This window comes from Delphinapterus leucas, chromosome 15, assembly GCF_059928025.1.
Source record: "Delphinapterus leucas isolate spDelLeu-1000000601 "Yukka" chromosome 15, BTC_Dleu_Yukka2, whole genome shotgun sequence".
NCBI lineage: Eukaryota > Metazoa > Chordata > Mammalia > Artiodactyla > Monodontidae > Delphinapterus > Delphinapterus leucas.
The window spans coordinates 29,577,840-29,722,018 of NC_143143.1; the positions used below are offsets into that span (position 1 = coordinate 29,577,840).

The 144,179-nt window shown below is 39.2% G+C and overlaps 1 protein-coding gene across 7 annotated transcripts; it reads right to left on the reverse strand.

The window, feature by feature from the left end:
• Positions 1 to 4,651: 4,651 nt before the first annotated feature.
• Positions 4,652 to 79,651, reverse strand: ATF7IP2 (activating transcription factor 7 interacting protein 2). Of its 7 annotated transcripts, none has more exons than XM_089896172.1 (12): positions 79,521 to 79,638; positions 78,065 to 78,159; positions 66,120 to 66,976; positions 64,978 to 65,102; positions 61,079 to 61,213; positions 60,420 to 60,518; positions 49,666 to 49,826; positions 31,873 to 31,943; positions 30,708 to 30,769; positions 30,202 to 30,268; positions 6,807 to 6,892; positions 4,652 to 6,203 (listed from the first exon to the last, which is right to left on the reverse strand). In XM_089896172.1, the coding sequence occupies exons 3-12, from the start codon at positions 66,964 to 66,966 to the stop codon at positions 5,790 to 5,792; spliced, it is 2,067 nt and encodes a 688-aa protein (XP_089752298.1). In that variant the 5' UTR covers positions 66,967 to 66,976; positions 78,065 to 78,159; positions 79,521 to 79,638; the 3' UTR covers positions 4,652 to 5,789. The 7 variants fall into 7 exon arrangements, 6 of the variants coding, with proteins under 6 accessions (XP_089752298.1, XP_022407891.1, XP_089752297.1 ...); XM_089896173.1 differs by adding an exon at positions 14,373 to 14,479 and having other exon boundaries at positions 6,020 to 6,203; positions 78,065 to 79,642; XM_022552183.3 differs by lacking the exon at positions 78,065 to 78,159 and having other exon boundaries at positions 79,521 to 79,651.
• Positions 79,652 to 144,179: the final 64,528 nt, after the last annotated feature.

A 144,179-nucleotide genomic window follows, 5' to 3' on the forward strand; every position in this document is an offset into this window, starting at 1 on the left:
CAAGAACAGGCAGCTTATGCTCAAAAGACCTGAGCTCTTCGATGGGTTTTAGTGAAGGATTTTTAAAGGCACCGTTAGGGGTGAGGGTTGCAGGGTACATGATCAGCTCATGGATGTTCTTCTGATTGGTCAGTGGTGAGGTAACAGGGAGGTGTTTGGGCAATCTTAACCATCAGTCTTCTGACTCCAACCAATCTGGGGTCTACATGCTTGTGGTCAGCAATTTCTATCCAGTGAGGCGCTGGTTTCTGTAAAACAACTCAAGGATATGTGTCCGATTGTTATCTATATCCCTTGAGGAGGAACTGGGGTCCTGTGACTCTGTTTTATGGCTGATCTATTGTTTAAGCTATCATTAATTTTCTTGCTGGACTGCTTTTCCTTTGTTTCTGCATTCCCTCACTTCTCTAATTAGTAACTGCTTGAGTCTGCTCTTTGGATCCTGGGGAAGGCCGAGGAGACTGAAGCCTTTTTTCTACAAACAAGAAACAGGGGACACAGAGGGATCTGCCACCAGGAAGGCCCTGCAGGGTCCTGCTCGCTTTCAATCTCACAAAACCCTGGCCCTAGTTTTAAAATGGTAAGAAATTTTCCTTTCAAAGAAATTTGAGAAAAACATCCTGGTATATGGATGATTAATTCATTGTCTATGTATAAGAGTGGTTGCTTGTTGACCAGTGATGGTCTGAGTTTTAACTAATGTTTGTTCTTTTCCACCATCTAAATAGCTAATCTGTTAAGCTCTCCCACCACCCATCGTAATGTCTGTGGTCTCTGTCGTCTCAGACTTTGCTTGTGTATTTGGAGGATTAGATCCCAGTGGGTGCGACTCTTTAACCCAACACAGTTCTACCACCCACAGTTCACATTGTAGAGGAAGAAAACTTCCTCTTCCCTTCTAGGGGCTATGAATGGAGCCTGTGAATTAAACTGACAAAAGACAGATTAATAGGAGAAAGGGAATACAAATTTTAATATTTTTACATGCACAGAGGTTTCAGAGAAAACACGTGAAACCCCAAAGAAGTGGTTAGACCTGGAGGGCTTTAACAAAGGGTGATTAAATTATGGGGAAGTGACAAAGGAAAGGGATTTGGGGCTCCTAGAGGTGGTAAATTGTGGGAAGGTGACTAGGAAATATATAGCTGATAAAGGTTTGCTTAATAGGGTTTGTTATGCAGATTCATCTCAGGTCTTCCAGGTACTGGAGAGGGAAACCCCTTTACAGAGGGAAATTTATGTCACCTTTACAAGTGGCAATTTATGCCTTGATTTTAGGCAGAAAGGGGGAGCCAAGTGAACTCTTCCTGTGTCTTCGGTTTTCTCAAATGCGTTCAGCTCAACATAATCCTTATGCCAAAGTGGCATATTTTGTGGTGGCACGTTTTGATCCCTTTCAACACAGATAAAAAAAATCAAGTAGCCACATCCTCCCCCTGAGAAAATCTCAGGAGGCTGAAATGTAGGAACTGACTGAATTAGATTTGTCTGCACTATAGGACTCCTGATTTTTAAAATTCAATGATTTAACTCTATCCTCTGGATTTGTGGTAATAGGTAATGTAAGTCTATCTCTGAGCATTTGCCACTTCAGCTGTGTCAAAGGAAAATAAGATGGAGTGAGTATTGCTAAGAGAGCTCTCCGGAAAGGAGCCAGGAGGCTGTCGAGGAAGTGGGATTCACGCACGTCTCATTCCGGGTGGAATCTGACCTTTGACCACTTAGTATCTTAACACGGGCATCCAGAACATCTGCACAATGTTCCAGAAGTTCAAGATACCTATTAGACCCTTACCTTAAATAACTCGTTTCAGCCTATCCCTTAAAGACAAATATTTCCTTTTTGCATCAGTCATAATTCTTGCCAGACAATAACCTTGTGGCTTTTGCCTTTATAAGCCCCTGATTCCCTCTTCCCCAGAACACTCTTTTGGTTTTACCTGAATCTGTGACTCCCGAATTGCAATTCTTAGGACCCCAAATAAGGCTCTTTGTTTTCTGAAGCCTTGATACTGATTATTCTTCAACAGCTGCCATCTACCAGTTAAAGATAAAGCCACCATCTGATGTCACGATGTCGGGCACATCTCACAGAAGACATTGTGAAATGATTGACAGAGGCTTTGCATCTTCCATGTTGGGGGCATAAAACCACCCCCCGGCCAACATGAGTGTCTAGGAACACACAGGAAGCCCCACCTCCGCAGCATATGGGGTAAGGGCCAGGTGTCCACGTTTTGAACAAATCATGGTCCCAGGGAAGAGTGCTTGTGTTAGTTTCCCTAGGGCTGTTGTAACAAATTACCACAAACTTGGTGGCTCAGAACAACAGACGTGTATTTTCTCATAGCTCTAGAGACGTCTGAAATCCAGGTGTTGGCTGGGCTGTGCTCCCTCCAGAGGCTCTTCCAGCTTCTGGTGGCTCCGGTGTTCCTTGGCTTGTGGCTGCATCACTCCAATCTCTGCCTCTATCTCCATATTGGAAACGTGTTCACATTATGATTTTTAGAAGAATTTTCTTCTATCTCCATGGCCACCTCTGAGTGACATGCCATCTCCTGCTGACCCTTTGGCCCAGTAAATTAGCAGTTGCCTCGGAAACAAGGTATTTCTAATTTACCCATCCCCAGCAAAGGTTTTGTTTTTGCTTTCTACCATTTACTAATAAAGGACTTGCTTTGTCCTAGGTAGTCTATGTTACATCATTAACTCCTTACAATGACCCTGAATCAGGGCTCTTGAGCTCAGGCAGCAGAACCAGTTAAACAAGGAAAGAGAAGGAGAAAGAGGCAGAAGGAAGGAGTCAGCACTGCCTTCATTCTACACATTGAGAAAAAGGAGGCTCAGAGAGATGCCGACCTCACGGTAAGTGTTGGAACTGGCTTTCAGACTCAGGGTCTGTCTGTGAATTCCTTACCCCACGAGAACAACATAGGAGACATTCAGTGTCCAGGACAGTTGGACAAGCTACTGCCCTGATACTCAATTCCCGGGGTGAGGATGCACCTCCTCTGTCTGGGGGCCCTGTGGTCTTGGTGAGGAAGCCATCAAAACTATAGAACTTGGAACTGATTACAGGGGCTAGGCTTGGCCCAGTGTGGGAGAGCTGGTGGAGAAGCCTATGCAAAGTGTTCCCTCTGGGTCTAGTGTTGAGTCTGGAGTCGCTAGAGGTCAGCCAGGTGGCCGTCAGGAAGGAAGGAAGCGGACAAGTATGAACTGGAAGCACGTGTGTGTGTGACTACCTCCAGCCTCGAAGCCACAGGAAACACGGCCTATAGGAAAGGCACAGAGCAGCACGCAGAGGTGCCCTTCACTTGCCCAGGCACTTGGCAGGAGCTGTGGGTCTGTGAGCCAGCAGAGCATGGAAGCCTCCACGCTCTGATGCCCCGTGTCTATCTTCAGAACATAAAACACAGAACTGATGTTTCGCTTCTGCTCCAAACTGCGTGCAGTGTCTCGACCAACGCTAAACTTGAACCAGCCAGGGAAGGACATCCTTGGAAAGGTAGTTCCAGCTTAGTGACATGGACATCATCCAAAGCCACTACACCTACCCTGAGTGTCAAGAGTAGTGGAGTATACCTCTCACTGACCAAAAATGCCAGAGGTTTACTTTCTTGTTCACCTTGCAGCTTTGACACATGCCCTAGGATAAGCCAATCTGATATGTGTCTGGGCTTTGATTCTGGAACCACAAGGCAGCAAGGACAGTGGGAAAGGCTTTCTGTTCTGCCCATTGTCCCCACGAGGCCGCACAGCCTGTGTATATAGCCGGAACCCAGGACCAGGGCGCTGCATGTGAATGGGCTGGGTCTCTGGGACTCGGGCAAGCCAACTATGCTCCCTGGACCTGTTTCCACATCTTTAAAATGGGCAGAAAATATCTTAACATATCATTATGGGGTATAAATTGCATAAACTGTCTCAGGTTTGAAACCTCATGGGAATTTGTTGCAAAGTATCTTTTTTTCCCCTTTCCTGTTTTCCAAGCCAGAGTCTCTCAGCTCCCTGCTGATTCCAGGAACTGCCCCACAGCCTTTTCTCAATATATTCAATTTTAGCTCATCAATCAGGAGTTTGGTTCTGTTGCTTCAAGGAGGCATAAAGTTTTCCCACCAAAAGCGCATGAAACGTTTCCTGGGTGGAGGTGGGGTGTTTACCTTGTACTATGTAACTGTACAGTCCTGGGTCTTGTTCTCAGGCCGGTTCTCTTCTGGTGTCCCTGATAGGTAACAGCTGAGGATCTTGCTCCTGCCCCTCCAATAGGCAAGAAACATTAATGCTTTCTGGGCCACCAGCTGTAAGATGCTTGCTTGCTATCAGCATTCCTCCTCGTTCTACTATTGTGAAGAGCTCTTTTGCTGAAGACTTGTATACCTATCGACATTCCAGATCTGCTGGTTGGGATGCAGTTTCACTCTGCTGATGCACACCGAAGTCTTGGCTTTGGGCTTCGCTTAGTGAGTGAATGGCTAGTTGATGCCAACCCAAGGGTGCAGTTGTCCTCAAGTGAAGCCCTTGTCCTGTGCTGCAGGACACCCTCCGCTGCTCCGAGCCTGAAATAGGACCTCACAGAGGGCAGCTCATCTCTTCAAATTCAGGTCAGAATTTGGCTCTTTCAGTAATAATGTTTTAAAAGGTAGACACAGGAGACTGAAAAATAACATCTTTATTTATGACTGAAGATGTGACAGCATTCACAAAATGCCAAGGAAAGCCATTCCTGTCCAATTTTTTAAATCTCAGAGCCTCTGAGGCCTGAACTTTCACTATATACCAGAAAAGAATGCCTCTCTTGAACAGACTTTCACGCTAACCGTTATTTTTCTGTTTTCTCAGTGTCCTAGTATTACTCATCCACGGTTTGTCCCATTAGGGCCTGACTTACACTAACCCAGTCTGCTCACCCGTCAAGTTTCTTGGGATACTTGTAGGAGCCACAGCTCACATCAGTGTTCCCTCAGACAGAGGTAAGCAGGACATCTATGGGAGCCCCTTAGTGTTATGTTGTAAGTAATGACGGTAGCCAGGAAATAAGCAAAGGGTCTCATTAGGGAATCAGCAAATTAAAGCCTTAAATCTAAGGCAGACAACTCCATTTCCCTCAACTGAAATAGCAGGTTGGGTAATTTTTTATTTTACAAGAGATACTGTAATTTTGTGTACACAGCATACGTTTAAGTAGTTTTATTACGTATGTAAGTATACAAACCGATTTCGGGAAAACCTAGACTATTTCCCTAAATGATTGACATGGCCTAAAACAAAAGGGGGGAGTAGGGAGGGGCACAAATTAATAGCCCTTAGAATTTGAACAGAACGGGAAGACATATTTTCATAAAATCTTGGTGTAGATGCACCCCAAGGATGATCTGGCCTCAGTAAAGAGCTGGATTTTCCTGTACCTATACTGACCACAAGCAGGTCACCAAAAGCTGATATTCAAGAGAGGAAATAGTGGTTGCTTGCATCCTAGGGCTTCTGATAGAAGCAGCAGCTCCATAGTTACCGAATGTATTGTACCTAACACAGCTTAGCGACATGGGTCCATGATGGTGTATGTCTTAGAACATATCCATTGGAAGTATTTATTGAATGTAAATCAGAAATTCATGAAACTAGAGGCCACTTACAACATAGGGAAGAGGACTGTCCCTGTATAAAGGGTTCACAATCTGAACTGGCCCTTTAAGACATTGAATAGGGTTAGAGAACCATTGTAAACAAACAACTGAAGTATGAAAAAAAAATGTAGTACAATATATAATTATCAAATACTTTTCTTACTTTTAGATAAGATTTTCAGAAAACCCAGGAATAGATTTTATATCACAAAATGGTCCATATCGCCCAAAAATGTCTTTTGACTGGACAGTAAAATAATATTTGTTGGAAGCTAAAAACTGAGATAAAGTACAGGCCATTGGGAGTGGTAAAGCTTTAATTTCTCCAATTTTCTTCCAGATCAGCTTATTATTAGGGATGTCATGGCACAGGAAGAGGTGGTAGCTTTCCACGGGGGCACACTTGGGATTGATTTTGGTTATGTTCCAAGTCAGGGCAATGCCCTTGGGTCTCAGCACCCGTTTTACTTTGAGCTCAGGCTTCTGGGGAGGAAGTGTGTCTCGGATTTTGTCTACCAGTTCGGGTAGTAGTGGTGGTGGTTCTGGGAGAGGTGGCAGGTGCTCAAAGGATTCAAGAACCTAAAACACATTTATAAAAAGTTTAGCAAGCTGAATTGGTGGGTTCTGATTTTTTTTAAGTGGTCAACTGCAGTTCTACAATATATATTTCCCATTCCTCAATCCATTTATCAAAATCATAAGAACAAAAGGATGCTTCAAGGATACGTGAGGCTGGATCCAGTTTCTTTCAAGCATAAGCTTCTTTCTTTAAGAGTTAAGATCTCTACACTCTGGAATATCACTAATCCAGAATGGGTTAGGGCCCAGACATTCTGGAGAAATATTCCATCTCATTTCCAAACCTGTGTTCCCAAACATGAAAAGTGTGAGTGTAGGAGAACACCCATTTCCATCCACCTTCATCAACAATGGTTATTATTCTTAAAAATCTTTTCCAATTTGTTGGACTAAAAAATGTAGTTGTTCTAATTCTGTAGCTTCTGGAAAATTAAATTATTTTAATTGAGTAAATAAGTAGACTCACAATAGCACATTTGAAAAAGCATATTAAAGTGCTTTCTAAGATGAAATGTAACCCAAATGTTTCTTTATGAGTAAAATGGATACTTCCACTCAATTTGGAATGAATAATATCCCTTACAGAACATTTCATATCAGTACCTGGGCTGTATTTTGTGCCTCTGGGGTTGTCTCTTTTGAGATTGAAATAGCTTTCGTAGGTGACTCAAGCATGGATACTGGACTTTCTGTGAACAACAGAAGGTTTAAAAGTAAAATGTATCTGCAATAATCAGTCCCATAGCCTTTAAAGCAAACAGTAGTTTACATCTTGGGTAGTAATTAAATGTGAACTAAAATTATAAAACTGTGAAATAAGATAACTTTTGATATGCAAAGGTATCAAATATAGAGAATTTTTCTTTAATGTGACAAAAATTCCTCAAGGTAAACACTAATGTCATGATGCAACTGGAAACTAGGAAAAATTACCCATGGTAGAGGGATTCCTGCTTAGCAGTCTTAGAGGCAGATTTTGCTCTGTTAGGTCAACAAGGATGTTTGCAAACACAGAACTGTTTACAATCCTATAAGAATGTGTGATACAAACAAGGCCTGGGAATTCAAACTAAAACTCATGCAGGCTGGGGTTGGAGGTATCCCATGGTAGCCTAGAGGGAATTAGATATCAATTGTGGACTGCTGAAAGGGAGGGGGAGGGAGGAGAGACAGAAGAGAGAACGGAAGAAAGAGAGATGGTTAGAAGAAAGAAAAGGAGGAAAACAGAGAAAATGTGGGTGTGAGGGAGAGAAAGAAGGTTTAGTAGGCGCAAGAATGGTTTGAGGACAACTGGGGAAAGTATCATGGGGATAGTAAGAAAAGTGCCTCCATGTTGGAAAGTAATAGGACCAGACAGCAAAAAATTTCAGAAGTTTGAACATATCTAATAAGCAGCAAAAATCATTTTTAATCCACTGTGTGTGCAGTGATATAACTGTTTAACGTACTTTAAGAATCTCCCCCAATAAAATTTTTTATTTGTATTTTTCTTTTAACTGACAAGGATAATTAAGATTCTACACTGTTTCAAAGATAACTTATTAATCGCTTTATTTACTGGTGTTAAAATACGTTTTTGTAAAGGTAATGATTTTACGCTTTTAATTGTAAGAGAATCGATGCATGAGAGATTGGTTCAAAATGGCAGAGTAAAAGGATGTGTGCTCACTCCCTCTTGTGAAAGCAGCAGAATCACAACTAACTGCTGAACACTCATTGACAGGAAGACCCTGGAACTCACCAAAAAAGATACCCCACATCCAAAGACAAAGGAGAAGCCACAATGAGGTGGTAGGAGGGGCGCAATCACAATAAAATCAAATCTCATAACCGCTGGGTGGTGACTCACAAACTGGAGAACAATTATACCACAGGAGACCATCCACTGGAGTGAAGGGTCTGAGCCCCATGTCCAGCTTCCCAACCTGGGGGTCTGGCAATGGGGGGAGGAATTCCTAGAGAATCACACTTTGATGGCTAGTGGAATCTGATTGCAGAATTCAACAGGACTGGGGGAAACAGAGACTCCACTCTTGCAGGGCACACACAAAGTAGTGTGCACATCGGGACCCAGAGGAAGGAGCAGTGACCCCACAGGAGACTGAACCAGACCTACCTGCTAGTGTTGGAGAGTCTCCTGCAGAGGCGGGGGGTGGCTGTGGCTCACCGTGGGGACAAGGACACTGGCAGCAGAAGTTCTGGGAAATACTCCTTGGCATGAGCCCTCCCAGAGTCCACCATTAGCCCCACCAAAGAGCCGGGTAGGCTCCAGTGCTGGGTCGCCTCAGGCCAAACAACCAACAGTGAGGGAACCCAGCCCCACCCATCAGCAGGCAAGCAGATTAAAGTTTTACTGAGCTCTGCCCAACAGAACAACACTCAGCTCTACCCACCACCAGTCCCTTCCATCAGGAAGCTTGCACAAGCCTCTTAGATAGCCTCATCCACCAGAGGGCAGACAGCAGAAGCAAGAAGAATTACAATTCTGCAGCCTGTGGAACGAAAACCATATTCACAGAAAGACAAAACGAAAAGGCAGAGGACTATGTACCAGATGAAGAAACAAGATAAAACCCCAGAAAAAGAACTAAATGAAGTGGAAATAGGCAACCTTCCAGAAAAGGAATTCAGAATAATGATAATGAAGATGATCCAGGACCTCGGAAAAAGAATGCAGGCAAAGATCGAGAAGATGCAAGAAATGTTTAATAAAGACCTAGAAGAATTAAAGAACAAACATCTAGAAGAATTAAAGAACAAACAAACAGAGATGAACAATACAATAACTGAAATGAAAAATGAACTAGAAAGAATCAATAGCAGAATAACTGAGGCAGAACAGATAAGCAACCTGGGAGACGAATGGTGGCATTCACCGCCATGGAACAAAATAAAGAAAAGAGAATGAAAAGAAATGAAGACAGCTTAAGAGAACTCTGGGACAACATTAAATGCACCAACATTCACATTATAGGGGTCCCAGAAGGAGAAGATAGAAAGGACCCGAGAAACTGTTTGAAGAGATTACAGTCAAAAACTTCCCTAACATAGGAAAGGAAATAGCCAGCCAAGTCCAGGAAGCGCAGAGTCCCAGGCAGGATAGACCCAAGGAGAAACATGCTGAGACACACAGTAATCAAACTGACAAAAACTAAAGACAAAACTTACTGAAAGCAACAAGGGAAAAATGACAAGTAACATACAAGGGAACTCCCATAAGGATAACAGCTGATTTCTCAGCAGAAACTCTACAAGCCAGAAGGGAGTGGCATGATATATTTAAAGCAATGAAAGGGAAGAACCTACAACCAAAATTACTCTACCCGGCAAGGATCTCTTTAGGTTTGATGGAGAAATCAAAAGCTTTACAGACAAGCAAAAGCTAAGAGAATTCAGCACCACCAAACCAGCTCTACAACAAATGCTAAAGGAACTTCTCTAAGTGGGAAACACAAAAGAAGAAAATGACCTACAGAAACAAACCCATAACAATTAAGAAAATGATAATAGGAACATACATATCAATAATTACCTTAAACGTGAATGGATTAAATGCTCCAACCAAAAGACACAGGCTCACTGAATGGATACAAAAACAAGACCCATATATATGTTGTCTACAAGAGACTCACTTCAGACCCACGGACACATACACACTGAAAGTGAGGGGATAGAAAAAGATATTCCATGTAAATGGAAATCAAAAGAAAGATGGAGTAGCAATACTCATATCAGATAAAACAGACTTTAATGTTACAAGAGACAAGGAAGGACACTACATAACAATCAAGGGATCAATCCAGGAAGAAGATATAAAAATTTTAAATATATATGCACCCAACATAGGAGCACCTCAATACATAAGGCAACTGTTAACACCTATAAAAGAGGAAATCGACAGTTACACAATAATAGTCGGGGACTTCAACACCTCACTTACACCAATGGACAAATAATCGAGACAGAAAATTAATAAGGAAACACAAGCTTTAAATGACACATTAGACCAGATAGATTTAATTGATATTTATAGGACATTCCATCCAAAAACAGCAGATTACACTTTCTTCTCAAGTGCACACAGAACATTCTCTAGGATAGATCACATCTTGGGTCACAAATCAAGGCTCAGTAAATTTAAGAAAATTGAAATCATATCAAACATCTTTTCCAACCACAATGCTTTGAGATTAGAAATAAATTACAGGGAAAAAATGTAAAAAAACACAAACACATGGAGGAAAAACAATACATTACTAAATAACCAAGAGATCACTGAAGAAATCAAAGAGGAAATCAAAAAATACCCAGAGACAAATGACAATGAAAACATGACGATCCAAAACCTATGGGATGCAGCAAAAGCAGTTCTAAGAGGGAAGTTGATAGCTATATAATCCTTCCTCAAGAAACAAGAAAAATCTCAAACAATCTAACCTTACACCTAAAGGATCTACAGAAAGAAGAACAAACAAAACACAAAATTAGTAGAAGGAAAGAAATCATAAAGATCAGAGCAGAAATAAATGAAATAGAAACAAAGAAAACAATAGCAAAGATCAATAAAACTAAAAGCTGGTTCTTTGAGAAGATAAATAAAATTCATAAACCTTTAGCCAGACTCAACAAGAAAAAGAGGGAGAGGACTCAAATCAATAAAATTAGAGAGGCTTCCAGGAAGATGGCGGAAGAGTAAGACGCGGAGATCACCTTCTTCCCACAGATACACCAGAAATACATCTACACGTGGAATAACTCCTACAGAACACCTACTGAACGCTGGCAGAAGACCTCAGACCTCCCAAAAGGCAAGAAACCCCCCAGGTACCTGGGTAGGGCAAAAGATAAAGAATAAACAGAGACCAAAGGATAGGGACGGGACCTGCACCAGTGGGAGGGAGCTGTGGAGGAGGAAAAGTTTCCACACACTAGAAGCCCCTTCGCGGGCGGAGACTGCGGGTGGCGGAGGGGGAAAGCGTCAGAGCCGCGGAGGAGAGCACAGCAACAGGCGTGCGGGGGACAAAGCAGAGAGATTCCCACACAGAGGATCAGGGCCGACCGGCACTCACCAGCCCGAGAGGCTTGTCTGCTCACCTGCTGGGGCGGGCGGGGTTGGGAGCTGAGGCTCGGGCTTCGGTCAGAGCCCAGGGAGAGGACTGGGGTTGGTGGCGTGAACACAGCCTGCAGGGGGTTAGTGCACCACGGCTAGCTGGGAGGGAGTCTGGGAAAAGTCTGGACCTGCCGAAGAGGCAAGAGACTTTTTCTTCCCTCTTTGTTTCCTGGTACACGAGGAGTGGGGATTAAGAGCACTGTTCAAAGGAGCTCCAGAGATGGGCACGAGCCTCGGCTAAAAGCACGGACCCCAGAGGCAGGCATGAGACGCTAAGGCTGCTGCTGCCGCCACCAAGAAGACTGTGTGCGAGCACAGGTCACTATCCACTCCCCCCTTCCGGGGAGCCTGTGCAGCCCACCACTGCCAGGGTCCCGGGATCCAGGGACAACTCCCCCGGCAGAACGCACGGCTCACCTCAGGCTGGTGCAACGTCACGCCGGCCTCTGCCGCCGCAGGTTCCCCCCACACTCCATGGACCTCCCTCCCCCTGGCCTGACTGAACCAGAGCTTCCGAATCAGCTGCTCCTTTAACCCCGTCCTGTCTGAGCGAAGAACAGACGCCCTCCGGCGACCTACACGCAGAGGCGGGGTCAAATCCAAAGCTGAGCCCTGGGAGATGTGCGAACAAAGGAGAGAAAGGGAAATCTCTCCCAGCAGCCTCAGAAGCAGCGGATTAAAGCTCCACAATCAACTTGATGTACCCTGCATCTGTGGAATACATGAATAGACAACAAATCATCCCAAATTAAGGAGGTGGACTTTGAGAGCAAGATTTATGATTTTTTCCCCTTTTACTCTTTTTGTGAGTGTATATGTGTATGCTTCTGTGTGAGATTTTGTCTGTATAGCTTTGCTTCCACCATTTGTCCTAGGGTTCTATCCGTCCGTCTTTTTTTTTAAATTTTTTTCTCTTAATAATTATTTTTTATTTTAATAACTTTATTATATTTTATCTTATTTATGTTACTTTATCTTTCTTTTTTTCCTTCCTTCCCTCCTTCCTTCCTTCCTCCCTCCCTCCCTCCTTTCTTTCTTTCTTTCTTTCTACTTCTACAAATTCTTTCTTTCTACTTTTTCTCCCTTTTATTCTGAGCCGTGTGGATGAAAGGCTCTTGGTGCTGCAGCCAGGAGTCAGTGCTGTGCCTCTGAGGTGGGAGAGCCAACTTCAGGACACTGGTTCACAAGAGACCTCCCAGCTCCACATAATATCAAATGGCAAAAATCTCCCAGAGATCTCCATCTCAACGCCAGCACCCAGCTTCACTCAATGACCAGCAAGCTACAGTGCTGGACATCCTATGCCAAACAACTAGCAAGACAGGAACACAACCCCACCCATTAGCAGAGAGGCTGCCTAAAATCATAATAAGTCCACAGACACCCCAAAACACACCACCAGACGTGGACCTGCCCACCAGAAAGACAAGATCCAGCCTCATCCACCAGAACACAGGCACTAGTACCCTCCACCAGGAAGCCGACACAACCCACTGAACCAACCTTAGCCACTGGGGACAGACACCAAAAACAACGGGAACTACGAACCTGCAGCCTGCAAAAAGGAGACCCCAAACACAGTAAGATAACCAAAATGAAAAGACAGAAAAACACACAGCAGATGAAGGAGCAAGATAAAAACCCACCAGACCTAACAAATGAAGAGGAAATAGGCAGTCTACCAGAAAAAGAACTCAGAATAATGATAGTAAAGATGATCCCCAATCTTGGAAATAGAATGGACAAAATGCAAGAAACATTTAAGAAGGACCTAGAAGAACTAAAGATAAAACAAGCAACAATGAACAACACAATAAATGAAATTAAAAACACTCTAGATGGGATCAATAGCAGAATAACGGATAAGTGACCTGGAAGATAAAATAGTGGAAATAACTACTGCAGAGCAGAATAAAGAAAAAAGAATGAAAAGAACTGAAGACAGTCTCAGAGACCTCTGGGACAACATTAAACGCACCAACATTCGAATTATAGGGGTTCCAGAAGAAGAAGAGAAAAAGAAAGGGACTGAGAAAATATTTGAAGAGATTATAGTTGAAAACTTCCCTAATATGGGAAAGGAAATAGTTAATCAAGTCCAGGAAGCACAGAGAGTCCCATACAGGATAAATCCAAGGAGAAATACGTCAAGACACATATTAATCAAACTGTCAAAAATTAAATACAAAGAAAACCTATTAAAAGCAGCAAGGGAAAAACAACAAATAACACACAAGGGAATCCCCATAAGGTTAACAGCTGATCTTTCAGCAGAAACTCTGCAAGCCAGAAGGGAGTGGCAGGACATATTGAAAGTGATGAAGGAGAAAAACCTGCAACCAAGATTACTCTACCCAGCAAGGATCTCATTCAGATTTGATGGAGAAATTAAAACCTTTACAGACAAGGAAAAGCTGAGAGAGTTCAACACCACCAAACCAGCTCTACAACAACTGCTAAAGGAACTTCTCTAGGCAAGAAACATGAGAGAAGGAAAAGACCTACAATAACGAACCCAAAACAATTAAGAAAATGGGAATAGGAACATACATATCGATAATTACCTTAAATGTAAATGGACTAAATGCTCCCACCAAAAGACACAGATTGGCTGAATGGATACAAAAACAAGACCCATATATTTGCTGTCTACAAGAGACCCACATCAGACCTAGAGACACATAGACTGAAAGTAAGGGGATGGAAAAAGATATTTCATGCAAATGGAAACCAAAAGAAAGCTGGAGTAGCAATTCTCATATCAGACAAAATAGACTTTAAAATAAAGACCATTAGAAGAGACAAAGAAGGACACTACATAATGATCAAGGGATCAATCCAAGAAGAAGATATAACAATTGTAAATATTTATGCACCCAACATAGGAGCACCTCAGTACATAAGGCAAATACTAACAGCCATAAAAGGGGAAATCGACAGTAACACATTCATAGCAGGGGATTTTAACACCCCACTTTCACCAACGGACAGATCATCCAAAATGAAAATAAATAAGGAAACACAAGCTTTAAATGATACATTAAACAAGATGGACTTACTTGATATTTATAGGACATTCCATCCAAAAACAACAGAATACACATTTTTCCCAAGTGCTCATGGAACATTCTCCAGGATAGATCATATCTTGGGTCACAAATTAAGCCTTGGTAAATTTAAGAAAATTGAAATTGTATCAAGTATCTTTTCCGACCACAACGATATGAGACTAGATATCAATTACAGGAAAAGATCTGTAAAAAATACAAACACATGGAGGCTAAACAATACACTACTTAATAACGAAGTGATCACTGAAGAAATCAAAGAGGAACTAAAAAAATACCTAGAAACAAATGACAATGGAGACACGACGACCCAAAATCTATGGGATGCAGCAAAAGCAGTTCTAAGAGGGAAGATTATAGCAATACAATCCTACCTTAAGAAACAGGAAACATCTCAAATAAACAACCTAACCTTGCACCTAAAGCAATCAGAGAAAGAAGAACAACAAAACCCCAAAGTTAGTAGAAGGAAAGAAATCATTAAAATCAGATCAGAAATAAATGAAAAAGAAATGAAGGAAACGATAGCAAAGATCAATAAAACTAAAAGCTGGTTCTTTGAGAAGATAAACAAAATTGATAAACCATTAGCCAGACTCATCAAGAAAAAAAGGGAGAAGACTCAAATCAATAGAATTAGAAATGAAAAAGGAGAAGTAACAACTGACACTGCAGAAATAAAAAAGATCATGAAAGATTACTACAAGCAACTCTATGCCAATAAAATGGACAACCTGGAAGAAATGGAAAAATTCTTAGAAATGCACAACCTGCCAAGACTGATCAGGAAGAAATAGAAAATATGAACAGACCAATCACAAGCACTGAAATTGAAACTGTGATTAAAAATCTTCCAACAAACAAAGCCCAGGACCAGATGGCTTCACAGGCGAATTCTATCAAACATTTAGAGAAGAGCTAACACCTATCCTTCTCAAACTCTTCCAAAATATAGCAGAGGGAGGAACACTCCCCAACTCATTCTACGAGGCCACCATCACCTTGATACCAAAACCAGACAAGGATGTCACAAAGAAAGAAGACTACAGGCCAATATCACTGATGAACATAGATGCAAAAATCCTCAACAAAATACTAGCAAACAGAATCCAACAGCACATTAAACGGATCATACACCATGATCAAGTGGGGTTTATTCCAGGAATGCAAGGATTCTTCAATATATGCAAATCAATGAATGTGATACACCATATTAACAAATTGAAGGAGAAAAACCATATGATCATCTCAATAGATGCAGAGAAAGCTTTTGACAAAATTCAATACCCATTTATGATTAAAACCCTGCAGAAAGTAGGCATAGAGGGAACTTTCCTCAACATAATAAAGGCCATATATGACAAACCCACAGCCAACATTGTCCTCAATGGTGAAAAACTGAAAGCATTTCCACTAAGATCAGGAACAAGACAAGGTTGTCCACTCTCACCACTCTTATTCAACATAGTTTTGGAAGTTTTAGCCACAGCAATCAGAGAAGAAAAGGAAATAAAAGGAATCCAAATCGGAAAAGAAGAAGTGAAGCTGTCACTGTTTGCAGATGACATGATACTATACATAGAGAATCCTAAAGATGCTACCAGAAAACTACTAATCAATGAATTTGGTAAAGTAGCAGGATACAAAATTAATGCACAGAAATCTCTGGCATTCCTATACACTAATGATGAAAAATCTGAACGTGAAATCAAGAAAACACTCCCATTTACCATTGCAACAAAAAGAATAAAATATCTAGGAATAAACCTACCTAAGGAGACAAAAGACCTGTATGCAGAAAATTATAAGACACTGATGAAAGAAATTAAAGATGATACAAATAGATGGAGAGATATACCATGTTCTTGGATTGGAAGAATCAACATTGTGAAAAAGACTCTACTACCCAAAGCAATCTACAGATTCAGTGCAATCCCTATCAAACTACCACTGGCATTTTTCACAGAACTAGAACAAAAAATTTCACAATTTGTATGGAAACACAAAAGACCCCGAATAGCCAAAGCAATCTTGAGAACGAAAAACGGAGCTGGCGGAATCAGGCTCCCTGACTTCAGACTATACTACAAAGCTACAGTAATCAAGACAGTATGGTACTGGCACAAAAACAGAAAGATAGATCAATGGAACAGGATAGAAAGCCCAGAGATAAACCCACGCACATATGGTCACCTTATCTTTGATAAAGGAGGCAGGGATGTACAGTGGAGAAAGGACAGCCTCTTCAATAAGTGGTGCTGGGAAAACTGGACAGCTACATGTAAAAGTATGAGATTAGATCACTCCCTAACACCATACACAAAAATAAGCTCAAAATGGATTAAAGACCTAAATGTAAGGCCAGAAAGTATCAAACTCTTAGAGGAAAACATAGGCAGAACACTCTATGACATAAATCACAGCAAGATCCTTTCTGACCCACCTCCCAGAGAAATGCAAATAAAAACAAAAATAAACAAATGGGACCTAATGAAACTTCAAAGCTTTTGCACAGTAAAGGAAACCATAAACAAGACCAAAAGACAACCCTCAGAATGGGAGAAAATATTTGAAAATGAAGCAATTGACAAAGGATTAATCTCCAAAATTTATAAGCAGCTCATGCAGCTCAATACCAAAAAAACAAACAACCCAATCCAAAAATGGGTAGAAGACCTAAATAGACATTTCTCCATAGAAGATATACAGACTGCCAACAAACACATGAAAGGATGCTCAACATCATTAATCATTATAGAAATGCAAATCAAAACTACAATGAGATATCATCTCACACCAGTCAGAATGGCCATCATCAAAAAATCTAGAAACAATAAATGCTGGAGAGGGTGTGGAGAAAAGGGAACACTCTTGCACTGCTGGTGGGAATGTGAATTGGTTCAGCCACTATGGAGAACAGTATGGAGGTTCCTTAAAAAACTACAAATAGAATTACCATATGACCCAGCAATCCCACTACTGGGCATATACCCTGAGAAAACCAAAATTCAAAAAGAGTCATGTACCAAAATGTTCATTGCAGCTCTATTTACAATAGCCCGGAGATGGAAACAACCTAAGCGCCCATCATCGGATGAATGGATAAAGAAGATGTGGCACATATATACAATGGAATATTACTCAGCCTTAAAAAGAAATGAAATTGAGCTATTTGTAATGAGATGGATAGACCTAGAGTCTGTCATACAGAGTGAAGTAAGTCAGAAAGAAAAAGACAAATACCGTATGCTAACACATATATATGGAATTTAAGGGAAAAAAAATGTCATGAAAAACCTAGGGGTAAGACAGGAATAAAGACGCAGACCTACTGGAGAACGGACTTGAGGATATGGGGAGGGGGAAGGGTGAGCTTTGACAGGGCGAGAGAGAGTCATGGACATATACACACTAATAAACGTAGTAATGTAGATAGCTAGGGGGAAGCAGCCGCAAGGCACAGGGATATTAGCTCGGTGCTTTGTGACAGCCTGGAGGGGTGAGATAGGGAGAGTGGGAGGGAGGGAGACGCAAGAGGGAAGAGATATGGGAACATATGTATATGTATAACTGATTCACTTTGTTATAAAGCAGAAACTAACACACCATTGTAAAGCAATTATACCCCAATAAAGATGTTTAAAAAAAAAAAAAAGAAGATGTGGCACATATATACAATGGAATATTACTCAGCCATAAAAAGAAACGAAATTGAGCTATGTGTAATGAGGTGGATAGACCTAGAGTCTGTCATACAGAGTGAAGTAAGCCAGAAAGAGAAAGACAAATACTGTATCCTAACACATATGTATGGAATTTAAGAAAAAAAAAGTCATGAAGAACCTGGGGGTAAGACAGGAATAAAGACACAGACCTACTAGAGAACGGACTTGAGGATATGGGGAGGGGGAAAGGTAAGCTCTGACAAAGCGAGAGAGAGGCATGGACATATATACACTGCCAACTGTAAGGCAGATAGCTAGTGGGAAGCAGCCGCATAGCACAGGGAGATCAGCTTTGTGATTTGTGACCGCCTGGAAGGGTGGGATAGGGAGGGTGGTAGGGAGGGAGATGCAAGAGGGACAAGATATGGGAACATATGTATAACTGATTCACTTTGTTATAAAGCAGAAACTAACACACCACTGTAAAGCAATTATACTCCAATAAAGATGTAAAAAAATATAATAAAATAAAATTAGAAATGAAAAAGGAGAAGTTACAATGGACATAGCAGAAATATAAAGCATCATAAGCGACTACTACAAGCAACTCTATGCCATTAAAATGGACAACGTGGAAGAAATGGACAAATTCTTAGAAAGATATAACCTTCCATGACTGAACCAGGAAGAAATAGAAAATATGAACGGACCAATCACAAGTAATGAAATTGAAACTGTGATTAAAAATCTTCCAACAAACCAAAGTCCAGGACTGTCCAGGACCAGAGGGCTTCACAGGTGAATTCTATCAAACATTTAGAGAAGAGCTAAGACCCATCCTTCTCAAACTCTTCCAAAAAACTGCAGGGGAAGGAACACTCGCAAACTTATTCTACAAGGCCACCATCACTCTGATACCAAAACCAGAGATACTACAAAAAAAGAGAATTACAGACCAATATCACTGATGGATATAGATGCAAAAATCCTCAACAAAATACTAGCAAACAGGATCCAACAACAAGTTAAAAGGATCACACACCATGATCAAGTGGGATTTGTCACAGGGATACAAGGATTCTTCAATATAGGCATATCAATCAGTGTGATACACCATATTTAAAAATTGAATAAAAACCATATGATCTCAATAGATGCAGAAAAAGCTTTTGACAAAATTCAACACCCATTTATGATAAAAACTCTCCAGAAAGTGGGCATAGAGGGAAACTCAACATAATAAAGGCCATATACAACAAACCCATAGCAAACATCATTCTCAATGGTGAAAAACTGAAAGCATTTCCTCTAAGATGAGGAACAACAAATGTATGTCCACTCTCGCCACTATTATTCAACATAGTTTTCAAAGTCCTAGACACAGCAATCAGAGAAGAAAAAGAAATAAAAGGAATACAAATTGGAAGAAAAAGTAAAACTGTCACTGCTTGCAGATGACATGATACTAACATAGAGAATCCTAACGATGCCACCAGAAAACTACTAGAGCTAATCAATGAGTTCGGTAAAGTTGCAGGATACAAAATTAATGCAAAGAAATCACTTCCATTCCTATACACTAACAACAAGAGATCAGAAAGAGAAATTAAGGAAACAATCCCATTTACCACTGCAACAAAAAGAATAAAATACCTAGGAATAAACCTACCTAAGGAGGTAAAAGACCTGTACTCACAAAACTATAAGACACTGATGAAAGAAATCTAGGATAACACAAACAGATGGAGAGCTATACCATGTGCTTGGATTGGAAGAATCAGTAGTGTGAAAATGACTATACTACTCAAAGCAATCTACAGAATCAATGCAATCCCTATCAAATTACCAGTGACATTTTTTACAGAACTAGAACAAAAAATCTTAAAATACGTATGGAGACACAAAGGACCCTGGATACCCAAAGCAGTCTTGAGGGAATAAAATGGAGCAGGAGGAATCAGACTCCCTGACTTCAGATTATACTACAAAGCTACAGTAATCAAGACAATATGGTACTGGCACAAAAACAGAAATACAGTTCAATGGAACAGGATAGAAAGCCCAGAGATAAACCCATGCACCTATGGTCAACTAATCTATGATAAAGGAGGCAAGGATACACAATTGAGAAAAGATATCCTCTTCAATAAGTGGTGCTGGGGAAACTGGACAGCTACATGTAAAAGAATGAAATTAGAACATTCCCTAACACCATACACAAAAATAAACTCAAAATGGATTAAAGACCTAAATGTAAGACTGGACACTATAAAACTCTTAGAGGAAAACACAGGAAGAACACTCTTTGACATAAATCACAGCAAGATCTTTTTTGACCCACTTCCTAGAGTAATGGAAATAAAAACAAACATAAATAAATGGAACCTAATGAAACGTAAAAGCTTTTGCACAGCAAAGGGAAGTATAAACAAAACGAAAAGACAACCCTCAGAATAGGAGAAAATATTTGAAAATGAACCAACGGATGAAGGATTAATCTCAAATGTATAAACAGCTCATGCAGCTCAATGTTAAAAAAACAAACAACCCAATAAAAAAATGGGCAGAAGACCTAAATAGACATCTCTCCAAAGAAGACATACAGATGGCCAAGAGGCACATGAAAAGCTGCTCAACATCACTAATCATTAGAGAAATGCAAATTAAAATTACAGTGAGGTATCACCTCCACCAGTTAGAAAGGGCATCATCAGAAAATCCACAAACAACAAATGCTGGAGAGGGTGAGGAGAAAAGGGAACCCTCTTGCACTGTTGGTAGGAATGTAAATTGATAGAGCCACTATGGAGAACAGTATGGAGGTTCCTTAAAAAACTAAAAATAGAACTACCATATGACCCAGCAATCCCACTACTGGACACATACCCTGAGAAAACCATAATTCAAAAAGAGTCATGTTGCTCCGCAGCGGGAGAGGCCACAACAGTGAGAGGCCTGCGTACTGCAAAAAAAAAAAAAAAGTCATGTACCACAATGTCCATTGAAGCTCTATTTACTATAGCCAGAACATGGAAGCAACCTAAGTGTCCATCGACAGATGAATGGATAAGTAAGATGTGGCACATATATACAATGGAATATTACTCAGCCATAAAAAGGAATGAAATTGGTTCCTTTGTAGAGACATGGATGGACCTAGAGACTGTCATACAGAGTGAAGTAAGTCAGAAAGAGAAAAACAAATATCATATATTAACGCATATATGTGGAATCTAGAAAAATGGTGCAGATAAACCTGTTTTCAAGACAGAAATAGAGACACAGATGTAGAGAACAAACCTATGGACACCAAGGGGGGAAAGTGGGGGGTGGTGGTGGGATGAACTGGGAGATTGGGATTGACATATATACACTAATATGTATAAAACATAACTAATAAGAACCTGCTGTATAAGAAATAAATTTTAAAAATTACAAATTGTAGGAGAATCTATACACCCTTCTTATAACTGGTTTGTTAATTAGAACTAAATTTGTGAAATCATAATCTGCAGGTTAATCAATGCACAAGAGCTGATACAAATAACCTCCTTTAAATTTTCAAGTGAACAGTTTCATACAAAAAGAAATTCTAATAGATATAACTTCCCATAACTAACATTCCTTCTTTCAAGGTAGTAAGTCAACAAGCTCTTGGCAAATTAAAACAGGCTAAGACAGAAACTCAACTTTATGATAAGAGACAAAACAGGATTTTTATCCCAAACCAGTTTATGTTTAGATCCTTTGTGTCACGAATGTCAATGTCTTGTAAATACTCTGCAGCTTTTACCCTTATCTATATAAAAATGAGTAACGGTTACTTTTTAAAATTTTATTTTATTTTTTTGGCTGTGTTGGGTCTTGGCTGCTGCGCATGGGCTTTCTCTAGTTGCAGCAAGTGGGGGCTACTCTTTGCTGTGGTGCGTGGGCTTCTCATTACGGTGGCTTCTCTTGTTGTGAAGCACAGGCTGTAGGTGCGCAGGCTTCAGTAGCTGCAGCACGTGGGCTCAGTAGTTGCGACACACGGGCTCTAGAACGCAGGCTCAGTAGTTGTGGCGCACAGGCTTAGTTGCTCCACGGCAATGTGGGATCTTCCTGGACCAGGGATTGAACCCGTGTCCCCAGCATTGGCAGGTGGATTCTTAACCACTGCGCCACCAGGGAAGTCCAGTAATGGTTACTTTAGCACTTTGTATTCTCAAAGCAACAGGAGCCAGTACCCGATTATTTTAAAGTTCCTCCTCATTAAACTGCTAGGTGAGAATTGTGGCCTCTGGTCTCAACTTACCCCTTTGGTGTTTGACCTTTCAGATCCTTTGCTGCATGTATATGCACGTGTAGACGCACGTTCACTTATGTAAATATTTATATGATAGACATGATTTTTAAAGTTTGTATTTAAAAATTAACTATTCAGATATAACTTACATACAATAAAACATACCCATTTTATTTTTTTAGATTTTTTTGGTGTGGACCTTTTTTTTTTTTTTAACATCTTTATTGGAGTATAATTGCTTTACAATGGTGTGTTAGTTTCTACTGTATAACAAAGTGAGTCAGCTATACATATACATATATCCCCATATCTCCTCCCTCTTGTGTCTCCCTCCCACCCTCCCTATCCCAGCCCTCTAGGTGGATACAAAGCACCGAGCTGATCTCCCTGTGCTATGTGGCTGCTTCCCACTAGCTAGCTATTTTACATTTGGTAGTGTATATATGTCCATGCCACTCTCTCACTTTGTCCCAGCTTACCCTTCCCCCTCACCATGTCTCAAGTTCATTCTCTACGTCTGCATTTTTATTCCTGTCTTGCTCCAATTTCTTCAGAACCATTTTTTGTTGTTTTTTAGATTCCATATATATGTGTTAGCATACGGCATTTGTTTTTCTGTTTCTGACTTACTTCACTCCGTATGAGACTCTAGGTCCATCCACCTCACTACAAATAACTCAATTTCATTTCTTTTTATGGCTGAGTAATATTCCATTGTATATATGTGCCACATCTTCTTTATCCATTCATTTGTCGATGGATACTTAGGTTGCTTCCATGATGTGGACCATTTTTAAAGTCTTTATTGAATTTGTTACAATATTGCTTCTGTTTTATGTTTTGGTTTTTTGGCCACAAGGCATGTGGGATCTTAGCTCCCCAACCAGAGATCGAACCCACACCCCCTGCATTGGAAGTTGAAGTCTTAACCACTGGACCACCAGGGAAGTCCCCAAAATATACCCATTTTAAATGTGCCATTCTTTGGGTTTTGACAAATTTACAGTTGTGAAACCACCACCAAAATCAAGACAGAATGTTTTTATTACCCCAAATAGTGTCCCTTCTGGTAATATGGAAGAACAAATCTGACTCCACATTGGATCTGTTTCTTTTACTTTAACCTTTGTATTCTATTGATTTTGCTACAAGTTAAAAATGTTGCCGGTAGCCTGAAATATATAGGATAGCTCTTTCTCAAGGCCCTGACCTTAAAAGGTATAACACTTATCCATTTAAATAGGGGTAAAAAGTTGTAGAACAGAGAATAACATTTGTCTTGTTGGAAGTTTATAGCAACATTGTGAAATGACCTACTGGACAGCTAGCTGCCAAGAACAAAGGACTCCAGCCCCAAGAAGTTTGTAGCAACCAACCACACACCCTTCCTCTTTTATTATAAAAGAAGCCTGAATTCTAATTCGGAGAAGATGGTTCTTTGGGACACTAGTCCACCATCTTCTCGGTTTGCTGTCGCCATTCCTTGACCCAACAATTCATCTCTCGATTTATTGGCCTGTTGTGCAGCGAGCAGTATGAACTTGGTCTTGGTAACATTCTCAATCCCTCTCACCGCTGGCCCCATGAAATCACAGGTCTGTTGTCACTATAGATTGGTCTTTTCTAGAATTTGACATAAAGCAAATCACACAGTATGTACAATTCTTTTGCCCAACATTTTGTTTCTGAGATTCATCAATGTTGTTGCATATAATAATATTTTGTTCATTTTTATTGTTGAGTAAGTAGTACTTAGCTGTAGAGATAGATATGCCACAACCTATTTATCTATTGATGGACATTTGGACTGTTTATAGTTCAGTGCTATTATGAATAAAGTCGCTATGAACATTTGTGTAAAAGTCTTTGTGTAGATGTAGGTTTTCATTTGTCTTGGATAAATACCTAAAGGTGGAATAATAGTGTCATTTGCTAAGAGTATAGCTAATGTTTTGAGAAACTGCCAGACCACTTCCAAAGTGATTTCACCATTTTACACTCCTACCAGCAAAACATGAGAATTCCAGGTCGCTCCACATCCTCACCAACACTTTGTATATTTTCAGTTGTTTTCATTTTAGCCATTTTAGTGGATGTGTTGTGGTATCTCATTGTGGTCTTAACTTCCCTAATGAATAACAATGTTGAGGATGTCTTGTGTTTATTTGCCATCCCCATATCTTCTCTAGTGAAGTGTCATCTACTTGCTTTGGGTTTAATTTGCTCTTTTTAATGTAGAATCTTATTCATTTTAGACTTTCCATTTTTCCTACTATAAACATTTAATGCTAGCAATTTCCTTCTAAGCACTGCTTTAGCTGCATTCCTCAGATTTTGATATGCTGTGTTTTCATTTTCATTCAGTTCAAAATTTTTTTTTTTTTTTGCGGTACGCGGGCCTCTCACTGCTGTGGCCTCTCCCGTTGTGGAGCACAGGCTCTGGACACGCAGGCTCAGCGGCAATGGCTCATGGGCCCAGCCGCTCCACGGCATGTGGGATCTTCCCGGACCAGGGCATGAACCCGTGTCCCCTGCATCAGCAGGCGGACTCTCAACCACTGCGCCACCAGAGAAGCCCCAGTTCAAAATATTTTTAAACCTTCCTTTTGATTTCTTCTTTGACTCATGGGTTATCTAGAAATGTAATCTTTAGCTTCCAAATATCTAGGGATTTCCCAACTAGCTTTCTATTACTAATTTAATTGTATCTGTAATCATACAGAGTATGTTCTCTAAACTTTTACATATACTGAGACTAGTTTTATGGTCCAGAACCTGATATGTTTCATATGCACTTAAAATGAATGTGTATTCTTCTGTGGCTGGGTTTGAGTGTTCTATAAATGTCAAGTAGGTTAAGTTGGTTGATAGTATTGCCCAGGCTTCCAAACTTTACTGACTACATATTATATCAATTACTGAGAAGGCAGTGTTGGAACCTCCAATTATAAGTGTCTACTTACAATTTCAGTCCGATCAGTTTTTATATCAGGAATTTTGAAGTTCTACTATTATATGCATAAACGTAGGTTTACTGTGTCTTTCTGATGAAATGATTGCTTTACTGTTACGAAACAGCCTTCTTTATCCCTGGTAATATTCCTTGTTCTGAAGTCTATCTGATAATAATATAGTCACTCTAGCTTTCTTATGATTAGTGTTTGTATGCTTCTTTTTGTTTTTTGCGGTACGCGGGCCCCTCACTGTTGTGGTCCCTCCCGCTGCGGAGCACAGGCTCCGGACGCGCAGGCTCAGCGGCCATGGCTCACGGGCCCAGCCACTCCACGGCATGTGGGATCTTCCCGGACCAGGGCACGAACCCGTGTCCCCTGCATCGGCAGGCGGACCCTCAACCACTGCGCCACCAGGGAAGCCCTGTTTGTATGTTTTTGCATGGCTTATCTTCTTACATCCCTTTAATTTTAACCTATCCATATATTTATATTTAACATACATCATGTAGTTGTCACATAGTTGGGTCTTGTTTTGTTACCCAGTCCAACAATGTGTGCTTTTTAATGGAGTGTTTAGACCCTCTATACTTATTCTAACTATCAATATGGTTGGGTTTAAATCTACCATCCTGTAATTTGTTCTCTATTTAGTGTCATTTGTTCTTTGCACCTTCTCTTGGATTGAGTATTTTAAAAATTCCATTCTACCTCCACTATTGGTCTATCAGCCATACTTGCACTTAAAAAAATATTGCTCTAGGCACTGCCGTATGTATGTATCTAGTATCTTTAATAACGTATAGTCTAACCTTAAATAACATTATACTACTCACAATGTAACACCCTTACAGCCAGCATACTTCCATTCCTCTGACCATCTTTCACACTACTGTTGGCATACATTAGCTTCTACATAAATTATAAACTCCAAAACATACTGTTACATTCCTCTGTGTAGATCCACTTTCCATCTTATATTTTCCCTTTGCTTGAAGAACTTCCTTTATTTTTGACAGTGAAGGTCTGCTGGCAACAACTTTTGTTTATCTTAATAAACAGAAGTCTTAATTTTGCTTTCATGTTTGTAAGTTATATTAGCTGGATACAGAATTCTAGGTTGACAATTATTTTCCCCCAGCCTTTTAATAATGCCATTTGATTTGTTTTGCATAGTTCCAATTGAGGTAACTGTGCATTCTTTGTTCTTCCCTATATATCTTATACATATGGTGTCTTTCTGATTGCTCTAAAATTGTTGCTGTTAATCACTGGTTTTCAGGAACTGATTATGATGTTCCTTGATGTAGTTTTCTTTGTATTTATCCTGTCTGCAGAGTACTGAAGTTCTTGGTTATGGTGGGCTTGTACTTTTCATTAAATTTGTAAAACTTTTGACCATACATGTATGTTAGACCACTTGATATTGTCCTACAGTTTAGTAAAGGTCTGATTCCTTTTTCCCAGTCTTTCTTCTTTTCTTTTTATATTCTTTCTTTAATTTGTATAGTTTCTTTCCAAATTATACAGTCATGTACTATTTCTTCCAGTATACCAATTTGTTTTTCTTTCTCTGGTGTTTAATAATATTTATTAAATATATTTATTAATATTTAATTAATTAATATTTATTAATATAATAATATTTATTCCATTCACTTAACTTCAAGTATTTTTATTTCATTTGGTTCTCTTTTATATCTTTTATTTCTCTTATTATGTTCATGTTTTCCTTTAAATCTCTGAGTGTACTTCTATCAGTTCTTTTAAGGTCCTTGTCTGTTAATTCTGTCAACTGTCATTTCTAAGCTTGTTTCTTTTGACTGATTTTTCTCCTGGTTATGGGTTCCATTTTTCTTCCTCATATCTCGAGTGACTTTTTAAAATTGGATTATGGATATTATGAATTTTACATGGTTGTGAGTTGAATTCTGAGTTCGGTTTTATTAGGGCAATGCTAGAGTTGCCTTTGCTCTAAGATGAGTTTACACCCATATATTCAGTAAGAATCTACCACAATGGCTGGTCAGACCTGAAACATTTCCCACTGCTGTTTGAGCTCTGGAAATTGTTTAGTGTAAAGGTCCTTGGTCATTCTCTGCCCAGACTCATGCAATTTCACTCTGCATGTGTGACTTAATATTTCAGCAAAGACTCAAAAGGACTCCTATGCTAACCTCTTAGAGCTCTTTCTCCAAGTGGCTTCCTCATCTGATAGTACTCTTCCCCTCATTCCAGTTGCCTCAGCCTCTCTGAATGCCAATCTCTCTTTACCTCAGCAAGACAGCCATTCTCTGCTTGGGATCTCCATCAGTGCACCACAATCTAGGAAGAAAGCTGGGGCAGCCCATAGGGCTCATCTCATGCATTTCCCTTCTCTCAGGGACTGTAGTCCTGTACTGCAATATCTAAAAAATTTTTTCTTATATCTTGTTTAGTTTTCTACTTGTTTACTGAAGAAAAGTTAAGTCTGAGCCCACTTACTCCACCATGACTCTACATATATACTTTTATAACTTTTTTCTCTTGTTATATTATCAACATGTTTACATCAATACATATACTTCCTCAACATTATTTTTAATGGTTGAATATGGTTGTATCATATAAATGTAATTTTTGTAATTAATTCCTTATTCCTAGAACTTTAAGGGTTTCCAAAGTTTTATATTTCATGAATAGCACTGCAATGAACATTTTCATATTTCCCCTATACTTTATTTTCTTCAGGTAACTATTCAAAGAATTGAGTCACAAGGCTTGCATATTTGTAAAGTTTTGATATTGACAGAATGTCTTCCAGAAAGATTAATTTACACTCCCATTCACAGTATATAAACTTACATTTCTTTTAAAACTATTTAGTGGAAAATCTGCATTAATTCAACCCTTTTTTTTTGGAACGTATGTTGTGTGCCAAGCACTGTGCTAAAAAGATGAAAACATACAGATTAATAAAAACATTAATGCTGCTGAAACGAATTTCAAGTCCTTTTAGGAAAACAGATATGTACAGAAACAATGAAATAAAGGTATAATATAGGCATGCACAAAATACCAAGGGTAAGGAGAGCAAAGATGACAATTTCTGCCGGAACAGTTTGTCACAAGTGTCTAAACTGAATATTGAAGGATGAGAAGTGGGGTCATCAGACAAGCCTGGGGAGGTACAGAGGGGAGAGCATTCCTGGCAAAGAGAACAGGATATGTGGTGATGGCAAGGAGAGAAGAAGCACTACCTACTGAGAAGCTATCAAAGAAGAGGTAAGGAATCTGTAGAAGATAAACCTAGAAACGTTTTCAGGGTTTAAGTCATTAAGAATCTTGTATATCTTGTTAAAGAATTTGGAGTTTATCCTAAAGACAAAAACATAACCAGATTTGGATACAGGAAATAACATTTTAGTGGCAACTTAGAAGATTCATTAAAAGTAGTAAGTTAGGACAGAAATATTAGTTATTAAGTTATGGCAATAGACTACAGATGATAGAATTCTGGAATAAGGAAATATATGGACTACATCTGTTAGCTTTTCGGGAGACAACTGATGAGCTTGAAAGCTGACTACATAGTGGAATGAGGCATATCTATGAGTCAAAAGTGACTCTTACTTCTGGCTTGAGAAACTGGATGAGCTGGTGATACCATTCATCAAGCCTGGGAATATGAGAAACGGTCCAAGTTTCATCTGACTAACTAACTATACCCTTATTCAGAACTGAACATTTTACAAGACAGATTCACATTCACATTATCATGAGTTAGCATCATGAATTGGCATGATTTATCTTTCCAACTGCTCGATTTCAAAGTGAAGCCCCCCTCAACCCCATTACAGGTATACCTTATTTTATCAAGCACTGAATGAATCTGTGTTTTTATTTTACTGCAACTTGAATACTATATCGTGTAGTTTAAAAAATATTTAGTAATCTTAATTGTTAAAATTAATGTTAAAATTGTTAATCATTAATGATACTTCATTATGGACTCCAATTTCATTTTTTAATTCATTCTAATCTTCATGAAATTGGAAACTGAAGGGTTTTTTGATTCTACCATGGGGTGCCTAAAGATTCCAATGGTTCCAACCTTTGTTTGGATCCACAGTTGAGATCGGAGAATGAACTGGACTATATAGTTCCTGTAGTAATCTCCATTTTTAATATTAATTTCCTAATGCTAATAAGTGGAATCAAATATTTCATCAAGAGTACCATAAACATTCAAGTGCAATTAAGAGATGAAACCTTATGATTGATTACCAGCCCCAGAAGACTCTATTTTACTTCTTTTTGTTTAAATCTGAGAAAGAGGGCACTGCTGTCACTCTCCCTCTGCATTTTCATGTTATGCCCTAGCATCCTCTCACAGCCAGTATTGCTATGGTTAAGGAAAAAAGGTGTGTCTCACAGGTAGAAAAGAGATTTCTAATAGTCCCAAGCAACCCAGATGTCTTTCAGTGAGTGAATGGATAAACCATTACACATCCACACCATGGAATGCTACTCAGCAATAAAAAGGAATAGTTACTAAACAACTTGGATGACGCTTGGGGGAAATTAAGCTAAGGGAAAGAAGCCAATATCAGAAGGATACATATTATATCACATTTATATAACATCCATGAAACAACATATAATTATAATAGTGAGGAACAGATTAGTGGTTGCCAGGGTTTAGGGACTGGGAACAAACTCTAAAAAAAATCCTATAAAGGGATAGCATGAGGGAACCTTGTAGTGATAGAACAGTTGTATAATTTGAGTGTGGTGGCAGTTACATAAATCTACACATGTGATAAAACTGCATAGAGCTACTAAATACACACACTAACACACACACAAAAACTTCATAAATGGGTCAAATGTATTTTGAGTTGTTACCCTTCCCTCTTTCTTGAAAAAGACAAATCCTTTACCTGTGTTGCAGTGTGACAGGCCTTCTTTCGTTAGATCAATCACAGAATCAAGTTTCTTCTCTTTAGCCTGAAAAGTTGTTAAAAAAAATAAGATTTTGCCTCAACAGAAAATGTTTTTTAAAAGTAAAACACATATCATTTAAAATTACTATTTAGAAGCTAGAGATTGAACATTCTATAAGTCTTACAGCTTAATTTAACTCTACTATGAAAGAGAAGCTCGTGAAATACTATATGGTTTCTGTGAATATAACTAAGCAGAGTCTAAATGAGTTAATTTGGTAATAAATATGGTTGTGAAATATGTTTATCATTAGCTGTTTGCTTTTAACGTTTAAGCTGGACTGAAACCTGGTCACGCTAACTAGGAGACATTAATTTCTCAGAGAATGAATCTCCCAAAGAATGAATGACAAAGATGAGTCATCCAACATGTAGCAACACTAAAGTTCCTAGAACGAACGTATTCAAATAAACAATATTCAGAGACAATATTTAATACCTACCATAGCTTCAGTTTCAGCATCAGGTGAATTGTTAGAATTTCCTGATGTAATTTTTCCAGTATCTGAAAGAAAATTATTAAAATATGAACATTTGACAAGTTTATTAACTATTAAATATTTATGGACTTTATAATATGTGAATGCTGAAACAATAATAATGGGGATGCTAATTAACCATCATATAATCATGGTTGTAACTCAAAAATGTAACTCAACCGACTTTGCTTATTCCAAAGACCAATGAACCAGTCCAAAAAAAGCAAACTCTAATTTTGGTTCAAAAGATTTTTTCCTTCTGTAACTTTACAGCTATATTAGTAACTCTTTTTTGAGTATCTATCTGTAAACCACTATAGCATTTGAGGAAATAACTTGGAAATTTACACATTTTTTATTCATAGTATCTTTAGACTAGACCACCTGAGATGGCTGAGGAGGATTCTTCACAGAACCAGTAAAAACCTCAGATAAATGCTTAATATCCCTTAACTATTTGATTTACAATGTTAACAGCCCAAATCATAGTGGCAATTAAGTAGCTATATAAGTGCAGACAAAGCTTTCTGAAATTAAGATGCAAATTAAACTCTCTAATGTATATTAAAAATGAAAAGGAAATGGGGAATTTTGAAGGAGAAATTATGAGGCAAAAAAGATAGCTATTTTAAGGGAAAGGAAATTTATTGGAAATCTAAGGTTAAAGATTTTTACATTAAGTGTAATGAGAAACTCTAAAGAGTAACAGAAGTATTATTTATAAAAGTTTAAAAAAATCAAAGATACTAAAGATTAGACAAACTAGCAGACTATAACTCGATAAAACAAAAGACAAGCAAAAAATAAACCATCACTATCAGCAACAAGACCAGAGTAAACAAGTACAAATAACGGATATGAAAGGTAGGTAGTTTTATAATTTACAAAGCCATTAAACACAGTAAAGAAACAAAAGGCCATAAATTGATAAACACAAAGTTAACAAGAAAGCTCAATTTTATTAAGCAATCACTGATTTATTCAGGTAATATTAATCACAGATATAAATTAAACATTTCTGAGAGTAGAATTAAAACTTTTATTTTATTAAAAGATAATATTCAATTCTCTATTTTAAACAAATACTGATTTGAGGCTTTCTGATTTGATAGGTCATATTTTAAGATACCTGTTGGATCTGATGTAATTGGAGTTGTCAAATTAGGACTTTCCACAGAAATCAACATGATATCATCTTTACTGAAATAAATAAATAAATAAATAAAATAAACGTGATTATGCTGAGATGTGCAATCAATGGTTTTAATTCTTCTAATTTAACATTTCATAACTGAGATGTTTTAATCTAACAATGGGGAGGATGTGGAATGAAAATGATAAAACCAAGTACCCAAGAAACCCTGTGTATAGCCAATTATTTATATGACCGAAAGTTCATGATATACAATAAACACAGACCCTTAACACTTAGTAGAGGGCTTCCCTGGTGGCGCAGTGGTTAAGAATCCACCTGCCAATGCAGGGGACACAGGTTTGAGCCCTGGTCCGGGAAGATTCCACATGCCACGGAGTAACTAAGCCCATGTGCCACAACTACTGAAGCCTGCGCACCTAGAGCCTGTGCTCCACAACAAGAGAAGCTACTGCAATGAGAAGCCCGTGCACTGCAACGAAGAGTAGCCCCCACTCGCCGCAACTAGAGAAAGCCCGCGCACAGCAGCAAAAGACCCAATGCAGCCAAAAATAAATAAATTTATTAAAAAAAACTTAATAGAAATCCATTTACAATAAATCCAAATGTATGAACTATAAGTATTCAACATATATAAATGTACAAAATATACAAAAGTCACTCTAGCACATATACTTGCCTTCTTGAAAATGAAACAATGTATAAAAGAAACTGATTAAAACTTTGTTACTGATGTAGAACTATAAAAAATAAAGATATTAAAAAATTAATTCTGCCACTACTCTGTATCACTATAGTAGCAATATTTACTATGCAATGATGATAAAGGATGCTGATTATGGTTACAGAATATTCTGAGTCATGAGACTGTCTTTTGCTCCCATTTGACCCCGACTCCACTTTTTTGAATGTGACATTTAAAATCAGAATTTTTGTTAAGAAAACCTTGACACAAATTTCAGTAAGCCCATTTAATTTGCTACATGAATTTTCTACACACAGGGTTGTACCATTTTCTTATAGATGTTTTTAATTTTTAGCCTTTGTATTTGGTCTATGATCCATTTCAAGTTATTTTTGTGTATGGTGTAAGAGTTGAGGTTTACTTTTCCCCTCTGGTTATTCCAGCAACAGTTGTTGAAACAACTCTCTCTTCCCCATTAAATTACCTTGGCATCTTTGCTGAAAACCAATGGCCTCTATATATACTCTCTAATTTGTCCATTGATTTATATTTCTATCCTTATGCCAACACCATTCTCTTAATTACTATAGCTTTATAGTAAGTCTTGAACTCAGGTAGTGTATGTCTTCCAACGTTGTTCTCTTATAACACTGTTTTCACCTTCTAGGTCTTTTGCATTTCATACAAGTTTATGATCAGTTTGTTACTTTCTACAGAAAAGGATGCCATGATTTTGTTTAAGGGTGCGTTAAATATACAAAACAACTTGGGTGAAGTGACATTAACAATGAATTTTCTGATTTGTAAACATGGCATATCTCACCATATATTTATGGCATATCTCACCATATATTTATATTTCCATTAATTTTTCACAGCAATATTTTGTACTTTTAAAAATTATTAACTGGGGTTTTTTTTTTAACAGCAGCTTTAGGTTTACAGCAAAATTGACTACAGCGTTTTCCCATATACCCCCTATCCCTCCCACACACAACCTCCCACAAAATCCTTTACCAGTGGGTACTGTTGTTACAACTGATGAAACTACGTTAACAACATCATTACCCCCAAACTTCATAGTTTACAATAACATTCACTCTTAGTGTTAGGATATTCTGTGGATTTTGACAAGTATATAATGACATGTAGCCACCATTACAGTATAATAAAAACTAGTTTCACTGCCCTAAAAATCCCCAGTGCTCTGCCTATTCATCCCTCCCCACCAACCTCTGGCAACATTTGATCTTTTTACTATTTCCACAGTTTTGACTTTTCTACAATGTCATATAGTTGAAATCATACAGTATACAGCCTTCTCAGATTGGCTTCTTTCCCTTAATAATATGCATTTAAGTTTCCTCCATGTCTTTTCATAGCTTGATAGATCATTTTTTTTTTTTTAGCACTAAACAGTATTCCATTGCCTGAATGTACTGGGTTGGCCAAAACGTTTGTTCGGTTTTTTCCGTAACATGGATGTAGTAGTGCTTAGATGTCTTTAACTTCATTCAAAACAGTTTTGTTAGATTGTATTGTGTCAGCTGCCATATCAGCATGCATTTAAAAAAACTTATCAAAATTGGTTAATTTATGTGAAGCCATTTTGATATTGATGGAAGAAAAAAGCAACATTTTCGGCACACTATGCTTTATTATTTGCAACTGAAATGCAAAAAAAGATTTGTGCAGTGTATGGAGAAGGTGCTATGACTGATCGAACGCGTCAAAAGTGGTTTGCAAAGTTTCGTGCTGGAGATTTTCTTGCTGCACGATGCTCCACGGTTGGGTAGACCAGTTGAAGTTGATAGAGATCAAATCAAGACATTAATTGAGAACAATTAACATTATGCCAGGCAAGAGATGATGATCTCTGATGATCTTCCTTTTCTTTATGTAGATCTGATTTTCTGACATACTATTTTCCTTCTCTGTGAAGAATTTTTAACATTTCCCGCAAGGCAGATCTACTGGCAACTAATACCCTAAATTTTTGTTTGCCTGAGAAAGTCTTTTTCCTCACCTTTGAAAGATAATTTCACACTGTAAAGAATTTTAGGTTGGTAAGTTTTGTTCTCTCAACACTTTAAATATTTCACTCTACTTTCTTCTTGTTTGCATAGTTTCTAAGGAGAAGTTGAATGTAAGTCTTACCTTTGCTCCTCTACAGGTATGGTGTTTTTCCTTGGCTTCTTTCAAGATTTTAGCTTTGATTTTCTGAAGTTTAAATATGATATGTCTAGGTGTACTCTTTTAGGTATTTATCCTGCTTAGTGTTCTCTGAGCTTCCTGGATCTGTGGCTTGGTGTCTAACATTAATTTGGGAGAAATTCTTAGTCACAGTTACTTCAAATATTGCTTTTGTTCCTTTCTTTTTTCTTCCTGGAATTCCCATTATGCATATATAACTCCCTTTGTAGTTGTCCTAAGTTTTTGGATATTCTGGGTTGTTTTTGTCTTTTATTTTCTCTTTGCTTTTCCATTTTGGAAGTTTCTGTTGTCATATTCTCAAGGTTGGTGATTCTTTCCTCAGCCATGTCTATCCTACTAAAAAGCCCATCAAAGGCTTTCTTCATTCTGTTAGTAGTTTTGATCTCAACCATTTCTTTTTCTTAGAATTTCCATCTCTCTTATTACCTAACAGTTCTTGCATTTTGTCTACTTTTTCCATTAAAGCACATTAATCATAGTTTTAAAAAATTCCTGGTCTAGTAATTTGAACATTCCTGCCATATCTGACTCTGGTTCTGATGCTTGCTCAGTCTCTTCAAATTGTGTTTTCTGGTTTTTAATATGTCTTTTTTTTATAATATGTTTTTAATATGTAACTTTTTGTTGAAAGGGAGACATGATGTACTGGGTAAAAGGAACTATGGTAAACATGCCTTTAGTAATGTAGTGGTAAAATGTGGGGGAAGGGGAAGCATTCTACTAGTCCTATGGGTAGGTCTCAGTCTTTTAATGAGCCTGTGCCCCTAGAGTATGAAATTCACTAATGCAGCCCAGTCTCCATACCCCTTTTAGGTGGGACAGGATGGCTAGAGGGGGCTAGAGTTGGGTATTTCTCTTCCTCCATGTGGAAGGCTGGAGGGAGTAGGTATTAGATATTTCCTTTCCTCCAGATAGGTTAATCTTTGGTAATACTTTCTCCTGATGGCAGGGCTTGTTAAGAACAGAGTGCTCTGGTGTATTTCAAAAGCTTCTTTTTATCTTGCCCCCTGCTGGAAGCATGAGAGGATTTTTCTTCAATATTCACTGCAAAGATCAGTAGAGCTCTAGAGGTAAAACTCACAAAATTGTGCCCCCCCCTTACCTGGACCCCCCCCCTTGGAGTTTTTATCTCTGATATTTATTTACTCTGAGCCTCCAGCAATTACAATTTAGGTTTCCCTACCCCAGCAGTGGTTGCCACGGAGGTTTTTGCTCCACTTCCAGGGCGTTTTGATTCTGTTTCTGCCTGTTTCTCTCTCCAATTTGGGTGTCAGTAGTTTGCTCTATGACCTTACTTCTCTGGTGGATCACAGAAGAGTGGTTTTTTCCAGTCTGTTCAGCTTTTACTTGTTAGTATGGAGTGATGACACCTTACAGGCTGGACCAGGAATCTTGTTTTGGAGTTAGGTCTTATATGTATTTTGGTAATTTACCCCTATGAATATCATACTCTGATATTACTGTAAATGGTATTAATTTAAAATTCCAATTGTTTGTTGCCTGTACACAGAAATACTACAGACAACCAGTATTATAACATATATATACACACCACATAGTACAAAGGAATAGTGTGATATATACACACATATATACCCTATATAGAAACAATAAAATATTTTATATTTATCCACATATTTATAATTTCCAGCACCCTTCATAACTTTACCTTTGTATAGATCCAAATTTCCATCTGATATTATTTTCCTTCTACCTGAAGAAACTCCTTTAGCATTCCCTGTAGTGCAATTTTGCTGCTGATGTATTCTTTCACTTTTTTTGAGTATGAAAAAGTCCGTTTTCTTGTACACGTCTCAAAAATATTTTCACTGAGTGTAGAACTGTAGAAACTGTAGACAGTTCCTCTTTTAATGATTTAGAGATGTCTCTCCATTTCAGTACTTTAGAGATGTCTCCTTTTCGACATCTCTAAAGTTTGAATAGTTTACAGTGAGAATTCTCATCTTATTTTTTGTTCCTTTCTATGTAGTGTGTCTTTTCTCTCTGGCTGCTTTTAAGATTTTGTCACCATTGATTTTTAGCAGTCTGGTTATGATGTGCTTTTCCTTTATGCTTCTGCTTAGCTTTGTTAACCTTTCTTTCTTCCTTTCTATTTATGGGTTTAGAATTGGACAAATTTTAGATATATTTTCCTGCCCCCCTGCCTAGTGATGACTTCAATGATATATACATATATTAGACTACTTGATACTGTTCTACAAGTCTCTGATGCTCTGTTCATTTTTTGGTTAGCCTGTTTTCTCCCCATGCTTTTGTCTGAACAGTTTCTGGTATTTCACTGATTTTTAAAAAGCCAGTAATTATTCTGTTATTAATCCTATCCAATGTACTTTTCACTTTATTGTCTTTCTCATCTCTAGAAGTACAATTTGGGTCTTTCTTTTTACATCTTCCATTTCTATCACGTTGACATTCTCCTCTATGTTGTTAGATATGAATAATATACTGATAATTGCTATTTTATGTTGTCTGCTAAGTCCAACAACCATATTAATTCTGTTTCTATCATTTTGGTTTTCTCCTTGTTATGGGTTACTTTTCATATTTTGCATGCTTGGTAAGTTTTTATTAGATGTCAGACATTGTTAAATTCACACTGTTGGATGATGTTTCATTCTATCAGAGTGTTGGACTTTGTTCTGGCATACAGTTAAATTACCCATGATTAGTTCTGACTCCTTTGAGTCCTTTTAGCTTTCTGGGGTAGGTCCACTGGAGTCTTTTAGTCCAGAATTAATTTAGCCTCACTACAGCTATACCCATCCAAGGACTCTACCTGTTGGTGCGTGCTAAGTCTCTTCATTACAGCCAGTGAGAAAGCAAAATGTTCCCAGCCCTGTGCAACCTCCAAAAAATGTATGGCCTTCTTCTTTTCAGTGGTTCTTGCCCCAGCCTCTTGTAGTTTCATGCTTTGCACATATAGATCTGTATTCAGCCAATGAGTCAAGGGGTTCCCTTTGCAGATCTCCAGAGCTCTACCTTTATGCAATTACCTCTCTTGCTCTGCCTCACAAATTCTAGATAATTCATATTCTCCAATATCTGATCTAAAGGCACCAAGACCACCTGGCTGTTTGGGCTCCTCCCACCCCTGCTTTTCAACTTGGGAAATGCCTCCAGGCAGAACTGGCACAATGGTAGGGTGCATTTCTTTTGTTTCTTTTCTCACAGGGATCATAATTGTGTGCTCCCTGTTGAACAATGTCTAAACACAATTTCTTTTCTTTAGTCTAGTTTTCTGTTTGTTTACAGCAAAAGAACAATTCCTGTGCAGTTAATACTTCATGAGCAGAAGGATACATTTCCCACACACTGATTTCCATTTTGTGAAATCAACTGTTTTTCATGTGCACTTTTAAACAAATTCAATAATTTTTTCCATATCAAATTTATCAATAAAAGATTCTGACAAAAGCTATTATTTCTAAGTTCAATTAACAACAAAAAAGTTCAGATCTAAATTTTATCAATAATATTTTACTCTTCTACTCATTTTTGGCCTTTAACACAACTTACAAAGTTTATTTTGTACATACTTTTTTCTACTAGTATTCAATAATAGTCATATAGTGGATGAAAGACTAATAGCTGTATTTATTTTGTTGCTTAACTACAACTATAAGCAATTCTTTTCATTATACTATAGTCAAAATCTCAATTCTTCATTTAATATTTCTATATTTCTAATGTTTTAAATATCTTTATTTGCTGCTACAGTATATCAAATATAATGTTATTAAGGAGTCTAAGACATTAAGCAGAAAGACTAAAAATCAGAGTGAAATTTTTGGCAATCTCATTGGAATTTTGGGCTGACGAGGTAAAGGTAAAGATTTAGAAGCCACCAGGGTGGAGAGGCCCTGGTGAACACTCCAAGCTTTCAGCTGGAATCCACTAAGGGCTACATCTTAAAAGCCAGAGTGAAGTAGATATAGGAGACTTACCAAAATAACAACAGGCCTGAATTTATACCATTACCTGAGCAGATTAGGTGACCAGGCCCTACTCTACCTGCCAGAGAACAGAATAAATCTTGTCTATAGAAAGATATTATTCAGAGCCTCACCAATTCTTCAGAAACTATCAAGCACACTAACAGACAGAATCAAATGACTAGAAACAGAGAAAAACAATAAAAACATATGTACAGATGATTGAGGTACTGGAGTTATAAAACAAGGACATAAAAAAAAAAACAAAAACTGGGCTTCCCTGGTGGCACAGTGGTTGAGAGTCCACCTGCCGATGCAGGAGACACAGGTTCGTGCCCCGGTCCACGAAGATCCCATATGCTGCGGAGTGGCTGGGCCCGTGAGCCATGGCCATTGAGCCTGTGCGTCCGGAGCCTGTGCTCCGCAATGGGAGAGGCCACAACAGTGAGAGGCCCACATACCACAAAACAAAACAAAACAAAACAAAAAAACCCCAAAAAACTATGATGAATAGTTTTAAGAATACTGAGGAAAGATGGAGAAAATAGTCAAAACCAGATGGAACATTCATCAGAAAAGCACAATCTATGAAAAAAAAGACTACACTGAAATTAAGAAGAGTCAATACATATAAAGGCACTATTATGAAAGTGGAAAGACTTGGAATGGGAAAAGATACTTGTCAATATATCTGATAAAAAACTTAAGACAGGCAACTCAAAAGAAAAACATGCAAAAGTCTTAGAGAAACTTTATGAAAGAAGATATCCAAATGACTAACAAATATAAAAAAGTGCTTCATTTCATTATTAGGAGGAAACAAATTAAAACGAATACAGGCATATCTTGGAGATATTGCGGGTTTGATTCCAGACCAGAACAATATTAAGCGAATATCTCAATAAAGTGAATCACTTGAATTTTTTGATTTCCCAGTGCATATAAAAGTTATGTTTAAAAGTTAAAAGTTATAGTGTGCTGTATACTATAGTCTATTAAGTGTGCAATAGCATTATGTCTAAAAAAACAATACATACCTTAATTTTAAAATATTTCATTGCTAAAAAATGCTAACCATCATCTAAGCCTTCAGTAAGTTGTAATCTTTTTGTTGCTGGATGGTCTTGTGTTGATGCTGATGGCTGCTGACTGATCAGGGTGGTGGTTGCTGACGGCTGGGGTGGCTCTGGCAATTTCTTAAAATAAAACAATGAAATTTGCTGCATGAATTAACTCATCCTTTCACAAGTGATTGGTTTTCTGAAGCATGCAATGCTGTTTGATAGCATTTTACCCACAGTAAAACTTCTTTCAAAGTTTGAGTCAATCTTCTTAAACCCAACCACTGCTTTATCAACTAAGTTTATGTAATGTTCTAAATCCTCTGTCGTCACTTCAACAGTCTTCACAGGATCTTCATCAAGAATAGATTCCATCTCAAGAAACCACTTTCTTTGCTCATCCATTAAAGTTTATCATGAGATTACAGCAATTCAGTCACCTTCAGGCTCCACTTCTAATTCTAGTTCTCTTGCTATTTCTACATCTGCAGTTACTTCCTCCACTGAAGTCTTGAACCTCTCAAAGTCATCCATGAAGGTTAGAGTAAACCTCTTCCAAACTTCTGTTAATGTTGATCTTTTGACCTCTTGCCATGAACCATGAATGTTCTTAATGTATCTAGAATGGTGAATCCTTTCCAGAAGGTTTTCAAATTACTTTGCTCAGATCCATTGAAGGAATCACTATCTATGGCAGCAACAGCTTTACAAAGTACTTAAAATAATAAGCTTGAAAGTTGAAATTACTTGACCCATGGGCTGCAGAAAGGATGTTGTGTTAGCAGGCATGAAAACAACAATAATCTCATTGTATATCTCCATCAGAGTTCTTGGGTGGCCAGGTGCATTGTCAATGAGCAGTAATTTTTTTTCTTAAATTTATTTATTTTTGGCTGCATTGGGTCTTTGTTGCTGTGCGTGGGCTTTCTCTAGTTGTGGTGAGCGGGGGCTACTCTTCATTGTAGTGTGCAGTCTTCTCATTTCAGTGGCTTCTTCTGTTGTGGAGCACGGGCTCTGGGCTCTAGGCACGCGGGCTTCAGTAGTTGTGGGACACGAGCTTAGATGCTCCACAGCATGTGGGATCTTCCCCAGACCAGGGATTGAACCCGTGTCCCCTGCACTGGCAGGCGGATTCTTAACCACTGCACCACCAGGGAAGCCCCCTTTGAGCAGTAAATTTTGAGAGGAATCTTTTTTCTGAGCAGTAGGTCTCAAACATTCAGTTGAGTAAAATATTCAGTAATTCAAGCCTGGATATGCTGTCAGCCAGGCATTGTTGTTCTACTTATATAGCACAGGCAAAGCAGATTTAGCATAATTCTTAAGGGCCCTAAGATTTTTGGAATGGTAAATGAGTACTGGCTTCAACCTAAAAGTCACCAGCTGCACTAGCCCTCAAAAAGAGAGTCAGCCTGTTCTTTGAAGTTTGAAGCCAGGTATTGACTTCTATGTAGCTATGAAAGTCCTAGATGGTATCTTCTTGCTATTTAAGGTTATTTCTTCTACACTGAAAATCTTTTGTTTAATGTAACCACTTTCATTAATTATCTTTGGTAGATCTTCTGAATAGCTTGCTGCAGCTTCTACATCAGTATTTGCTGCGTTACATTGCACTTTTATGTTATAGAGATGACTTCTTACCTTAAACCTCATGAACCAACCTCTGCAAACTTTTTTTTCTGCAGCTTCTTCCTCATCACTCTAAGCCTTCACAGAATTGAAGAGTTGGAGCCTTGCTCTGGATTAAGCTTTGGCTTAAGGGAATGCTGTGGCTGATTTGACCTTAAACTTTCTCTATATCAATAATAAGGCTATTTCGCTTTCTTATCATTCACGTGTTCTGGAGTAGCACTTTTAATTTCCTTCAAGAACTTTTCCTTTGCATTCACAACTTGGCTAACTATTTGGTGCAAAAGGCCTAGCTTTTGGCCTGTCTCAGCTTTCAACATGCCCTCCTCACTAAGCTTAATTTCTAGCTTTTGACTTAAAGTGAGAGACATGTAGGTCTTCTTTCCCTTAAACATTTAGAGACCATTGTAAGGTTATTAACTGGCCTAATTTCAATATTGTTATGTCTCAGGGAGTAGGGAGGCCTGAGGAAAGGAGACAGATGAGGTCAGTGGAACAGTCAGAATGCACACATTTATTAAGTTGCTGTCTTATATGGGTGTGGTTTGTGGCAACCCCCAAAAAGTACAATAGTGACATCAAAGATCACTGATCACAGATCACCATGACAAATCGTAATGGAAAAGTCTGAAATATTGTGAGGAAAAAAAAATATTGTGAGAATTGCCAAACTGTGACACAAAGTGAGCAAATGCTATTGGAAAAATGGTGCCAACAGAATTGACGCAGGGTTGCCATAAACCTTCAATTTGTAAAAAACCACAATATCTGTGAAGCAAAATAAAGCAAAGCACAAAGAAACAAGGCATGCCTGTATGTGATGCTATAAACATGCCAGTGTGGCTAAAGTGAAAAAGGCAGATAATACCAAGTGTTGACAAGGATATAGAATAAGAAAAACCTCATATACTCTCATTGGGAGTGTAACTTGATACAACTTCTTTGGTATTTAGTAGTATCTATTAAGCCTGAAAATACACATATCCTATGACCTACCAATTCCACTTCCAGTCAAAGGTCCAACAGAAATTTACCTATGTATATTCACCAACAAACACGTAAAGGAATGTTCATAGCAGCACTAATCATAATTTCCCCAATCTGCAAATAACTCAGATGTCCATCAACAGTTGTGAATGGAATAAGCTGTGGTATATTCATATGATGGACATTATATAGCAATGAGAATAATCAAATTATTGTTGCTAAGCAACAGCATGGATGAATCTCTTAACACATAAAGTTGGGCAAAAGAGGCAAGACACCGAAGAGTTCATTGAGTATGATTCCATTTATATAAAGGTGAAAAGTAAACGAAAACAACTTATGGTGTTAGAGGTTAGGATGATGTTTACTGAAGTCAGTGTGGTAGGGGTGGGACTTGTGACTGGCATGAGGCAGAACAGATGCCATTGGTGTTGTTTTTTGATCTGGGTGATAATTACAAAATGTGTTTACTTTGTCAAAATTCACCAAACTATACATTTACTGTTTGTGCAGTTTTCAGTAGGTATTATAGGTCAATTAACTTTATTTTAAAAATTATGTGTCTGTGTATGTATGTACGTAAAGCTGCTAATGCTTATCCTGAGAAATTCATTTATACATCTACACACTAAAGATTGGAATTCCAGAAGCAGTTAATGATACATAACTTTCATGAAACTGTTCCACTGACTGCTTCCAATGATGGCTCTTTTTTTAATGAACCATACCTGGGAGGAAAACTGAGGACACTGATGATTTTCGTGGTCTTCTAGATGCACCTATTTTTCTACTTGTATTCTACGTTGGAGAAAAACTTCTGTGTCTAAAATCAGTAATTAAAATTCTCCAGGTAACGTTATAATGTAGTACATAGTTCAATAATGGGATCTGGAGACAAAACTGTCTAGGTCTAAATCCTGGCTCTGCCATTTACTAGCTCAGTGTTTGGGGGACAGGAAACTTGGTTTCCTGATCTGTTAAAGAGGGATATGTCATAAATGTGAGATTAAATAAGTGTTAATAACGAGTAGGAAGAAGCACATGAAAAACAGTGGAAAATTTCTTATAATACTATGGCTGGTAACTACTTTTTTCTCCTTCGTATCTCTGTAAACATTTCTTCACATGAAATTCAATGCAAGACTTATTTTTCAGACAATATTAATGTTTCATTCCATCAACACTGGTGAAGTGGTCTGTTCTTGGGTGCCTTAGACCTTGATGCTTACTTTTCCTCTTTGGAAAAGATTGCATATGAAAGCATTTTCTTTCTATTTAAGCAAGTTCCTTCATCAAATATGTGTTCTGGTACACAGGCCTTCTCTTCTATGAGCTTCTTCAGCTCAGCTGTTACTGCCTTTCCCATTTTCTTCACATTCTAAAAAGAAAATGCTTAAACTTCTAAATCGAACCATGACTATAGACATAGAAAGTTAGTAGTGGCACTAATTCCTTCAACACTTGGGGTATCAGAAGAAACAATTATAAAGCCTCCTGGATTTCTCTAGAGTTATAATAATGGAGAGAAAATGGATCCAATGAAAAGAGGAGACTGGAAAATTAAAAAAACTGAAACTAAGAACTAAATACCTGAGTTTAACAGCCACTTGGATACAGCTAAAGAGAGAATAAACTAGAAAATTGTAGAAACTATCCAGACAAAAGCATGGAGAACAAAATAGATGGAGTGTACACAGAAGAGTATAATTGGAATACCAGAAGGGGAGAAGAGACAGAATGGTGCAGAAGCAATATCTAAAAAGATAATAGCCAAGAATTTTCCAAAGATAATGAAAGACATGAAGTCACAGATTCAAGAAAAACTATGAGCCCCAATTAGGATAAATTAATCCCCCCCCACCGCCAGCATCATAGAATATACTGATGAAAACCAAAAATATGTAGACTATCTTGAAAGCAGCTAGACAAATAGACACCATCCTCAAAGAAGGAACAAGAAGATGGATATCTAACTTTTCAACAGAAATTATAGAAGTCAGAAAACAATGTAATGACATCTTGAAAGTGCTAAAAATAACTGCCAACCTATAATTCAATACCTATGTTGAAATATCCTTTAAAAATAAAGACAAAATGAAGTTATTTCCAGACAAATAAAAACAAAGTTTATCCTGAGCAGAATTTTTAAAATAAATAATAAATGGAATTCTTCAGGCAGATGAAAAATTATCCCAGATGGAAATACAGGAAGAAATAAAGAGCAACAGAAAGGGTAAATACACTTGACCCTTGCACAATGAAGGCATCAGAAAATCCAAGTATAACTTTCGACTCATCCCCAAACTAGTAATAGCCTACTGTTGGCTAGAAGGCTTACTGTTAACATAAACAGTCGATTAACACATACTTTGTATGTTATATATATTATATACTGTGTTCTTACAATAAAGGTAGAAAAAAATATTAAGAAAATCATAAGGAAAATACAGTTGCAGTAGTGTCCTCTATTTATTGATACTATAAGTTTATGCTGTCTGTTTACAAGATGAATTGTCTGTCAGTACCTATATCAATATTGTCCTAATGATACAAATACCATAGATGTTATATGTATTACAAACATTAGACATCAAAAATGAAAAGAAAATGTGAAAAAGAAATTATTTGTTTATAGGTACTATATTTATTGAAAAAAAATCCATGTATACGAGTAGACTCGAGTAGTTCAAACCCTTGTTGTTCAAGAGCCAACAACTGTATTTGGGTAACTCTAAGTGAATGACTGTACAAAATAATGATATTGTCTTATGAGATTTAAAATAATGTAAAACTTAAATGCATGAAACAAACAATGGGAGGGAGCACTAAATGGAGTTAAAAGTGTTCTAAGGTCAAGCATTGCCTATAAAATGGTAAAAGTAGCAATTCATATTAGACTCTAATGTTAGAGTCAAGAATCCATATCATGATCTTTAGGATAACTTCAAAAGGTACAATGAAAGATGTATAATTAATGAGCTAATGGGGAATGGGAAAAAGAAATCCAAAAGAAGGCTAAAATAAGTAGAGAAAAAAACAGACACAGATAAGGGAAAAGGACCATAAAATAATGCAACAAATAGAAAACAAGTATTAAGATTATAGTTATGAGCCCACATATATGAGTAAGATTACATTAAACATAATCTAAACTTTCCAATTAATAATTATTTTCAAATTGGATTAAAAATACATGTTCAGCTTAATAAATAATTATAAAGCTAGCATCCATGTAGCCACTACTCAGATAAATACATTTTAACCTTTTTTTTTTTTTTTTTTTTTTTGCGGTACGGGGGCCTCTCACTGCTGTGGCCTCTCCCACCGCGGAGCACAGGCTCCAGACGCGCAGGCCCAGCGGCCATGGCTCACAGGCCCAGCCGCTCCGCGGCATGTGGGATCTTCCCGGACCCAGTCACGAACCCGTGTCCCCTGCATCAGCAGGCAGACCCTCAACCACTGTGCCACCAGGGAAGCCCCAGATAAATACATTTTAAATTATCAGCACTTCAGAAACCCACGTGCCTCCATCCTGAATCATAAATCTCCTCCGTAAATAGCATTTGTGGTACTAATCCCCTTGTTTTACTCTTTAGATTTACCATCTAGCTTTGAATTCATAAATAATGTACTTTTTGCTGGCTATTTTTGAACTTCATTTGAATGGAATCATACTATTCCTTGTGTCTGCCTTTCAATAATGTTTTTTGTGGGAGTAACATACTGTTACATGTGACTGTAGTTCCTTCACTTTCATTAATGTACAAAATTCTACCGTATGGACTTACAGCAATTATTTTTCTTTTCAGCTGTAGATGGACTTTTTCTCCTTCTGGTTTTTGGCTATTATGGAAAATGCTGCTAATAAACATTCCTCTAGATATGTCCTATTGCACATGTGAACATGTCTCTAGCTAGGGTATATACCAAGGAATAGGACTGCTAGGTCAAAGGATATTCAGATCTTCAATATTTCTAGATAATGCCAAATTTTTTCTAAAGTACTATACCAATTTACTCACCCAACAAAATATTAACTAAAACCAATTCCTTTTATTTCAAAACCTCACCAATACCTGGTATTGTCAGATTTTTAAATGTTTTACTTTTCCTTACCTGATATGAAATGGTATCTCATTGTGGTTTTAATTTGCATTTCCCTGATTACTAGTGAAGATGAGCACCTTTTCATATGTTTATTTGCCATTTAGAATTCCTCTTTTGTGAAGTAGATGTACAAGTCTTTTGCCCATTTTTCTTTTGCATTATCTGGCTTTTACTCATTGATTTGTTGGAAGTTCTTTATATATATTCTGGTTACTAGTCCTCTATAGGTTATATGTGCTGCAAGTATCTTCTCCCACTTGATGGCCTGTCTTCTCACTATCTTTATAGTGCCTTTTGAGAAAAGAAGTTTCTAATTTTAATGTGGTAAAATTGATCTTTTTTTTTCTTTTATGGCAAGGGTATTTGTGTCTGAAGATATCTTTCCTTATCCGAAGTTCATGAAGACATTTTATGTTACCTTCTAAAAGCTTCATAATTTTCCTTTAGATATTTAGTTCTTTAATTCACTTGAGATTGATGTACAGGGATTGGACTCAGGGATCCAATTTCTTTTATATTTCTCACAATATGAACAGCAATATGAATTTACTAAAGTCAATCATTTCCCAATTGATCTGCCATACAATCTCCAACACAAATCACATAATACATATAGGTATAGGTTTCCAGACTCTGTTACACAGCTCTGTTGTCTAGCACTTGCCAATATCACATTATCCTAATTACTGCAGTTTCATAATGTCCTGACATCTGATGGCAAATTCCTTCCATTCTGTTTCTCTACTTAAAGGGTATCTTGGCCTCTTAACCCATTGCATTTATATATACATTTTCGAATGAAATCAGCTTGTCAAGTTCCGTAAAATTACACACTGGGAAACTGACTGAAACTGTCCTCTATAAATTAATTTGAACAAAAGTAAAAGCATTTTTAATATTGTATTGTCCAAACCATAAACATAGTACGTTTCTCCAATGAATTCTTCTTCAATATCTCAAAGTTTCGTAATTTTCTTCAGTTATTACATGCCTCGTTAATTGTATTTCTAGGTACTTGATACATTTAATACTATAATATGTTTAAAAATTTTTCATTTCCTAATTTTTTATATCTTATAGGAATACAATTGATTTCTTATATGTTTGAGTTTAGCAATCTTGCTAAACTCTTATTAATCCTAATAATTTATCTGTAAATTCCTTTGGATTTCCTACATATATACCCCCAATCATCTAGGAATAGTAATATTATTGTTTCTTCTTTTTGAATCTTTTATATTTTTCTTTCTTTTGTTTTTCTGCATTTTTGCATTAGCTAAGATATCCAGTATAACCTTAAAGTGGTTAACAGCAGGCATCCTTCTATTTTTATCTCAAAGGGAATATTTCCAATATTTCACTATCAGATTTGTTTTAGAGTTTTTATAGATACTCTTTATCAAATTAAGGAAGGTACCTCCTATCCCAAGTTTGCCAAGAATTTTTTTTTAGTCATAAACATGTATTTTATAAAATCCTACGTCTATTTTGAGCTGATGATGACTCTTCTCCTGGCACATTATGTAAGTGGACTTGCTATTGTTAAACCAATGTTGCAGCATTCCTGGAAGAAACTCAACTTTTATAGACTGTTGAATTTGGTTTACTAGTTTCTGTTTAGGATATCTGCATCTATTTTGTGGGTAAAAGTAAACTGTAATTTTCCATTTCTGTAAAATTTTTAAATTGATTTTATTATCAAAGTATCAGAGTTATACCAAATTTTAGCATCTAGTCTCATAAAATGAAAAATATTCCCTCTTTTTTTATTCTTTGGGATAGTTTGTTTAAAAATGGTATTGTTTCTTTCTTAAATGTTTTATAAAATTCACCACTGAACCTACCCATCAGGGTCAAGTTACACAATTGTTACACCTATTCTCACACTCACCATGGGCTGACAGTGCTGCCTGAAACAGTTTCATAAATTGCACATTCTTCCTTCATTATAGAGCATGAGGTGAATTGTTCATATCATGCGTATAAGCCACTGATAAAGTTAACATATCAGTCTATAAAATGTTACTTTAACGGTGTTTTCACTTCCATCAACAGCATTTTTCTTTTTTGTCACTTTGAGTTTCAGCACAGGCATCAATAAGTGGTAACAACAAACACTCACTGAAATGTGACTCTTTCCTTTGTCAACTAAATAAGTGCCTTCTTCACAGCAGCTTCCTGGCTCAAAACTAAAATGCAGGCCTCAATATCATGGAATATTAGGGTTTCTTCTGAAGAGCCAGAACTGCATGTGAATTCCCAAATACCAAGAATCTCCTGTAAATGGTGTCGATCTGTAATGCTTCTCTTTTGTTTTATAGCATCCTTGAGTATGCATAGTTATTTGGGGGAAAGAGTGGTGTTCTCCAAACAATGGCCATCATTTAATTCACTTATTTTTAGTTATAAATTTTCCTCTTTTTAAAAGCTGACATATAATTTAACATATAAAAGCAAAACCATAGGACATTTTAGGGAGTGAAATGTTAAGAATAAATAATATTATAAAGCTCCAAAACTGTTGAGAATCACCAGTCAAGAGAATTCATTAAAATGTCCCCATCCCCCTATCCTTGAACATCAATCCAGGCCAGGATCACCAATCAAGCGTCTTTGTTAAACTAAACTATTTCTTCCCTATCAGCCCTAAATCTTCTATTAGGCTAGATTGGAGATTAGGTGTCTCAGCTGCTTTGTGATCAATCAGACAAATAAGTTAACCTATTCACTATAGTTTGAAGTTATCATGATACTACCTTCCACATTCAGGGAACTAATTTTAGACACTTTTCTCCTAGTCTTACTCCTCTGTGTAATTCTTTAAAACCACTGTTTCATAGGGCCTTGATTCTTCCATGTGTAGAAGAGGAAACTACTGGAGTGATCCAGTTGATCACTCCAGTTGCCATACCAAAGATGGAAAGCATCACAATGAAAAACCTGATCACCTAACCAATTCAAAATTTTATTTAGTACAGTTAAAATGACAATAAAAGCTTTTGAGAACCAATTTCTTCATAATGGACAAAAATAGCATTCATATAAATATGAAGCTTTAAGCTATTTTATGCTTGAGTATATGTGTTTACAAACATATTTAGATAAGTTTATGCATTTTTATAGAAATGCCTACCTTTCAGAAACAGCCTCATTATGTTCCCATGACAAATTAATCTTTTCACTTGCTTTTTCTGAAGGGTTAGAAGGTTCAGAGTTCACAGAAGTTTTTCTTTCCTCTGGACTATTAACTGACTCTGGATTCTTATCCAAATTCATAGTCTCTGAATTTGCAACCTGTTAGTTGGGTGAGGAAAAAGCAGTTGAGGGGAGGGTTACCAATTGTGCTCTTCCAACAAAATTGATGATAGGTTAAAATTCCACTTGGAAAGTGTTCTCAAAATATCCTTGCATACACACGATAAAACATATATTAAATTATATGTATATCAATGGCAGATGACCATGATTGCAGTTACTCTGCCAAAATGAATTTAAAAAAATACTTCAAAAGAAATAAAAATAATGACAGCACAAATCAACTTCCTAGCTTGAATGGAAAGAAGGAGAAACAAATACCTAAGTACTTAGACAACATTTTATTCCTATTATACTAAATTTTAGGAATAAACATTAGACTTCAACAAGGAAACTTTTACTTTTGTTATACTTCTAATAAGAGTGAAGACCAGAAATAAATCAATTTTCCAAGTTGCTCTTCTAGTTGATGAGTTTTGGATAGGCTAAGAATTTCCCCAATCAAATCCTGGTTCCTTTTTGCTAAAGTTTCTCCTTCAATTTATCTCTTCTCTCTCACATTTTACTGTAAGAAGCAAGAAACCAAGCCAAACCTTCAACATTTTGCTCAAAAATCTCATCAGCCTAATAAACATGCAAGTTTATCACTTACAAATTCTGCTTTCCATATCACTGTAGGTCACATTTCAGCTAAGCTTCCTGCCACTATGTAACAAGAACCCCATCCCCTCCCCAATTTCCAATAACATGTTCCTCTTTTGAGTCCTCACCAACAGTGCTTTTAATTATCCGTATTTCTACCAAAAGTTTATGAAGATTTAGGTATTCTCTTAGACTATACAGGGTTTCTCTACAATGTTCCTCATTTCCTCCTGAGCCCTCACTTGCAGACTTTATCATCTATATTTCTATAATACTAAGAGTCTGTTCAAGGCAATCCAGGCTTTTGAAAAATCATGCGCCTTAATATTCTTCCAGCCTCTACCATTCCAAATCCACTTCCACATTTTTAGGTATCTGTTACAACAGCATGCCATACTTCCTGGTACCACATTCTATATTAGTTTTCCGAGGCTGTGATAACAAATTACCACAAACTGGGTGGTTTAAAACAACAGAAATTTATTCCGTCACACTTCTGAAGGCCAGAAGTTTGAAATCAGTTTCATTAAGATCAAGTTGCTAGCTGGCTGCATCCCTTCTGGAGGCTTCAGGGGAAAAATCTGTTTCCTTTTTTCCAGCTTCTAGAAGCTGCCAGCATTCCTTGGCTTGTACCCCTTGCCTCCATCTTCAGTGCAATCATCCAGCCTCTGCTTTCATTGTCCCATTTCCGTCTTGTCTTTAACCTTCTTGACTCCTTTTTATAAGGACCCTTGTGATTTTATTGAGCCCACCAGGATAATCTTCCCATCTATAAGCTTCTTTTAGCACATTAAGTAACATACTCACAGGTTCTGGGGATTAGGTCGTGGACATCTTTTAAGGGCCATGATTCACCACGATCAACCATCTTGACACAATTAGCACAGAAGTGACATTTATAGAATATTATACCCAATATTCTTTTCAAGTATACATGAAACATTCACCAAGGGAAAGCATATCTTGGGCTATAAAATAAGTGTCAATAACTCTCAATGTTGCAATTTTACACAGTATGTTCTCTGACCAAAATGAAATTAGATATCTATAAAAATAAGATACCTAGAAATGTGTGGAAATTAAACATATCCTTCTAAATAACCCATGGGTCAAAGAACAATACCATAAGGGAAACTGGAAATTATTTTCAACTGATGGAAAACAAAAATACAATATAATACAGATTATATTATACTCTCTACACTGAAAAGTACATAATATAAGCATTAAGAAGATGCTTAGAGGGTGCTTAGAAAGAGCAGTGCTTAGAAGAAAATTTATAGCTTTAAATGTTTTCTAGTAGAAAAGGTTAAAAATTAATGCTCTTTGTCTCTTAAGAAGCCAGAAAAAGAAGAACAAATTATATCCAAAGTAAGACTAATCAAGAAAAAAAGGAGCCACTTCAGTTTTAATCAGAAACTGGCTGAGGTTGAGTCCAGATCCTAAGCATTTTAAAGCCTAGTTATTCAGAAGCCAGATACAGCAGAAATACATCTACACGTGGAACAACTCCTAAAGAACACCTACTGAACACTGGCAGACCTCAGACCTCCCAAAAGGCAAGAAACCCCCCCACGTACCTGGGTAAGGCAAAAGAAAAAGAATAAACAGAGACAAAAGGATAGGGACTGGACCTGCACCAGTGGGAGGGAGCTGTGAAGGAGGAAAGGTTTCCACACGCTAGGAAGCCCCTTCACGGGCGGAGACTGCGGGTGGTGCAGGGGGAAAGCTTTGGAGCCACGCAGGAGAGCACAGCAACAGGGGTGCGGGGGGCAAAGTGGAGAGGATCGGGGCCGACCAGCACTCACCAGCCCGAGAGGCTTGTCTGCTCACCCGCCGGGGCGGGCGGGGCTGGGAGTTGAGGCTCAGGATTCGGTTGGAGCGCCAGGAGAGGGCTGGGGTTGGCGGCGTGAACACAGCCTGCAGGGGGTTAGTGCACCACGGCTAGCCGGGAGGGAGTCCGGGGAAAAGTCTGGACCCTGCGAAGAGGCAAGAGACTTCTTCCCTCTTTGTTTCCTGGTACATGAGGAGAGGGGATTAAGAGCGCTGCTTAAAGGAGCTCCAGAGACTGGCGCGAACAGCGGCTAAAAGCACGGACCCCAGAGACGGGCATGAGACAGTAAGTCTGCTGCTGCCACCACCAAGAAGCCTGTGTGCGAGCACAGGTTACTATCCACACCCCCTTCCGGGGAGCCTGTGCAGCCACTGTCAGAGTGCCATGATCCAGGGACAACTTGCCTGGGAGAACACACGGCGCGCCTCAGGCTGGTGCAACGTCACGCCGGCCTCTGCCACCACAGGCCCGCCCCACATCCGAACCCCTCCCGCCCCCCAGCCTGAGTGAGCCAGAGCCCCCGAATCAGCTGCTCCTTTAACCCCATCCTGCCTGAGCGAAGAACAGACGCCCTCCAGCGACCTACACGCAGAGGCGGGGTCAAATCCAAAGCTGAGCCCTGGGAGATGTGCGAACAAAGAAGAGAAAGGGAAATCTCTCCCAGCAGCCTCAGAAGCAGCAGATTAAAGCTCCACAATCAACTTGATGTACCTGCATCTGTGAAATACATGAATAGACAACAAATCATCCCAAATTAAGGAGGTGGACTTTGAGAGCAAGATTTATGATTTTTTCCCCTTTTCCTCTTTTTGTGAGTGTATATGTGTATGCTTCTGTGTGAGATTTTGTCTGTATAGCTTTGCTTCCACCATTTGTCCTAGGGTTCTATCCATCCGTCTTTTGTTTTTTAAATTTTTTTCTCTTAATATTATTTTTTATTTTAATAACTTTATTATATTTTATCTACTTTATGTTACTTTATCTTCTTTCTTTTTTCCTTCCTTCCCTCTTTCCTTCCTTCCTCCCTCCCTCCCTCCCTCCTTTCTTTCTTTCTTTCTACTTCTACAAATTCTTTCTTTCTACTTTTTCTCCCTTTTATTCTGAGCCGTGTGGATGAAAGGCTCTTGGTGCTGCAGCCAGGAGTCAATGCTGTGCCTCTGAGGTGGGAGAGCCAACTTCAGGACACTGGTCCACAAGAGACCTCCCAGCTCCACATAATATCAAACGGCAAAAATCTCCCAGAGATCTCCATCTCAACGCCAGCATCCAGCTTCACTCAATGACCAGCAAGCTACAGTGCTGGACATCCTATGCCAAACAACTAGCAAGACAGGAACACAACCCCACCCATTAGCAGAGAGGTTGCCTAAAATCATAATAAGTCCACAGACACCTGAAAACACACCACCAGACGTGGACCTGCCCACCAGAAAGACAAGACCAGCCTCACCCACCAGAACACAGGCACTAGTACCCTCCACCAGGAAGCCGACACAACCCACTGAACCAACCTGAGCCACTGGGGACAGACACCAAAAACAACAGGAACTACAAACCTGCAGCCTGCAAAAGGGAGACCCCAAACACAGTAAGATAAGCAAAATGAGAAGACAGAAAAACACACAGAAGATGAAGGAGCAAGATAAAAACCCACCAGACCTAACAAATGAAGAGGAAATAGGCAGTCTACCTGAAAAACAATTCAGAATAATGATAGTAAAGATGATCCCAAATCTTGGAAATAGAATGGACAAAATGCAAAAAACATTTAACAGGGACTTAGAAGAACTAAAGATGAAACAAACAATGATGAACAACACAATAAATGAAATTAAAAACACTCTAGATGGGATCAATAGCAGAATAACTGAGGCAGAAGAATGGATAAGTGATCTGGAAGATAAAATAGTGGAAATAACTACTGCAGAGCGGAATAAAGAAAAAAAGAATGAAAAGAACTGAAGACAGTCTCAGAGACCTCTGGGACAACATTAAACGCACCAACATTCGAATTATAGGGGTTCCAGAAGAAGAAGAGAAAAAGAAAGGGACTGAGAAAATATTTGAAGAGATTATAGTTGAAAACTTCCCTAATATGGGAAAGGAAATAGTTAATCAAGTCCAGGAAGCACAGAGAGTCCCATACAGGATAAATCCAAGGAGAAATACGCCAAGACACATATTAATCAAACTGTCAAAAATTAAATACAAAGAAAACCTATTAAAAGCAGCAAGGGAAAAACAACAAATAACACACAAGGGAATCCCCATAAGGTTAACAGCTGATCTTTCAGCAGAAACGCTGCAAGCCAGAAGGGAGTGGCAGGACATATTGAAAGTGATGAAGGAGGAAAACCTGCAACCAAGATTACTCTACCCAGCAAGGATCTCATTCAGATTTGATGGAGAAATTAAAACCTTTACAGACAAGGAAAAGCTGAGAGAGTTCAGCACCACCAAACCAGCTCTACAACAACTGCTAAAGGAACTTCTCTAGGCAAGAAACACAAACGATGGAAAAGACCTACAATAACGAACCCAAAACAATTAAGAAAATGGGAATGGGAACATACATATCGATAATTACCTTAAATGTAAATTGACTAAATGCTCCCACCAAAAGACACAGATTGGCTGAATGGATACAAAAACAAGACCCATATATTTGCTGTCTACAAGAGACCCACTTCAGACCTAGAGACACATACAGACTGAAAGTAAGGGGATGGAAAAAGGTATTTCATGCAAATGGAAACCAAAAGAAAGCTGGAGTAGCAATTCTCATATCAGACAAAATAGACTTTAAAATAAAGATTATTAGAAGAGACAAAGAAGGACACTACATAATGATCAAGGGATCAATCCAAGAAGAAGATATAACAATTGTAAATATTTATGCACCCAACATAGGAGCACCTCAATACTAACAGCCATAAAAGGGGAAATCGACAGTAACACATTCATAGCAGGGGATTTTAACACCCCACTTTCACCAATGGACAGATCATCCAAAATGAAAATAAATAAGGAAACACAAGCTTTAAATGATACATTAAACAAGATGGACTTAATTAATATTTATAGGACATTCCATCCAAAAACAACAGAATACACATTTTTCTCAAGTGCTCATGGAATATTCTCCAGGATAGATCATATCTTGGGTCACAAGTCAAGCCTTGGTAAATTTAAGAAAATTGAAAGTGTTTCAAGTATCTTTTCCCACCACAATGCTATGAGACTAGGTATCAATTACAGGAAAAGATCTGTAAAGAATACAAACACATGGAGGCTAAACAATACACTACTTAATAACGAAGTGATCACTGAAGAAATCAAAGAGGAAATAAAAAAGTACCTAGAAACAAATGACAATGGAGACACGATGACCCAGAATCTATGGGATGCAGCAAGAGCAGTTCTAAAAGGGAAGATTATAGCAATACAATCCTGCCTTAAGAAACAGGAAACATCTCGAATAAACAACCTAACCTTGCACCTAAAGCAATCAGAGAAAGAAGAACAACAAAACCCCAAAGTTAGCAGAATGAAAGAAATCATTAAAATCAGATCAGAAATAAATGAAAAAGAAATGAAGGCAACGATAGCAAAGATCAATAAAACTAAAAGCTGGTTCTTTGAGAAGATAAACAAAATTGATAAACCATTAGCCAGACTCATCAAGAAATAAAGGGAGAAGACTCAAATCAATAGAATTAGAAATGAAAAAGGAGAAGTAACAACTGACACTGCAGAAATAAAAAAGATCATGAAAGATTACTACAAGAAACTTTATGCCAATAAAAGGGACAACCTGGAAGAAATGGACAAATACCTAGTAATGCACAACCTGCCAAGACTGAATCAGGAAGAAATAGAAAATATGAACAGACCAATCACAAGCACTGAAATTGAAACTGTGATTAAAAATCTTCCAACAAACAAAAGCCCAGGACCAGATGACTTCACAGGTGAATTCTATCAAACATTTAGAGAAGAGCTAACACCTATCCTCAAACTCTTCCAAAATATAGCAGAGGGAGGAACACTCCCAAACTCATTCTACGAGGCCACCATCACCTTGATACCAAAACCAGACAAGGATGTCACAAAGAAAGAAAACTACAGGCCAATATCACTGATGAACATAGATGCAAAAATCCTCAACAAAATACTAGCAAACAGAATCCAACAGCACATTAAAAGGATAATACACCATGATCAAGTGGGGTTTACTCCAGGAATGCAAGGATTCTTCAATATACACAAAACAATCAATGTGATAAACCATATTAACAAATTGAAGGAGAAAAACTATATGATCATCTCAATAGATGCAGAGAAAGCGTTCGACAAAATTCAACACCAATTTATGATAAAAACCCTGCAGCAAGTAGGCATAGAGGGAACTTTCCTCAACTTAATAAAGGCCATATATGACAAACCCACAGCCAACATCGTCCTCAATGGTGAAAAACTGAAAGCATTTCCACTAAGATCAGGAACAAGACAAGGTTGCCCACTCTCTCCACTCTTATTCAACATAGTTTTGGAAGTTTTAGCCACAGCAATCAGAGAAGAAAAGGAAATAAAAGGAATCCAAATCGGAAAAGAAGAAGTGAAGCTGTCACTGTTTGCAGATGACATGATACTATACATAGAAAATCCTAAAGATGCTACCAGAAAACTACTAGAGCTAATCAATGAATGTGGTAAAGTAGCAGGATACAAAATTAATGCACAGAAATCTCTGGCATTCCTATACACTAATGATGAAAAATCTGAACGTGAAATCAAGAAAACACTCCCGGGCTTCCCTGGTGGCGCAGTGGTTGAGAGTCCGCCTGCCGATGCAGGGGACATGGGTTCGTGCCCCGGTCCGGGAAGATCCCACATGCCGCGGAGCGGCTGGGCCCGTGAGCCATGGCCGCTGAGCCTGCGCGTCCGGAGCCTGTGCTCTGCAACGGGAGAGGCCACAACAGTGAGAGGCCCGCGTACCGCAAAAAAAAAAAAAAAAAGAAAACACTCCCATTTACCATTGCAACAAAAAGAATAAAATATCTAGGAATAAACCTACCTAAGGAGACAAAAGACCTGTATGCAGAAAATTATAAGACACTGATGAAAGAAATTAAAGATGATACAAATAGATGGAGAGATATACCATGTTCTTGGATTGGAAGAATCAACACTGTGAAAATGACTCTACTACCCAAAGCAATCTACAGATTCAATGCAATCCCTATCAAACTATCACTGGTATTTTTCACAGAACTAGAAAAAAATTTTTCACAATTTGTATGGAAACACAAAAGACCCCGAATAGCCAAAGCAATCTTGAGAACGAAAAACGGAGCTGGCGGAATCAGGCTCCCTGACTTCAGACTATACTACAAAGCTACAGTAATCAAGACAGTATGGTACTGGCACAAAAACAGAAAGATAGATCAATGGAACAGGATAGAAAGCCCAGAGATAAACTCAAGCACATATGGTCACCTTATCTTTAATAAAGGAGGCAGGAATGTACAGTGGAGAAAGGACAGCCTCTTCAATAAGTGGTGGTGGGAAAACTGGACAGGTACATGTAAAAGTATGAGATTAGATCACTCCCTAACACCATACACAAAAATAAGCTCAAAATGGATTAAAGACCTAAATGTAAGGCCAGAAACTATCAAACTCTTAGAGGAAAGCATAGGCAGAACACTCTATGACATAAATCACAGCAAGATCCTTTCTGACCCACTTCCCAGAGAAATGCAAATAAAAACAAAAATAAACAAATGGGACCTAATGAAACTTCAAAGCTTTTGCACAGCAAAGGAAACCATAAACAAGACCAAAAGACAACCCTCAGAATGGGAGAAAATAATTGCAAATGAAGCAGTTGACAAAAGATTAATCTCCAAAATTTATAAGCAGCTCATGCAGCTCAATAACAAAAAAACAAACAACCCAATCCAAAAATGGGCAGAAGACCTAAATAGACATTTCTCCAAAGAAGATATACAGACTGCCAACAAACACATGAAAGCATGCTCAACTTCATTAATCATTAGAGAAATGTAAATCAAAACTACAATGAGATATCATCTCACACCAGTCAGAATGGCCATCATCAAAAAATCTAGTAACAATAAATGCTGGAGAGGGTGTGGAGAAAAGGGAACCCTCTTACACTGTTGGTGGGAATGTAAATTGATACAGCCACTGTGGAGAACAGTATGGAGGTTCCTTAAAAAACTACAAATAGAACTACCATATGACCCAGCAATCCCACTACTGGACATATACCCTGAGAACACCATAATTCAAAAAGAGTCATGTACCAAAATGTTCATTGCAGCTCTATTTACAATAGCCCAGAGATGGAAACAACCTAAGTGTCCATCATCGGATGAATGGATAAAGAAGATGTGGCACATATATACAATGGAATATTACTCAGCCATAAAAAGAAACGAAATTGAGCTATTTGTAATGAGGTGCATAGACCTAGAGTCTGTCATACAGAGTGAAGTAAGTCAGAAAGAGAAAGACAAATACCGTATGCTAACACATATATATGGAATTTAAGAAAAAAAAATGTCATGAAGTACCTAGGGGTAAGACAGGAATAAAGACACAGACCTACTAGAGAATGAACTTGAGGATATGGGGAGGGGGAAGGGTAAGCTGTGACAAAGCGTGAGAGAGGCATGGACATATATACACTATCAAACGTAAGGTAGATAGCTAGTGGGATGCAGCCACATGGCACAGGGAGATCAGCTTGGTGCTTTGTGACCGCCTGGAGGGGTGGGATAGGGAGGGTGGGAGGGAGGGAGACGCAAGAGGGAAGAGTTATGGGAACATATGTATATGTATAACTGATTCACTTTGTTATAAAGCAGAAACTAACACACCATTGTAAAGCAATTATACTCCAATAAAGATGTAAAAAGAAAGAAAGAAAGAAAAAAAGGAAATACAGATTATACTCGTATCAGAAATGAAATAGAGTATATCACTACAGATCTACAAAGGTTAAAAGGACAAGGGAATTTTATCAATAACTTTATGCCAACAAGATCATCAACTTAGATGAAATGGACAAATTCCTTGCTAAGATAACTTACAAAACTAATACACAAAATGAAATAGGAAAATCTGAATTACTTTATACCTATGAAAGAATTACATTTTCAGGAAAAAGTCTTCCTACAAAGAAAGGTCCTTACCCAGATAGTTTTCAGAGGTGGATTCTATCAAACATTTAAGGAAGTAATAAAAATCTTGCACAAACTTTCAGAAAACAGGGAAGGAAATGCTTCCCAATTGATTTATTGAGGCTAGCGCAAATATGATACTAAAGGGAATAAAGACATAAGAAAAAATTCAGTGAATGTATACTTATGATTAATTTAAATTTTTTTTTTTTTTTTTTTTTTTTGCGGTACCTCTCACTGTTGTGGCCTCTCCCGCTGCGGAGCACAGGCTCTGGACGCGCAGCCTCAACGGCCATGGCCCACGGGCCCAGCTGCTCCGCGGCATGTGGGGTCCTCCCGGACTGGGGCACGAACCCGCATCCCCTGCATCGGCAGGCGGACTCTCAACCACCACGCCACCAGGGAAGCCCTATTTTAAATTTTATATAAAAAATATAAACAGATACTAAACTCTACTTAATGATACCCATGCTGAAATATTTTGGAAGTGTACACTGCAAAGTGTATTTTGATACAAAATACGTTAGTACTTATGACTGTACCAAATATGAACATGGCTTAGGGGATGAGTAGGCTGGCAGATACATGACAAAAATATATTAAAAGAGTAAAGGTAGAAGTTAGACGTTGATTATACAAGCGTTCACTGTAAAATTCTCTCAGCTTTTCTATGTTTGAAATTTTTCATCATGATAAAATGGCGGGGAGGGAGGCAGTACAGGCAATCACAAACCACCTCTCTACTCACTTTATGAAATAAATACAGGTGGCATTTACTTTTGGCTATCTGAGGGTATCTTCTCCAGAGATAGACGAACATTCTAAGTATAAATTTATTGTCTTTTAAACCTATGTCTTCATTGGAAGTATATTCTGCTCTTACAATCCAACTACTTATAATGTGGGGCAAGTAAGTTATTAAAACTCCTATACGTTTATACCAACCTTACAAGCTGTATTGCTGGATACCACGTTTGGTTCCACACAATTCCTATGAGATAACATTACCGTTTTAATACGTCTTTGAAGTTTTTTTATTTTTGTCTAGAAGAGAAAAACAAATAAATACAAACCCAGAGTACCAAATAATATATCATATAGAGATGGAGAGAAAAATATTTGCCAATGTAATTTTGTGAGACTTAGGCATCCACCAAATAAATGAGAAATTCTTATGTAAGCCAAACATTTAAATCAGGTTTGATCTACTATAAGATGTTCAAGAATAGAAGATTAAGAAAATCAAACTTCTAATTGGTCCATAATAAAATTAATGTTGGTAGAAACACCAATTAGCAAGTAACCCTAGAAGAGTAAAACAAAACAAAAAACCTAAAGAAAGTTTGAAACAGGTTATACAAGCTCTAATATAGAATATATTTTGAACTGACACAGAATGGCTGATGGTTCTACAAGTATTTCTCAAGGGCCAATACAGCTGAGATATAATAATTTATATTACCAATGGTATAGCACATCAGGGTTGTGGCCAGGGATCAGATTTGGGTCCACCTTTACTGTTTTCCTTTCCTAATATGTAAAATATCATTAAATTCTACTTTTTAAAAGGACTCAAATGAAATAAAATGAAATTAGAAACTTACGAAGAGTTCATCAGCTATTGCTTCATGTTTACTCCTGCACTGTGTCTTCCCAATGCGTTCAGTCAATTCTTTCAGTTTGTTATCAAATAGTTTGTAATTTATACTACAGATCTCCTGTCGAATCAAATGTCCGACCTAGAATGTTAAAATAAAAACCAAAACACTCCACGTTTCAAATTTAAAAGCAATTTTATTTTCTACTTCTTAAAAACAGCTTTGCTCTTTTCTGGATTTATTGTAACTAACAAAAGGTTCTTTATTTATGTATTTATATTACTATGTCAATAAGGTTTATAAAAGTTAAATAGCAAATTCAGCAGAACACATCTAATATTTAAATATATGGGTAAGTTAGAAATTAATTCTCCTAGTGCTAATTTTAGTTTCCTACAGTTTTGGCTGAATTCCATAATACAAATTAAAGGAATAGTAAAAGTCTATATATATCCCATTTATACTTTTTAATGACCATAGCTGAAACCTAGTATTCTATAAAAAGGGACTCCACTTATCTGAAAACCAGAGCCCAGTGAAAATGGCTGGTTGATCTGTAGTAGACAGAAAGGAAATTATGAAAATTTGAGCCTTGAGCCCACCATTAACAAGCTATATGACCTTCGGGAAGTCACAACATCTCTGAGCTTCATTTTCCTGGTCCACAAATGGGTAGATGTCATACAATGTTGAACAAGTGATGCTCATACGATTTTCATAAGAACATAAAAAGATAATATGCATAAGAGCTCCATAAAATGGAAAACACTGAATTGAAATGAAAGAAATAAATATACAAGATAATCTCCTTTAGTTTTTTTTTTGCAGGGGGAGGGGATGACTTATTGTTAAAGTGAAAAAAGCAATTATGTGACTAATGCTATCTGGCATAATGCATGCTATTCTATCAGACTACAGTAGTTAGCACATGAAACATTAATGAATTTCATTATCTGGCTAGTTTTCAGAAAATAGGTTGGCCTATTTTCAGGTAGCATAATTAATCTCAATGCCTACTGATATGATGGCTTTGCTGAGCCATACATTCAGAAATATCCACTGCAGGTGTTTGCTCAATGTATATGCCCCTTTTAGCAACTTTCACAACAGAGTAGGTAGTCTCTCTTAATAACAAATTCTGTCATGATATATTTAAGGTATTTATTAGTAATATTTATATCTTCCCATAATATCTTGTTTCTTGGTGCTCAAAACTGTAGCACATAGTTTCTATGTTAAACTCCTTTATACTGATGTCACCTAGATGATTAGTCATATTCAGTAATTTTATTTGATTATTCCCAAGGTTTTTCCTTTTCATTCCCTATTGTTCTTGATCTCCAACACTATCATCTACTCGATTTCTTCCGTAATGCTTCATTAACATTTCTACAGTGGTTTCTCAACATTATTAGACATGATTGTCATTTGTACTCTCACAACTTTTAAATATCTGATTAATAACTGCTCAAAACATATGTATTATGTAAATAAGTGCTCAGAAAATCATACTATTTTTACTGACAGCCATTACCTGTCCCCATGTGTGGTTTTTATGGATTACTGCATGCTTGCCAGTTCACTGGCTGAGGTCAATATGTGAAGTTCATACCCTGATGAATCTTGGAATACATATTTAACTGTTTTGAATATGGAAATACTGTTTTGCTAAGAAGCAAAAGCCATACAGTGTTCGTCAAACTTCCCTGGTAAGGAAGAATCATATGGAATACTTGTTAAATTCACAAATTCCTAGGACCTACCCTGATTCACCAATTTCCTGAAAAGAGGCCTGGAAAGAGGCCTGGCACCACTAATGATTCTTATCGGCTAAGTCTGAGAAAAGAGAAGCTTAAAACAATTAGTAGTGAGCTGAAGACACCACAATTTAAACAAGTACTCCTGGTGATTCAGATGGAGGCAGACTCTTAAAACTTGGTTACTTTGGATTAACTGCCCTCCAAGGCATGCGTCCTCTAGTGTAGAGTACACACTTGTTCTCATTTAGTGGTTATGGTCTTCATACAGAAGGAAGACACAATAACCTCCACCAAATACCTCATAAATATCTTCTGCAGATGGTAATGTGTCAAAAATTATGGAATCAGATGAAGTCCTAGCTACAATTTGCAGATGGTAGGCAAAGTGGCCTAAAGATTGGAGAAAAACTGGAAATTGTGTGTGTATGTGTGTGTGTATATACATATATATATATCCCCTATCTGCCTCAACTTTCTGCAATGGTGGGTAGGGTTAACAACTTGGACTTCGGAAGAAAAACCCCTCTACTTCAGTAATTTAATTGGAATCAACCAGGCCAAGATCCTTCTGAAACCTCAAAAGATAAGAGTTAACTGCTCTGGGACTCTCTCAGTAGGGAAGAACAATGTCAGAATGAGAGGCCCTATTCCGCTGGGATTCAAACAAGAAAAACAAAGAGATGTGGTTTAGAGAGTTAACTGTTCAGACAGGAATTAAAATACCAAGTGAGGGAGAGCTAGTTACTGAGAGATAGATAAAAGATAGGAATTAGCTAAAACCCACGCTGTCACCCGACAATGTAAGAAACTTCTGGTGGTAGTGGTGGGGGAGGATAACAAATAAACTGCATTCCTTCAACCTCACTGGCAAGGACCATATTCTGTGTCAACTTGGACCAAGTTTTTTGTGAGGTAGATAATAGTGGTGAATGAAAACCCTGATTTTTCTGTGCCAGTGAAATTAAAATGTTCAAAGATTAAATTTTGTATTTATATGTCCATATCAGAACTTATTTCTGAAATCAGCTACTAATCACTGAGAGTAACACAGCTGCAATCCCCAACTTCTTAAGCTAGATCCATGTTTAACATAATTCCACTACCCCATCCCTGCAAACAATAGAATATTTACATATTTTTTTATTAATGTCTCCTTTGGTCTTGCAGAAGAAAATAAGAAGTAGAAAGGGGAAGTATTGACTCACCTTTTAAGCTGATTCTGCATGAGTCTTTCAATGGTTTCCATTTATTATGTGAATATATGTTGATATAACATGTAACTATGTAATTGTAATGGCCTGTTTTAGAAACAGTGTTTTTGTTTCTGAAACAGCAGGATAGTTTGGATTGGGACATTTTTTTGTCCACTATAGCTGACGACAATCTATCACATAATGACTTTTAGTTGTGGCATTTCAGTGGTAATAAAATAGCAAAACATGATCATCAAAACAAGTCCTGATACAGGACCTACTAAAATTGAAGCTCATTACACTTAAAGTCAGAGTTGATCAGACATTAATGGAAACTGTAGTACAATGAGATGAAATGGGGCAAAAAGAAAAGGAAAAGTACACTTAATGATGCTATAAAAGCAAAACGTCAGATAATGCACCATATCTGTGTAAATCAGGGTAAGTAAACCTTTCCCTAATTTCTTGGAAATTAGGGCAAGTAAACCTGAATGTAGCAGGACTTTGTAATGAACTTCCGGGTTGCCTGGGTCTATGAAGTAGTGGTCAATTGTGGTAATAAACAGCTATAGCTGTAGATCAAGAACACCATGACCAGTACAAAAGAGACAGAATTGTTCACAAAGCTCAAGGTCATGTAGTGTCTGACTTGAAGAGATTTGAGCATAATATTGACTAAAAAGCCCATTCTCTTTCTACCACAGCACTCTACCTTCATGTGATTCTGTAGGTTACTCTGCATAGGATCATTTTGAAGGATCTAGAGATGTTTTGGTGATGTAAACAATTATTTTTCCCTAATATCTCCACCTGCTAATAATTCAGTTTTCATATACCTGCCCTGCATCATGAAAGTTATCTGTACTCATTGTTTAGATCAATTAACTTTTACCATTTTTTACTAATCAAAAGTAAAAGTTTCTGAAGCAAATATTTAAGCCCAATATTTTACCTGTTCCAGCAATGCTGTTTGCTTTCCCAGAGCTAGAGAAATATTTTCATTAACTTGCTCTGAAGTTTTCACACGCTTAACATTTTCTTTGATTTCTGAAAACATCCTCTTCTTTTGATTATGGCCTTGGGGAGATGGAAAGATGAGACAGAAAAATACTCCTTCTAATGAAGGAAACAGGGGAATTCTCTAATTTAGGGACCCCTAAGCAAATTAAAAAACTAAAATGTGACCACAGCAGTATTTTTTAGAAAATGTATAAAAAATTCTGACAAACTAATCCTTAAAAAAAAAGAGTATTTTAGTCCTGGTCTCAGATATACTTTCCTTCCAGAGTATTTAATATACACTTAATACTAACAAAAACAATAAATTACAGCGTTTGATCTTCTGTTTACAGTTATTTACTTGGTGGTCTTACATTATTTTTAGAGTTACTTAGGCAGTCCTACATATTTTTAATAGGTGATCCTACTATTATTTTTAAGCAATTTAAAATTCACCTTGTTAAATGATCACTCTGTAGCATACATAAGAACACAAATACAATTTATCCTAGTAAATCAAGTTTTTCTTATATTTCATTAACCTACAAAAACACCCTTTTAATGAAATTTACTTGTGCTATTTTAATAACTTTATAACCCTAGAACTTCATTGGTTAATTATTTGATGAGTTTCTCACTTTACACACAAACCTGTATGTATTCTTATTATCTATCCGCTTACACTTGGCATGTGATATACAGGCCAATTCTATGGAAAGAAATGGGTTCAACTATTTAAAAAACCCACTCTGCCTTTCAACTAGCCTCCTTATTAATAAATTTAATAAAACTTCAAAAAAAAGAAAAGGTGTAAATGAAATAAACCAAGCAATTTCTATAAACCACCTTTTGATTTTGTTGTACTTTCAAAGGAAAGTGATTGATTCCTTCTTTGCCAGAATTTACTTCCCTTTGGACATAGAGGATACCATTCCCCCTCCCCGCCAAGAATGGTTCAGAAATAAGATACTCTGAAATAATTATCATTTACTGTTTTCCTGTCTATGTGTACTCTACTGTTTCTGAGATTATGAAACTGCCCAAAGCAAAGTAACTATTTTAACTTCTCCAAGAGATACGTAAGTATGCACTTACTGTTATTACTATCAGTGTCAAATGAGGACAGCCACTTTGTATCTGTACTTTCACAACTTAAAATGCTGGAATGACAGGTTCTACAGGATTCTTCACTTTTCAAAATGTCAGCAGCACAGTTACTAGAAATGACTGAATTTACCAAGTTAGGTATTTTATCAACAGGCACAAAAGGGATATCTGAATTTAAAGTTAAAGTGTTATTTTGTCTTTTATCACGAAACTCAGAATTGGAGTTTGTTTCTAAATAGGAAACTATCTTGTCAGTTCTCTTATCATCCAAGGTATTGGTTATTGTAGACTTTGACATCTGAACTACACCACTCAATACACTGGATGGACAGCAAATGGATTTCAGATTACAATCCTCTTCATGTTCAAAAATGGATCGTGTTACACTTGCCTGACATTCAAAATGGCTTTCAAAAGTGTTTTGTGAATCTTTTGCGTCTTGTGTAAAGAGTTTCCTGGGAGATTCTACTGTTTTACTTGGCTTTTCATAAGAGTACACAACTTGTTCTTCAGTGTATTCTAATCTTGTTTTCGAATCAACAATTTCTAGTGGTTTTATTAAGTTCTGAGAAAATACTTTACTTTTTGGTGCACATACTGAAATTTTTATAGAGTCCAAAGAGGAAGCATCATTTTCAGAATGTCTACATTTGCTACTTATGACATCAGTACTTGAATTCTGATTACTACTTGACACATTACTCCCAATTGCTGCTGTTTTTAGTGCTTCAACATTCTTTGACTTATTCAGGATCTCTGCTTGCTTCCGGCAACTTGCAGGCATTGTTTTTCTTGCTTTTAAAATCTTCCGTTTACTTCTATCTGGACTTGCCATCTTTCATATCCTAGAATTTAAGATACCATATTTAAATGAATATCTCTAGCAGACAAAAGTTAACATTTACTTACAATATTAAAATAATGCCGTAACTAATCTTACCAGATTTAGATAATTATTTTTATTGAAAAATATACCCATTTTCATCTGTTATTGATAACTTAAATTTTGTTCTATAACTCTATATAAAGTCAAAATTTATACTGTCAGTAAGCCTCTATTTGATACTAAGTCTGATAATTTATCTGGCCACTTTTTGTTATATCACCTCACTACTATAACCATTAAGTTCTGATTTAAATAATCCAAGTAGGCCATACTTTAGATAATCTAAAGATTAAGTTGCATTTCTTCATAAAAACAAAAAACAATGTTTTGTGTGGAATGTTCCATTTTCTACATACCGTGGCACCTTTTTAAAGCTTTCCTAATGTTCAAATTTCCAAATTAATGGTACTGCACGAGTAATTCTCAACAATCATCAGTATGAAATGAGCACTAAAATACACAACGTGATGCTAGTTCAAATAAGAAAGCCAAGTTAGGTTTCAATACATCCTTAATTCTGAATTATTTCTATTAATTTAAGAAAAATCTACTACATAGCAGGGAAAAATATTTTAGTATTTATTTCTCAGTATCCACATCAAGCCTGATCTGAACCATAGGTAAGTAAATGGTTTAAAAGAAAGGAAAACTGCCAAATTACAAGGCACTTAAAGGCATAATACAAGCAAAAAAAAAAAATTATATAATACATGATAGACCAGTTACCTAACAAACTATAGAGCACTTATTAAACTCGAAGACAGAATCTAAGACATTTTAAGGTGCAAATAACCCAGTCAAAGCTACCTGAATAATCTGATTTATCCTTATCTATTTTCTTACTCAAAGTTTTCATTTACTGTAGTTTTTTCATTCACTATATCATTTGACCAGGAACAGTTCCAGGATTTGTTAGACTTGAAGGCTAAGTGAATATTTATTTAGAAAAAGAAAAAATATCACAAACTCAAATTGCAAAAACCTGTTATGTATACATAAAAATCAGGAAATCCAGAAAAATAGCACATTTTCATTAAGGGCCTGATACAAAATAGAACTCTATTTTCTCTATATGACTACATATTTGATAGCCTTTTCATGAATACAGTATTTGTAATATTCCCCAAAGACAAACCAAATCTTTTCTCTAGCAAGGTTGATCAATTTTTAATTTTTTTATTTTGGGTTTTTTTTTTTTTCCAAACATTTTACTGAAGTACCTACAGAAAAGTGCACATATCATGTGTTCAGTTAAAAGAATTTTCACAAACTGAATACACCCATTTAATCAGAATCAAGATCAAGAAGAGAATGATCCATAGATTCATCAATTATAACAAATATACCACTCTGGTGGGGGATATTCATAATGGGAGAGGTTATGCATGTGGGGGTCAGGGGATATATGAGAAATCTCTGTATCTTCTTAATTTTGCTGTGAGTCTAAAACTACTCTAAAAAAATGAAGTCTGAAAAAAAAGAGCTATAGAAATAAAAGAATTTTGAAAAAAGAATAATTCCAAGGGTCAACTGTACTGGTAACTGCCTAAAAGGTGAAGAAATAGTTTACATGTTGTAGTGAGGGTGAGTGAAATTTATTACTGGGAGCATAAAAAGCAACAACTCAGTCTAATTGGGGGATCACTGGCATCACCATCCTGACATTTAGACTTGAGTCCTTTGCTGCAAATAAGCCACATTTCACAGAGGTCTTTGGAATCGTGGTACTGTCCTGCAGCACAAGGTCAGAAAAACAGGTCATCTACATTTTCTCAAGTCTTAAAGATTTGTCATTTATAATTTACATCCTCAATCCATCTAGATTTTAGGATATAGTTACAGGAAGGGAAGTAATTTTGCTTTCCCTCAGATGTATACTGGCATACCTAGGAGATACTGCAGGTTAGGTTCCAGACACTGCAAATACTGCAATAAAGTGACTCACATGAAGTTTTTGGTTTCCCAGGGCATATACAAGCTATTTATGCTGTAGTGTAGTGTACAATAGACTAAAAAAACAATGTACATACCTTAATTTGAAAATAATTTATTGTCCAAAAAATGCCAAAACAATTCCAATAGGAACGTCAAAGACCACTGATCACAGATCACCATAGCAATATAATAATGAAAAGTTTTGAAATATTGTAAGAATTACCAAAATGTGACAGAGACACAAATGAGCAAAGGCTGTTAGATAAATGCTGCCCACAGACTTGCTCAACACAGGGTTGCCACAACCCTTCAATCTGTAAAAAACACACTATCTGCGAAGCACAATAAAGAGAAGTGCAATGAAACAAGGTATGCCTGTAATTGTTTGAAAGCATCCTATTAATTTTAAACTGTAAAAACATAATCTAATCTGTCCCTTTTATTCTATTTTATCTGGTGATGAAACTCATGCTGAATATATTGCTGTTCATCCCACCAACTTTTTTTAGATGTCTCTTATAAAACCTATTGAAAATATTTTAAACTAATGAATGTCTTTTAATAGGAGAATTTAATCCAATTACATTTATTGTAAATGACACATTAAAGCTTTAGTTTACATTTGGTTTTATGCCCTCTGATTTTTATAACTTGTTATGTTTTACATTTTATTATTTATGTTTATCTCCATGTCATTTTAGTATGAAAATGTCCTATTTTTTTTTTTTTTTTGAGGTACACGGGCTTCTCACCGCCATGGCCTCTCCCGTTGCGGAGCACAGGCTCCACACATGCAGGCTCAGCGGCCATGGCTCATGGGCCCAGCCGCTCCGCGGCACATGGATCCTCCTGGACCAGGGCACGAACCTACGTCCCCTGCATCGGCAGGCGGACTCTCAACCACTGCGCCACCAGGGAAGCCCTGAAAATGTCCTATTTTTTAAGGTCTACAAATGCTTTACAATTCTGTGGAGCCTAGTATATTTAAACATTCCCTAAAAACATTTTTCAGCTAACATTTCATTAACCACTGAGGTCAAGAGATTTCTTTTCACTGAATTTAGAACTTTATATCCCAGGTTTTACTTTACTCTTACATTATATTTACACACACACACACACATTTGATCCTTGAACATAGGGTTTGGGGTTCAACTCTTCGTGCAGTTGAAAATCCACATATAACTTACAGTTGGCCTTTCATATATGTGGTTATGATGCTTTCATATCCACAATTCTCCATCAGCAGATTCAACTGCAGATCATGTAGTACTATAATATTTACTATTGAAAAATACCCACATAAGTGGATCTGCATAGTTCAAACTCATGTTGTTCAAGGGTAAACTGTACTTTCAAGAATAACTCTGGATATTCACATCTTGCTAAAGAACCAGATTTGGCTATTATAAATAATGCTATGAACATTCACGTATAAATTTTTGTGTGAACAGGTTTTCATTTCTCTTGGGTATATGCCCAAGGATGGAATTGCTGATCATACAGTAACTCTACATTTAACCTTCTAAGAAACAGACTGTTTTCCAAAGGGTCTGGACCAATTTACATTCACACCAAGAAAGTATGAGGGATCCAATTTTAGCACCTCTTCATCCATCAATACTCATTATCATCTGTCTGTTTTAGTATTGCATCTTGGTGTGAGTGATGACTTCACTGTCATTTTAATTTGCACTGCCCTTATGGCTAATGATGATGAGCATTATTTCATGAGCTTATTGGCCACTGGTATATTGTTTTTGGGGAAATGACTATTCAGCTCATCTGTCCACTTCAAAATTGGGTTATCTGACTTTTCATGGTTGACTTGTAAGACATCTTTATATATTCCAGATCTGAGTCCCTATAGACATGATTTCCAAACTTTTCCTCACATTTTGTGGGTGTCTTTTCAATTTCTTGATGGTACACTTTGAGAAACTAAAGTTTTAAATTTTGATAAAGGCCAATTTACTTTTTCATTTGTTGCTTGTGCTTTTAGTGTCATATCCAAAAAAAAAAATCACTGCCTAATCCAAGGTCATGAAGATTTATCTCTGTTTAAAAATTTTATTGTTTTACCTCTTGGATACATTTGGAGTTAATTTTTATGTGTGTTAGTAATAAAGTGAGGGAGAAGGTCCACACTTATTCTTTTGCATGTGGACATAGAGCTGTTCCAGCACCTTTTGAAAAGGCCATTCCTTCTCCCTCATTGTTTTGTTTCTCTCATCAAAAACCAATTACCTAGGGCTTCCCTAGTGACGCAGTGGTTGCGAGTCCGCCTGCCGATGCAGGGGACACAGGTTCATGCCCCGGTCTAGGAAGATCCCACATGCCGCAGAGCAGCTAGGCCCATGAGCCATGGCTGCTGAGCCTGCGCGTCCGAAGCCTGTGCTCTGCAACAGGAGAGGCCACAACAGTGAGAGGCCCGCGTAATGCAAAAAAAAAAAAAAAAAAAACCAATTGTCTATATAAATGTGAAGGTTTATTGTTTATTTCTGGATTCTCAATTTTATCCCACTGATATATAGGTATGGCCTTATGCCTGTACCACACTGTCTTGATTACTATAGCTTTCTAGTAAGTTTTGAATTCAGGATGTGTGAGTCCTCAATGTTCAAGACTGTTTTTGCTATTCTGAGTTCTCGGAATATCTATATGAATTTTAGGACCAGATTAACAATTTATGCAAAGAAGCCAGATGGCACTTCAATAGGGATTGTGTTGAATCTTTAGATCAACTTAGGGAGCAATTACCTTCATTCTATCAAGTGTTCTGATCCATGAATATGGGATGTCTTTCCATTTACTTAGACATTTAATTTCTTTCAATAATGTTTACTTTTCAGAGTTAAAGTTTTGCACTTTTTGATACTATTGTTAATGAAACTTCAAAATTTTTCACTGCAAGTACATGGAAATACAATAGAATTTTGTATATTTATCTTGCATCCTGCAACTCTATTGATCTTATTCTCATCTCAGAATAGCTTTTTGCAGATTCCTTAGGATTTCCTCCATACAAGATCATGTCATTTGTCAACAGTTTTATTTCTTCCTTTCCAATCTATTCCATTTTCTTGCCTAATTGTCCTGGCTACAACCTCCTGTACAATTGGCAAGAGTGGACATCCTTGTCTTGCTCCCTATTTAGGAGGAAAACCTTCAGTCTTTAATCATTATGCATAACGTTAACTGTAGATTTTTCACAGGTACCTTTTATCAGGTTAAAAAAAATTTCCCAACTAACCCTACTTCTTTTTTTGTTTTTTTTTTACCATGAAGGAACCTTGGATTTTTGTCAGAATATGCCTTTTCAGCATTAACATGACCATATGGCTTTGTTCTCTATTCTATTGATATGGTACATTCATTAATATATTTTTGGATGTGAAACCAACCTTGCATTCCTGGGATAAACCCTACATGGTCATGACGTTGCTGGATTCAACTTGCTAGTACTTTGTTGACAATTTTTGCACCTATATTCATAAGAGATATTGTTCTGTCATTTTCTTACAGTGTCTTTGATTTTGTTACCAGGATAATACTGGCCTCACAGAATGATCAGGGCAGTGTGCCTTCCTCTTCTATTTCTCTGAAGAATTTGTAAGAAATTGGTATTTTTACACGTTTGGTAGAATTCAACAACAAAAACCATCTGAGTTTTTCTTTGTGTACTAATTCAATCTCTTTACTTGCTTTTCAGATTTTCTGTTTCTTCCTGAGTCAGTTTTGTTCATTTTGGTCTTGTTAAGAATTTGTCTAGGGCTTCCCTGGTGGCACAGTGGTTGAGAGTCCGCCTGCCGATGCAGGGGACACGGGTTCGTGCCCCGGTCTGGGAAGATCCCACACGCCACGGAGCAGCTAGGCCCGTGAGCCATGGCCATTGAGCCTGCGTGTCCGGAGCCTGTGCTCCACGACGGGAGAGGCCACAACAGTGAGAGGCCTGCGTACCACAAAAAAAAAAAAAAAATTTTGTCTAGTTCATCTATAAAACTGATCAGTATATAAGTGAATCGTTCTATAGGAGTCTCTTATTATCTTTTTAACTTCTGCAAGATCAGTAGTAATGCACCCTTTCATTCCAAATTTCAGTAATTTGAGTCTTTTTCATGGTCACTCTAGGTAAAGGTTTGTCAATTTTGTTATCTTTTTGAAAAACAACTTTTGATTTTATTAATTTTATTTTTTTCTTTCTTGATTTTACTAATCATTTCCTTCATTCTGCTTAGGTTTCCTCTTTCTGCATTAAGATTAAAAGTCAGTTTATTGATTTGAAGTCTTCTTTTTAAATATAGGCATTTATCACAACAAATTTCCTAAGAAAAGCTTTAATTGCACCCAAAATGTTTTGTATGTTATGTCTTCATTTCCATTAATGTTAAAGTATTTTCTAACTTCCCTCATGATTTCTCCTTTGACTCACTCATTATTTAGGAGTGTGTTGTTTAATTTCCACATAGCTGTGAATTTCTCAAATTTCTTCTTCTTAGGTTCTAATTTCATTCCACTGTGGTCATAGAATGTAGTTTGTTGTGGTTTCAGTCCTTTAAAATGTGTTGAGGTTTGTTTTATGGCCTAGCATAATGTCTATTTTGGAAAATTTTCTATGTACATTTAAGAAGAATATAATCTGCTTTTGTTTGGTTGAGTGTTCAAAAGATGTTTCTTAGGTCTAGTTGATTTACAGCATTATTAAAGTCTTTTCTAATTGATCTTTCACCTAGTTTTCCATTATGAAAGTGTTGTACTGAAGTCTCCAACTATTATTGTTGAAATTTTCTATTTCTCTGTTCAATTCTTGTCAATATTTGCTTCATATATTTTGGCGCTAGTTAGTGGCATGTTTGTAATTGTTATAACTTCCTAAGGGACTGCACCTTTTATTACAAAATGTCCCTCTTTACCTCTAATATTTATTTTAAAGTCTATTTTGTCTTAAATTAGTATAGCCACTCTAGTTTTCTTATAGTTGCTATTCACATGATTTTTTCTATGCTTTCAACATAATTGTATCTTTCAATCTATGTGTGTCTCCTACAGACAGCATATAGTTGGATGCTATTTTTCCTCTGGTCTGACAATCTGGTATTTGACTGGATTGTTTAATCCATTCACACTTGACATTAACATTGATATAGCTGGATTTCTGGCTACCATTTTACTTTGTTTTATATGTTTCATGTCTTTTGTTCCTCTATCCCATTACTGACATAGGCATTCATTTTTTAATACTTTCTATGTGGCATCACTTCAAAATTTCATTTTTCTGCCTGGTATCATACAGAAATACAATCAGTGCTTTTTTATTGATCGTATCTCCAATTAATTCATTAAATTCACTTATTAAACCAAGTAAGTTCTTTTGAACTTTCTATGTAGTGTCATAATTTTCTTGCTAAGCCTTATTTTTCTTATTGCACTAGTTAGAACCTCCAGTATGCTATGAATGGGTATGCTGTTAGCAGGCATCCTTCACTCATTACCAATCTTGAAAGGAGTGTGTGGTTTCACTAACACCACTATGATTTTTGCTATACGTTTTACAAATGCTCAATATTAGATTAATAAAATACCCTTCTATTCCCAGATTTTATCATTAATGCATTTTCAATTTTATCCTTTTCATATATATTTAGATAATATAATCTCATTTTTTCAATTAACTTCTATCATATTGGTTGATCTCTTAAAATACTAAACCTAGCTTATTTCTGAAAGAAACCTCAGTCAGTCATAATATGCCCATTTTTTTGCTTCATGTTTCTGTATTCAACTTGCTAACATTTTGTTTAGGACTTTGTATCAATGTTATGAGAAAGATGAGTCATTCTTTTCCTTTATCAGGTTTTGAAATCAGGGTTATTTTGGCTTCATATAAAAAACTGGAAAGTCTTTTTCCATTCTCTGAAGAGTTTCTGTCTGCAAATAGTATTACTCCTTTCTTAAATGTTAAAAATAATTCATCACAATGCCATCTGGGCTTGGAGTTAACTTAGTGATAAAGGTTTTCAATTATGATTGAATTTTTAAAAATAGATATAGGAATCATTCATATTTTACTTTTCTGTTAATTTTTTTTTTCACACAAAATTTCAAAATTTAACAGAATTTCAAGTTTACAAAGTTCTTCATAATATTCTCTAATTACATTTGTAATACATGCAGGATCTGTAGTGTTGTCTCTTTTTATTCTTGATATTACTGACATGTTTTGTTTTTCTTTCTCTTGGTCACTCTTACTAGAAATTTATCCATTTAATCAATACTGTCAAAGCATTGACATTCTGACTTTCCTGACTCTCTGTTGTATGCAGTGTTCTATTTCATCATTTCCTGTTAGTTTTATGATTCAATTTTCTTCAGGCTTGATTTTTGTTCCAGCTTGAGATAAAACCCAAATCTTTTTCAGTCCTTTTTGTTTTTTTGCATTTAAAGCTACAAAATTTCCTCTAAGTCCTGTCTCTTTGTCAAGTCTCACAAATTCTGATAAGCCCTCTTATTACTTGGTTCAAAATACTTCCTAATTTCCATTATAATTCCTTCTATGATCTGTGCATTATTTAGAAATACATTTATTTCCAGGCAATTGCAGATTTCCAAGTTGCAGTTTTGTTGTTGAAGGTTAGCTTAATTTAATTGCATTGTAATCAGAGAATGTCCTCTGAATAATTTCCATCCTGTATTATCTGTTGAGGCTAGTTTCACAGCCAATTTTTTCAAAAGCTCCATGTGTATTTGAGCAAAACCTGTATTCCAACATTGTTGGGTACAGTGTTATTCTATGTCGACGCCAACTAGTTCAAATTTCTTAGCTGTGTTGTTTATAATCTTCCAGCTATTAAAACAGGAGTGTGTTCAGAGTGATCCACTATGATTCCACAACTTGTCTATTCCACTATGATTTGTCTATTTCTTTTAACTGAATCACTGTCTCTCCCCCCTTACAGTATATAGTTTGAAGCCATGGGTACATACTGATTGAGTTTATTTTCTCTATTCCTGGTGCTGGACTGGTTTTTCTCATTACAAAATGTCTCTATCTCTAGTGATGCTTGTTGCTGAGATATTACCTTAATACATTATACATATCAATACTAAATAAAGCACAATTCCTGTTATATTTTACATTTACACCAAAACAAATCTAAGCTAGGTTGTATAACTTGTTCAGAAAAACACAGTTCAGAGCCAGTATTTAAACCCAGGATCGTAAGACTCAAATCTCATATCACAAGTACAAATCAGATATTATGAAGTAACAATGTTACCTTTAAGGGATATATAGTGGTCAACAAAAGGACAAAACATGACCAACTTGTGCCAGGTGACAATCGTATAATGAGCATGAACTAATCCTTACTACTCTAAATGTGGTCCATGGACCAGCAGCATTAGCATCTTCTAAGTGGTAGTAGAATTTTGCTTTTACTTAAAAAAATTTTATCGATGTAGTGGTATAAAAGCAGCATAGGGCTTCCCTGGTGGCGCAGTGGTTGAGAGTCCACCTGCCGATGCGGGGGATGCGGGTTCGTGCCCCGGTCCGGGAAGATCCCACATGCCGCGGAGCGGCTGGGCCCGTGAGCCATGGCCGCTGAGCCTGCGCATCCGGAGCCTGTGCTCTGCAACGGGAGAGGCCATAACAGTGAGAGGCCCGTGTACCACCAAAAAAAAAAAAATTAAGCAGCATAAAATGCTCATAGTGAAATAAAGTAGTTGCTTGTCAACACTCAATGCCTAGTAATCATTTTAAACTAACTTGTTTCTTTTTTAATCTCAGTATTTTAAAATACATTCACAGTAGTATTTCTTGAATTACAAATTTTGGCCACTATCAAGGTCCTATACATACAGATGAGGATTTAGCTCTTTTCTATACCCTATACATCTTTTCATCACATTTGTAATTAAATCAATACTTGAGTTGTTACAAGCAAATACATAACCAGAGAATCACGACTGCATTATCTTTTTTATATTTCCTTTTTCCTGAAGCTATTAAATTTTATCTCTGAATTTCCTATAAACCTATCCTTCACTTTTTTTTCAAATTCATCAGAACAGTCATATACCAACATTTTCCCTTATTCTCCACTCCTTCAAGGTCTCGTTTAAAGATCATCTCTTCAGAGAAAGACTTCCCCCAAGAGAACTACTTCCTTATCTGAATTTCCCATTAGAAATTCATATTTTAGTCATGATATTTGTGGGCAGAGACTTGTCTTACTTTTATATCCTCAGTGAGATGCTTTTCATGTAGAAGTTTTATTAAATGCTGCCTAAATGAATACTCAACTTATAAAAATGAACCTCTGGAAAGCCACCCAGGGTTATTTTTTCCTTAATAAAGAGTACCAGAACAGGCCTCAGCAACTTTTGCCATAGCTTTACCATAAGCTATTTCATATCAGCAGCACTATACACAGTAGAACTTCAAAGGTATACTGATACCACATTTAGTAGATACATATAGTGCCTCTATATAATTAATGGTTAAATTTAATAAGATCTGTATACAAACACCCCTTATATCCCTAGAAATTTAATCAGAAATTCAAAAATTCACATTATATCCAATTATCTCCCCTACCCAAACAGTTATGTTTACTTCCCTCTAGATATTACCTGACTACAATCTTTCTGTCCTACTTAGATTGGTAAAGATAAAAAAAGGATACGAAGTTACCTGAGTCTATAGTAATGCATTTTAAAGATATGGGTCAAGGTTTAATTAAGCTTTAGAGAACAGAATAAGTATTTAAACGATGTAAGGATATGAGACAAAATAAGATAGAAGAATATGTTTCTTTGTATTTTAATATAATCTCACTCAACTTAATGAGAACTAGTACTCTTGTGCATTTAAAATCAGTTTATTTTTAACAAGTATCTGATATATTATTTAAAATTTGATATAAAATGAAATACATCTGTACACACCCACTATAAGAGAACTACATGATTTGCACATGCAAAGATGCAGGGATCATGCAATATTTTCGTACCAGAATTCAAGATGTTAAGTAGCAAGGAAATACAGCAGAATTGAAGGTTGAGGTGAAGTATGAGCGTCAATAAGATAAACAGCTGAAAATTCAAGATGTACCTAGATACAGCAGTTCTTAAAAGATGCAAATCATGCATTTCTGTTGAGGCAGAAGTCAATCTTAGGATGTAGTCTGTACAAATCTGCAGATAAGACTGAGAGTTAAGTAGATTAATTTGATTACGGTCAGACTCAACATTTCCAAAAATGTATTGAAGGACGAACGAACTAAGAAGACATACTTCACAAGAGCTGAACTCAATGTAATCAGTCCTTCAGCCAGATGCTTCATTTTTGTATTTTCAATAGCTTTCCTGTGATATAAATTATTTTTATCTTGAATGTTCTTCCCCATTTGTTTTGCAAATAGTTGTCGCCAGTCATTTACTGGCTACAATATATGACAAAATCATAATAAAAGAGTATGAAATCCCAATCTAGCATAACAGCCCGTTTAAGTGGGTTTCACATAATTCTTCTATTTTTTAATATTTTATTCCTAATGAATTACTCAGTATGATCATCTTTTTCTAGGTCTTGACCATCTATGAGTCTTCAGAGCAGTAAATACCGGCTCGTCACAAAGCAAGCAACACATGCTGGCTTACAATGTTGGAAACTTCATCTTCAACACAGTATCACGGAAAGGTGGAAGTCAGTTTTCCAAGCCAGTTTTCCAAGCACAGCAAGGTTGTAATCAGAGAGACAAAGCAAAATAATTGCTTCCTCTGTACAGGACACATTCTTGAACTTGCCAAAATTGAAAGTAGGTGAGGGAAGGGCGACAAGCAGGAAATGGTTTTTTTCTTTTTAACTTCCTCAAAAATAAACTGTGTTAAAGAACCACGCCTGCCGTTACACGGCTTTCATCCTTCAATCACAGCATCCCAACACTGGTGAGCTCCACAGGTGTACATTACACGTTTGTGCTCCAGGCGGTTTCCTTTAAAAAGGCATGTGGGCATTAAGGCTCGGAATTTTCTGTTTTCCCTGATGTTCTAGTACCTTCTGCATAAAATGTACATCAAGGAAAGCCTCCCCACCGCCTGATGAAGATCACTTAACTGTTCTGGCACCTGGTTTCCTCAGATAAATTATAACTGAAACTCCTGGAAATCTGGCGACGGAATCCCAAAGTTGCGCGGAGGACTACTACATTTTCTCCGTTAGTCTGTAAATGTAGTCCGGTAGGGCCCCATGCTTCCACTTACTTACTTGGCGAGTACCAAACCCTGAGGCAACGTCCCTACGCGGCCCCGACTAGCCCGCGCCGCCGCCCACCACCCGCTCGGACAGCGGGTGGAGACACGTCCTTTCGCTCTTCGCCGTTGTCTTGCCGGCCGGGTCGGATCCCCAACGACTCCGCGGGCACATTTGAGTCAACCCCGCCGCAACCGCCCGGCTCGCGCGGCGCTCCGAGGCCTCCGGGGGCCGGCACTCAGGCGCGCGGCGCGCAAGAAACCTCCGTCCCGGCCAACTGTCGCTCGCGCAGGGTTCTCGCCCGGCCCCAACGTACCTAGTGCGGCGCCGCGCCAGCCGCTTCTCTCCCCACAACCGCCGACAACCGCCGACAACCGCTACAGCCGACAACCGCTACCGCCGACAACCGCTGCCGCCGAGCACAATAACGCTTCCTCGCGAACCAGCTGAGGTAAGTTTCCCTTGCGCCCAGCCCCGATGGACTTCCGGCCAATGGCAGCGCGCACTTGCGGCAGCCCAGCCAATCAGAGACGAGCGGATGAAGGGGGCGGGGAGAACGCGGCGGGGAAGTGGAAGTCTGCTGAGGGGTGTGGAAAGTTCGCCTTCCGGAGCTTCTTTGTCAGGACGTTAGACCTACCGGCGGGTTACGCGACCAAGCGCCTGAGCTGGGCCTGTACTTCGAGCGACTGAAAGTTTTCCGAAGATCACTATTAAAAAAACTGTATTTACAAAAACAGGCGGCCCGTCCGCAAGCACTGGCTACCCCATTTGAATTTTTAAAACACTACAATAAAATATAATTGATCTTGCTTTCAGAGGTTTGTGACAACTCCTTAAATTTTGCAACCCAGGCGAGGGGTCATGGCCCCATTGTGTTCTCTCGAGTTTCCTAAATCGACCCAGGGATCTGCCAAGCTAGGCTGCATCAGACTTAATGAGACCTACTCTGCGGCCGAATAACCACACTTTTGGTGATTATCCTGGGTTCATTGAATAGTTAAGTACCCTCACTGTACCGGGTGCAGGAAATATCACCATCAGCTAGTTCGATTAAGGCCTCCTCATCATGGAGGATGGAGCTGCCTGCTTATAACTACTGGCTACTAGAAAAATGAGCCAAGGTCGGACGATCTAGAAATAGGTCATTAACAGAAAAACCTACTCTAACCCAGTCTGTTCCCAAAATATGGTCCAGGGATCCCTGGAGGTCTACAAGGTCATTCTATTTTCATAACAATAGGAAGATGTTATTGGCCTTTTTCATTCTCATAGTCACAAGTGTTCAATGGAATTTTCCAGAAGCTTCTAGAAAATTGACATGTCTTTTGCAACAGATTGAATGCAGAAACAGATGTGAGAATCCAGCTGTTTTACATCAAACACTAGGGAAAATGTAAAATGTTGCCAATCTTTGCACAATTTTTTTGTTTCGTAAAAATTTTTTCTCCCAGTTTTACTGAGATATCATTGGCATACAGCACTGTATACGTTTAAGGTGTACAGCGTAATGATTTGACTTACATACATCATGAAATGATTATCACAATAAGTTTAGTGAACATTCATCATATATAAATACGAAGTTAAAGAAGCAGAACAAAAATTTTGTGTGTAATGAGAAATCTTAGGATTTACTCTCTTAACGTTCACATATAACATACAGCAGTGTTAACTGTGTTTAACGTGTTGTTATGTCACATTCCTAGTACTTATTAATCTTATAACTGGAAGTTTGTACCTTTTGACCGGCTTCATCTGATTTCCACTGCTTCCCTCCGTGCCCAGCACTGCCCCCCCACACCTCTCTTAACCACAAATCTGATCTCTTGAGAAAATAACAATTTTGAATATAATTGAAGGGTATGTATAGGGTTGCTGAGAGAGAAGGATGGTGTGGGAGGGAGTGTGAGGCAAGTAAACTGGAGCCAGATAAGGAATTTAGACTTAATTCAGTCAATAGTGAGTAAGTAGCCTTTAGAAATATCATGCCTATTTAGGGTGATTGGGTATCTTGTGTGCCATTTTAATAAGAATTGATATTTACCAGGCATTATGTCAATTAAGTTCATTACATGCATTTTTTCCCATTTATTTCCACATTTGAAATTGGACAATCTGTATTCAAAATTGTGCTGTGTTACTTATTAGCCATGTAGTCTTGGACAAGTTAGGTCACCTCTCAGAGCCACAATGATCTTGTCTCTAAAATGGGAATAATAACAACAAAGGATTTTTTGAGTTCTTAATTGTCCCGGACACTGCACTAAGCACTTATCCATGTTATTTAAATTAATTCTCATAACTCAGTATATGAAGTACTATGAAGATTCTCAATTTGCTATTTGATTTTTATATTATTTATTATTATTGATGTATAGTTGATTTACAGTATTAAATGTTACAGGTGTACAACATAGTGATTTACAATCTTTAAAGGTTATACTCTATTTACAGTTCTTATAAAATATTGTCTAGGGGGTTTCCCTGGTGGCGCAGTGGTTGAGAGTCTGCCTGCCGATGCAGGGGACACGGGTTCGTGCCCCGGTCCAGGAAGATCCCACATGTTGTAGAGTGGCTAGGCCCGTGAGCCATGGCCGCTGAGCCTGCGCATCCGGAGCCTGTGCTCCGCAACGGGAGAGGCCACAACAGTGAGAGGCCCGCGTACCGCAAAAAATATATATATATATTGTCTATATTTGATTTAAAAAATACATGGGATAGTAGGGAGACACCTCCTTGAATATTTCCAGACTTATAGTAGACACTTGGTACATTGTAGTTATTATTATTAAAATTGAGAAAGCTGAATAACATGGATGATCTTGAGCAAATCTCTTAACCTTTTGTGTTGGAATTTTTTTGTTTGATAGTTTCTTCCAGTGAGAATTGTGGTAGGCAGAATTCTGACTCCCATGATCTTTGTCCCCTGGTATTCCTCTCATGGTTATGTTACATCTTTGGCAAAAGGGATTTTGCAAATATAATTAAGCTTACTAATCAACTCACCTTAAGATGGAGGGATTAGATTGGGTTTTTCAGGTGAACCCAATATAATCACATGAACCCCTAAAGGCAAAATAGCAGGTCAGAGAGATGCAGCAGAAAGGAAATTCATAAAGATTTCATACATAAGAGGGACCCAAACCACGGGTGCTGGATTGAAGATGGAAGGAACCACATGAAAACCACACTAAAGAAATGAATTCTGCCCACAACCTGGAACAAGCCTGGAAGCAGATTCTTCCCCAGAGTGTTGGCAGGCTGACACCTTGATTCCAGTCTTATGAGACCCTAAACAGTGCTCCCAGCTGAGTCCACTAGGCTTCTGACTTAAAGAGCTGTGAGATAATAAGTGGGTATTGTTTTAAGCCACTAAGTTTGTGGTAACTTCATGGCAACAATAGAAAACTAATAATAGCATTCATTCTCATACCCTTCTCAGCTCTCCCCAAGGCATACTGGAATCCTGGGAACTACATTTCCCAGATGCCCTTACCACCAGTGTTCTGGATTCATTTACATTTTGTCAAGTGGGATGTATTTCCTGAGATCTGGAAAGTGGCAGAAAGACATAAATTATTGCTCGGTGTTTTTTGCTTGGGCTTTGGCTTGCTTCCCTGCCAGTTTCTGCCTCAGTAGACAGTCAACAGTGCTTTTCTGAACTTTTCTGGCTCTTGGGTGGCAGCAGCAGCAACTTCTCTATTCTCTGGACCAACCATAGAAGCAGTGGCACAAATGAAAATTAATGTGACGTTAGCTCCTTCAGCCCTTCCAAAGGCTTTTAAGCACCTAATTCTCTGTCCTAAATACCATTATGCTTGAAATACCTGGAGCAGTTTCTATTTTCATGATTGAACCCTACTTATAGACTTATCCATGCCTCAGTTCCCTCATCTATAAAGTGAAATTACCAATAATGCATGGCACAGATTAAAAAGTAGCCTCTTAGAATTGTTGTGTGGATTAAATTACATGGATAAATCCATTTTAAGTGCTGAGTATTGAACACACAGTACGTGCTCAATAAATGGTTTTTACTATTTTATCTAAAGGGTTATTCATATGATTAACAAAATTGACACTACCAAATGCCAATTTATTGTACCGTTTTCCAAACCTATCATCGACATTCCTATCTTGAAAACACATACACATTGTCACTACTTTACCTATTGAGGAGTTTTAGCAGCCACAAAGTACCTTATAACATAAGAACTCAGGATTATATATAGTTCTCAGCACTGTCAACTGTGAAAAACAACTCTGGGGTTAGACAGTTGATTTTATACCAGTCTTTACTGGATCTTTTTCAAAAGCCATAGGAGAACTCTGGAAGCCTGCAATGGCAGAGAGAAAAAACACTTTTGTGGTAACTTTCCAGGGAAGTAACCCCTGCCTAGCTAACCATTCTTATTTCTGCCCCCTTGATCTCCAGCCTTTCCAGAGGCTATATTATTATCGAGATAATAATACCATATTAAATCAAGACTTGGGAATTTGCATTTGTTGCATAGTTGCTCCAACTATCTGGAAAAGTCTTTTTCCTCGTCTTCACCTGGCTAATGTCTATTCACATGTTAAGTCAGGTGGTTCCATCTTTATCTACAGCATAACGCTTTTTTTTTTTTTTTTTTTTTTGCGGTACGCGGGCCTCTCACTGCTGTGGCCTCTCCCGTTGCGGAGCACAGGCTCCGGACGCGCAGGCTCAGCGGCCATGGCTCATGGGCCCAGCCGCTCCGCGGCATGTGGGATCTTCCCGGACCCGGGCACGAACCCGTGTCCCCTGCATCGGCAGGTGGACTCTCAACCACTGCGCCACCAGGGAAGCCCATAACGCTTATTATACTGCGTTTTGTCTCTTTTTTCATTTGTCTTTTCCCACTGCTTATGAGCACCTTGAGATCAGTGACCGATTTTTTATGTATTATATTAAATAAGATGTGCCTGACCCATAGTATGTACTTAATAAAAGTTTAAAACTACTATTACTAATAAAATCATCATTGCCACCCTCTCATTATCATTATATATTCCTATTTCCATTATCTGGTACATAATAAGTGCTCATTAAAAGTCCATAAAATGAAAGCAAATGAATGAATTCATTCAGAAGGAATTTTTCAGCATATCATTTATGGTATCATTTCTGTTAGCATAAATCAAAATAGAACAACTAAATTTTATTTAAGGGAAAATGGAAGATTAAAACATTGCTGATTATGAATCCAACATTAAGTTATAGGATAAAACTATTATTATCTTGAATAATTTTTTGTTGGTGTGATTGTTGTGATGGTTAAATTTTATGTGTCAATTTGGCAAGGCTATGGTACCCAGTTGTTTGGTCAGACACTATAAAAGATGTTCCTTGAAGGTATTTTGTAGATATGATTAACAGCTACAAATAAGTTGACTTTAAGTAAAGTCAATGTGTAAAGATGAAATTTGTGATAACAACAACAGACAGGGGGAGGGAAAGATCTGTAAAAGAGCAGGGTGTCTGTATACCATTGAAGTTAAAGTGGTATTAATACAAAATAGATTGTTATAAGTGTAAGAGTCTAATTGTAATCCCCCAAGGTAACCACAAAGAAAATAACTTTTAAAATTTTCACAGAAAAGGAAATGAGAAGGGAATAAAAATGGTACACCATTAAAAAAACAAAAAAACAGAAGAAGGGAGTAATGGAAAAATTGAGGCACAACCAGAAAAAAAAAAAAGACAGAGAAAACAAATATCAAAATAATAGAGTAAGGAGTTCCTTATCGATAACTACTTTCAATGTAAATGGATTAAACTCTCCAATTAAAAAGAGGGTGACAGGCTTCCCTGGTGGCGCAATGGTTGAGAGTCCACCTGCTGATGCAGGAGACACGGGTTCGTGCCCTGGTCCGGGAGGATCCCACGTGCTGTGGAGCAGCTGGGCCCGTGAGCCATGGCCGCTGGGCCTGCGCGTCCGGAGCCTGTGCTCCGCAACGGGAGAGGCCGCAGCGGTGAGAGGCCCGCGTACCACAAAAAAAAAAAAAAAAAAAAAAAAAAGAGGGTGACAAAATAGATTAAAAATAACAACAACAACCATGATCTCACTATATCCTCTCTATAAGAGATTCACTTTAGGACTTCCCTGGTGGTGCAGTGGTTAAGAATCCACCTGCCAATGCAGGAGACATGGGTTCGAGCCCTGGTCCAGGAAGATCCCACATGCTGTGGAGCAACTAAACCTGTGCACCACAACTACTGAGCCTGCATGACACAACTACTGAAGCCTGCATGCCTAGAGTCCATGCTCCGCAACAAGAGAAGCCTGCACACCGCAACAAAGACCCAACACAGCCAAAAATAAATAAATTAATTAAATTTTTAAAAAAGACTCACTTTAGATCCAAGGACACAAGTAAGCTGAAAAGGAAAAAGATAAAAATAAATATTTCATGCCAATAGTAACCAAAAGAGAGTTAGGGTGGCTATACTAATGTCAGACAAATAGTTTTTAAGTCAAAAACTGTTGCAAGAGAAAAAGAAGGCCATTGTATATTGACAAAAGGGTCAATCCTTCAAGAATATATAACAATTATATCGGGCTTCCCTGGTGGTGCAGTGGTTGAGAATCCGCCTGCCGATGCAGGGGATACGGGTTCGTGCCTCAGTCCAGGAGGATCCCACATGCTGTGGAGCGGCTGGGCCCGTGAGCCATGGCTGCTGGGCCTGCACGTCTGGAGTCTGTGCTCCGCAATGGGAGAGGCCACAACAGTGAGAGGCCCGCGTACCCCCCCCCCAAAAAAAAAAGAATATATAACAATTATAAACATATTCACACTAACAACAGAGCTAAAAATATATGAAGCAGAAATTGACAGTATTGAAGGAAGAAACAGATAATTCTGTAATAATTGTTGAAGGCTTTACTACCTCACTTTCAACATGGATAGAACAACTAATCTGAAAAGCAATGAGGAAATAGAGGACTTGAACAATAGTATAAACCAACCAGATCTAACAGACATATACAGGACATTTCCTACCAAAACAGCAGACTAGACATTTTTCTCAAGTGCATCTGGAACAATTCTCCAGGATAGACCATATGTTAGGCCACAATACAAGTCTCAAAACATTTAAAAAGATTAAAATCACAGAAAGTATATGCTCTGGACACATGGAATAAAATTAGAAATCAGTAACAGAAGGAAAACTGGAAAATTCAGATGTATGTTGAACTTAAACAACATGTTCTTAAACAACCACTGGGCCAAAGAAGAAATCACAAGGGAAATCAGAAAATACTTTGAGACAAATGAAAATGAAAACACAATATACCAAAACTTATGGGAGGCAGCAAAAACAGTGCTCCAAGAGAAATCTATAGCTGTAAATGTCTATATTAAAAGAGAGAAAATGTTTTAAATAAATAACCAAACTTTATACCTTAAGGAACTAGAGAAAGTTCCTAAAACTAATCAAAAGTCAGGAGAAGGAAGGGAAAAATAAAAATTGGAGCAGAGATAGAGGAAATAGAGAATAGAAAACCAACAAAAAATAGAGAAAATCAACAGAGTAAAAAAACTTGGTTACTTGAAAAGATCAACAACATTGACAAATCTTTAGCTAAACTGACCAAGGAAAAAACAGAGAAGACTCACTAAAGGCAGGGATGATTGTGGGAACATTACTACTACCCTTATAGATGTCAACTGAAAAAAATGTACAACCTGAAAGTTGAGAAGTATGTTTTATTTGGAGCTTTACTGAGGACTTAAGCCTGGATACAGCCTCTCAGGTAGCTCCGGGGAACTTTTCCAAAGAGGTAAGGGAAGAGCCAGGATACATAGGAGTTTTTTCAAAAAACCAAATTGTCAAACATCTAAAGATTACTATTAATTAAAGAAAAATCAGACAGCTCAGGTTAATGAATTTAGCACTTTCCAAGTATGGGAAGATGCAAGAGTCTGGGCTTAATGAAATTATTCCTTTGATATCCACCTTAACTATATAGGGCCAGTATCCTGTTTTTCTCCATCCTAAATCCCCTCAGGGTACACCTTCTGGGGCGCCTGTAGTGGCTGATGGCTTGATGGTCACAACATCCTTTGTTTACTGATAAGACTGGCAACATTCTTGTCCACATAGAAATAAGAAGGATTATAAGAGAACACTATGAAAAACTGTATGCCAACAAATTAGATAACCTAGATGAAATGGAAAACTTCATAGAAATCCACAAACTACCAAAACTGACTCAAGAAGAAATAGAAAATCTGAACAGGCCTATAAGAAGTAAATAAATTGAATCAATAATCAAAAACCTCCCAAAAGAGAAAAGACCAGGACTAGATAGATTCAGCAATGAATTCTACCAGTTATTTAAAGAAGAATTAACACCAATCTTTCTTAAACCCTTCCCCACAGATAGATGTGGAACATGTTCTAACTCATGTTAAGCTAGAATTACTGTGATACCAAAGCCAGATAAAGACAGCACAGGAAAATAAAACTACAGGCCAATATACCTTATTAATGTGAATGCAAAATCCTCAACAAAATAGAAGCAAACCAAATCTAGCAGCATATTGAAAGGATGAGACACCATAACCAATTGGCATTTATCCCAGGAATGCAAAGATGGCTCAACATAAGAAAATCAATGAATGTAAAGCATCACGTTTAGAGAATGCAGAAAAAACAACCAACCACTTGATCAGTTAATTGATGCAGAAAAGCCATTTGAAAAACAAGCCATCACCCTCTCATCATAAAAACTCTTACAAACTAGGAATAGTAGAGTACATCCTCAACATGATAAAGAGCATTTATATAACAATCCCCAGAGGGCTCTCTCCCACTCTTTCTGCTTTGTAAGGATACAGTGAGAAGATAGCCAACTATGAACCAGGAAGCAGGACTTTGCCAGACACCAAATCTTCTGGTGCTTTGATCTTGGACTTCCCAGCCTGCAGAACTGTGAGAAAACAGAGGCTGGTGAGGGCTATTATGACCATGACATTGCCCTACTTTAGGCTTTTCTGATGAATTTGCAGACAAGGAAGCATACATGTTTCAAGTCTAATCTTGATAAAGGATGACGTGTCTGTTTAGCAATTAAAATATTAAGAGATAATATACATTAGAATGCACTCAGTCTGCCAACTCTGAAATTATTTCACTTTTGTCAAAGGCTTAGTTTTGGGGGATTCACACCACATGGGTATCAGATTTGGGGACTGTGATGTGTTTAAAAGATGCCCACAGATAGTGTTACAGAATATAAGGTGTCATTGATGGCAAAATTGTAGAGCAGGCAGTTAGCCAGATATGAGCAGAGAAGGGAGGCACGAGTCATGTGACAGGAAAGATACATCTTGTGATGACAGGGGTCCTAGAGGCAAACAAAGAACAGTGGGAATCTCTAGCATCAGAAAGTAACCTTTTGCTCTTTATGCCCTTATTTCAATAGAATTAGCATTGTAACCAGAGTAGTACCCATCATGCACTGACACCATGACAGATCCGAGCAAGACCAACTAAGGACAAAAACTCCTCCTCCCCTTGGGAAGGTGGAGCTGGGACAAAACCTAGGAAATTACCCCCCAAACCCTCCTCAGTGAATATTCTGCCCAGTCATTTTCACACCCCATGTAACCAGCTTGCCAGAAGGAACTCAGCCTGCCCACTCTCCCTCCTGAGAGCGTTCCGTCTGTTAATAAATGCTTGCTTTGCCTACTTGGTCTCCATGTCTTATCTCTGAATACCTTCTGTAATGAAACAAGAACCTACACTCTGGTAACAAAGTTTATGGAAACATCCACAGGGTGGTAATATGTAAACAGGTAAAGGTACTAGGTTCTGGTTCCCTGGACGTCCCCAGTGGTTGTATGGCTGTGGATGATAAGGCCCAACAAGAGTGAGGACTCTGCAGGCTACAGATGCTTTTCCCCCTCCTGATTTGAGGGTCTGTATTCATTTATGGCCCCTCCCTAGAGGGAAGACTTAAATTATATGTCTGCTCGTTTACCATATGCTTATCACAAGTCTCTGGTCTCCAGCGTGTTGATGGGAAATCTATACAGCACAACCCAACACATTTACATTATTTTATGCTTGTCAGTTGGTAACTCAGCACATTCCTGACCATTTACTTAATGGGATCAAGGGTTAGTGTCCAAGGTGCTTATGTCAATAATAGGCTTCAGACCTGTGGTCCATTTCTGCATAGATTATTTCAATATTGTCCCAAAGTGAGACTTTGCTTTACTATTTGTTTCTATTTTATGAGTTCAAGTTTAATTCATTAAAAATCTTTTGCAGGACTTCCCTGGTGGTCCAGTGGCTAAGACTCCATGCTCCCAATACAGGGGGCCCAGGTTTGATCCCTGGCCAGGGAACTAGATCCCGCATGCTACAACTAAGAGTTCGCATGTAACAACTAAAAAAAAAAAGAAAAAAGATCCTGTATGCCGCAATGAAGATCCAGCACGTGGCAACGAAGATCCAGCGTGCCACACCTAAGACCTAGTGTGGCCAAATAAATAATAAAATAAATAAATAAACATCTAAAAATTTTTTTTTTCTTTTTTACTTTAAAATCGACTTCATGGGTATAAAAATTACATAAAATAAAATGCACACGTTTTAAGCAAACAATGAGTTCTGCATAATGTAACTACCACCATGGTCAAGATCACCCCCCCAAAATTCCCTGTTCCCTTTGTAATCACCCGCAACCTCTGATTCTGAGCCCCAAGAAACTCCTGATCTGATTTTAATCAAGATATATTAGTTGTGCCTATTCTAGAATTTCATATAAATGGAATTACACAGCATATGCTTTTTATATCTTTCATTCAGCACAGCGTTTTTGAGATCCATTCATGTTGCTTTGTGTTCAGTAGTTTTTTCCTTTTGAATGGGGAACAGAGTTTTATTGTATAGATGGACCACACTTTGTTTATCCATTCACCTGCTGATGGGCATTTTGGTTATTTCCAGTTTTGTCTATTATGTCTATAAAGTTGCTCTGAACATTTGTGCAAAAGTCTTTCAGAGATCATATGTTTTTCTTCCACCTGGGAAGGCACGTAATAAACATATGCTTAACTTCAAGGCTTGGCATACGTTTTCTCTCACCAGAAAGTAAATAATTTAGGCTTTGTGGGCCATAGGGTCTCTGTTACAGTTACTCAGTTCAGCTACTGTAGTATGAAAGCAACCATAGGTGATACATAATTGAACAAGCATGTCTGTATAAACTTTATTCACAAACACAGGTAGTGGCTCAGATTTGGTCAGCAGCCCATAGTGTGCTGAACCCTGGCAACCAACTTTGCAATGATTCACACCTATGTTTTCTTTTAGGCATTTTATAGCTATAGCTTTTATATTTAGGCCTAGATCAATGTTGAGTTAATTTTGGTAGGTGGTGTGAAGTTAGGATCAAGGTTCACTTTTTTGTTCATACTGTTTTTCTTGTTTCAGTAACATTTGTTGAAAAGACAGTTCTTTCCCTCTTTGAATTACTTGGCATATTTATCAAAAAGCAATTTAACCATATGCATATCTATTTCTGGACTCACTATTTGTTTCTATTGATTTATATATTTATCCTCATGCCGATATTCCATGGCTTTGATTACCGTGGCTTTATAGTAGGCCTCTAATTCAGAGGGTATAAATCCTCCAACTTTGTTCTTCTTTTTCTAATTGTTTTGCCTATTCTAGGTCCTTCTCATTTCCATATAAATTATAGAATCCACTTGTCACTTTACGTAAAAAAACGGCAGTGATGTTGGTTTTGACTGTATTGCATACCTAGACAATTGGCACCATAACAATATTGAGTCTTCCAATCCATGAGCAGTTAACATTCTGACATGTATATGTATAATTTTTATTAAAAACATTAATAGTAATCCTCTGAAGGCTGAGATTATAAAATATTTTTGTTCTTTTTACTTTTCTGTCTCAAAAATATTATTTTAAAAATATTTAACTAGACCAAAAAAGATACTAATTTTGGTTATGCAACAGCTCAGTTTAATTTGAATGATTCAGAGACAAGTAACTATATTAGAAAAAGAGAGGATAATTGTTTCTGTCTTTCCAAATAAAATAGAAGATTCATTACCAAAAGAAAAAAATTATTTGATGGTGTGTCCTTAGCAACTAAATTTTAAAAAGGCAATTGAAAAAAAAGAGAATGGGAAACTGCATATTCATCTACACCATGAAAGCACCTTCATCCAAATAACTCTTTTTTTCTTACACTGTGAATTCATAGTCTATTTTCTCTTTTGAAAACAAAAGAACTGTGTATTTCTAACTTTACCCACTGAAAAAGCCAAGAAATAATGACCAATCTAATGGTAACGGACTCCCCCAGGGTTCAGTCTATGTGTTGTTTCCCACTCCAAGAAACTAGAGCTTCTTAGAAAAACAGTTGATTCCAGTTCTGAGCAGGAAAGTACAACTTAACCTGCAGCATCCCACATTCAAGAGGGGGGAAATTAAATTTTACCTTTTTTTTTTTAAGTTTTTGTGTTTTTTTGGATGTGGACCATTTTTAAAGTCTTTATTGAATTTGTTGCAATATTACTTCGGTTTTACGTTTTGTTTTTTTGGCTGGGAGGCCTATGGGATCTTAGCTCCCCGACCAGGGATCGAACCTTCACCTGCGGCATTGGAAGGTGAAGTCTTAACCACTGGACAGCTGGGAAGTCCGTAAATTTTACCTCTTAAATGGAGGAATATTCTAGAATTTATGGACTGATTTTAAAACCACCACCACCAATCCATTAAATGATTTTGATTTTTTAAAATGTACCCAATGATTATCTGTATGCAGCCTTATGAAACACAAACCATATACAAGCATATTCTACTCAGTAAAAATTGAAATCCCCGCTTCACAACTAAACATAACCATACTCCCACTCTAACCTTCCTACTATGACTTTACAGCCTTTTTCCTATATACTTACACATACACACACATCTATACATATGCACGTACAATTTTAGAGTTTTTATTATTACACAAATGGGCCCATCCTACCATTCTCTTTATCCATCAAGACATAATATCTTGAAGCTCTTTCCACGTGAGCATAGACCCAGCTCATTCTTCTTAAAAACTGCACCACATTCTGTTGTGTAGATGTACAGTAACTTATTTAGCCAATTCCCAACTGGAAGACATAGCATGATGCTCCTTCCTATTTTCTTTTATAAACATTGTGCAGTGAATATCTTTCTGACTTGTTCCCTAGTTCTATATATTAAGGAACCAGACGTGAAAAAAGTACTGTGTTAAATGGTATCTATATATCAAATTTTGACATGAATTGCCAAATGGTGGCTTCACAGGGAAGTTGGTCTAAAAGGGAGGTTGTTCCAGGAAGAAAGGACAGACTTTTATCGGTTCAGATGTTTTGCAAATAACAGAAAACCCAAAGTAGCCCAAACATTTAGGAAAATGTAATAGTTGCAAACTGGTGTTTCCTTTCACCTCCCCAGTGCCGTGACTAAGATCCTGTGGATTCAGAGTAACCTGAAATTTTGAGGTGGAAACACAAGGTTATTTAGTGCTAATTATGTTAGCACTGATTATGTTAGCTCTGTTTGCTGTTTAAAAGGGGGAAAACTGAACTGTTGCCCCAATTTCTGGCAGACCGCAGGTAAGAAGCCTGGCAACACCTAGAGCCACAGCTCCTCCCACCCCCCCCACTGTCCCCCTACCCTCCCCCCGTCCCCCCCAATGATACCTCCTCCCTCCACCACCATGACATGATGGCTGTAGGCCTATCTGAGCCTGGCCCCAGCCATACAGGCTGCCCTGTCTGGGTTGGGCCGCGGTGAATCCCCACCAGCCTGCAGAGGACACGTGGCCTTGGGGTGGCTTGCATGGCGGGGCAAGGGCAACGGTGACCAATGAAAGGGTAAGCAGGGCGGGGAAGGCTGGTCTAGGCTGGCATGAGCTTGGCCACCTCAGCGTCAGACCAAGTTGTCGCACAGATCCAGCACCTGGCGTGACTGATTGGTCCCAAACAACGTGGATGAAGGCTGTCAGGGCCGGGAAGTGAACGGAGCGCATGACAACTAAGGTTGGGGCGGTGGCCCTCAGGACTTGACACTGGAAGCCAGAAATGGTAGGATAACGTACTACATTGGGCCAAGAGGAAGTGCCCACTGTGCTTGAGGAAGATTTGCTGGCCATTTATGGAAGGCCTGTACATAGATCATGGAAAACCTGCTCTTCACTTCCAACCTTTCAAAGGAAACCTTCTGCTACATCTAGGCCTTCTGGCTGTAAAGTAGTTGCCCGAAATCACATGACTTGTACAGAACCATTTGTTTAAAACAATCATAAGAACGTCTTCTGGAATGACCTGTTGCAATGGAATCGTTAGATGACCTCTAGAAGCCACATCATGCGCCACACACATCCGTGTTTGTTCTGTAGTTTGGAGGACACGGAGCAGAAGGTGTGAGGAGGAAGAGAAGAAGCTTCTATGCCAGACCGGCCATGTTGAGAAGATATTTTCATAGTAAAACCACTGTTCCATATGTGCATTTTATTCCTCACTATATATAGTTGACAATGCTAAGTGCTTTTTTGAAATATATAGTCTTTCTAGATGTTCTGAAGTGCCTGATATATATTAAAAGTAGAGGTAGTGAAATAACACATTTCATAAATATCTTTCTGTTCAAATTAACAAGAAATATTGCTTGTTTGTTTGGAATGACCAAAGCACTTCTTTGAGCACACATTGTGTGTGTTTGTGCATTGGTTTGGGGGAGGAGAGAGGAGATGCAAATGCAAAGGTGTCTAAGCAAGTGTGTTTATTCTTGGGCAAGATTAACCATTGTCCTTTAGGGTCATATATTTAGTTTTACGTTGCTGTGTATGTAATAGTGCATGTAATGAACAAATTATTCCTGGTTTACAGCATCTAGCCTTTCTAGATGTTAAAGTGGTTGCCAGTCTGTTACCAACCAGGGTTCTTGGCCTCCTTAATCAATAGAAATTGATAAGAGGCCAGACAAGAAATTCAGGCAAGGCTTTATTGGGGCTCCTGCTGCAGCAGAGGGGAGCAAAAACAAATAACAGTTTCCTCTGCTTGCTCCCTGAGGGGGGGCGAACTGGTTCTTTATATGGGGTGAGGGTGGGGGTTGGTCCAGGGTCAGGCTGGCTTGGATGGTCTGTCCACCCCCTTGGTGGTGCTGTGTGCAGGGTGCATGCACAGTACCCTGCTTCTGCTCCTGGCTCCTCGGAAGTGACAGTTGGGTTTTTGGTCTTTTTGTATCTTGTTCATAATTTGCCCCAAATGCATATCCGACACAGTTACTTATTTATTTATTTAATAGATCTTTATTGGAGTATAATTGCTTCACAGTACTGTGTTAGTTTCTGTTGTACACCAAAGTGAATCAGCCATATGCATACACACGTCCCCATATCCCCTCCCTCTTGAGCCTCCCTCCCATCCTCCCTATCCCACTACTCTAGGTCATGGTAAAGCACCGAGCTGATCTCCCTGTGCTATGCGGCTGCTTCCCACTAGCTATCTATTTTACATTCGGTAGTGTATATATGTCGATGCTACTCTCACTTCGCCACAGCTTTCCCCTCCTACCCCGTGTCCTCAAGTCCATTCTCTATGTCTACATCTTTATTCCTGCCCTGTAACTAAGTTCATCAGTACCATTTTTTTTCTTTTTTAGATTCCATATATATGTGTTAGGATATGGTATTTGTTTTTCTCTTTCTGACTTACTTCACTCTGTATGACAGACTCTAGGTCCATCCACCTCACTACAAATAACTCGATTTCGTTTCTTTTTGTTTCTGAGTAATATTCCATTGTGACATGGTTATTTTTAATCCCTTATAGTTTCTTTGCATTTTGTTGTCAAGGAGACGTTTGTCCAGGTGCAAGCACTGCAGCAAAGGGTCCCAGGTTCCAGCCTGTCTCAAATTTATGACAAAAACATAGATGTTAAAGTAATACATTTTGTATGCTTTGTGTTAAAATTCCTAGGAAAGATTGTCTCCTGAAAATTTGAGTGTTATAGTTCACTGGGTCAGTGGAGGATGCAGAGAAGAAAGAAGGGTTCTAGGCCAGAATGTTCATATTTAGAAGATACTTTTAGATCATAACTGTTGTCATATGTGTGTGGTTTATTCAGGACTGCTGTGTATATAGTGGGCAAAGTCCTTATTTGAAACATCTAGTCTATCTAGATGTTTTGAAGTGCCGGACATGTTTAAAGTAGAGGGAGTGAAATATCACTTTGTAAATATCTTTGTGCTAAAGTTCATAGGAAGTACTGTCTTTTGGAAATGGAATTGCTAAACCACCTCTGTGAGCAGTGTCAACCAAAAAACACAGAAGTCTGCATGTAAGAAAAGAGTTTATTTGGAGTCTTAAAATTTGCAATTTGGAAGACACAGATTTGGGTAAAACTGAAAGAGTGTTCCAGGGAAGAGAAAGGATCAGGGGCTTATAAAGGCAAAAGGCTGTACTCTGACACAAGAAAGGAAATAATTGTCCTTAAGAGATAGGCTGTCATGAGTTATTTTGGGTGAGGGTCTGATAAGTATCTTGAGTTTCTGGAACATTGGGCAGATGTTCTGGATGCCTTCATTAAGACAATAAGTGGTTCAAAGGTCAGATTCCATCAGGCTGGATGTACATAAGTCACGCTTCTTCAATGGCCTCCCAGCTCCATTTTAGAGAGGTCTGTTAGCAATACCAGCTCCATTTTGATTTTTCCTTTGTCAGGGGTATACTACTGTCTATATCTTTCAGTGGTTTGGAGGAGCTGGGAGGGAAGGAAATGCAAAAGGTAATATGGTAATATGTTCATATTTGCATAATTCCAGACAAAACCACTTTTGGTGAGCTTTATGCATTTTGTTTTGCTGTGTATATAGTGTATATAATAGACAAATGAATCCTAATTTGATAACATCAAGTCTCTAAATGATTAAGAGGTTGCCAACGTATGACAAATAGAGTTAGGAAAAATTATCATATTTTACACAGTTCGTGATGAAATTCATAGGAAAGCTTGCCTTCTATATGGGACTTGTGAATATTAATTTGTTCAACCACCTCTAAGCATTATATGTGCCCATACTTGCCCACTGTATTGTGGTAGAGAGAAGGAAGTAAGGAGGGAATGGTTCAAGGCCAAAATGGTCATATTTAGAAGATACCTCAATTATAACCAGTGCTATGTGTGTGTGTGTGCAGTTTTATTTAACAATATTGTATATATAGTAGACAATTAAGTTCTTATTTGAAATTTCTAATCTTTCAGGATGTTTAGAAGTGCTTAGTATATTTAAAATTAGAGATAGAATGACATTTTGTAAAGAGCTTTTAAAAATTGATGGGAATATTGTATGCCTCCACTTATATGAGGTACTTAGAATAGTCAAATTCTTAGAGTCAGAAGGTAGAATACTGGTTATCAGGGGCTTGGGGGAGTGTTCTAATGGGGAGTTAATGTTTAATGGGTACAGAGTTTCACTTTGGATTGATAAAAAGTTCTGGAGATGGATGGTGGTGATGGTTGCACAAGAATGTGAATGTAATTAATGCCACTGAACTGTAGACTTAAAAATGGTTAAGTGGGGCTTCCCTGGTGGTGCAGTGGTTGAGAGTCCGCCTGCCGATTCAGGGGACACGGGTTCGTGCTCCAGTCCAGAAAGATCCCACATGCCGCGGAACGGCTGGGCCCATGAGCCATGGCCGCTGAGCCTGCGTGTCCGGAGCCTGTGCTCTGCAACCGGAGAGGCCACAACAGTGAGAGGCCCACGTACCGCAAAAAAAAAAAAAAAAAAAAAAAAAAGGTTAAGTGGCAAATTTTATGACATGTATATTTTACCACAATAAATGGTTTTTAGAAATTTATGGGAAATATCAGCTTTGCAAATGGAATTGTTAAATCATCTCTACAGTATACTTTTTGTACTCATTCATTGGGTTGAAGGAGATGGGAGGAAAAAATTACAAAAGGTGTTTTGCTGGCATGTACTGGAAGATTTCATATTACACATTGCCCGGTATATTATGTGCATTTCATTTAACTATAGCTGTACTGTATATAAATCCAGGAATATCTTTTTCAAGGGTCTGGGAGCCATCTCTTTAAAGTGTAATTATCAAGGGATATAGCCCCTGTCCCCCAGCTTCTGTGAGAGAGTAGGAGCCTAGGTTCAGTGTGATCCTACTAAGGTGCAAAACTACCTTTCATCATGAATACTCAAAATAAGCTTATTTTTCCTTTGGATAAAGCCAATTAGCAAACGCTGATGGCTACGTCAATTACCAGGTGAACTTAAGATGGATGATGTGTGATGAATGGTGTTGACAAGTCCTTGCAATTGAACACTAGTTATCACTTATCTTGAGAACATGGGTAATAGGTTGTATCTGCTTGGCATGAGGAAGGATGCCCTGAAGAAAGGCTGAGGTTTCTTCCTGGCTTTCCAATCTCTTGGTGGCTTCCCTGTGATGAGCATCACATTCTGGTTTAATCCTTATCCAATAATAAAACTGTTTTCTTTCTCTATTATATTTGTGGAGAGGATTTCTGGGTTGGGAGAATATTTTGTTCTTAAGTATATTTCCCCATCAGTGACAAAAGTAGAGTTAGCAAACGAACACATATTGTTCACTTTGTGTTAAAATTCAGAGAAAGATTGTCTTCTGAAAATGGCTTTGGGAATGAAATCATAAAACCACATCTCATTCAGCTGGTCATTTTTGGAGAGAAGAAATCAAGAGAAATGAAGGATCCTAGGCTATAATGTTCCTAACCAGGAGTCACATTCAGATACAACTGTTGTTACACGAGTATAATTTATTCAACACTACTGTGTATATGAGGGACAAACTTAAGTTCTTATTGGAAACATCTGCCTTTTCTAGATGTTTAGAAGTACATAAAATCTATTAAAAGTGGAGGTAGTGAAATAACACATTTTGCACATATCCTTTTGTTAAAATTCATTTGAAATCATGTATTTTGGAAATGGAGTGGTCAAACTGCCTCTCTGAGCAGAGCACATGGTGTTTGTGCTGGTTCAGGGAGGAGGGAGGAGAACAAAGGGTAAAGGGCTCGAAGCCAGTCTGTTTATAGTTAGGCAAGATTAACCATCATCCTCTTACGTTCTGTGCATCTGGCTTTATTTCGTGGTGTCTATGGTGTATATAAAGGACAAACAAGTTAAAATTGTATAACATCTAGTCTTTCTAGATGTTAAAGAAGTTGCTAGGGTATGACAAGAGTAGAGTTAGTATAACCCCAATTAACTCACATCTTAAGTTCAAGCCTTCTGGTTTACTAAAACGAATCAATACTTTATCAGTTATGTAAACGCAAGCCAATGACATTCCTTGACAGTTTTTGGAATTAGTATTAAAATCCTGCCAAGAGAGGCATCATTCAGAGCCAGATTATGCTCCTGTCAAGAGATGTTGCAGGTTGATCATATTTTGTTTTTGTTTGTTTGTTTGTTTGTTTTGTAAGGTTGAATAAAAAAAATCCCTAGACGGTTTACTGAAAGTGGGAAGAAGACAGGGAAAAAAAAAAGAGTAGTTAGTAAATAAGCTTTTTGCTCATTTACTTTCTTTTTTTTTCAATTGTGAATGTTCCATAGTTTATTAAACTAGTTATTAACTATTTCCAACCTTTTGCTACTACAAACCATGTTTTAATGAATAGCCTTGTACTCTAATTCCCAGAAGTGAGATTGCCAGGTCAAAGCGTTGAATACAATTCATAAACTTGATCCTTTTGGTGGGATTATAGATAGTATCATTTTGTATTTCCATTGGTACTGCATGAGAGTGCTTTTTCTCCACTGCTTCTCCCATAGAAATATGTGGTTCACTTTTGGATTTTGGCAACTGATAGGTAAAAATTAGTAGTTTATGTAGTTTACATCTGTAATTATCTTAACCATGAGAGAGGTTGAAGATGTTTTTCATGCATCTAAAAGGTGTCTTGTTTTTATATTTCTGTGAACTATCTGTTCATATCTTTTGCCCATTTTGCTCTTAGGTTTCTGACGTTTTTCTTTTTTTCAATGTCTGGTTAGCTCTTTGTATATTAGGGATACTAATGCTTGTCTTTTATGTGAGTTATTTTCTGGCATATCATTTGTCTTCTGACGATTGTTCACGGGTTTTTTTCCCTATGCAGGTATTCTGCTTCAGGATACCACATTTCACTTAGACATCATGTTTCCTTAGGCTCCCCTTGGCTGTGAAAGTTTCTCAGGCTTTCCTTGTTTTTGATGACCTTGTTGGTTTTGAGGAGTACAAGACAGGTGTTTTGTAGAATGTCCCTCACCTGGGAATTGTCTGCTGTTTTTCTCGTAATTATATTGGGGTAATTGTTTTCTTGGAGAAAGACCACAGAGGTAAAGCGCCATTTGGTAACATCTTATCAGGGTAAATGCTCTCCACGTGACTTTTCATTTCTCAACAGAGGATGAATCACTGTTGATCACATGCCTGAGGTCACGTGGTCAACTTTCTCCATTGCAAAATTATTCTTTTTTCCTCTGTTTACATAATGTACCCTTTGAAAGAAAGTGGGGAGTTATGCTACACCTCCTTCATGGTGGAGTATCCACATATATTATTAGGAATTCTGCACAGGAGATTTGTCTATTTATTAACTCAGTCCATGTTTAAGATCAATATGAACTAATGGCTAGTTATTTTTTACTTTGTTTATAGTCCAATACTACCTTGTTTATTTTGTTGCTCAAATTGTTTCAGCTTGGTTATTAAATAGAGCACTTGCAACTGGTTCCTGTGTCCTTCTGATGTACCCCATTATTGTGTTTTTGTTTGAGTACTTCTTCTATACTTTCTGGTAGTAGAAGATATTCCAAGCTCATCTTACATTTCCTGCCCTAGAATTAGCCATTTTTCCCTGAAGAGCTCTGGTTCCTTTCATTGGAGCATGGTATTAGAAACCAAGATTGGGGGGCTGGATTGCTACTGGTTTCTAATTCCTTAGAGACCCTCTCAGCTGACTGAACAAGAAAATATATATGTATACTAACTCACATATATACACATATCTATAAAGATTTCAGTATGTAACCATCTGTGTTTGCATTAAGCTAAGTATTATTTCACACTGATGTCCCCTGCTGTAATCATTATCACATGGAACATTCTAGCCTTCTCCCCTTGCTTGTCTGTAACTCCCACTCTAGCAATCTGGCTACCACCATTCTGTACTTGGTCATTGAAACGGTGGGAGAGGGAGAACATGAAGGGAGGGGTCTCTCTGCTAGTATCTCCGTATCTGGAAAATAGTCTTGGCTTATATCCATAGTTCTATATGTGCATTTTTTATAAAGCACCTGTGTTTATCTAAGCTTTATGGATATCTTGAGCTAACACTGTATGATAAAGAGTAGAGTTAGGGGCTTCCCTGGTGGCGCAGTGGTTGAGAGTCCGCCTGCCGATGCAGGGGACACGGGTTCGTGCCCCGGTCCGGGAGGATCCCACATGCCGCGGAGCGTTTGGGCCCGTGACCCATGGCCGCTGAGCCTGCGCGTCCGGAGCCTGTGCTCCGCAACGGGAGAGGCCACAACAGCGAGAGGCCCGCGTACTAAAAAAAAAAAAAAAAAAAAAAAAAATAGAGTTAGTGAATTAACCAAATTGTAAATATCTTAAAAGAAGTAATTAATACAAAAGAAGCGTCTTGGGCATGGCATTGTTAAGCCACCTCTGAGCAGTGAATGTCAGGACTTGTACATTAGGTTGTTGGTGGGGAGGGATGTAGGCATATGTGTTCATATTTACATTTTGATGATAGCAATTTATGTATGTATACAATTCTTTTGGCTGTACTGTAGGAATGTATTGTTAAATAATTCAGTGGAAACGTACCTTCCTGATAATGTTTTAAGAGAATATATCTGATAATGAATTCTCTTAAAAGCATTGTGCTCATTCACTTTTTGCCTCACTTAATATTGCATATGAGGGAATGCCGTATTTTAATTACAATTCTTCCAATATCTTTATGTAAGAGGCTTGTTGCCATTTTTGTCTTTTATGACATTTTTGTCCCCAAGTGTATGAGTTAAGATTCTCCAGAGGAACAGAACCAGTAGGATTGATTGATTAGAATTGGCTCCAGAAATAATATTTAGTCTGGGTACCCCATGACCAGTCGAGTTAACACAAAAAATTAACCATCACACCAAGAGAATAAGGATTTTATTTTATTTTTTCCTGATTGAGTTGGTGTAGGGTATTCTTGGTTATCAAAATACTCATGGTTTTTGGACTTTGAATTGGTAAATATGCATGATCATGATGTGTGGAAATGCATGATACATACTGTATAATCTCAACTACATAAAAATATTTGGTTAGTTCTATGTATACAAACATAGGACCTAGAAGGACACATCAAGCTATAAAGTGTGTATAACTGTGGACGATGTTTGTATACTTTGCTTCCTGTGTTTTTCAGTTTTCCATAATGCACATATTAACTTTTAACCATTTAAAAAATGACGCCAACATCTCAGTGATTTCCAGTAACAAAGGTTTGTTACTCACTTGCTCATGTTTACATTGGCTGCTATATAGAGCTACCAAAACAAAGTACCACAAACTGGATGGCTAAACAATAAATGTATTCTCTCACGGTTGTGGAGGCCAGAAGTCTAAAACCAAGATGTTGATAGGGTTGGTTTCTTCTGGAGGTACTGAGGAAGAATCCATTCTGTTCCCCTCTCCTGGCTTCCGATGGATGCCAGCAGTCCTTGGAGTTCTTTTGTTTTTGTTTTTGTTTTGCGGTACATGGGCCTCTCACTGTTGTGGCCTCTCCTGTTGCGGAGCACAGGCTCTGGACGCGCAGGCTCAGCGGCCATGGCCCACGGGCCCAGCCGCTCCACGGCATGTGGGATCTTCCCGCACCGGGGCACGAACCTGTGTCCCCTGCATTGGCAGGCGGACTCTCAACCACTGCGCCACCAGGGAAGCCCTGGAGTTCTTATCTTGTAGCTACATCACTAACCTCTGCCTCTGTTGTCACATGGCCTTCTTCCCTGTGTGTCTCTGTGTGTTCTCTCTTCTTCTTATAAGAACAGCAGTCATATTGGGATGACAGCACACCCTAATCTAGTATGACCTCATTTTAACTAATTACATCTGCAAAGACCCTATCTCCAAATAAGGTCCCATTTGCAGTTACAGGGGGCTAGGACTTATCTTTTCAGGGGACACAATTCAACCCACAACAGTTGCAGGTCAGTGGTGGCTCTACTGCCGCCAGATGTGTCTTTCCATCCTTGGACCCAGACCGAAGGAGTGGCCCCTACTTAGCATGTGTCATTCCTGTGGCAGGGATAAACGGTAGCTCTCAAAGCATCCATTCAGGTGAGGCACGTATCAAGTTCAATTACATGGCAAGTTTGATCATTCCATAACTCGCTCTGCATCACAGTTCCTGCCTCAGGCTTGAGTTTGTCCAAAACCTGCAACATTTGGCAGTCATGGAGTTCCTGTTAAGAATCAATCTGTTGCAATTCCTGTTTTCTTTCGGTTTTAGTTGATTTATAACCATTCCTCTTTCTGTAACAAAAGCATCCTCTCTTCTATCAATCCAATCAAAGCCCACTTCTTTGAAGACATTTGAAATTTTTCTTAAGAATTCAGATGTATCTTCAAACCTTTAACCATGGTCATTCTTAAGTCTTTTGTCATTTACAGACAGTTCTGGGTGGACTCCGATGCTTTTGCAAAAATGTTCCTATAAAAGGGCTTCATCTTCAAGGAATGCATGGAAAAGACTCTGACGAGTACAGGTTTCTGGTAACTGACTACACGGCTGAACTGAATAAATAAGCATTTTCAGAACTCTGATGGAAAACTGATGAATTCATAGAAGTACTAACAAAAAAACAAGATGAAAAAAAATTAATGACGTGGGACTGGGTGAACTGATGAGGATGATTATAATTTTTGTGACTTTCTGTTTGAAACGTTGTTGGTTCTTCTGTGCTTTGTTTTTCCAGATTTAAGAAAACCTTTTCTCTTAACAAAAAATAATAATTCGGATGTATCTTCAGCCAATTAAATGCAAGAAGCACATGAAAAAAAAAATCTCAGCACTTAAGTTTCTGTCAAGAAAAGATATCAGTTTCTGAAATAAAATTAGTGAAGTATTTTCACAACGTCCACATCAATGGGACAAACTCCAGAGGTTGCTTCAAGTCTTGGTCTGCATGGTAGTGAGGCAGGACAAGAACAAGGGAGTTGTTTGCTCTACATCTGGTTTCATTTTGCTAAGCAACTTGGGTGCAGGACCGTAGCAGTGCCATAGTGTTATCTGAATGGTGGAAGATGCACAGTCATTTCTAAGAATGGTGGAAGCAGGAAGGGGTTCACCACACCTCTGAACTTCAGGAAGTGGGCAAAGCTATTAGAGGCAAGTGACCTTTAAACCCATTGGTTAGAGGTTTCGGGGACACAAGTTGGAAGCTTGTGTTTTCTTGTTTGTTCCATTTTGCCTTCGGGTTGAAGTTCACATATCCCATTTCACCTAGGAATTGTTACCCATCAGGGTTCTTGGCCTCCTTAATAATAGAAATTGATAAGAGGCCAGACAAGAAATTCAGGCAAGGCTTTATTGGGACTCCTGTGGCAGCAGAAGGGAGTGAAAACAAGTAAAAGGTTCCCTTGCTCGCTCCCCAAGGAGGGATGAGCTGGTTCCTTATATGGGGTGAGGGTAGGGGCGGGGCCAGAGGTCAGGTCAGAGGGGCGGCTTAGGTGGCTTGCCCACCCCTTTGGTCGTGGTGTGTGCAGGGTGCATATGCAGTACCCTGCCTTTGCTCCCAGTACCCTGTTGTTCTCCTGGCTCTTCAGAATTGACTGTTGGGCTTTTTTGGTCTTTCTGTATCTTGTTGAACATAATTTGCCCCAACTGAGCATATATGCAGTTATTTTCAATCCCTATGGTTTCTTTGTATTTTGTTGCTCAAGGAAACATTTGTCCAGGTGCAAGCACTGCAGCAAAGGGTCTCAGGTCCCAGGTACAGCCTTTTTCAGAATGATCTTTAAACACATGAAAAGGTTCTCAACATAGCTGGTCGTCAGGGAAATGCCACATAGAACCATGATAAGATGTCATTATACACCCTCTAGAATGTCGAAAACTTAAAAGATACAGAAAGCAACAAGTACCTACTGTATAGCACAGGGAACTATATTCAATATCTTGTAATACCGTATAGTGGAAAAGAATCTGAAAAAGAATATATACATATATGTATAACTGAAGCACTTTGCTATACATGTGAAATATTGTGAATCAACTATACTTCAAATTTAAAAAATAGATGCACAATACCAAGGATTGGTGAGGATGTGCAGCAAATGGATTCTTATATATTGCTGGTGGGAGTACAAAATGGTACAACCACTTTGGAAAACAGCTTGGCAGTATTATATATATACATAAAATTAAACATGTTTATCATAACACTCAATAATTCCACTTCCAGATATTTAGATATCTGGCCAAGGGACAAAAAGTTGATTATTAAGAGATGAAAAAATACCTTACCAGCTATCTGGGTATCCCTTAGCCCAGTCAAACTGACACATAAAATTAACCACACCACATGTAGCAACTAGAGTAAGAGACCAGCAGGGAAACTGTAAAGATTCTTGTTAGGAAGTAACTCAAAATCTCAATCAGTGACAGTGGCTTCTCACATTATACTGCTCAGTTTTAGAATTATAGGTTTTGATGGAAGAAATTTTCAGATATTGAGGTATGGAGAAGTCATTCTGGCTTATACATGATTTGGCCTGAACTTTGTGTGAACTTCAACAGCCTGACTTATGTCCTGTCAAACATACATTGCACATCTGCCTTAACCATTAAGGTAAAGAATTTCCTCTTTGAAGATAGGAATAAATGACTCCCTTCCTATGCATCCAATATTAGTGCTCCCTTGAAGATAAGGTTCCCTTCTCGGACCCCAGGGTCATACTGACTCTCTGTGTACATACAAATCTATCTCTTTTGAAATCTTGAAGGAATGTACCCCTGTCACATTTGATGTATGTTCTTTGTTCTGATATAAAACTGTGCTGAAAACCATGCTTCAGCAGAACAGTTTCTCAGAGCTACTGAGAGACCGCCTCCAGAGCTATAGTCCTCAATTTGGCTCAAATAAAACCCTCTTCTGTTCCTTATTATAGATCGATTATTGATTATTTGTATCAACAGTTTTATTCATTTATTTCTTCAGTCATTCAATATATATTTAATGAACATATCTGTGGTGTGCCAGGGTCATGGTGAACAAGAAAGAGTTCTTGTCCTCCAAGGGATTTGTCATCTGAAATTAAGGTGGACAAGTAAATCAGTAATTTAAAAACTGTATGATCAATGCTACAATCACATGTTTTGTCACAAATTTGATTTCACTAACAGAGTGCCACCAAGGATCATTAGCCCTAAGATACAACTTACTGCCAAAACACACAGGAGAGGAACACTGTAGACAAGGGGGGCATGAGATCCAGATCTTTCTACATTCCCTGTTCAGATATGGAGTGGTTTCATATTGATATTGTGATATGCAAGGGAATGTATTCAGGTCAAGAATTTAGGGACAGCTTCTCTGAGGAGGTGACATTGAAAAGATCTATCTGATTGCCACAAAAAGGGGAACCGCTAGTGCAAAGGCCCTGAGGTAGGAACACACTGAGAGGAACTGAAGGAAGGCCATGTGACTGTAGCATAGAGAGTCCCAGAGGCCAGATCATAGTGGTGTCATCTGGGGCAAGGGGATTAAATTTCATTCTAAAGGCAGCATGAAGCCATTGGAGCACCTTAGGCAGAAATGAGATCTGGTGTGCCTTGTGCCTGTGGAGGTGGGGACTAAGTCGTCATTACTCACTTTACCCAACTTCCTTAGTGACGCAAAGCATAGCAATGCTTGGAACGGCCAAACTTTTGTGGTTAGCAGTAGCTGACAAATGCGTCATTCCATCTACTTCACTTAATTCAGAAGAGTAGACTCTAATCATAGATTTTCTTAACTCTTACTTCCCCTTTGCACAGCTCAAACCAACCAACCAACCAACCAAATAAACAAACAAAAAAACAGCAGCAGCAAAAACAAGAACAACGAAAGTCTCAACAGAGCTCTTTAAGAAGTCTTTCAGGTGGAGAGAACTTTTTAGCGTAATGGAAATATTCTATGTCTTGATTGTGATGGTGATTACACAGGTGTATACATTCATCAAAACCCGATCAAACCATAGCCTTACAAAAGGGGAATATTAATGTATTTAAATTATGCCTCAGTAAAGTTGATTTTAAAAAGGAAATTCTCTACACACTGTAAGTAAATACAAAGGAGGAGCATTTTGCACTCTTCCAAGAAGTGCAGGAAACTTCTCAAAGGGGATGGTATTGGAACTGCTACTTGAAGAATGAGGAGGAGTATTGTGGCTATTTAAAACATTTCAAAATTCTGTGACACTCCTCCCATCAAGGTCTGTGACTAGTACCCTGTAACTACGTGATCACGGAATAGGTGGAAGTGATGCTGTGCTTTAGAAATGGACAGCTTCCACTTCCTGTCCCTCAGTCCCCTTCTTGGAACCCAGCCACCATGTTGTGAGGAAGCCTGTTCAGCCCGTGGAGAGGGTCTGGTGGAGAAGCTCATGTGAAAAGGAACTGAGTCGTCCCCTCCCTCGCCCCGTCCTCAGCCTCGACTGAGTTCCCAGCCGACAGCCAGCCCACCTTGCTGGCCATGTAAGTGGGCCATCCTGGAAATGGGCCCTCCAGTCCCAGTCAAGCCACCCCAGCTGACCTGGTGGAGCAGAGGCCAGCTCTCCCTGCTGAACCCTGACCAAACTGCAGGAGTGTGAGCTAAATCAATGATTGTTCTTTCATCCACCAAGTTTTGGCATGGTTTGTGAAGCAGCAATAACAACCGATCAATTAGCTGGATAAAAGGGGTGGTGACAGGATGAGTATTCCGGGCCCAAGACAATTCCAGTATCTGCCACAGGTCCACACTCACTTATTCAACATCCTGAAGGTGAGCTATATTTTAGAATTCAGAGGTTTTAATTGTAGAATGATAATACAGTACCTATACATATTTTCATAACTTCTCAGTGGGTAATGCAAAATATTAATTCATCTGTAAGGAAAATGTATAAATATGTGCACTAAGCATGACCAGTTAAGACCATAAATAGCCACCAGTCAGTCATTTGCTACCAAATGAATTTGCTGTGAAAGAAAAGAAAATGTTTAGTTGTCAAAACCATTTTGGATTTTAATTTTTGGAATTGCACTGAAAGGATGATGGATGGACCTGTAGTTTGGTGTGCCTAGAAAGTAGAGGAAGAAGGGAACGGGGGTGGGGGGGGCGGACAGAAGGCAGGAAAGATTAGTGTGTTGCAGGAAGGGGGACCCCCTTCCAGGATCCGAGAATGGGCTCTTGTCTAACACTCGGAAATGAATTGTCCGAGGAGACACATGTGCTGATAAAGCAAGGGACTTTATTGGGAAGGGGCACCTGGGCGGAGAGCAGCAGGGTAAGGGAAACCGGGAGAACTGCTCTGCCACGTGGCTCCAAGTCTTGGGTTTTATGGTGATGGGATTCGTTTCCGGGTTGTCTCTGGCCAATCATTCTGACTCGGGGTCCTTCCTGGTGGTGCGTACATCGTTCAGCCAAGACGGATTCCAGTGAGAAGGATTCTGGGAGGTTGGTAGGACATATGGACTGGCGTCTCGTTTTGACCTTTCCCAAATTCTTCTGGTTGGTGGTGGCTTGGTAGTTCTGTGTTCCTTACCAGGACCTCCTGTTGTAAAATAACTCCTGCAAATGATTACTGTGGTGCCTGGCCAGGGTGGGCGGTTTCAGTCAGTGTTTCCCGCAACAACTGGGTACAGAAGAGTCCTATAGCCTGATTTTACTGGGCTGTGAACCTGAAGTTTATCCTGCAGATGGCAGGGAAGTATCGTCAGGGGAAGATTGTTGGTTCTGGTGTGGCACATGGAGTGGACGGGCAGGCTTGAAGCAGAGAGATGACACACGGTGAGGACCACAGTCTTGGTGGCCGTGGATGGAGAGGAGAGGACCCAAGTGGCAGAACACACAGAAAAGTGGTACTATTCATCCAGTGCACTGGGGCACTGGGAGGACACTGCTCACAGATTGAGGCACTGGCCCTGGGGATCCGCCCCTCACCTCCTCCAGCTGCCCCACAGGTAACTCAACCCACCCTAATCAGGTCTGGGGCACAGCAGTGCACAGGGCCCCCTGGTTGGGAAGCTCTGGATTTAAGAACTAAACAAGAAGGTAGAAGCCACTGGGCTTGGCGTTCGATTTGATGTGGGGGACAGGAAAGAGGGTGAAATCAGGGGCTGATACTCAGGTTTCTGTTTGGACATTGGGGTGGATGATGGAGCCACTCTTGGCTGCCAGTCTTGCTAAGACACATCTGGATGCTCTTGGCTATAGGTTGGATCCCTGGGGAGAGCTTCAGAGTTATTCTAATGAAGGTGGTAATTGAAGACTTTGGCACGTGTGTGATAGGCCAGGAAGAATGTTTCTGGTGAGAAGGAAGGGAAGGGGAGGGAGAGAGGAAAGAAGAGGGAGAAGAGGCACTCTTAATATCTTTCCGTATTTTTTTTTCTTTTTATTGGCCACGCTGCGTGGCTTGTGGAATCTTAGTTACTCAACCAGGGATTGAACCCAGGCCACGGCAGTGAAAGCGCCGGATCCTAACCACTGGACCACCAGGAATTCCCAGTAGCTTTTAATTTGTCAAAATTCATCGATACAAGCCCAGAAATCTTAATCAGACCGGGCCTCCATCACAGATCTTCTAGATTCACTGATCAAGCTGTCAAGGGTAATGTCTGGCAAGGTTTAACTTTCAGATAAAATTCCTTATAAATAAGTGTAAAACCTCATACAATAAATGGCCTTCAGTGCCCCAGACTTTGCTCTGAGGGCCATGACATCGTTGAGGTGCGGAAGACCCAAGAAGCCAGAGGACCCACCCAACCAATCAGATCACTTCTGTCCTTGTTTCTTGATATGCATAAAAAAAGGCAGAGTCACTTCTGAAGGGAGGAGTGGGGGCAGGGTGGGCTGTGGGTGGGGGGTGGAGGAGGAAGAAAATTTTACCTTTTAATTCTATATACTTCTGTCTTTTTCGAAAAACTTTACAGGAATGTGTTTGCGTATTACTTCTGTAAGTATATAAAGACGTATACTATGTAAAATAGGTCCCGGCAGTTTTCATGTGATTTGTTCTGAAAGATGATTAATAGCAGTTGCAGGAAAGGCAGGAGCAGGCCAAGTCAGGGTGACATGGTCAAGCTTCCTTTGTTTAAAAAAAAGGAGGGAGGTGATTGCCTCTGATGGGTTCAGGACACGCTACCTTAAAACATGGCACCTTGACATATTGAATATTTTAAGCTGAAGTTTGAGAAAACAGCAGAAAGGAAATCGCTCTGACCTCCTTCCCCCTCTGGCCCTCCTTTCCAGAAACAGGCCATAAAACCCTCAGGTGAGAGGTGCCCTCCCTATACCTGGGAAAGGAGCACTCTTATCTCTGAAGATAAAGGGACACCAGGAAGAATCCTAACCAACCAGCCTTGCTAAGTTTCCCCCAATTTACTTGTTAGACCTCACACTCCTTAACTTGTCCCCCACGACTGTCCACTCTTCCTCAAACCCAGCGTAAAATTACATTAGTCTGTCTCTTTGGGTCTTCATTTCCTGATGAAGGCTCCTGTGTCACGGAAAACTTGTACTAAATCAATTTGTATGCTCTTCTCCTGTTAATCTGTCTGTGTTGGTTACATTTTTAGACCTAGAGTCACTAAGAAGGTCGAGGAGACCTTTCCCTCCCTGACACCTCCCCTCCCTCTTCTCCTTGGGATGTCTCCTGGAAACAATAGGCCCCATAGGAGGGCCAACCTTTTGATTTTGCAGTGCAAATCTGTGCTTTCTGATCCTTTGAGCTGTAAACACACATGCCTCCGGGGCTAACTTTGAAGGTATATGGAGACAATCCCAGAGATGAGAGTAGTTTTAATTATTTTTGCCTCTACTTTTCTATGTACAGTGGTGTGAAATTCCGTTCAGACTTTGTAGACACTTTTTGTGCTACCTTGCCTGCGCGTGAATACTGTAACGCTTACTTCATATTAAACTGGTATGGAAGTTTCTTTGGTTGGCAAGATTGTTTTATTTCTCCCCGAATTTATAGACAAACTGCAAAATAAGCTAATTACACACACAAATACACACACACGCACACACACAAAACAGACTGTCAGGTAAAGTCATATGATAGATAACTCAATTTAAATGAATAAAGCTCAGGAGAGAGAGCAACTGATACCAGCAAAAATACTATAACTGTTGCCCATGATTCTGCCCCACTTTGCACTCAATGGCCTGTGTCCCTGTCCATCCTGAGCTTGAATGGGAGACAGGAATCTACTGAAATTCCCAGGCCTCACTTTGGAAGTGGTGCTTGTCATAGAATGAATATCTGTCTCGTCGACACGAATGTGATTCTAGTATGTGAAAAGCAGCCGTTTCTGTTTGGCATGCTTCCAAACACAAGCCGAGTGCTTCGTCTGGTGTTCGTGAAAGTACAACCTAATCTAAAGTTGGAGAAAAGGCTCACTAGATTGATTGTTTTGAGAAGAGAGCAAAACTTGTAAGGGAGCAAAACTTGCCAACCCAAAATGTCTCTTTGGCACATGGATTATTTAGAACTGAAAACATCCAAGGCCCAAGACTCAGGAAGAAACTTTGACCTTTTCCCTAACTGCCTAAAAGAATTTAGATAGAAGACATATTCCCAGAGTAGAGCTCTCACCAGAGATACCTGAAAAGAATATGGAGTAGGTGCTGTGGGGGAAACTCTTTGAGACCAGAATCCACTCTGTGTCCCATTGACTGCCTGGCCCAGCAAACATTTGTTTAAGCAAACATTTGCTTTTCCATCTCAATGTCAATTGCCTTCCTCACTTTTGAAGTCCTAAACCACTACCCCTAAAATTCTCTTCCGTCTCTAATCTCTTCTTTTGCATTTAAGGTGAGGTTTTTAACCCTTTTGGCGAGTTACTCAGTTTTCCTGGGTCTCTCCCAGGTATACATATTATTAAACTTTTCTTTGATTTTCTCCTGTTAATCTGTCTCATGTCATTTTAATTCTTAGACCAGCCAGAAGAACCTAGAAGGGTAGAGGAAAATTTGTTCGCCCCTGATAGTCTCCAAGATGGGGCATTAGTCTAGAATCAGATGTGGAGGGGAGAGCGGTCACAATGCCACGTCTGCTCCCAGCACTCCTGGCCCCTTCGCCTACTCTATTGTGTTACCCTAGCCAATGCCCGCCAGTGAAACCGCCAAGAAAAGACCCAGGTCCCAAGGCCTATAAAGCACCTTGTCTTCCTTCCAGGCCATGCACACTCCCCAGTCACAGCTACAGACTCAGTCTTGTTTAATTACTCAAGGCTTATGCCTACCAGTAGAAACACCTCTGACAATGACCATGAATGACTATAACTCCCTGGAAGAGACTATGTGTCCTTGGGCTATTCTAACTGTCTAAACAGATAGCCATATTTAGTGAATATGATCTTCATTCTGGGGTAGCCATCCACGTTTTCCAGGACTCCCAGGATCCACACCAGCCTTGGGCCTGGAAGTGGTTGTTGTACATAGTACATGAAACTACAGCTTCACATGGGGCTTCATTTCTGGGTTGGGGGATTAATGAACTGGTGAGATCCATATGGGATCTCTCAACCGCTAGACCAAATAGCAAGGGAAGTGGCTCAAGTCCCAGTGTCCTAGCAAACCAGATAAGGGATGGATTGCACCCTGACCAAACTGTGTTGCTTAGATTCACACTGGTGGCAAGGTAGAACAATCAGACTCGTGAATGTAGAAACAGGTAGCATGGCTGAGTAATGTGCCCTGACCAGCAGCTTAGAGCCTCCTCTCTTGTCTGCTCCAGCATCCCTTGGTCCCCGGTTTTGCGGAGGACTTCGGGTGTTATTCTTGACCTTCCTTTTCCTGCTCACTGTTCTAACCATCCCTCATTGTCTGCTACAGCGAAGCCAGAGACTAGCTTTACAGCCCTACGGGTTCAAGGGCACAGGCACAAGTCTGCTAGTGGAACACACTATGACACATAGAAGCTATCCTTCGAAATCAAGCGGTGGCCCAAGAGGCAAGGATTAACTTGTCCAGACGTTGCTTCCCTGCAGACTGGCCTCCTAAGGAGGAAGTTGGCTTCCTCTGGAAAGAGTCTGTTTCAGTTACAGAAACTAGTTAAAGCTCAGAGTGAAAAGAATAACCTTTCTGGAAGCATGCGGATGTGGTGGGAAAGGGCTGAGGTGGTATGTCATATCAAATGACTGTATCTGAAAGACTTGGACCACAGACCAAGGTCACATGGAAGGGAGCTGTGGACCTGGTGAGCCCAGAGGTTAGGTTCATCTCCTGGACTCTTATCTGACTCTGCAAAGTCTGTTTTCTGCCCCTTGTGAAAAGGGACGTTGGAGGGGAGGGGAGTCACACACCTGCTACTGTTCTATCTCTATTATTTCCTCCAATAAACACTGTTCCAAGCCTGCTTGGTGTGTGTACTGTCATCCCATATGCTTTACTGAAGTATAGTTGATTTACAATATTAGTTTCAGGTGTACAACATAGTGATTCAATATTTTTATAGATTAAATTTCATTTAAAGTTATTACAAAATAATGGTTATATTTCCCCGTGCTGTTGCTCATCTATTTTAAACATAATAGTTTGTATCTCTTAATCCCATACCCCTGTATTGCCCCTCCCCTCTTCCCGCTCTCCATTGGTAACCACTGGTTTGTTCTCTGTATCCGTGAGTCTGTTTCTGTTTTGTTATATATATTAGTTTGTTTTACTTTTTAGATTCCACGTGTAAGCGATAACAGAGTATTTGTCTTTCTCTTGACTTATTTCACTAAGTGTAATACTCTCTAGGTCCATCCACATTGTTGTAAATGGTAGAATTTCATTCTTTTTTAGGGTTCCATTGTATCTATATACCACATTTTCTGTATCCATTCATCTCTTGATGGATGCTTAGGTTGCTTCCATATCTTGGCTATTGTCAATAATGCTGCTATGAACATCGGGGTGCATGTATCTTTTTGAGTTAGTGTTTTAATTTTCTTTGGCTATATACCCAGGAGTGGAATTGCTGGATCATAGGGTAGTTCTATTTTTAGTTTTTTGAAGAACCTCCATACTGTTTTTGAACAGAAGCACTTTTACAAACCTTTCCACCAATGTTTAAATCTTTTATCCCAATATGTTTTAGGAGGTAGAGATAGTCTATAGAATTTTCACAAGTAAAACTTAAGCCATCATAATTGAACCTTATTGCTTGCCGCCTAGCACCCAGTCCTTTCCACTGGCATCAGTCCACTGGATTTCCTTGAACAAAATTAGCCAAACAATTTAGGTAGGATTGACCCCACCTATAGACTTGGGGGTGGCACCTGATCAACTTAAGGCAATCAGCAAACACAGTTTCATTTCTCAGGACCCACAGTTGTCTTAAGAATGTTTGTCCACGTGACCATATTTGGGCAAAGAAGTGACAATGAGATGCTGGTAAATTCTGGGAAAGAAGTTTCCTTCCTTTTCTGAGAAAAATTCTGGGAAAGATGTTGTTTCATCTAATAGGAAAAGAAGTATGTAGCCCTGGGGCTCCTGGCAGGCATCCTTGGACCACATTGGGAAGCAGATGTAGGGTAGAAACACTTCCTTCTACCCTCTTAGGTCCTGTAGTGAGCCTAAGAACTAAACTCATGTAAGACAGGTTAACAGGAGAAAAGCATACAGATTTTATGTAATATTTTTATGTGTACATGGGAATCTTTAGAAGGAAAATGAAGACCCGAAGAATCCGACAGACCCAAAAGCTTACAAATGACGATAAATTGTGGGGTTGAGAAAAGAGACAAAGGAGCCTGGTCTAGGGTCAGTAAATTGTGGGGCAGTGACTAGGAAATATACGGGGAAACTAATGGAAGATAAGGGTTATGACAGTAGGTTGCTTTGCACAGGTCCATTTTGGTGTCGACTCCCTGTCTCTGGTGATAAGAATGTTCTTCTCTCCCTGGTGCAGGGAGGGCACCATTCTCATGGGAAATTTTATGACCTGATTTTAGGTAGAAAGGGGAGGTCAGAGAGTCCTTCCTGCATCTGCTGTTTCTCAAGTGCCGGCAACTCAAGATAATTGATACGTCAAAGCGGCGTATTTGGGGTTGGCATGTTCTGCACCTCTTCACAGCCTTAGTTTGAAGCCAATTTTAGAGAAATTGAAGAATAACCAAGAGAAACTAGGTCACTGGTGACATGGCTGAGCTGCTGAAGTCTGCTCTGTTCCTGGGCTTATTAATTTGGTGGGGTGATACATTCTCATTACTGTTCAAGACAGTGAACATGGATCTCCATTGCTTGCTACTCAGAGGATCGTAACAGATATTGCCATTACGACTGACGTGATGACAAGAAAACCATTCAAAACAGACCAAGAAAGAAGCCAGAAAAGCAAGGATATTATAATTCAAATTTTGATGTGTGTAATATTTATATCTGTGTGATATTAAGGGTCAAGAAATACTGCAAATTGAGTTTGTTGGTAAGAAAAATTTTATGTGTTACGTGTTCAACAGGCTTTAATTTTAAGAATGGTATCTTTATCCAAGAAGCTAGGGTGTGGGAAGTGGATGGGGATGTAAAGAGGATTATGTGTTGAGAAGATAAAAGTTGTCCAAAAATGGAGACAAGGCCAAGTTCCAGTGTGCAGATAACTGTAACAAACTTGAGCAACTTGTCGATAGAAGAGGAATTTTGTTGTTTGATGTTTTTGTTTATTGGTGGTTATATCTGATTAATGGCCCAGTCTATGAAATTAACATTTACCCCAAACAACTTAGTCATGAGTTTTACTGCCTAACAATCTTTAACTAGTTTGTGACTAGACTCAACAATCTTTAACCAGGTATTTCTTTCTAGAACCTAATCTTGCAATATAATCCTCCTTCTTGAAAAGCACTGTGTCAACTTCTTTTTGCTTTTGTTTGTTCCTTCTGTTAAAAAGTTGACATGTGATTTGTGGTAGTTTGTAAGAGTAGCTGCAGCTACTCTCTCCCCCTCACCCCATATATATGCACATTTGCAGCAGGATTCTCTCTGCATCTAAAGGTAGAGTCTATTTCTCCACCTGCCCCTGAGTTTGCACTGGCCTCTGACTTGCCTGGGTCAATAGAATATGGTTCTGAAACCACACAACTCAGATTGGGACTTGAACCCAACGTCTTTTAATTGAAATCACACACCTGCTCTCAGGATTTAATGAAGCTCAGGTTCTTTATGTCTTGTCGCCGAGAGAATTCAGTGAGAGACAAAATGATAGGTAAGAAGTGGATTTATTTAGAGAGATACACACTCCACAGAGAGAATGCGGTCTGTCTCAAAAGGCAAGAGCAGCCCCCAGGGCGTGGGGTCGTCTCAGAAAGTGAGAGCAGTCCTGAAATATGGGCTGGTTAGTTTTTATGGGCTGGGTAATTTCACAGGCTAATAAGTGGGAGGATTATTCCAGCTATTTTGGGGAAAGGGCAACGATTTCCAGGAATTGGGCCACCACCCATTTTTGGCCTTTTATGGTCAGCCTTGGAGCTGTCACGGGCGCCTGTGGATGTGTCTCGTTTAACATATGCTAATGAATACAATAAGCGCATAGTGAGGCTCAAGGTCTACTGGAAGTTGAATCTTCCACCATCTTGGGAGTCATCGGTTCTAACCACTTTTTATCGTGTCCTCAACAGCTCTGCCATTCTTTCAGGGTTGTTCCCTGCCCCCCTCCCTCCTGTTTCAGTTCTAGAGATGTTGTGCAACTTCTGGGCACAGGCCTCAAGGGGTCTTGTAGCTTCTGCCTTTGCTGTCTTGGAATGCTGCCCGAGCCCACCATGTAAGGAAGCCCGTGGAGCCTGCGGATGAGAGGCCGTGTGAAACCACACAGGGAAGGTGGCCCGGCCAATAGTAGCACCAATTGCCCGACATGTGAGTGAGGCCATTGTGGACCATCCAGCCCGGTTGACCCCCCAGCTGAATGCAGCCACATGAGTGACCCCAGCTGAGGCCAGCAGAAAGAATTGCCCACCCGTCTCACAGAATCATGAAAAATCATACATCAATGGCTGTTTTAAGCCACTACGTTTTGGTGTGACTTGTTAGACATAAGAAATAACTAAGGCAGTTCTCCAGATCAGTTCTGCTGAGAAGTCTGTTTAAAATGTAAAGGCAGGGGACTTCCCTGGTGGTCCAGTGGTTAGGACTCTGTGCTTCCACTGCAGGGAGCATGGGTTCAATCCCTGGTTGGGGAATTAAGATCCCGCATGCTGTCTGGCACGGCCAAAAAATAAAAGCAAAGGCATTGTAAAGTTTGGATACCAGATGCTATTAAAATCTGAAGAAATGGGGACTTCCATTGTGGTGCAGTGGTTAAGAATCTGCCTGCCAATGCAGGAGACACAGGTTCGATCCCTGGTCCGGGAAGATCCCACATGCTGCAGAGTAACTAAGCCCGTGTGCCACAACTAGTGAGCCTGCACTCTAGAGCCCGCGAGCCACAACTACTGAAGCCCGTGTACCTAGAGCCCGTGCTCTGCAACAAGAGAAGCCACCACAATGAGAAGCCCGAGCGCTGCAACGAAGAGTAGCCCCGGCTCGTTGCAACTAGAGAAAGCCCACACAGCCAAAAATAAATAAATAAACAAATAAATTTATGTTTAAAAATCTGAAGAAAGAAACTGTGTACTATCCAGTATAATGCATTCTCCCAACCCTTTAGGCTCCAAACCTCAGAGCGGAGACATCAGGAAATGTGACCATACCACGAGAGTGGTCTTCTGTATAAACAGAACCAGATGTCAAATTATTTGTTGCTTCACCATGCAAAAAAGACTGGATGGAGGGAGGGTGTGTTTAAGACCGTCTGAATTGTGTAGGGGAAGAAAAAAATCTTTTCCCTCTACCCATCCTAAGAGTCTTCAGCTGGGGCCCTATGAAGGAGACCAACAAAAGACCAATTAACAAGGGAAAATCAAAGAGAAGTCTGCTAGCATGTGCATTGCACATATACATGGGAGAGAGGTAAGTAGGTCATAGGGGTGGTTAGAATTTGAGATCTATATTCCTAACTTAGTAGGGGAAACAGAAGTGGGAGAAAGAGTATTTATAGAAAAGCAAACAATGTTTTGGAAAAAGCTCAGTGAGCCCTTAAAAGACTAGATGGGTGACAGGACAGTCTTGTGACAATGTTTGTCTGGGTGGGGTAATGACGTCTCACCTCAGGAGGTTAGAGCAGCTCCTGGAGAGGGGACTTAGGACAGTTGTGTTCTTTCAGGAGGTTCTGCTTTTAGGTAGATAAGGGATTTCAGGAACGCAAATGCCTTCAGCTCAAAATGATTCTTTTGCCAAAGTGGTATATTTTGGGGTGGCCTATCCTGATCCCCTTCACTTGAAAAATGTGGATTTCATTTCGGGAGGCCTTGGAGCATTACCTCAAAGATGTAGTTAGTCATTCTCCAGGAGCTGAAATTGAGGTACAAGGAAAGGATCTTGTGACCGCTGATTGGAAAGAAGTAGCCACGTGTGCAGCAGGTTAATGTAACCACACCGTGCCCTCCGTAAAGTACGCTGCCTAAGTACGGAATGCTGAATCCACGGCTGGCCGGACTCTCTTTACCTGTGTTCTCATTTGTAAAAGAGAATAATACTATCTATCTCATAGAGTTGTTTTAGAGTTGACAAAGGCCCTCTCCTTAACCAAACTTTAATCGGGCTTCTCTGAACTCTCTTCCCAGCTAAGGCTCAGCTTTTGGGCTTCCACGCCCTTCTTCACATGGCCCAGTTTTAGCGAGAATCCTGTCAAGTCAGCTTAGCCAGAATCCCCGACCCTCAACCTCTGATCACCATCAATGTCTGAACAAATTCCTCACCGCCTCCACCGTCCCTCAGGTGAAGTCTGATCAGCTCGGCCCACTTGCGGGGAGAATCCTGTTAGGCTGGTTTAGCCAGAATCCCCAGTGTTTCCTCTTAGTGATTTTCCATCCCCCAACCCTCAACTTTCTCCTGGGCTATGAATCCCCACTTGTCCTTGTTGTATTCCGAATTGAAGCCGGTTCCACCCAGAAGTCTCTTTCTCCCTGTTGTGATAGTTCTGAGTAAATCTGCTTTTGCCACTTTACTGTCCAGCTCTGAGTTTTCTTTGACAGGGTTAAATGGTTTAATGTATGAAAAACACTTAGAATGGTACCTGGCACACAGTCCTAGCTTTATTATGAATTTTGCAGCCTTTTCCATCAGTTTCCCAACCGATGGGAATAAAGACACATCCCTGCTGCTGAGGTCCAAGAAGCAGCTTCAGACTTGGGTTACAGCTCCCTGACCCCCGCCTCCCTTCTCTCTCTAAGCTGTTCTTCCCTTTGCCATTCAGACCCACCACCTCCTCCTCTCCCTGCCCAAGGGTTGAGGGGTCCTGTTTTCTATCGCAACACAGGCTCGGAGTGTTTACTTATCTTGTTCTTTAATGATCTCTTACTTTCCCAGAGACACGTGATATTTTTCGGCTACTCATTCGTCTGTCTTTCAAGGACCTTTATCTGCTCCACTCTCTTCCACCCAAGGCCAACCACACTTTTTATCCTCAGAGACATGCTTGTTTTCCATTTTCCTTGGACAGAGCAGCTGGACCCTAAATAAAACAACTAAATTCTCATGCAGCTTTAAGGAAAGAGGCTTGAGAGAAGGGGGGACTGAGAAAATATAAAATTGGGGACCCCTTCAAATATATCTTCAAAAGCCAGGGTCACTTGGAAAGCCAAGAACTTTTAACAGTTCTGTATTCCTTTTTGAGTTTTCAGGGCCGACAGGGTCACTGAGTTCTCCCCCCTCACCAGAGTGCCACCCCCCGCTCCCCCAGCAACCCCTGTTCTTGACTCTAGGTGTATTTGTACAGAGAACATCAGAATTAACAAAAATCTGTAGTTATGACCATTGTCAATAACCAGTTCTGGAGAGTCTCTGTGGAAAGACCGTATTACCAGACAAAACACTTACCTGCACATAGGAATTTAGTCGTGGCCATTTCAAAAACAAAGTCTATAGAAAGATATTCAAATAGAAGGGTATACACCATCACAACCACCACCACCACCAAGCATATTTGAAGTGATTTTTCAATGGACAAGGACAGAAACACAAGCCAGACTGGCGTAAGCAATACATATAGAATTTCTGACTCACATAATTGAAAGGTCTATTTAGTGTAAGCAAGCACAGCTGGATCTAGGTGCTCAAATAGTGTGATCAGATGTCTTCCTTCCTCCCTCCTTTCTCCATTCATTTCTTGGCTGGCTTGACCTTTATGGTTCATTTTATTTAACAAATATCTATTGAGTTTAGATATAGCAGGCACTGGGGATATTTCAATGAACAAAACTGACAGGGTCCCTATTCTCGTGGGAGTCGTGTTCTATTAGAGAGAAGGACAGCAAATTAGTGAATGGACAGAGACAGAATATACTTAAAATGTGGGGTAATTATGATGAAAACAAATGAGGAGCTGAGAGTTAAAAGGGACAGGGCTGGGGGGAAGATTTGTGGTATTCAGGGTGGCAAGGAAGGTTTTTCTGTAGGTAAGATTTTCTGCCACCTGAGGGAGGATTAGAAGTCAGCCATGTAAGGATCTGGGGGGAGAGCATTCCAAGTGGAAGGAACAGCTATGCAGAGGTAGCCCTTCCGAAGATAAAAAACTGGTTTTGGGGAGACTGGTACCAGGTAAAATTGTTGAAAGAGCCAGGGGGCAGGTATGGAGTTAAGGCTGATACAGGAAGATGGCATTGATGGGTTTTGTATACAGGGGTGTGATGGTGCCTGTTGCTGTGTGAAGAATGGAACGGAGCAGGGTGGGAGTAGAAGGCCTTCCTGATCATATCAGCAAAAGGAGGCTGATTTCCACCTACCTCCGCTTGTTATGGCATTGGCTGAAGTCACCAAATCATGGTGCAGTTGTCCATCTTACAGAGGGAAGTGATCGTCATGGCAACAAAGAGAACACTCACAGTCCATCATCTTACCCCTGTCAATAGACAACCAAAAATATGTCACATCACACAATTTTCTTCTCACAGACCGTGCCTTTTCACGTTTATTCACTTGGTACAATATGGCCGTTTTTCAAAATGTCAGAGGCCATTATCTTAAACACTTGGGTCCCAGGAAAGCTACTTGTTCTTGTGAGCAGTGCATGAAGTTTTTCTAATTATAGCCCTTCTGGATTCCTTGTCCTTTCCTTTAAATAAAGCGTCTAGCCATATGTTCAGTGAGTAGTATTCTAAGTTTTATATCTTGCCTTATTTTCTTCAGAATCCGTCAATGTCAGAGCTTTTTACAGTGTTATGTACTGAACGTTGGTTGAGAAAACTAGCTTTTCTGAAGATAAAGTGATTTTTAAAAGAGGTTGTGTGGGAGTCTCTGTCCTGCTTGCAAAAATAGTGAAATCAGGCCTTTCAATTAATTCCCTACCTAGAATTGAGCTAGCTTTTTCAGTGTTGTGTTGACTGTTTTGCCTGGATTTAAACACACTTTGTTTGCAGTTCAAAATCATTTCATACTTCTAAGAAGTAAGGTCATGGAACATTTCACCCAGAGACAGCTGGAGTTGGAGAAAAGGAGGGGATAAATAAAACAAGTTGAATATATATGAGAACGGAAACTGACATAATTTCCTGTGTCTGAATTAAACCATACTGGGACCAGGAATATGTTTCCATGCTTATATTAAATAACAGAGAAACCAGGCCTAAAACAGTTAGCTGTTGATTTCAGGAAATACTTGCTCTTAGAAGATAAGACTGTGAACCAGCTAAAATAATGTGGTCATCAAGATCTGCTCTTAAGACTTTAGAATCACTGGGCCCACCTACCCAAAGCTATTATGTCATAAGCTATGCCCAATCCTAGATGGTCCCCTACCTTGCAAAAACCACATTAAAATCACCCAGCCTAGGCCCTAAAGTCCTATAAATACTCTCTGCTAATAAAGGGGATCAGAATATGCCACCCCAAAACATGCCACTTTGGTGTAAGGATTACTTTGCCCTGAAGACAGTTAAGAGTCAATAGATGCAGGAAGAGTTCTCTGCCCTCCCCTTATCTGACTGAAAGCAGGACAAAAATTATCCTTTGAGGATGGTGCCCTCCCCCTCTCCCCACTACTAGCAAGAGAAAAGTGACTCTTATCATTGAATGTGGGGAGTCTGTACCAAAATGAGTTTGCATACATAGACCTTACTAAAATAACTCCCGTTCTCCCATTAGTTCTCTCCATATATTTTCTAGTAATTTCCCCATAATTTATTGTCTCTTGAAGCCCAAGCCCTCTTTCCTTTGTTAGAAGGGCATATAAACCCCTGAACAACTTTTCCAAGTTTTCATTTCTTTTCTGTGAACTCCCATGCACTTCAATATTAGTAAAAATTGTGTGACTTTTTTCCCATTAAATTTGTCTTTTGCTAGTGTAGTTCATGGGAGCTGAGATAAACAGCCTAAGAGGACAGAGGAAAAGTTTTTCCTCCCCAACACTAATTTCCCCATTTTAAGATACTACCGAGACTGTGTTAAGATGATGCTCTCCTCTACTGTAGTACATCCAATCAACAGCTTTGCTTGGACAACAGGTTTTATCAGAGGTCCTTGGAGAGTCAATCACCAACTTATATATACTGTGTGTCTGTGGTGTGTAAATGTGATAAAATCCCCACCAAAATGCAATGGTCCAAATGATCTGATTTCATAAAATGTGAGGTTGTGTGATTGCAAGGATAATGAAATTCCCTTTTGTATGATCAATTTTTCCATTTCAGTTGTGATCCATCTACACTTACAAACATGATCTAGCCTTACAAGCATGCTCAAAGTTTACTCAATACTAAAAATGTGTGGCAGCTTGATTGCAAAAACGATAACTCTTTATCTCTTCCTGTAACAACACCCCTTACAATGTGACTCTGCAGCTCCTCCCATCAAGAGATAGAACAATTGTTTCCCCAGCCCTTCAGTCTGGGCTTGCCTGATGACTTGTTCAGGCCAATGGAATGTAGCAGAATTGAAGGTGTGTCAGTTTTGAGCCTAGGCCTTAAGAGGACCTTCCAGCTTTTGCTGCTTCTCCTGGAATCCCAACTCTGTCATATGAACAAGCCCAAGTTAGCCTGATGAAGAATGAAAGACCATGTTGGGAAATTAGTCAAGCCACCTCAGCCTACAGCCAGCCTACCTCTTATCATGTGAGAAAGCCCAGTCTAGATCAGCAGAGCCACCTATCCAACCCACACCTAACACTGATGTATGTATGAGCTCACTAAGACCGACAGAACCACCCAGCTGACCTACAGACTCCAAATACCTATTGTTTTAAGTCATTGAGTTTTGGACTAGTTTGTTATGCAGCAATAGCTAACTGATACTGTGGCTGAACCACACTGACTCCATTCTGTCAGCTCCATCTTAGGCCCTCAGTCCTACCCCTCCCCTTTCTGCGTGACTGAGCTTTAGCCTACTCATAAGGAATGTGCCCAAGCCAGATAAGTTCCCTATCAGCTTTCACCCTTTCCTTCATCTGATGTGAAAACTGCAAGAATGTCTTTGCTGACACAGATGGTTAATGGTCATGAGACCCCTGGGGTAGGAAAAAAAATCCCTGATTTCCATCATTGTGTATGTGCTTCTCCCTTAGTGCTCAGATTATATCTTCAGTCTTGGCCCCTGTTAATCTCCCTGTACCCCTTTTGGTGGCTCAGAGAGCAGCTGTGAACGCCTCTGGATTGTCATCTGCCTGATCCTGCCTGTATGTAAGTTACCCACGATAAACCTCATAACTGTACTTCATGGAGTTGCCTGCTTGGTTTTTTGCTCTCAAAGTTCCTTCTCAGTTCATAGGATATTATTCAATATCCCTGCCATTCAACAGATACATATACTGTGGCAGACGTTGTTTATTGCCTAAAAACATATCTCCCTCTCTTCTTCCCAGCTAACAGAGTGTAAATTTTGTTCAGATTCCTTGACCTGGGAAAAGATAGACAGTGGCCAATAACATTATGCCACCTTGCTGGCTACAAATAGGGATGGCACATGAACTATCCTGGCTCCTTGTGAGACATTGCTATGGTCATTATGATGAGTCAAAGATGAGCATCTGAGTCAAGATATGTGTCTTAGTCTGTTTGGGTTGTCAAAACAGAATACCATAGACTGAGTGGCTTAAAAAAACAAACATTTATTTCTCGTGGTTTTGGAGGCTGGGAAGTCCATCTAAGTTCAAGGCAGATTCAGTGTCTGGTAAGAGTCAGCTTCCTCATCCATGAACAGCTGTGTCCCCATACGGCAGAAGGGCACTCTTAGGGGTGCTCTTTTATAAGGGCACTAATCCCAACCCAAAGTTCCCACATCTTAATACCTTTATATTAAGGTTAAGATCTCAACGTATGGGGGAACATAAACATTCAGTCCGTAGCAGTATCCCCATCAGAATTCTTCCCTACAGTTTTATATATGGAGGTTAGAAATGAGAAAAATGTGCCTGAGATGGGGGCTAAGTCCGATTGATCTGTTTTAGCATAAAGCATGAGAGATGAATTTTACGTCTGAATATTTTAGACAAAATTCATTTCTGTGTAATAAATTTATCGGAACAGTGAATTTATATGTCACCTCCCTCAACATACAAATTGCGTGACAAGTTATGGTCAGCCTTTGGACTTCTGGAAAGACAAATGCCTCATTAAAACAAGATGATACATAATCATTTTTAGGACTCCCACTGAAATTTTCTTTTTTGCCTGGCTAAAAACAGCTGAAGCAATGGATGTTTATAATAGGTGGGAGAATCATGTCAAATGAGCTCATCTCCAAGGAGATTTAAAATGCTTTTGAAACTAAAAATAGAACTACCATATGACCCAGCAATCCCACTACTGGGCATATACCCTGAGAAAACCATAATTCAAAAAGAGTCCTGTACCACCATGTTCATTGCAGCTCTATTTACAATAGCCAGGACATGGAAGCAACCGAAGTGTCCATCAACAGATGAACAGATAAAGAAGATGTGGCACATATATACAATGGAATATTACTCAGCCATAAAAAGAAACGAAATTGAGTTATTTGTAGTGAGGTGGCTGGACCTAGAGTCTGTCATACAGAGTGAAATAAGTCAGAAAGAGAAAAACAAATACCGTATGCTAACACATATATATGGAATCTAAAAAGAAAAAAAGATGGTTATGAAGTGCCTAGGGGCAGGACAGTAATAAAGACGCAGACCTACTAGAGAATGGAGTTGAGGACACAGGGAGGGGGAAGGGTAAGCTGGGACAAAGTGAGAGAGTGGCATGGACATATATACACTACCAAATGTAAAATCGATAGCTAGTGGGAAGCAGCCACATAGCACAGGGAGATCAGCTTGGTGCTTTGTAACCACCTGGAGGGGTGGGATAAGGAGGGTGGGAGGGAGGGAGACGCAAGAGGGAAGAGATATGGGGATATATGTATATGTATAGCTGATTCATTTTGTTATAAAGCAGAAACTTACACACCATTGTAAAGCAATTATACTCCATTAAAGATGTTTAAAAAATTAAAAATAAAATAAAATGCTTTTGAAACCCTCTGTGATACGGACCCAATTTTATGCATTTTCTTTGAACTCTATCATTCTGGACCCTGTTTTCCAACTTGTCTTTGCATTCATGTTTTAGACTAAAGCTCCATCTTCTGGGGAGGAAATGACATTTAACCACTGCCTGGTACATTGACTAACAGTCAAACTTGATTTGGAAGTTTCTGAGAAGATGTCTTTCTTAGTTATCCAAACGATTTCTCATTGGCAGCTCATTTTCCCCTTTGGGAAGAGTGTCATCTCAGTGGGGCAGTGAAACTAGGTGCATGCTATTGATCACCTCCCCTTTCTCAAAGAGAGATTCATGGCATCGTTTCATCTTTATATTTATGGTTTCTGCAGCGGGAGACTGATTGGAATAATTTCCCTTCCCTCAGCTTGTTCTTCCTTTGATCCCTCGTATCATTGAATACCTGGGTATTATCTTCTCATTCTATGGAGAAATCAATTTTGCTGTATTTTATTCATGTGGTCTATTCTGAAGCTCCTTCTTGAATGCAAATATTTTAAGAAATATTATACATTAACTTTATATTTTTGAGAGATTGAAAACTGGTCAATTTTTTGTTTTAAAATAAAATTAATTTTTTAAGAATAGTTTTAGATTTAAAGAAAAACTGTGAGGATAGTGCAGAGAATTCCCATAAACCCTGCATTCAGTTTTCCCTGTTAGTATCTTACATTAGTATGGGATATTTTTTACAACTAATGAACTAATATTGATACATTATTATTAATTAAAGTCCATATGTTATTCAGATTCCCTTAGTTTTTACATAGTGTCCTTTTTTTGTTCCAGGATCCCACATTGCATTTAATTGTCATGTCTCCTTAGGCTCCTCTTGACTGTGACAGTTTCTTACATTTTCTTTGTTTTTGATGACAGTTTTGAGAAATACTGGTCAGGTATTTTGTAGAATGTCCCTCTGTTGGGATTTGTCTCGTGTTTCTCTCATGATTAGACTAGGGTTTTGGGCTTGGGGAGAGGACGACTGCAGCGGTAAAGTACCATTTTTATCACATCTTATCACTGGATGCTGACCTTGAAACAGGGTTTGTCAGGTTTCTCACTGTAAAGTTACTCTGGTAGCTTTAAAGTCACCCACTGTAAAGGCTCTCTGTGACCTTGAGCGGCTGTTTTTTGGGGAAGGAGAAGCATAGTGCTTTGCTGTCTGTCTTCACTCAGCTGGTGCTGCACAGCCAGGCTGCTCCAGGCCCCAGCAGAGAGAAGCAGCATGGATGATGGGGTCCATTTGATTCAATCTATTTTATGCAGCCATGGGGAAAGGAGGACCTGGGAGGACAATATGAAAAGGGAGTCAGGAAGCCAGAGTTGAGATCTGTCTCTAGACTTGGAAATTCTTTTGTTTCCATCACCAATACGTTACTGAATGCAAGTTTGTGTGCCCAACACACAGTGAGGCCAAACATTACTGAAACATCAGAGTTTGGAGCAGAGAAAGGTTTGTAGCAGGGCCAGGCAAGGAGAACAGGTGGCTCAAGCCCCCCCAAACCCCTAACTCCCTGAAAGTTTTCAGCAAAGCATTTTTAAAGGCCAGGTGAGGGAGGGGCGTCCCAGGGTATGTGATCAGCTTATGCACAGTTCTCTGATTGGTTGATGTTGAGGTAACAGGGTGGTGTCACAGAGGTTAACATTATCAATCCTTAGGTGCCAGAAGGTCTGGGGGCTATGTGCTCATGGTCAAGTAGTTAATTTCTCCCATTTGGTGGTGGTTTTTAGCATCTGAAAAATTCAGGAAAAATCCATGAGGTACTATTATCTGGGTACTTCAGAGAGGAGCTACAGCAGAGGATATGGTGGAAATGAAACCATGCAACTCAGATTGGGACTTGAACCCATGTGCCGGACCTTGAACCCAGCCTAAACCCAGATTGGGACTTGAACCACGTCTTTTAACTGAGATCACACACCTGGTCTCAGGACTTAATGAAGCTCAGGTTCTTGATGTCTCATCACAGAAAAAATTCAGTGAGAGACAAAGTGATAGGTAAGAATTGGATTTATTTAGAGAGAAACACACTCCACAGACAGAGTGTGGGCCATCTCAGAAGGCGAGAGGCCCCAAAATATGGGGTGGTTAGTTTTTATAGGCTGCGTAATTTCATATGCTAATGAGTGGGAGGATTATTCCAACTATTTTGGGGATGGGTCCCAGGAATTGGGCCACCGCCCACTTTTCGATCTTTGATGGTCGGTCTCAGAAGTGTCATGGCGCTGGTGGGTGTGACATTTAGCATATGCTAAAGTATTACAACGAGCATATAATGAGGCTCAAGGTCTACTGGAAGTCAAATCTTCCACCAGCTTGGACCTAGTTGGTTCTAACCAGTTTTTGTCATGTCCTATGGCTATGTTATTCTTCTAAGGTTGTGCCCTGTCCTCTTCCCTCCTGTTTCATAAAGGTCTGTCCCAGGAAGGCCAAATAGGTTCCTGCTCAGTTACAATTATGCTAAAGGGCTCTTGGTGTATCTTTGAGGACGGAATGGAAAGAACACTCCAGAAACAGGAAACTTGAGTTCTATTCTAAAGAGTTAAGTTGCCTTGGACAAGACAGTTGCCTTCTCTGGACTTAGGGGAGGGGATACTGAAAAATATTCATTAAATCATCCATTCAATGACTTTACACAGCTCATGTCACTGAATGAGCTAGGTGACTCTATGAGGTAGATGTTAGACTGTAACAAAACCACAAACATAATGGCAAGATTAATAAAAATAGCCATTGTGTATTGACTCTTACCATGTGCCAATCAGTAGGAATTCGAAGTGACTAGACCTATAGCTTCAGCATTCCAAATCTAAGGGGGAAAGAGAACAAATAGACAAGTTTTGGTATAATAAGAAAAGTACTTGTTTTTTGTTGTCCCCCCCACACACACACACCAGCTCCTAAAACCTTTGGAATTTCCTGAGTGACAGGAGTGTTTTTGTTATACATAATGAACTCCTCACCAACACACCTGAGTTTATGCTAATGAGGTGACTTAGGATGGGGCCCCAGACAGCCTGAGGATGGGGCTGGTCACCAGAAAGACCAAGTGATTAGAAGGTTGGAGCTTTCAGCCTCAACTACAGACCTCCAGGGAGGGGAGTCAAACTGGAGATTGTGGAAGCTTCTGGGTTGAGGAACATATCAAGGTGCTGGGAGGGTGACATGCCCAGAGGGGGCCTGGAAGCTCTGTGCTCCCCTCTCGCACATGTTCCCCTAAGCATTTCTTCCATTTGGCTGTTCCTAAGTTGTATCCTTTATAATAAACCCATAAACGTAAGTAAAATTCTGTGAGTCATTCTAGCAAATTATCAAACCTGAGGACGAGTCATGGGAACCTCTGATTTATAGGCAATTGGTCAGAAGTACAGGTGGCCCAGGATTTGTGACTGTCATCTGCAAGGGGAGCAGTCTTGTGGGATTGAGCCCCTTTAACTTGTGGGATCTGACACTGACTCCAAATAGTGTCAGAATTGATTTGAATTGTTGGACACCTATTGGTGCCAGAGAGTTGGTTGGTGTCAGAAAGAATCTTGCACAAGTGCAAGAGAGTTGTGAGGTGGGCAGTCCAGGAAGCCAGGAGAACTCAGAGGAGTTGAAATTTATAGGTCAAGTAATGAGTTATTCCATTCAAGAATGTGGAGGAAGGGTACTGCAGTAAAATGAAGCAGTGTAGACAACACTTGTAGACAGTACTATTACTGTTAATAATATAATAGTATATTAATGCTTAATTAATATCAATTAATATTATTGGTATTTAATAATTTACTAATTATTAACAACATAATAGCTGCTCCATTTCTATGTGCCAGGTTTTTTTTTGTTTGTTTGTTTGTTTTTTTTGCGGTACACGGGCCTCTCACTGTTGTGGCCTCTCCCGTTGCGGAGCACAGGCTCCGGATGCGCAGGCTCAGCGGCCATGGCTCACGGGCCCAGCCGCTCCGCGGCATGTGGGATCTTCCCAGACCAGGGCACGAACCCGTGTGCCCTGCATTGGCTGGCGGACTGTCAACCACTGCGCCACCGGGGAAGCCCATTTTTTTTGTTTTAATTTATTTTATTTATTTATTTTTGGCTGCGTTGTGTCTTCGTTGCTGCGCGTGGGCTTTCTCTAGCTTTAGAGCAGGGGCTACTCTTCATTGCGGTACGCGGGCTTCTCATTGCAGTGGCTTCTCTTGTTGCGGAGCACGGGCTCTAGGCAGGTGGGCTTCAGTAGTTGTGGCTCGCAGGCTCTAGAGCGCAGGCGCAGTAGTTGTGGCGCACAGGCTTAGTTGCTCTGCGGCATGTGGGATCTTCCAAAACAGGGCTCGAACCCCTGCATTGGCAGGCAGATTCTTTACCACTGTGCCACCAGGGAAGTCCCCTATGTAGCCTTTTCTGATTGGCTTCTTTCACTTAGCCTTTAAGTTTCCTCCACGTCTTTTTATAGCTCATTTGAGATGTCTTTTTAAGATGCAAATCGAATGTCCTTTTCCTCCTTCATCTCTTTCTGCTCTGCCCATGCCTGTGTTCCTTCTGTCCCGGATACTTTCCCCTCTCCCTCTGGCCAAGTATCTTCCTCCGGATACTTGCCCCTCTCCCTCAGGCCCTCTCCCACATACCAGTTCCCTCTTCCTAATCACTCTTCCTTCCTCTCTGTACTCTCATCTTTCTTAAGCATCATTTCATCAGGGGAGCCTCCTCTGCTCCCTCTGGGTTAAAACCACCTATCTGAGACCTTTCATTCATTACATATGAGGTGAAACGTTTGTTTCTGTGTGTCTGAGAAATATCTGTCTTCTTTATTTGACAATATGCTCCTTGAGGAAAGGTATCATGTCTGGTTTTGCACCAGCACCAAGCACTTGCTTAATAAATATTTGTTGAGTGCATACATACTGGCCAAATCTAGTTAACTCTGAATCTTATAGACCTGGTATTTCTTTGACATTTTTCCAGATATCACTGTCCAATGACATCCCAGGACAACTCTGAGTCTTCCTCTTTGGTTAAGATGCATCTTACCTCACTCTTTACATGGAGTTTATTCCTTTGGCTACCTTATATTCTTTATTTACAAAGACCACTAAACTGAGATAAGAGATTAAAAAAATTAAGAAACTATGTGGGTTTTTTTGTATTTTTCTCCTAGATTGAATTTTCCAGAAACACGATGTATATTTATAACACCATTAACCAGCTCACCTATCACCAAGTACCAGCTTTGCAGTCATGGCCTGAATGATGCTACACTTCACTTTTTCTTTTTGAGTCATTTGGCCAATAATTTCCATCTAGGCTTTTGGACAAGAAAGAGAATCTGCCATCTTATTTTGGCATAAAGCCCTCGTTTACTCAGTGTATTCAAAAAGCCATTTTCCAGAGTAGGGGGATACGTTAGAGTTGCTCAAACACTCCGAGGCATACTTTTTGCATCAGTTGTCTGTGGTGCTTTGGGGCAGACATTAATCAAACTCTTGGCAGAGGTTTGTAGGATATTCGTGTTGGTTGTGGATTTGATCCATTGTCTCCTTGAAGTGGGAGGAAAAGATAGCAGACAGGAGACAGGCTGCCCAGCAAAGGCTGAATGAATCTCAGGGTAATTTAAATGGAAAGGATAACCACCGGTTCCTCTTTATGGAGGATGAAATGGAAGAGCTTTGAGAGCTAATCCCTGAAGGTCTTTTCCAACTGCTCCTCAGTGCTTGAGCTGAGACTACACTTTAAGGCTCCCAGTTCAGATTTAGGAAATCTCAGCTGCAGGGCTTCCCTGGCTTGGCCTGAAAGATCCAACTTCTAGATGCAAAGTAGAGAATCCCATCCATATCCGGATGGCACTGAGGATATGGGAGTTTGATGGTATACTGAGGGGCCGAAGAGTTGTCTTTTATTTGGATTGATTTTGAAGGCACTGGGTTTCCCTGAGTGCACTGAAAAGTTAAACTTCTCTATCCCTTCCTGCTAGCTCCGAGATAAGGTGCCCTCAGTGACAGGGAGGCTGGGATATTATCTTTTCAGAAGTTTACATTTCAAAAGGGAAAAATCCCAGACCTTTGAAAAATATTTCTGGGTTGTAAAACTGGCCAGAGGCTTAGTTCCCTCTAGAGATTATAGACACAACAAAAGGTTAGGGAGAGGATTTACAACCAGTAAGTTTCTCCTGGCACTGTTCTGGCAAGGGGAAGGGAGAAATGATCTCTTTTCATTTCAACAGCCTGGAAAATTCTCCCCTCTCCCACCCCCACACTAGCCCCTTACAGGTAATTTTCAATGCCCCTAAAATTTTAGAATGATTAGAAGAAATAAAATTTATTGTTGTTTTACTTATTTTTGGTCTATTTTTTTCCCCCAGAAAGTATTATTATAAAGGTAACACAATTTCACTGTAAAGAAATTGCAGAAGTAAAGAACATTATAAGGAAACTCAAAATCACCCTTTGAGGTTCACTATGAAAGTATGAATTAAATTTGGGACTGCTTGGGAATTATGTAAATATTCTGTTATAATTAAGAGAGAACTCTTTTGTATTTTTCCATCATCAAAGCCAGCTCAGTATAACTGAATAAAATGTATACCAAACGAAATATGTGTAGACTAATGGCAGGAGAACCAAAGGAAGCGATTATAATTATCATTAACTTTCTAATCATCACACCAGCACAACACCTTCATTTATATAACAAAATGCCAATGAGTGGAAGGTACAGGAGGAAGACGTCACAGAAGAAAGGGTAACCTAAGGATTCGCTCTTTTAATTCCCTTTTTCAGAGATCCAGTTCTGCACTCCCTGCACCCCACCACCAATGGACCATCACAACTGCCTTAGTTTATCCTATCTCTGAGTCTTAATTACACTGCTGATAGGACTGTTCCATCTGACAAGTCACATTGTTTGCCATTTCTTCCTCCTCTGCTACTCATCTGCTCCACAGATATTTACTGAGCATTTTTCTGTGCCATCCCCTGAAACTGAGAAGGACCCTGTGGGGCTCCTGGGCACAAAAGACTTTCTGTGTACCCCCCATTCTTGATTACAGGAAATAGGCTTCATCCAGCCTCCATGACCTTCCCTGCGTTCCAACCAACAGGTTCAAACAGTTGCTTATCAGGGAAGGGAGGCGAGAAACAATAGCGCAGCCTTGGGGCAGGGTCCTGGTTCCCCCTCAAGGGATACACATAATATCTTTGAGCTGTTTTGCAGGTACTGAAACCCCCACCAGGCGGGAGAAGTTAACTATATGCTGCCCATAAGCACGTAGACCCCAGACCTATTGGAACCAGAAGGTTGATGATGCTGACTCACGCTTACCTCACCACCAACCAATCAGAAGAAAGTCCACGAGCTGATCACATCCTCCTCTTTGAACCATTACTATAGAACTCCTCACTACCCCCTCCAGGTCAGGACACACAGTTTTGAGGGCATTATCCCGCTGTGGCCCCTTTGCCTGGCAAAGCAATAAAGCTCTTCTTTTCTGCTTCACCCAAAACTCTGTCTCTGAGATTTAATTTGGTGTCAGTGTACAGAGGCCAGTTTTGGCATCACCACTAGTCTAGGAGCTGGGGCTACAAGTGAAACAGCAGGGAAGGGGGCAGGGCACAATCTTTAAAAGAATGACATAGCCTGAGGAAATGGCATAAACCGGTTAGAACCAATTAGGTCCAAGATGGCGGACAAATCGACTTCCACTAGACATTGAGTCTCAGTATAGGCTCACTGTAACACATCAGCACACTAAATGACACACCCTCAGGTGCCATGACCGTTCCAAGGCAGACCATAAAAGGTCAACAAGTGGGCAGTTGCCCAATTCCTGGAAATCCCCACTCCTTCCCCAATATAGCTGAATACGCCTCCCACTCATTAGCCTATGAAATTACTCACCCCTTTAAAAACTGACAAGCCTGTACCTTGGTGCCTCTCACCAGTGTGTGAGATGGCCCACACTCTGTCTGGGGAGTGTGTTTCTCACTAAATAAATCCACTGCTTACCTATCACTTTGTCTCTCACTGAATTCTCTCTGCAACTAGACAACAAGAACCTGAGCTTCATTAAGTCCTGAGACCAGGTGTGTGATCTCTGTTAAAAGACTGTGGGTTCGGACTTCCGGGAAGATGGCGGAAGAGTAAGACGCGGAGATCACCTTCCTCCCCACAGATACACCAGAAATACATCTACACGTGGAACAACTCCTACAGAGCACCTACTGAACGCTGGCAGAAGACCTCAGACCTCCCAAAAGGCAAGAAACCCCCCACGTACCTGGTTAGGGCAAAAGAAAAAAATAAACAGAGACAAAAGGATAGGGACGGGTCCTGCACCAGAGGGAGGGAGCTGTGAAGGAGGAAAAGTGTCCACACACTAGGAAGCCCCTTCGCGGGCGGAGACTGCGGGTGGCGGAGTGGGGAGCTTCGGTACCGCGGAGGAGAGCACAGCAACAGGGGTGTGCGGAGGTCCAAGCGGAGAGATTCCCGCACAGAGAATCAGGGCCGACCGGCACTCACCAGACCGAGAGGCTTGTCTGCTCACCCGCCGAGGCGGGCGGGGCTGGGAGCTGAGGCTCGGGCTTCGGTCGGAGCGCCGGGAGAGGACTGGGGTTGGCGGTGTGAACACCGCCTGCAGGGGATTAGTTCAACACGGCTAGCTGGGAGGGAGTCCGGGGGAAAGTCTGGACCTGCCGAAGAGGCAAGAGACTTTTTCTTCCGTCTTTATTTCCTGGTGCGCGGGGAGAGGGGATTAAGAGCGCTGCTTAAAGGAGCTCCAGAGACGGGCGTGGGCCGCGGCTAAAAGTGCGGACCCCAGAGACAGACATGAGACGCTAAGGCCGCTGCCGCCGCCACCAAGAAGCCTGTGTGCGAACACAGGTCACTATCCACACCCCCCTTCCGCGGAGCCTGTGCAGCCCGCCACTGCCAGGGTCCCGGGATCCAGGGACAACTCCCCCGGGAGAAGGCACGGCGCGCCTCAGGCTGGCAACGTCACGTCGGCCTCTGCCGCCGCAGGCCCGCCCCGCACTCCATGACCCTCCCTACCTCCGGCCTGAGTGAGCCAGAGCCTCCGAATCAGCGGCTCCTTTAACCCCGTCCTGTCTGAGCAAAGAACAGACGCTCTCCGGCGACCTACACGCACAGGCGGTGCCAAATCCAAAGCTGAGCCCCTGGGAGCTGTGAGAAAAAAGAAGAGAAAGGGAAATCTCTCCCAGCAGCCTCAGAAGCAGCGGATTAAAGCTCCACAATCAACTTGATGTACCCTGCATCTGTGGAATACATGAATAGACAATGAATCATCCCAAATTAAGGAGCCGTGTGGATGAAAGGCTCTTGGTGCTGCAGCCAGGAGTTAGTGCTGTGCCTCTGAGGTGGGAGAGCCAACTTCAGGACACCGGTCTACAAGAGGCCTCCCAGCTGCACATAATATCAAACGGCGAAAATCTCCCAGAGATCTCCATCTCAACACCAGCACCCAGCTTCACTCAACGACCAGCAAGCTACAGTGCTGGACATCCTATGGCAAACAACTAGCAAGACAGGAACACAACCCCACCCATTAGCAGAGAGGCTGCCCAAAATCATAATAAGTCTACAGACACCCCAAAACACACCACCAGACGTGGACCTGCCCACCAGAAAGACAAGATCCAGCCTCATCCACCAGAACACAGGCACTAGTACCCTCCACCAGGAAGCCGACACAACCCACTGAACCAACCTTAGCCACTGGGGACAGACACTAAAAACAACAGGAACTACGAACCTTCAGCCTGCAAAAAGGAGACCCCAAACACAGTAAGATAAGCAAAATGAAAAGACAGAAAAACACACAGCAGATGAAGGAGCAAGATAAAAACCCACCAGACCTAACAAATGAAGAGGAAATAGGCAGTCTACCAGAAAAAGAATTCAGAATAATGATAGTAAAGATGATCCCCAATCTTGGAAATAGAATGGACAAAATGCAAGAAACAGTTAACAAGGACCTAGAAGAACTAAAGATGAAACAAACAATGATGAACAACACAATAAATGAAATGAAAAATACTCTAGATGGGATCAATAGCAGAATAACTGAGGCAGAAGAACGGATAAGTGACCTGGAAGATAAAGTAGTGGAAATAACTAATGCAGAGCAGAATAAAGAAAAAAAGAATGAAAAGAACTGAGGACAGTCTCAGAGACCTCTGGGACAACATTAAACGCACCAACATTCGAATTATAGGGGTTCCAGAAGAAGAAGAGAAAAAGAAAGGGACTGAGAAAATATTTGAAGAGGTTATAGTTGAAAACTTCCCTAATATGGGAAAGGAAATAGTTAATCAAGTCCAGGAAGCACAGAGAGTCCCATACAGGATAAATCCAAGGAGAAATACGCCAAGACACATATTAATCAAACTGTCAAAAATTAAATACAAAGAAAACCTATTAAAAGCAGCAAGGGAAAAACAACAAATAACACACAAGGGAATCCCCATAAGGTTAACAGCTGATCTTTCAGCAGAAACGCTGCAAGCCAGAAGGGAGTGGCAGGACATATTGAAAGTGATGAAGGAGAAAAACCTGCAACCATGATTACTCTACCCAGCTAGGATCTCATTCAGATTTGATGGAGAAATTAAAACCTTTACAGACAAGCAAAAGCTGAGAGAGTTCAGCACCACCAAACCAGCTCTACAACAACTGCTGAAGGAACTTCTCTAGGCAAGAAACACAAACGAAGGAAAAGACCTACAATAACGAACCCAAAACAATTAAGAAAATGGGAATGGGAACATACATATCGATTATTACCTTAAATGTAAATGGACTAAATGCTCCCACCAAAAGACACAGATTGGCTGAATGGATACAAAAACAAGACCCATATATTTGCTGTCTACAAGAGACCCACTTCAGACCTAGAGACACATACAGACTGAAAGTAAGGGGATGGAAAAAGGTATTTCATGCAAATGGAAACCAAAAGAAAGCTGGAGTAGCAATTCTCATATCATACAAAATAGACTTTAAAATAAAGACCATTAGAAGAGACAAAGAAGGACACTACATAATGATCAAGGGATCAATCCAAGAAGAAGATATAACAATTGTAAATATTTATGCACCCAACATAGGAGCACCTCAATACATAAGGCAAATACTAACAGCCATAAAAGGAGAAATGGACAGTAACATATTCATAGCAGGGGACTTTAACACCCCATTTTCACCAGTGGACAGATCATCCAAAATGAAAATAAATAAGGAAACACAAGCTTTAAATGATACATTAAACAAGATGGACTTAATTGATATTTATAGGACATTCCATCCAAAAACAACAGAATACACATTTTTCTCAAGTGCTCATGGAACATTCTCCAGGATAGATCATATCTTGGGTCACAAATAAAGCCTTGGTAAATTTAAGAATATTGAAATTGTATCAAGTATCTTTTCCAACCACAACGCTATGAGACTAGGTATCAATTACAGGAAAAGATCTGTAAAAAATACAAACACATGGAGGCTAAACAATACACTACTTAATAACGAAGTGATCACAAGAAATCAAAGAGGAAATCAAAAAATACCTAGAAACAAATGACAATGAAGACACGATGACTCAAAATCTATGGGATGCAGCAAAAGCAGTTCTAAGAGGGAAGTTTATAGCAATACAATCCTACCTTAAGAAACAGGAAACATCTCGAATAAACAACCTAACCTTGCACCTAAAGCAATTAGAGAAAGAAGAACAAAAAAACCCCAAAGTTAGCAGAAGGAAATAAATCATAAAAATCAGATCAGAAATAAATGAAAAAGAAATGAAGGAAACGATAGCAAAGATCAGTAAAACTAAAAGCTGGTTCTTTGAAAGGATAAACAAAATTGATAAACCATTAGCCAGACTCATCAAGAAATAAAGGGAGAAGACTCAAATCAATATAATTAGAAATGAAAAAGGAGAAGTAACAACTGACACTGCAGAAATAAAAAAGATCATGAGAGATTACTACAAGCAACTCTATGCCAATAAAATGGACAACCTGGAAGAAATGGACAAATTCTTAGAAAGGCACAACCTGCCAAGACTGAATCAGGAAGAAATAGAAAATATGAACAACCAATCACAAGCACTGAAATTGAAACTGTGATTAAAAATCTTCCAACAAGCAAAAGCCCAGGACCAGATGGCTTCACAGGCGAATTCTATCAAACATTTAGCGAAGAGCTAACACCTATCCTTCTCAAACTCTTCCAAAATATAGCAGAGGGAGGAACACTCCCCAACTCATTCTACGAGGCCACCATCACCCTGATACCAAAACCAGACAAGGATGTCACAAAGAAAGAAAACTACAGGCCAATATCACTGATGAACATAGATGCAAAAATCCTCAACAAAATACTAACAAACAGAATCCAACAGCACATTAAACGGATCATACACCATGATCAAGTGGGGTTTATTCCAGGAATGCAAGTATTCTTCAATATACGCAAATCAATCAACGTGATACACCATATTAACAAATTGAAGGAGAAAAACCATATGATCATCTCAATAGATGCAGAGAAAGCTTTTGACAAAATTCAACACCCATTTATGATAAAAACCCTGCAGAAAGTAGGCATAGAGGGAACTTTCCTCAACATAATAAAGGCCATATATGACAAACCCACAGCCAACATCGTCCTCAATGGTGAAAAACTGAAAGCATTTCCATTAAGATCAGGAACAAGACAAGGTTGCCCACTCTCACCACTCTTATTCAACATAGTTTTGGAAGTTTTAGCCACAGCAATCAGAGAAGAAAAGGAAATAAAAGGAATCCAAATTGGAAAAGAAGTAAAGCTGTCACTGTTTGCAGATGACATGATACTATACATAGAGAATCCTAAAGATGCTACCAGAAAACTACTAGAGCTAGTCAATGAATTTGGTAAAGTAGCAAGATACAAAATTAATGCACAGAAATCTCTGGCATTCCTATACACTAAGGATGAAAAATCTGAACGTGAAATCAGTAAAACACTCCCATTTACCACTGCAACAAAAAGAATAAAATATCTAGGAATAAACCTACCTAAGGAGACAAAAGACCTGTTTGCAGAAAATTATAAGACACTGATGAAAGAAATTAAAGATGATACAAATAGATGGAGAGATATACCATGTTCTTGGATTGGAAGAATCAACACTGTGAAAATGACTCTACTACCCAAAGCAATCTATAGATTCAATGCAATCCCTATCAAACTACCACTGGCATTTTTCACAGAACTAGAACAAAAAATTTCACAATTTGTATGGAAACACAAAAGACCCCGAATAGCCAAAGCAATCTTGAGAGCGAAAAACGGAGCTGGAGGAATCAGGCTCCCTGACTTCAGACTATACTACAAAGCTACAGTAATCAAGACAGTATGGTACTGGCACAAAAACAGAAAGATAGATCAATGGAACAGGATAGAAAGCCCAGAGATAAACCCACGCACATATGGTCACCTTATCTTTGATAAAGGAGGCAGGAAGGTACAGTGGAGAAAGGACAGCCTCTTCAATAAGTGGTGCTAGGAAAACTGGACAGCTACATGTAAAAGTATGAGATTAGATCACTCCCTAACACCATACACAAAAATAAGCTCAAAATGGATTAAAGACCTAAATGTAAGGCCAGAAACTGTCAAACTCTTAGAGGAAAACATAGGCAGGACACTCTATGACATAAATCACAGCAAGGTCCTTTTTGACCCACCTCCTAGAGAAATGGAAATAAAAACAAAAATAAACAAATGGGACCTAATGAAACTTCAAAGCTTTTGCGTAGCAAAGGAAACCATAAACAAGACCAAAAGACAACCCTCAGAATGGGAGAAAATATTTGCAAATGAAGCAACTGACAAAGGATTAATCTCCAAAATTTACAAGCAGCTCATGCAGCTTAATAACAAAAAAACAAACAACCCAATCCAAAAATGGGCAGAAGACCTAAATAGACATTTCTCCAAAGAAAATATACAGACTGCCAACAAACACATGAAAGAATGCTCAACATCACTAATCATTAGAGAAATGAAAATCAAAACTACAATGAGATATCATCTCACACCAGTCAGAATGGCCATCATCAAAAAATCTAGAAACAATAAATGCTGGAGAGGGTGTGGAGAAAAGGGAACCCTCTTACACTGTTGGTGGGAATGTAAATTGATACAGCCACTGTGGAGAACAGTATGGAGGTTCCTTAAAAAACTACAAATAGAACTACCATATGACCCAGCAATCCCACTACTGGGCATATACCCTGAGAAAACCATAATTCAAAAAGTCATGTACCAAAATGTTCATTGCCGGAGATGGAAACAACCTAAGTGTCCATCATCGGATGAATGGATAAAGAATATGTGGCACATATATACAATGGAATATTACTCAGCCATAAAAAGAAACGAAATTGAGCTATTTGTAATGAGGTGGATAGACCTAGAGTCTGTCATACAGATTGAAGTAAGTCAGAAACAGAGAGACAAATACCGTATGCTAACACACATATATGGAATTTAAGGGAAAAAAATGTCATGAAAAACCTAGGGCTGAAACAGGAATAAAGACACAGACTTACTAGAGAATGGACTTGAGGCTATGGGGAGGGGGAGGGGTAAATTGTGACAAAGGGAGAGAGAGGCATGGACATATATACACTACCAAACGTAAGGTAGATAGCTAGTGGGAATCAGCCGCATAGCACAGGGAGATTAGCTCGGTGCTTTGTGACCGCCTGGAGGGGTGGGATAGGGAGGGTGGGAGGGAGGGAGACGCAAGAGGGAAGAGATATGGGAACATATGTATATATATAACTGATTCATTTTGTTGTGAAGCTGAAACTAACATACCATTGGAAAGCAATTATACTCCAATAAAGATGTTAAAATGAAAAAAAAAAAAAAAAAGACTGTGGGTTCAAGTCCCAGTCTGAGTTGCATGGTTTCGCAACCATGAACAAGATTGGCATGATCCATCCTAACAATGTTCTCCTCTTCCCTTGTTGCCAAATGCAAGTTCATGTGTACAGTGAGGCCAAACAAACTGAAATGTCAGAGTTTGGAGCAGGCAGAGATTTATTGCAGGGCCACACATGGGGAACAGGTGGCTTGGGCTCAAAAGACCCAAACTCCCTGATGGTTTTCAGAGAAAAGTTTTATAGGCAAAATTTAGAGTGAGGGCTGCAGAGCGTGTGGCTTTCTTCTGATGGCTTGCTGTTAAGGTAACAGGGTGGTGTTTCAGAAATCGTGTGCTCAGCCTGAAATTACCATCCTCCACCTGGGTGGGGGCGTTAGTTCCTGTAAAAGAACTCAAAGATATATTGTTATATATATTCCTTGAGGAGAAAACAGGCCCCATTGCTGCACTATTCTTTCTTGACTGCTCCTCCTTTGTTTCTGCATTCCCTCCCTTCCCTGATAAGCAAATTGTTTGGATCTGCTCTTGTGACTCAGGGAAGGTCTAGGAGGCTGAAGCCTTTTTCCTACAAACTAGAAACGGGGGACACAGAAAGGCTTTTGTACCAGGAGCGCCACACAGGTTCCTGCTCAGTTTCACCCTCTCCTATAATCTGCTTCTCTCCTCTTCCATCCTTACCCTCATTTCACTACTTGGGGCTCCAATATGAAGACCTTTCTAGATTTATTTCATCTTTGTATTCCTAGCGCACAGCACAGTGGGCCATATTTCATACATTTTTCTGTAATGAATAAATGAATTCTCCTTCACTAGAATTAATCAGAGCCTGGATGGTAGAGCTGTGGCAGAAGGAATTTTAAAACTCCTTGGAATTGTTAGGGGAGCAGAATTTGCCACCCCAAAATATATCTCTTTGGCATATTACTTATTTTAAGCTGATTATTTTCTAAGAAATAGCAGCCATGGGAAAAATTCTGAAAACCAAGTAGGAGTTACCCTTTTGTTAGAAACATTTACATTTGCAAGGGCAATTTCCAATTGTAAGGGTGTCTCCCTCTCTGTACCTGCAAGAGGAGGATGACCAAATCTCTAGAAACTCTTACCAGTGGAGAAGGCGAGGACTTGAATTTGCATAACAACCTTACCCTTGTTTATTGTGCTTTTCCTGGTCACCTCCCAGAACTGTGCCTCCTACCTTTAACATCCTCTTGTCTTTAGCTGAGGTTGGTGTTTAAGGTGAGGGTTTTGGCTATTTGGAAGAGTTACTCAGTTTTCCTGGGTCTCTCCCATGTATACGTGTTATTAAATTTTTGTTTGATTTTCTCCTGTTAATCTGTCTCATGTCAGTTTAATTCTTAGAACAGCCAAGAGAGCCTGGAGGGTAGAGGAAAATGTCTTCCTCCCCAGCAGAATCTTTCCATTTTTATCTATGTTTTTTTTTTCTGCTAAAAAAGGAGTCAAATGAGTCAACATAATAATAAAATCACTCCACAAATAAATAAAATAGAAAGTGAAACTCCTTCACATCCCTAATCTCTAGAGATAAATGTAGTTCACAATATGATGTGTACTTCTCCAATTTGTTTCTTTTTTTATGTAGCTCTATCTATCCATATACACACCTACATGTGTATATTTATATCCTATTGCCAATGAAAAAATTAATATTCAATCTAAGAAAGAAGTGGAAAATTTTATTCAAGCCAACCTGAGGGTTATAACCCGGGAGACAGTCTTTTAGAAAGCTCTGAGGACTGTTCTGAAGAGGTAAACAAAGAGGCCAGTATATATGTGATTTTGGCAAAGGGGTACGTGCAGTAAAGCACACATCTTGGTAAAAGGTTACTGCTATTCACAAGGAATAGATAGCTTAGTTAATGGCTTTAGTGCTTTTCTAAGTACGAGAAGATGTGAGAAACTGGATTCAAAATATTTTCTCCTGAAAATATCTGACGATCTGAGGGCCAGTTCTGCCAGTTTTCCTAGAGCACGAAGTGCCTCATCCTGACTTTTGCCCTGAGTTCCTTTCAGGGTGTATTGTAGGTCAGTGAGTGCAGTGGCTACTAACTTGACTCGTGTCGAACTGGATAGTGGGCAACATTATTTTACAAACCATTCCCTTTTGGCCTTAATTTTTTTTTTTTTTTGGCGGTACGCGGGCCTCTCACTGTTGTGGCCTCTCCCGTTGCGGAGCACAGGCTCCGGACGCGCAGGCTCAGCGGCCATGGCTCACGGGCCCAGCCGCTCCGCGGCATGTGGGATCTTCCTGGACCGGGGCATGAACCCGTGTCCACTGCATCGGCAGGCGGACTCTCAACCACTGCGCCACCAGGGAAGCCCCTTGGTCTTAATTTTTATAAAGGTTTGGGAGGCATTTAGGGACCAGTTTGTCCTGTGATGCTAAGAATGCTCATCCCCAGGTCAGGGAGGATTTTGTTGATAGGTCACACAATGTGCTGTTACAGGACTAGACCCTGTTAACAGTAGCCAAAACCTCTGGACCACCTGTCTTACTAGTCTGTTATGGTCCAGGAAATAGTTTCCTCTTGTTGCTTCTTCCCATATCTAAAGTTACACTATTACAGTCATTGATCTTTCAAGTTGCTTAATCATCACTAATTTTATCTAAGACTCGGTCACACATTTGGTAATGCAAGAAACAATGGTCTTGTAAAATAAGCAGAATACAAGTAATACAGCTAGTAACATTAATAAGGTCATAAGTATTTAAGCTAAGAACTTCCATTTCGTGTGGCCCAGTATCTCCCCAGGTTGTCTGACCAGTCTGTTCTGCACCAATCGGTGTCTTTAAGGGAAATGATATATTAGCATTGTACATAAAGTTCACCAAAGATGTCTGCACATATAAGGCAAGTGGCGGGTCCTCATGACCCCTTACAGGGTTGAGAAAGGAATGTTATCTTCTAAGGATAACTGGTGCCAGAAGAAGAAAAAATGATCTTTATGGTTGATCAGGTATTTTTGCCATTGGGGTGGCTTGGTTAATGCATAATGCAGATGCACAATGCACACTAGAGGGGAGGGAAGAGGCCAAAGGGCAGAGAAAAAGTTTAATGTTTAAATTTTTCTTGTGTTGCCTTAAAATGTGAATTTTTTATTACATCATTATATATAATTTAAAAAACCCAAACAAGATCGTAGTAGTCAAAGGAATCTTCAACTGTCTTTTTTTTCTTTCTTATTTGATAGTATATCTTGACTTGAATTTCCTCTAAATTCCTTTCCAACTTTAAATTGTATGCTTTTGAATCAAAGGCAGAATCTCCCTTATTATTAACTAGCTCTCATTATTATATATGTACATGGTAAGTGTATTTAATAATACAGAAAGGAATAAAATGAAATGTAAAGCCTCCCTCCTCTTCACAACCTGTTCTACTCTTCAAAGTTAATTATTTATAACAGTCTTCTGAGTATCCTTGAAGAAATTTCCGGGGCAAATAAATATATATATTTAAATAGATAAACATATATGTCCACCCACACACATATATATCCACAAAAGGAACTCACCTTTTTCACTTGTTACATAATCCAATGGAAAGAATTCCAAGTATTTAATAACTTTGTCTTGGATAAATGTCTCTTAAATGAGCCTCTGACAAAAAAATCAGTAAAATCATCAATCAGGTCTGTAAATTGTCAAATACTTGGCTATCTAGCGATGGTACAAACTGCTTTCCGTTCTCTAAAAGCCATTCTCCTTTTCTCTATTAAGAGATCCAGAAGTTTTTTTTTTTTTTTTTTCTGTACAGTCTTCCCAGTATGAAAACTACATTTCCTAGCCTCCTTTGTAATAAAGTATGTCCATAAGACTGCATTTTGTCCAAAGGGCTGTGAGAGGAAGTGTTGTGGACAGCTTCTAAGTTATGCTTTATAATGTAATGTGTGGTCCTTCCTTTTGTCATTTTCCCCTCTCTACTGGTTGGAATGTGGACCTTGGACCATGGGAACAAGGACAACATCTTAGAGATGAAAACACCATAAAGTGAAAGGCTCCTGGGCTCCCGACAGCTTTGCAAAGCAGAACCACCAAAACTACTTGCATTTTGGGGGGAGAAAGAGAAATATATTATTGTCTTTGCTCTTATAAGACACCATTATTTGGAGTTTCTTCTGTACACAGGCGAGTGTCTGTCCTTATTATAAGACATTA

Coding starts and splice junctions, on each gene's coding strand:
- ATF7IP2 (XM_022552183.3), bottom strand. CDS start 66,966: ATGGCAAGTCCAGATAGAAGTAAACGGAAGATTTTAAAAGCAAGAAAA. Junction 30,770..31,872: donor AATTACATCAGATCCAACAG/GTATCTTAAAAT, acceptor ATTTTCTTTCAG/ATACTGGAAAAATTACATCA. Junction 30,269..30,707: donor ATGCTGAAACTGAAGCTATG/GTAGGTATTAAA, acceptor ACAACTTTTCAG/GCTAAAGAGAAGAAACTTGA.